This window comes from Malus domestica, chromosome 15 (genome assembly GCF_042453785.1).
Source record: "Malus domestica chromosome 15, GDT2T_hap1".
Lineage (NCBI taxonomy): Eukaryota > Viridiplantae > Streptophyta > Magnoliopsida > Rosales > Rosaceae > Malus > Malus domestica.
The window spans coordinates 42626500-42770678 of NC_091675.1; the positions used below are offsets into that span (position 1 = coordinate 42626500).

Sequence of the window (144179 nt, forward strand, 5' to 3'; positions counted from 1 at the left end):
GATCTCAGAAGGCTTCTTAATAAAGCCAAGGGTCGAGGTTTTCCTGGCATGATTAGAAGTATTGACTGCATGCATTGACAGTGGAAAAAATAGCCCAAGTTCATGGCAAGGAGATTACGGAAATCGAAAAGGTAAAAAGAGTATCATTTTAGAGGCGGTGACATCATTTGATACATGGATTTGGCATGATGACATAAATGTTCTTGGTCATCACTTTTTTTCAACAACGTGTTGAGAGGAAGGTCACCTCAAATCATGTAAGAAATTAATGGTATATTATACTAAGAGGAGTTAGGAAAATTACAAGAAAATTGTGATATTATTCTAAGAAGCATGTAGACAATTAGGCTGTGGCATAGGTTTCTCACTCTCTTTAAGAAGATTCAAGTCCACCGCGGTTTGACAAAACTTGTCACATCCCGGCTCGAGCCCCCATCACATCCTGGGCTCGACTCCACCGTAGCATGATATTGTCCTCTTTAGGCCCTAACCACGCCCTCACAGTTTTGTTTATGGGAACTCACACGAGAACTTCCTAGTAGGTCACCCATCATGGGATTGCTCTCACTCGAACTCACTTAACTTTGGAGTTCCGATGGAATCCGAAGCCAGTGAGCTCCCAAAAGGCCTTATACTAGGTAGAGATGGGAATATACATATAAGGCTTACAGAATCCACTCCCCTGGGCAATGTGGAATGTTACAATCCACCCCTCTTAGGGGCCCGACGTCCTCGTCGACACACTTCCGACCAGGGATTGGCTCTGATACCAAATTGTCACATCACGGCTCGGACCCTCACCACATTTCAGGCTCGACTCCACCGTAATACGATATTATCCGCTTTGGGCCCTAACCACACCCTCACGGTTTTGTTTCTGGGAACTCACACGAGAACTTCCCAATGGGTCACCCATCATGGGATTCTTTTGCGCAAACTCGCTTAACTGTGGAGTTCCGATGGAATCCGAAGCCAGTGAGCTCCCAAAAGGCTTCATGCTAGGTAGAGATGGGAATATATATATAAGGCTTACATGATCCACTCCCCTGGGCAATGTGGGATGTTACAATAGTCCACCAATCAATGTTGCAGCATGTCTCTTGACTTTGTCCCCTCCATAATACAACGGCCCAAATTGTCGTGTGACCAAACTTATCGACACACAAAAGAAGAGTTCAAAGCTCCACAACAAGAACACCCTTCTTTGGCCAATATGTAAAAATGGAAAAGATGGAGGAATAAAGAATAATTGTTGTAGAGAAAATTACTAGTGGGATGATAAATAAAAATAATGATGGAAAAAATCCTACTAATTATAGGTTTATTTCATCCTCAATGAATAGGCTAATAAACCTATACTAAAAAGAAAAGAGTTACATTAGGTGAAAGGTTAAAGACTCCATATTCCACACTAACAAACAAATAATGGCAAACAACTTTTTTTTTAATACATCAATATTTTTACACTAAAGAGATGGGGAGTTTGGCTATGCCACACAGTAAGCAGCCTAATTTGGTATCGAATTCGCCATCCACTAACCACAAATTATGGCAATCATCTTATTTTCCTACTAACAACAAATAATGGCAATTTTAATTAATTTTGTATTAAAATGCACCAAATTCCCCCTCTAATTTCTAATATTAATTGAGGAGAAAAGAAGAAAAATAATAATGGCCATAGACAAATCATTATGCATCATGAAGGTGTGACTCTGCATTGAACCTCAATTAGTGAAACAATTATTCCTACTCCAAAGTTGATAATGGTCTCAAACTTGAACTACAACTTTTTACGGTAAAATGAGAATTAATGCTCACACATAATAATCCAAGTGTTAATTTGAGCTTTGATAGCTAGCACCTTACGACCTTGTGCTAATCTCGATTTTCATGAGTGTAATTGAGAACGAGCCCGATGCTCATAGAAAACGGCCCCACTCACACTCATATAGGTAAAATATGTCAACGATTCTTATATAATTGTAAGATCCCACTTAAAACAAGCTACATATTTTATCAAGAGTTTAAATAAACTCAACCTCCAAAAACAATACATAATAAATGCACTTACACCATAGGGTTGAGTAAAAATAATAGTGCATTACTTACGCCCATCTTATGGTTCATTTTTCCTGTTTAACATAGTTCCTAGGATCTCTATTTATCGGGTTGCGTGTTCGCTTACATGGCTCATGATTTTACGGGCTTTAATCTCATCCCCCTCGATGTAATCCAAAACCTTTTTCTTGTCAAGGCTTTGATTATAGATTTGCAAGATTATCACCAGATTTGATATAATTTACAATAATGGTGCCATTGCTCAAATGAGATTTCATAACACTATGTTTTGTTCTTCTAGGTCTGGATTGACCTTTATAAAAATGGTTTTTCATTCCTTTTCAAAAGCATCATATGATTAATCACATCATTTTCTTTTCCAAGCCAAGCCGAGAGCTCAGTTTCAAGCACCTAAAGGAATACATAAACGTTGCTAGGGCACTTTTCAAGCGTGTGCTCGGATGAGTGCTGACTATATGCCTTGGGAAAATAGAAGCACATAGATGATTGCAAGAAATCCATAAAGCCACATGCGAAGTAGATCCAGTCGTAAGTCTCTATCGAGGGCTACAAAGGAAATGGTATTATTGGCCAAAGATAAAGCATCAAGCCACATACACCCAAGTTGAATGTCCAAGATGCAACAAAGCACTATCCCTAGGAGAAGCATTCACAGTTTCCATCACAGAAGATGGAGATCCTCATACCTCACCTTCTTTATTGACGGAGCCTTGCTAAGCAATGTCCAAGACGCATGCAGACTTAAAGAGATAGCCAAGAGATACTTCGTGGAAGGGCAATACTATACCTCAAAGGATTTAATGAGGAACCATTGAGATACCTAGGGCCATCACAGGCATCACAAGTTATGTAGGAAGTGCACGCTAGAGAGTGTGAAGAACATCAAAAAGAAAAAAGCTACACAAACAATTGCTGAGCTTATGATACTATAGGCCTACCATGAGGGAAAACATGCACAACATGGTCAAGACATGCCATGCATGCCAAGTTCATTGGAACTTAATCCATAAGCCTCTAACATTGCTACAAGACATGCACACTCCATGGGCGTTCCACACTTTGGGCATGACTTGATTGGAACAATTAATTCGGCTTCCAAATGTCACATATGGATCTTGGTAGCCACTTAGTACTTTACGAAATAGGTAGAAACCATCTCACTCTGGAAAGCAACAAGAGCAGTAATGTCCAATTTCATCAGGAAATGCATCATTTGCCAGTTTGGGATACCTTACAAAATTGTAAGTGACAACAGCTCGCCTTTTGTAAACAAGCGAGTGTTACACTCATTGGTTACAAGATCAGGCACCATCACTCCACGTCATACTATCCTCAGGGAAATGGTCAAGTTGAAGCCACAAACAATACATTGCTAAAGATTCTAAGCAAAATGGTGCACAACTATGCTAAGGTTGGAGCACGCATCTCCCAAATGTTTTGTGGGCCTATCGTACATCCCCAAGGAATGCCACATGTTTCTCTCCTTATTCCTTAGTGTATGGATCCGAAGTTATTGCCCATGTGGAAATGATGATGCCCACAACAAGGGTCTCAGCAGTCAACAATGTGGAGTGAGATGCTAGAGCTTGCACAAGTTGAAGGTGGATAAATCTCAAGTTACTAGAGGAAAAAATGATGGAAGCAGCTAGGAAAGCAGTCTTGTATCATCAAAAAGTTACCATAGCCTACAACAGCACAATCAAGCCGCGAAACTTCAAGGAATAAGATCTTGTCCTCAGAACAGTTGAGCACGTAAGAAGGCGAATCTCCGTATTGTTGGACACATGGTTAAGTGTTTGATTCATAATCATCATTCTCCATATTGTTTGACTATCATCCCTTAACAACTATCTTGTTCCAAACAAGACTACAAACATTCAAGAGTTGTTCAAATCTCTCATTTTTTCATACAATAATTTGTTAGTGCAGAATCATGGAACATAAAGTATCCATGCCCTTGTGCTTTCTTCTAAAGTTCCTTATTCATATAACAAAGAAACAAGCACTAGTGTTTGTGTTAACTAAGAGTTGTTCAAAACAACTCTTATTTCTTCATACAACAATTTCTACGTGAAGAATTATGGCACATGAAGTGTCCATATCTTTGTTCTAACTTCTTAAGTTCTTTTGTTCATCTAACAAAGGAATAAGCACATGTTGGTGTGTTATCCTCATTACATTAGACATATCTAACATGTTCTTCCAATAATACATTATCAATAGGAAGATGATGAAGATGTGACTACTTGAGTACATATACAATCCATTCAAGACAATCTATTGGATTGTGGTACCAAGTACGGAAACTAAAGCCTCCGGCTTTTCTTTTTCAAGTTTTGAATAACATTTTGCAAATATATTGGTAAACAAATACATCACGCATATAAATTGATTGATTTTAAGTTATTTGATCTGGGTCTTTAAATCAAATAGCACCACCCACTATTTTGACAAATTCCATATCCCTAAAAGGAATTCGAGAATTTTGAAGAAAACTCTTAGTAGGGTATGGGAAGATCACTATTACCAAACCCACCTCACAATTATATGATGTTGGCTAGCGTAAATAGTAATGAGAAAGTACACTTTCTCATTTACATCTCAATTAAGTACCCATCAACTTTGGCCTCTAGATAATAATGCCTATAATTATATCATGTTGGCATCATTGCACTTAGTTAAGTTATTCCCACCATGTCATTTCGTGTAGGGGTTCAAGCATAGCCTCATAATTATATCATGTTGGCTATACTCGTTGCCTACTTCACTTCATCATGTATGTGTATAGACTCCTCATGAATGCAAAGCATATACTTTGATTTTCCCCATTATAGGTTGAAGATGGTGTATGACTCAAAACAATTGGAGCCTACCATGGTGGAAGTATTAAACTAAACATGTTAAATACCAATATTAAACTAAACATGGTAAATACAAAAAATGTATATGACAATATTTGGGAATTTCTTATATATTCATTAATCTCCAAAGTGGAGTATATATAGGAGTTACAATTGGTATTACATATGTACTTCACCAATGTGGGACAATAAACTTCTATTTACACTTTAACTAATATATAACTTGCAACACTCCCCCTCCAGTTGGTGCAAAGATGTCACGCATGCCCAACTTGTCAAGCGAGTTGGAAAACATACTATTAGACACAGCCTTAGTAAGAGCATCAGCAAGTTGATCTTTAGATCTCACAAACGGAAACATAATAATTCCAGCATCCAATTTTTCCTTAATAAAATGTCAATCAATCTCCACATGTTTTGTTCGATCATGTTGCACTGGATTATGAGCAATCTCAATAGCAGCCTTGTTATCACAATGAAGTTTCATAGCACCTTTGGGTTTAAACCCAAGATCTCTCAACAATTTTTTCAACCACAAGAACTCACATACACCATGAGACATACTACGAAACTCAGCTTCTGCACTTGACCTAGCCACCACTTTTTGTTTCTTGCTTCTCCAAGTAACTAAATTACCACCCACAAACATAAAGTATCCAGATGTAGATCGCCGATCAGTGATAGAACCTGCCCAATCTGCATCTGTATACCCTTCAACATTCAAATGACCATTCTTGGAGAAAACCAGGCCTCTGCCAGGAGCCATCTTCAAGTACCTCAAAATACGGGTTACTGCATCCATATGAGCTTCATTAGGTGGGTGCATAAACTGACTTACCACACTAACTGCATAAGCAATGTCAGGGCGAGTGTGAGACAAATAAATTAATCTCCCCACAAGCCTCTGATACCGTTCCTTATGAGTAGGAACTTGATCTAGAAATAAGCCCAGACGATGATTCTGCTCAATCGGAGTATCAACAAGTTTGCAATCTAACATACCTGTTTCAGCTAACAAATCAAGAACATATTTCTGTTAAGACAAAAAAATACCATGCTTGGATGGTGCAACCTCAATTCCAAGAAAATACTTCAATTCACCCAATTATTTCATCTCAAACTCAGTAGCTAGGTACTTTTGAAGGCGTTGTATCTCCTTCTGATCATCACCAGTCACTATCATGTCATCAGTATAAATAATCAATGCAGTTAGCTTACCATTTTGTCGATTTAGAAACAAAGTATGATCTGAATGACTCTGGATATATCCAAACTTCTTCATTGAACTTGTAAACCTCCCAAACCACGCTCTAGGAGATTGTTTCAAATCATACAAGGCCTTTCATAACCTATATACAACACCTTTTCCAGGAGATGTTCCATTACCAGGTGGGAGATCCATATACACTTCCTCCTTAAGATCACCATGAAGGAAAGCATTCTTAACATCAAACTGCAACAGAGGTCAATTCTGGTTTGCTACTAAGGACAGAAGAACACGCACAATATTAAGTTTAGCAACAGGAGCAAAGGTTTCCTGATAGTCCACCCCCTAGGTTTGAGTAAAACCCTTAGCAACTAATCTGGCTTTATACCGATCAATAGAACCATCTGTTTTGTGCTTAATAGTAAACACCCATCTACATCCAACGGCTTTCTTCCCCGTTTGGTAAAGGAACCAAATCCCAAGTAGAATTCTTTTCCAAAGCCTCCATCTTAACTTTCATGGCATTAACCCACTTAGGGTCAGACAAAACATCTTGCAATTTTGTTGGAATTGATACACTAGATAACTGACATATGTAAGATGCATATGGTTTGGACAAACGATGAGTAAACACATAATTGTTAATAGGATATTTGACTTTAGCATGCATATCAGGCTCATATTGTACTTTACGCTTTCCACGATTAGCTCGTGGAGGCAACTGATAAGTAGAAGAATCGTCAGAATTTACCTCATGTATGCCACCATCTTGTACCAAACTGTTAGAAGAATCATCACTGGATGAACCATCATCAGGCAACTCGTTAGACATATCAACAGCAGGCAACCAATCATCAGAAGGTAATTCGTCAGATATACTAACAGGCAACTTGCTGGGCACATCTGATATGTCGTCAATAGAAATAGTTCCGGGAATAACAGGTGACCGATCACTATCTGTAGCCGACTGATCAGTATCACACAACATAATAGGTTCTGTTCCTAACTTTGCCTGTAACACATCATCCATACCATCTCTTTGAATCTGCACGTCACTCCCCCTCTCCCCCTGAAGTGGAAAGTCGGAAGAGGACTTCACAAAATACGAAACTTCCTCATGGAAGGTGACATCCATGGTAATATAAGTTTTTTGAGTCGGAGGATGATAACACTTATAGCCTTTTTTATTGTTAGCATACCCAATAAAAACACACCGGAGAGCACATGCATCAAGTTTACTCCACTGATGAGAGTAGACATGCACATACGCAATACACTCAAACACTTTTGAAGGAAGATTTGATACAGAAACAAGAGAAACATGTTTTTGTAGCACATCGAACGGTGTCTGAAAAATCAAGAACCCTACTTGGAACACGAGTGATCAAATACACAGCAGCCAAAACAGCATGACCCCACAAATGATTAGGAACACATTTATCCAACATCAAGAAGCGAGCAACCTCCATTATTTGATGATTCTTCCGTTCGAACACACCATTTTGTTAGGGTGTAAACCGAGTAGTCGTCTGGTGAATAATACCATGATCACGAAAAAAACATGCCAAAGTGTGATTCACATATTCTCCTTCATTATCAGACCTAAAGACTTTAACTTTGGTCTGAAATTGAGTAGACACCATTGTACAAAATTCTTGAAGAAGTAACGAAACATCACTATTATTCTTCATCAAGAACACCCAAGTTAATCGAGTACAATCATCAATAAAAGTAACAAACCAACAGAATCTATTAGAAGTAACTTTCGGCGGACCCCACACATCAGAATGTATCAAATCAAATGGCAAAATAGCTTTAGAATCACTTACGGGAAAGGAAGCACGATGACTCTTAGCCATGACACATGTTTCATACTTGAACTCTAAATCACTACAAGTGCGAAACAAAGAAGGAAATATATGTTTCATATAACTGAATGATGGATGTCCCAATCGTCGATGCAACAACCAAATTTGATGTCTGTCATCCACTTTAGCACTTAAAACTTGATGATTATTTGAACCAGAAACAACAGTATCCTCCATAGTCAAGATATACAAACCCTCTATTCTTTTACCAAGACCAATTATCTTATGAGTTTGAATATCTTGAAAATAACAATATAAGGTATCAAGAAGTTTTCCTACCGATAAAAGATTGCACCGATAAAAGATTGCACTTAACATCAGGAACAAGTAAAGCACAGACCAATGATAAAGTTAGAGTCAGAGAGATAGTGCCTTCACCCTTCATAGGGGAATGTACTCCATTTGCACTAGTAATATACGGATCACGAATATAGTCACATAACTCATCAAACACTCTAGGGTCACTAGTCACATGATCAGTGGCCCCAGCATCAATTATCCATTTATTTGTTCCACCAAGATGCATAACAACACTATGATTATATTGAGCCATTGAACAAAATCATGAATAATAAAGGCACAAAAGATACGTAGCGAAATGAAAACAATTTACCAGAACACTGTAGCAGAGACTGTTCACGCACTGTAGTGATCACTGTTTACGGCACTGTAGAGGACCACTGTTCACAAAGCAGACCATTGTTCACGCAATGTACTGTAGCGTGACACTATTCACTTCTTTTTTTTTCACGAAGGAAATCACAAAAAATGTGGGCACAAAAAGCACACAGGTCACCAAGAGCGAACTGCTCTGATACCATATTAAACTAAACATGGTAAATACCAATATTAAACTAAACATGGTAAATACCAAAAATATATATATGACAATATTTGGGAATTTCTTATATATTCATTAATCTCCAAAGTTGAATATATATAGGAGTTACAATTGGTAATACATATGTACTTCACCAATGTGGGACAATAAACTACTATTTACACTTTAACTAATATATAACTCGCAACAGGAAGGGCATGAAAAAGTGTTCAAAGTACTCTCATGCTTGTCAACTTAATAACAGTTTGATTGAGGGTTTAGGTCTCATCACATATAAGCATGCATTTTAATCACATTAAAACAATTTGGTCATATTACAACTATTAGCCCAAGTAATTGATTTTAGTAGTACATGATACTCCGACTATTCATGTAAAATGTTTTTAAAGTAAGAGTATATGGTACTACTAACATAAGCTTTGGATTCATTGATGGACTATATAGTTGCCTTAGGGTCTTACGATGACTATAAACCTTCAATTTGATCCAACACGAGCCTAATGTTGGTTCTCAGTCTAGGGATAGTGATTGATTTTAGTTACAGGTTTAATCATATTCAGGCGTGTTTCCCTATTGGGTGTTGGACCCAACTACTCCAATTTCATGCATATCAAATAAAACATAGGAGGATTACTTCTAAACTAAAGAAGAGGTTATGCTTTTTTACCACATTTGATCAAATCAAATTACAACCAATATATAATCTACACATTCCCATGGTTCAAACAAATTTGAGAGACAACCTATCACATAGCTCAACTTTCGTAGGTTTAGGTTCATAATCACCCTTTCTTAATTAATAAAACACTTTTAACTAATTAAGCTAGAATGCAACAATGTCATTTGGTTGTTGTATCCATATAATTGATTTAAATAAAGCTAAATGAAATGAAAATTCAACTCTCATTTAAAGAGAAAACTATTATGTTCTCATCCTAACTTGGGCCAAAACGCAAAAACCTCAACTTTTGGGCTATAATGCAAAACACAAATTTTTGAGGTCACTTTGTAAAAATACAGAAATCCACTATTTCATATGATTACAACTAGAACCCAAAAATTACAAAAATTACAAAAACTTCATTAAATGAGCAAAACAATTTGTCCTTTAATGATTTTGGGTCTTTACGTAAAAACGTAAACTTTTGGGTCAAAGTGCAAATACCACAAAAGTATCAAAACTTTATGTAATTACATAACAACTCCAAAATTATCCCCACTACAGGGTTGGCTGGTTTTAAGGAGTAAGAGTGGTGTCAAAAACTTTTTGAGTTGATTGAAAAAAGTGATAAGTAAGGTGGTGATTGAATTGTGATGTGAATCATCTCACATCAACTATTACAAACAAATTTTAAATAAAATTCAAAAACCATATTTAAATCAAACACCCAAATCTTTATGTTCTTGTTATGAACATGAAGAACACAGCAAGAACATTGAAGAACATCCATGAAAATCCATAAGAGCTCCATGAACATTTTCCACCCAAAGACACCCCAAAACCTCTCAAACTTAAGGCAAATAACATAATAACATACTAGGGTACTTAGGGATTCCTAATGTCACTTTAGAACTCTTTTAACAAGACAAACATGAACCCCAAAATCCACCCTATGGATTTGACTAAATTTTCCTAAACAAAAAACACCACATTTTAGCTCCAAATTTTATACCTTTGAAGTACCTCTTTACTTAGCAAAGAATATTCACCCATGTGAGGGCCTCCTATCCTTTGTCTCCTTACTCTTTGGCACCATGGATGTGGATGGAAGAACTTTACTTCTTGGCTCCATATATTCTTGGATTTGGATTGGAGGAATGGATTCTCAAAAAGCACCCAAAAATTAAGAGCCTCTAAGTTCCGATACCAAAGATGAGTGAAGGAAGAAGATGAGTGACTAAGGGAGGAAGAGATTGCTAGATAGTCCCTCCCTTAGGGCAAAAGTCCTAGAGAGAAACACAGAGCAAAAGTTCTCTTGTCTTTCCTAAAAGAAAACCTTAATGAGGGATGAAGCTATAAAATTGCTTTTATATTTATAGTCGTTCCAAATGAGTGGCAAAACATTTATTTTTGTTTCTTTTTTTTCCTATTTTTCTGATTTTTTGTTTTTTTTTTTTTTTACACTAAATAAAACGAAAACTTGAAAACCAAATTTGAAATGTTTTACCTTCCCCCAAACTTGAAACTAAAATATAATGGGGAAAAGAACAATTTAACAACCTAACAAAACAAATTAATGAAAACAAAAGTAAGTAAAAGAGAATGTAGAGAAACTTAGCTGGATAGATGCAATCTTAATCTCCATAAGAATAAAACTAGCAAGCTCTCTATCTTCAGATGAAGTTAAAGGCGGCGGATCATTAAAATGGGGGAACACATCAAATTTATTCTTGTTCACGAATTTCTGGTTCCCCCACCCTTCATCTTTGACAGTTGAACTCAATTTTCTTTCATTAGTCAACCGATTGTTGCTAGAAGGCCTTTTGAAAGATTCAATTAGAGGAAGCAATGAATCTTCATAAACAGAATCAATCATGTTACATGTACTAATCTTTTGCATATGTTGACCTGCTCCAAATACTTTAAATTCCGTTGCCTCATCGCCAACATGCATAGTAAAAGTGCATTTCTCAACGTCAATCAATATACATGCAATGGCCAGGAATGGACGACCCAGTATGATTGGAACTTCCATATCTTCCTCCATATCTAAATCAAGAAATCAGCATGGAGGATTAATTTGTCAACTCGTATTAAAACATCTTCAATAATTCATCTCGACTATATGATTGATCGATCTACAAGTTGTAAAGAAACCGATGTTAGTTTTAAATCCCCCAAACCTTTTTTTTTTTTAAATGAAGAAAGGCATTAGATAAATACTTGCACCCAAATCACACAAAGATTTGTCGAAATAATAATTTCCAATAATAGTGAAACTCCATGGATCCTTTAGTTTAGGTAGTAACCTATCAACAAAACCGCACTTACTTCTTCAGTTAATGCAACATTCTCATGTTCCTAAAACTTTCTTTTTTGAGTACAACGATCTTTTAAAAACTTAGTCTAAGATGGAATCTGTCTAATTGCATCAAGTAAAGGAATGTTAATTTCTACCTTCCAAAGAGTTTCAAAAATATCAAGTACATGTTGTTCAATCTCCCTTTTTAGTTGCTTGGTCTTTCGGGCAGGAAATAACTTTTTCAAGAATTTTATTGTCAACTGCTCTCATGATTGAATTGATCCTGGTTCCAAAGAATTATACCACAATTTAACATTAGATTTTAATGAAAACAGAAACAAAATTAACCTGATATGCTCGAGAGTAAAGCCTTAAACGTCTTGCGTTCTTCAAAAATTGAAAACCTCTGTTAAGTAAAGATGAGAATGAAGGAATAATTTGTGAAAATAAGTTCATTTGAGCAACATCTATGCATGCAATTAACAATTAAAGGCGAAATCATGCTTGTATGTACTCAAAAACAAAACTAACCCATGAAATTCAAGGCCTAGTAGTTGTGGTGAACCAAAACTCAACTCAAATCTTAAATAAAAGAGTTGAGAAACTTTTATACCTTTGAAGCACCTCTTTGCTTACCAAAGGATATTCACCCATATGAGGGCCTTCTTTCCTTAGTCTCCTTGTTCCTTGGCTCCATGGATGTGGATGGAGGAACTTTGCTTCTTGGCTTCATGACTTCTTGGATATGGATGTAGGAATGGATTCTCCAAGTTCCCAAGAAAGGGAACCTCTAAGTTTCCACACTAAGGAGAGCATTGAGGAAGAGATAAGTGACTTAGGAAGAGATGGATGCTAGTCCATTCTTTCTAGGGTGGCCGGTCTCCTAAGAGAAGAGAGAGCTATTTGTGTTTTTCTCTTTTCTCTCTAGAAAACCCTTATGAGAGAATGGGTTATAATTTCCTTTCTATAGCCACTTACATTGAGTGGCATAATTGAAATTAAAACCAATTCTCCCTCACACTCTCTATGGCTGGACATGTGGGTTCATTGGCTCTCATGCCCTTTGTGTTTTCAAGTTGTCATACAACTTGAGTTATTGGACTTGACATTCGAAGCTCATTGGGCCTTGAGGCCTAAAACTAACCCGAGGTCTAAAATAAACTTATTCGTTTGATCAATTAACATATTAATTAATCATAACCATAAATAATTAAACCATTTAATTATCCTTACTCATCTCCGTTGTTTCTTCAATCTCTACCTTACACCGTGTACGATCCATTAGGTTCCTTTTAGCAAGGCAGTGGGCGATTAGAACTCTTCAAATCGATTGTGAATTGAAACTTACTTTTTAATTCTCCCTTTAGTGATTATACACCTTTAGGGCTTCCATAAACCATGAGTGATACCTAGCAGTATGTCATGGCTACCCAAGCTAATCAGAAGACGTGGAGAACCTATTCAGCTTGGGATTACAATGCAATACGGTCTTTCTCTAATACAATACTCTTGACCACATTGTTTGATTTGATAGTTTATTTATGTCTACTATCCAATGTGACCAGAGATTCTTAATCATATCACAGAGTATTCTCCCTCAAATGGTTTGAAGGTTGGAGATCCCTTGTTGTGCATTCACTTGCCTCCATGGCTAAGTGGCTTAACCCCAACTACACCATGGACACCCTTTAACGGAGTGACTTTGATATAGTCAAAGATCAAGGACCTAACCATAAGACAACTATGACGCCTCAGGTCAAAAGACTACTTTGCATTATCCCAACCATGAGTTTTTCATGTGACATGAGTATGAGAACTCCTTGTTGATCGCATTTAGTGGACTCATTCTCTATTGAGAACCTACATGCTTGTCTTGGTGTCAGTCACACCAATGACAATCACTCTCTCTAAGAGAAGACATAGCACGTACTGATCTTAACGGACTATCAATGCCCAATTGGTAATCCTATGATCAAGAACGTTTAGGATATGTATACGAAAGAGAATGGTCTCATGAATCTAACTTCTTTAGATCACATTCTCTCAATCACATATTCATTGGACTTATCGTTTAAGCATATAACATTTATATAAGACGGCTTTAAACAATAATTTTTGCCCTTTATATTAAACTAGATTAGTTTAACATGCGAAATGTTCATAAATTATCATCATATGATTGGCTTTAAGGCACATTTCCAACAGAGAATCATCCTCTGCTTTGCCACTAAAATGGGGAACCATGCTAAGTAGCTATGGTGATAATTGCATGTTCCCTTCAACATTAGGTTAGAAGGCAATACAAGATGGAAATTGAATGTTCTTAGACTAAAACTTATCCTGCATCAAAACTCTAGGATGTGCTACTTCTTCGGCCATTATTGGTTTGGACTTAGCTTACTGCCTACACTCTTGTTTCAGGTTGCATAGAGTACACTCAAGCTTGTGGTCAATAGGAAGAATAGCTAGATGGAGTGGAGAGTCTTCCTTGCATGCACTGCAAAACCAACACAACAAGAAAACTTTAGAAAACCAAGCACAAAGATTATGCAATAAGGCAGAAAAACAAATGATAAATAACTAAAACTAATTAAAATAAAATAAGTGATGACTCCTAAACTACAACTAAGACAAAAATATGATGTTAGGAATACAAATTTTAGATATCGAGTAGGGGACAATCCTCGGCACTGGTGCCAAAAACTTGTTATGCAATTAGCAATCTAAATATTAAGCTACTAATTACAGGTTTTAAACTTGCAAGTGCACAAGAATATAGTATAGAAAGCAAGTACGAGATCATTCTCATGAGGATTGATAGGTATCTAGATTATGATTCCTAAGAACATAAATTAATTTATTCACAAGACTAACAAATATGCACAAAAGAGATTTTACAGAATAGATTGAAGATGATTTGAAATTGAAAGTAGAAAAAGAGAAAAATAATTAAAAGTAAATGGATTTGGAATAAGATTTGAAATAATGAGAAGACGGGTTAGGGTTTCAGGGTCCACCACTAATCACTTTCCTAAAGCAATGGGGCGCACAATTGTATAAAACAGAATGAGACGTTATATTTGTCAACTTAAATGTATGGTATCCTAATTTTTTTTTTTTTGTCATTTTCTTAAGATGAAATTAGGGTAGTACTATTCACACACCCCTTTTTACCTCTCACGAACCCTTGTTAATTTTTGTTCATAAATTTTCAATTCATTCGATTCGACGATCGAAAATTGAGATGTGCATGAGTAGTAATAGCCTAAACAAATTGATTTCGGTAAACTCATTTTCTCTCTGCAACTATGTTTAAGTCTGGTCGTTGAATGAATACACTAAAAAGAATCAAGAAGCAGAGATAAACTGAAGTGTGCAGAAAGAGAAAAAAAAAGTGAGCGGAAGTGTATCATGGATGGTTGCAACACCTTCAAAGAAAGTTATGTAGAAAGTGGGCAACGTTGGGCTTCGAAAGAGCATTACACAGAGCCCGGAGGAATGGCAATAGGGTGGCACTAGTACCATCAACAAACTGATAAAGATCATGGCCGACAAGGAACAACTTCATTTGGTAGGTCCAAAGAAGGTAGTTAGACTCCTTGAGTTTGAGAAAGTGGGTAGCGTTGGGTCCGAATGTAGACGAACCAGCAGAGGAGGAGGATCTTCGGAAGCCATGGAGGAAAAGGGAAGGGGAGAAAGACGGCAGAAAATTAAGGTCAGGGTTTTGAGGAATAAGGTGAGCAAGGAATTAGGGTTCAGGAAAGACCTAGATATGAATACCATGTAGAAAGTCTAGAATGAATCAATTGTATATTGATTGACAAGCATGCAAGTACATGATTGGAAACCTAACCCTAGAAGGAAAGAGCATCACGTTCCACATCACCTAATTATGCTGTTTGCATGTTAGACTTGAAAATTCGACACTTGTAAGGAGGTATGTTGAAAGTATGTAATTCATAAATTAACATTAATTGAGCTGATAATGTTGATGGGAAAATGCCATTATATATTTGCTTAGCTGCGGCCCCCAAGTCAGTGGTTATAACTCATTTTTCTGCTAGTGACTCTAAAACTAAAAGCTAAAATTTTCATGCAATATTAATACAAAGGGTTAATCTCTGTTTACTACCCTCAAGTTTTGTGGTTTTCAACATTTAGTACATAAAGTTTTTTTCGTCCCAAAGTCATACCTCAAGTGTTAATTTTAGGACAGTCTCATACATCATTTAGTATGGCTGTTAAATATTCTGTTAACTGATGACTTGGATCCCATATGGACAATGACTGGGCGCCACGTGTCAATAAGAATCGCACGTGGATATTAAAAATAAATAAAATTCAAAATTAAACATTAAAAAATTACAACAAAAAAAAAAGTCTTCTTCCTTAAATCTGATCGGATCATATTTATATATATTTTTACTTCGAATTCACTCGTCTTTTCTTAGTTAGTTCCTTATATTATTGAGCTATTTACTTTGTTTTTGCGTATTATAGGATTTGTCTAGCAAAGAAAATAAAAATAGAACAAGTGAAATTTTAAGTAATAAATTCGTCAAAACTGCCTGTGTAGATCAGCTGACATTGGGAGCAAATTGCGAACAGCTCAGAATGAATTAGAGAATGAGCCTTATATGCTTGGAAAGCTACAGATGTCTATTTTCTAGAACATTTCGCGGATTGTTAATATCATTTTGCTAGAAGAAGTTATGGGCATTTGAGTAAGGGAAGGTCTAGCTGACGACAACTTGCAGATTGGAATTGAAAGCAGACAAAGATGACAAAGAAGAGCATAAAGCATAAAATCATGATGAATAATCATGATGAATGATTAAGGCTGCCCTTTGGTTTTGTCTGAAAGGCAACAAATACAGCAAATCATTGGCAATAGAAGAAAAGTAAAATAAAGAAATAAAAAAGGGGACGGGAGATAGGAGAGAGTCTGTTAGAGGAAGTGGACAGCAGCTGGGAAAGAAGGAAAAATATAAAATGAAAGAGGTAGTGCGGGACTGAGGGCGGACAGAAAGAAAAGAAGAAGAGAGGGCAGTGCATGGACACGATATAAAGGAGCAGCATGGACTGACTGGAGGGGGAGAAAAAAAGCTGCCCTTGGCAGCGTGAGAAAGGTGAGAGAATAGGATAGATGGGAGAGCAGATAGAAGCACAAAAAACTGTGCTGAGAAGAGAGACTGACGGGCGCAGTGAGAAGGAAAAACGGAATTAAGGAAGACAGAGGGCAGAAGCACATAAGCACGGCAGATCTTCTCTTCTTGGTTTTATCTTCTCAAACCCATGTTTTACTTTTGGTTTAATTTAAGAATTATGTGTAACTAAATTTATTTTGGCTAGAGGTTAATTCAAAGCCATGAATATATTTGTAATATGAATTGATTACCTTCAGTTGTGATTTCTGAGTTGTGATTTAATTTGCTTAACTGCTTGATTGATAGCTTATTTTTGTATGTCGATTAAGAATGCATACTTAATTTACATGCATGAATTTGACGCTAGAATATAAGGGAGTTTCACCTAATCGTTATGAACTTATATTCACAAGTAGTGAAGGTTGCTAGTCACAATCATGTTAAGTAAATTCTTGGCATAAGTTTCATGCAAATCATAGTAACGAATGCCTCGTCAATGCTTATAGTTTTCACAAAGTTTAATGATCTTTGATTGTATCTCTATTGTGCTTTTCACGTAGGGGACTTTTGAAGAATGTTTTGAATTGTTGTATGCGTTTTTCCGTCCAATTCAATAACTTAAGGAAAACTTGAAGATTAAAAAAGTGCTGTTCACGGTTAATCTGAAGTATTGAGAGTTACAATTTATTGAAAGAACAACTGAAAATCAATTTAGGTTGCATATGTGTCATGTGTGGAGAAGAACCCTCTAGCTAGTCTGTCACCTATCCTTTCACCTTAATTTCATGCTTTTGTCAATTCTGTAATTTATTTAAGTTTAATTTACTTCTCGTCAAAACCAAACCCCCCCCCCATTATTAAATTATATTATTTAGTTAGTTTTCATTGTTGTTAGTCTTTTAATTCAATTTCCGTCCATTTCAGTTCCTAGTGTCTAATTTGATTGTTTTCATTATTTTGAGTCATTCTAAGTGTGTTTCGAGTTATTAGAGTTTTTAGCCTAGTTTTGTGTCCTTGAGTCTTGTTTAATATTTTTAAATTAATTTAGAATAGATTAGCAATCCCTCCTAATCCCCGGCCTAGAACGATACCCTACTTACATACTTTACTACAATTGATAAAAAGAGGGTTTAATTTGTGTGTCAAGTAATATTTCGCATCAAATTTTGGCGCCGTTGCCGGGGATTAGCAACTTTGCTAATCCCTTTATTTTTGTTTTTGTTTATGTTTATATTGGTGTTTGTGTATTTTACTTTTGATATTTGATTTATTTTTCTTTCTTTGATTTTAGGTACAAATGGAGCAAGACATGGCACTTGCGACCATTCAAGCTCAATTGGCACAGCTCACTGCTCAATTGACTCATAATGCTGAACGGACCACAATGCCAAGTGTCCCTACATTTGATGTGCCCTATGGGCAAGGATATCAAAATCCTCAATTTTCTGCAAATGAAGATGTTTGGGGATATCAAGGCCATAACCAATCAAGGGGCAACATGTTTTTCAACGCTTGCAATTCAGATTGGAGAGGTAATTCAGATTATATGTGGGATGAACCTTAACAATTTCAACAAGGTGGATATTGGCAGCAAGACGAGTTCTATTCAAGACCTATGCAGCCACCACAACATCCCCCACAACAATTCCAATCAAATCAAAGTATGCCCGTGAATTATAATGAAATTCTTGAAGGACTAATTTCTTTGACGCAGGGTTCACAAAAAGAAGAACAATTGCCGCCATCGGAAGAGTTCTATCAGTGGTCATATGAACCGTCACAGCCACCACAACAATCAGCCCAATTCAATTCAGGTACGTCCTTGAATAATGATACACTTAATAAGTTACTCACCTCTTTGAATCAGGGAGTAGAAAATCAAAACCAGGAGATGCAAGACCGAGTCAAAAGAATGGACGAATTGGATATGCAAGTTGGGCAGATTGTGGAATTCATGGCACAGATTCGAGATCAAAGTGAACTTTCCAACTCAAACATTGCAAATTCAAAGGCAGAAAGTGAAATCGATGAAGCCATCACTTTGGAAGGTGACATAAAGGATGAAGCTGTCCCAGAACCATCCAAACACAGCCCAAACATGGATGAATTGCTGCTGCAAGCAGAAGAGGAGGAAGACGACCTGGGCAGTTTAGAAGAATTCTTGTTGCAAGCTCCTCAAATCCATATGTCATCCAACTCAGGTGAGGAAGTTCTAAATTCACTTCATTCTAACATTATTCCACTGAATGTCCTTTGTCCTTGCAGGTTTTTGATTCCAAATATCAAAGAGAGTGAAAAAGACATTGTGGAAGCTCTTCCAAAGGTGCAAAGTGATATCCCAATTCTTGGTGCACCAAAACAAGTTCCTGATGGTATTGAAACGTTCAAAGAACCTTGCACACCAAGAAAAGGGATTCAAGAGAATGAAGTGGTTGAAGCATATCAAGAATACATCCAAGAGTTTGTGCATGAGACAATCAAGCCCAAAGCAGTTGAGTTTGATGACACGGGACAAGCCACAACCATCATAGTAAACCTGGCCCAGTTCAAAGTCCCGGAAATGTTCAAAGATGTGGTGTTTGTCATTGAGTTTGTGTCGGAAAAAGAAAGTAAGCCATCTTCTCCAATTTCAATTTTAATTTATACTAACTTGTTTCTGATTTTGATGATTCAGGCACCCACTCTTGAATTTAAACCATTGCCGAATCATTTCAAGTATCACCTCCCATTAAAAGATAAATTCCATGCTTTGGAGCCGAGTGGAGTTTAAAGGAAAGATTCGTCCGGCTAAAGACGTTAAATCAAGCGCTTCTTGGGAGGCAACCCAAGCATTCAACGAAGGGAGACTTTGGAATCGCTAACCAAATCAGATTTGCATTCTTACACCCTTATCTTTACTGCTTTCATTTTGTTTTGTTCAGTTAGTTGTGTTATTTGGTTGATTTCTGTGAGTCTGTGTTATTTAGTTTAAGTGTAGGGGAAGGTTAAACAAAGTCTTTTTACATTGATTTACATATTTTACATTGATTTAAAAACAAAAACAAAAACAAAACACACCTAAAAAAAAAAAAAAATTAAAAAAAAAACATAAAAGTAAAAATATTTTACAATGATGTGTAAACTAATAGCATTCATTGGTCAGGTGGTGCTTCAGTAGTCGGCGGAGCTTCAGCAGTCGGCGGGGCCACGGAAGGAGGAGGTATCGGAGGTTGATCAGTTGGAGCTTCACTACGCGGTGCCGCCCCAGAAGACGAAGGCAGATGCGGTTGGAACAAACCCACAAACCTCCGGTGATCAAGTAAAATCTGACCATCATTTTCCTGCAGCTGGTCAATTTTCCTCTTCATGTTTGTGGCATAATTGTGTGCAAGCTTGTGCAATTGTTTATTTTCATGCTTGAGTCCTCTAATCTCCTCTTTGAGACTCTGTATTTCAGCCACCAACGATTCAACGTGACGGGTTCGAGCAAATAGGCGTTGGGCCATGTTGGACACAGAACCCGCACACTGCACGCTAAGAGCCAGAGACTCCTTAACCGCCAATTCATCAGACCGTCTAGCGAGCAGTCTGTTATCTCTGGGGGTGACAAGGTTCCGGGCCACCACCGCAGCGGTCATGTCATTTTTCATCACCGAATCCCCCACGGTAAGGGGACCGGTTGGGGATATGAAGGATGGGCGCCATATGTTGTCTGGTGAAGGCGGAGCTGCCTCTTCACCAATGTTCAAGTCAAAACGACGGTCGGAAGGGCCAGACATTTTTCAGAGGTGTTAAAGAAAGAAAAGATCGGACAGATTAAGATTTTGGAAGTGCAAGAAGGGAGTGTTTACAGGAGGGAGCTCAAGTGTGTTGTGGAACAAAATTAACGCCTCTATAAAAAGAAGAAATCAAAAAGGCGCTCCTCAGAAATCGAAGAAGCGTCATCTCGCAAATCGAAGAGTCGGGGCTCCTTTCTCAAAAGCCGGATTCTTTTCTCAAAAGCCGGATTCTTTTCTCAAAAGAGGCGTTTCATTTCTTAAAAGTTGGGCTTACTCAGAAACCACGAGCCGAACCCCGGATTTCAAAAGATCAATTTGTCCAGACGTGTCGTCACTCGTCACATGCAACTGGCAGCTTTGCGGAAATTACGGGCAGCTTTGTCAGAAAGCGCGTAATTTGTACTATTCATCCATCCACCGACTGCCGACAATGAGTGAGGGAATAGTTCCGTTTGTGAAGAAAAGTCCTATAAGTATCTACCTTCGCCTTCCCACAGCAAAGGCACACTCTCTCAACACTTCTTCATCTCCGAGAATGTATTCCCAAAGAAACCTTTCGAGTTACTCTGTATTCCTTATTCCTTGGGGTACCTCTGCAAACAACCCATCCAAAGCAAAAGTATTTCATATCATGAAGGTTGAAAGCAAGAGTATCTCATATCATGCTTTCTCCCTGTCCTTTCTCCAGCCAGCTCTTGCTCTCGAGTACTCATCATCTTATGCTTTCTCTTTGTCTCTCACTTATAAGGGAAGTGAAGATGATACCTCGAAGCATGTGGAGACAACGTGCTGATTCATCCTCAACTAAGGACAAGGAGAAAGAGAGCAAGAGGTGGGCACTTGGAAAGATTGAAGAAAGAAACAGACCAACACCTTTCCCTCGTGCCTGCCCGTCGTGCAGAAGAAACAAGCAGAGAAGAATGCAGCTTGCACAATCATCCCAGCGGAAGGAGTCTGAGATGAAGAACTAGAGAAGCTGCCACATCTGCTTGGAGAACAAATAAGGAACTGCAACATCACCAAAGAGCAAAGCTTCGCCGTACAATATCATCAAATCATCACTTGCAAGTAAAAAGCTAAGTGTCACCCCGTTCAAGAGGAAAGCTGTGGAAAGTCAACAAGCACGACCAATGATCACTTATTAGTTCTATTCATTGTCTTTTATCGTGATTTTCAATTTTTCGTTTGTAATTTTTTTTTTTTTTTTTTACATTTTCTTGCGTTACTTAACTGCATTATTTCTTTTCTTTGCAGGAATTTTTGGTTATTTCCACCCTTGAAGTTGATTGCAGAATTTTAGCTTGGGGGGTCATCGCTTGGTTTTACTGCAAACTAGGGAAGTTTTCAGTCCAATTGCTTTATTTTGTTTCTTATTATTTATTTATTTTATTTTTATTTGCATTATAGTGTTTTCTGACATTGGGGACAATGTCCAGTTTAAGTTTGGGGGTAAAGAGTATAAAAAAATGACCAAATTGAAATTTTTTGTACCTTCGACTACGAACTGGTTTCATTTGTTTCTGTGTTGTTGCTTTTTGTTTTCTTAATGAGTTTTGTTTTCTTTAAAAAAAAAATTAAATTAAAAAAAAATTCGGAAAATTTAAAAATCCAAAAATATTGTCTTGTTTCCCTTATTGTTTTGAATTAGATTTTTGTTAGTTTCCCGACCCAATGATATAATTAGATCAAATTTGAATCATGATTATCAAGAACTTAGTTAACATGTGTTTTGTGAAATTCCTAATTCTCTTGTTAGTTTTGTACATGTTTGACCATCTTTGAAAAACCAAATGCACATAGCCTTGTTAATGTGAAACTAAAGTATGAATTAAAGCTTCATATGTGAATTTAGTGACCATATATATATCCTATGTGAGTTTTTGAGCCTATTGAAAGTGTGTGCATTTTTCATACACTCCTATTCTTTCATGTGTGATGAACTTATGTGAGATACATCTCTAGAACTTGCGTAACGATCTTTCGAAATGTTTGTCATTGATTGCATGAATTTGGAAATGATAGAGGCATTAGGTTTACCACTATGGCCCAAATAACCATGTTTCCCAAAGAAAAATGATATCATTAGATTGCCAATTTGAGCCGTGTATGTTGAGCCTTTTATTTCTTATCACCAGATATGTCTACCCTTATACCTGAAACATTTTTCCTTACCCTTTCCAAGCGAGCAATGCGAGATTGTCTTATGAGAAACGTTTGTGAATTACTTTGAAGGTGTTTGGCAAAAGAATAAGTGTGGGGGTATTTCATGTTTGTATTAAAAAAAAAAAAAAAAAAGAAAAAGAAAGATTGTATACAAATGAAATAAAAAGTTTTTAAAGTTTCAGTTTAAGGGTGGGGTTGGAGATGCTAGAAGAATCGTTGGAAAGATTGAGTTCTTATAAATCTAAAGAAAAGAATTGCTTGCAATGTAGCTTGGAACTTGTGTTTACCTATTCTTTCATTTCAATAACCCTCTCCCTAAACCTCATTACATCTAATAAAAGTCCTCTTGATTTAAGTTTTGCAATTATGATTGTGGAGATGAGATCTTTATGCAAGCTTATGGTAGAAATTTCACATTTGATTCTTTGAGCGAAACACATTAAAACTAAACACATGTGTGATTGAGTGCATATCCCGTGAGAAGGTCGCTAGTTTGCATATGATGATTTTAAAAATAAAAACTTGAAATTACATTAGCATGGCTAGCTCACACACTACACTTCAAGGATGATTTAAAGATTACTGCTAATATTTGAATTAGGAAGATGAACTTGGATTAGCTTGTTTGGTGCCAGCTATGGTTCTTGTTGATTTGTGTTCTCGAATGAAATTCTATGAGAGTCACATAGAGGGAAGCTAATGTTTTTCTTGTTACTTCTTGTTCTTGTTTTCTTTGTTTTGCTCGAGGACTAGCAAAAGTTAAGTGTGGGGGTATTTGATCGGATCATATTTATATATATTTTTACTTCGAATTCACTCGTCTTTTCTTAGTTAGTTCCTTATATTATTGAGCTATTTACTTTGTTTTTGCGTATTATAGGATTTGTCTAGCAAAGAAAATAAAAATAGAACAAGTGAAATTTTAAGTAATAAATTCGTCAAAACTGCCTGTGTAGATCAGCTGACTTTGGGAGCAAATTGCGAACAGCTCAGAATGAATTAGAGAATGAGCCTTATATGCTTGGAAAGCTACAGATGTCTATTTTCTAGAACATTTCGTGGATTGTTAATATCATTTTGCTAGAAGACGTTATGGGCATCTGAGTAAGGGAAGGTCTAGCTGACGACAACTTGCAGATTGGAATTGAAAGCAGACAAAGATGACAAAGAAGAGCATAAAGCATAAAATCATGATGAATAATCATGATGAATGATTAAGGCTGCCCTTTGGTTTTGTCTGAAAGGCAACAAATACAGCAAATCATTGGCAATAGAAGAAAAGTAAAATAAAGAAATAAAAAAGGGGACGGGAGATAGGAGAGAGTCTGTTAGAGGAAGTGGACAGCAGCTGGGAAAGAAGGAAAAATATAAAATGAAAGAGGTAGTGCGGGACTGAGGGCGGACAGAAAGAAAAGAAGAAGAGAGGGCAGTGCATGGACACGATATAAAGGAGCAGCATGGACTGACTGGAGGGGGAGAAAAAAAGCTGCCCTTGGCAGCGTGAGAAAGGTGAGAGAATAGGATAGATGGGAGAGCAGATAGAAGCACAAAAAACTGTGCTGAGAAGAGAGACTGACGGGCGCAGTGAGAAGGAAAAATGGAATTAAGGAAGACAGAGGGCAGAAGCACATAAGCACGGCAGATCTTCTCTTCTTGGTTTTATCTTCTCAAACCCATGTTTTACTTTTGGTTTAATTTAAGAATTATGTGTAACTAAATTTATTTTGGCTAGAGGTTAATTCAAAGCCATGAATATATTTGTAATATGAATTGATTACCTTCAGTTGTGATTTCTGAGTTGTGATTTAATTTGCTTAACTGCTTGATTGATAGCTTATTTTTGTATGTCGATTAAGAATGCATACTTAATTTACATGCATGAATTTGACGCTAGAATATAAGGAAGTTTCACCTAATCGTTATGAACTTATATTCACAAGTAGTGAAGGTTGCTAGTCACAATCACGTTAAGTAAATTCTTGGCATAAGTTTCATGCAAATCATAGTAACGAATGCCTCGTCAATGCTTATAGTTTTCACAAAGTTTAATGATCTTTGATTGTATCTCTATTGTGCTTTTTACGTAGGGGACTTTTGAAGAATGTTTTGAATTGTTGTATGCGTTTTTCCGTCCAATTCAATAACTTAAGGAAAACTTGAAGATTAAAAAAGTGTTGTTCACGGTTAATCTGAAGTATTGAGAGTTACAATTTATTGAAAGAACAACTGAAAATCAATTTAGGTTGCATATGTGTCATGTGTGGAGAAGAACCCTCTAGCTAGTCTGTCACCTATCCTTTCACCTTAATTTCATGCTTTTGTCAATTCTGAAATTTATTTAAGTTTAATTTACTTCTCGTCAAAACCAAACCCCCCCCCCCATTATTAAATTATATTATTTAGTTAGTTTTCATTGTTGTTAGTCTTTTAATTCAATTTCCGTCCATTTCAGTTCCTAGTGTCTAATTTGATTGTTTTCATTATTTTGAGTCATTCTAAGTGTGTTTCGAGTTATTAGAGTTTTTAGCCTAGTTTTGTGTCCTTGAGTCTTGTTTAATATTTTTAAATTAATTTAGAATAGATTAGCAATCCCTCCTAATCCCCGGCCTAGAACGATACCCTACTTACATACTTTACTACAATTGATAAAAAGAGGGTTTAATTTGTGTGTCAAGTAATATTTCGCATCAAAATCCCTGACCCCCCCCTCCCTTCTCTTCTATGCACCTACCCAACCTTTGCACATTCATCCTTCCCCCTCCCTTTTCGACTCCACCCACTCAACCCTCTTCCTCTTCGACGGCCCCGTGAGCTCAAAGGAGTGTGCCCCACCTACTAGATTTGACGACAAATCTTGAGAAATCGACAGCAAATCTGGAGAAAAACCTCCACCTTCCTGCGAACTTTCGTCGAACACACAGCGGCCTTCCACCGCCACATCATATCTCCGCTCTCCGCCACTACAACAATGGCCTCCGTGCTCGATACCGCCACCGAAAAGCTCACCAACCTTGACATCGGAGGTTCCGCGCCCAATCTGCAGAAGAACCTCCACCTTCTGAGCACCAAACAAGTGAGTACGCAATTGTGATTTCTACGAACAATTTGATTGCTTTTTTTTTATGTGGGTTTGATCAAAACACCACTAAGAAAACACAAACCGAAATTCCAATTCCCAATTTTTAAATTTCAATTATAAATTCCTAATTAAGGATACAAATCTTGTTCTTCATCAATGAGAGGTGCATAGAATCCATTCTCTTGAACAACCGGTGTCCTTTCAAAGTCGTCCTCGTCAATCTAAAGTTCTGCAAAAAATAACATATTATTATTTATTACAAATTATTATTTTTAAGGGCGTGTTTAGCTGGCGAGAAAAGTAGTACCGGCAATAGATGAGAGGGAGAGACGATGTTGGACTTGGAGGTGGAAGAGGCGGATTTGGTTGTCCTTGTAGATCTCGGAGTAGTGTCCCAAGAGCTCCTCGAATGAGACGATGTCGAACCACATCATTTCAAGGAGGTTGAGTTGTGGCAACGGAGACGCGGCGATTGAGGGATTGGAGGAAGGTGGACGACGCCGTATCGAGAGGGATGACGCAGCGTTCAACGGAAGTTTTGAAGGCGTCGCAGTTGCTGTGAGGGTGATTGCAGAAGGACGCTACACCCTTGCACAAGCTTCGAATCGATTCCTCCATTTCTCTCTCTATCGCGTTCTGAACTTTTCCATTTGGCTCCTTTCTTTCATTTGGAATTGAATGGGCGGGAATGGGGAGGGAAGTGGTTGCAGGTGATGGGGGTGGGAGGGTGGGCACCGGGGGGGATTTGGGGAAGACGATGTGGGTTTTGCTTTCTTTTTTTTTTAACTTTTCTTTAAAAAAATATTTTGGGTTAAACTCTGTTTACTACCCTCATGTTTCATGATTTTCAACATTTAGTACATCAAGTTTTTTTCATCCCAGAGTCATACCTAAAGTGTTAATTTTGGGACAGTCTCATACATCCGTTAATCAAACTGTTAGTTCTACCGTTAAGTGATGACGTGGTATCCAGGTGGACAATGACCGGGCGCCACGTGTCATTAAAAATATTAAAATAATTAATTAAATAAAAGTTAAAAAAAAAACAAAAACAAAAAAAACCATCCCTCCCCCCAACCCAAAAGAAGAAGAATGAGAAGAAGAAGAAGAAGAAAAAGAGGAAAAAAAAAAGAATCTGCAACCCAGAAAAAGAAGGAGAAGAAGAAGGAAAAAAAAAACTGAATCTGCAACCCAGAAAAAGAAGGAGAAGAAGAAGAAAAGAAAAAAAAAATCGAATCTGCAACCCAGAAGAAGAACCTTCAGGGTACGCGTTCGCGGTCCCGGGGGGGGGGGGAGGGAACGAACTGGGTACGCATTCGTGGGGCAGGAAGGAAGGCAGGTGGGTTGCGGGGGGGGGGGGACGAACTGGGTTTGGGTTGCTGTTTTTTTTTTTTTCCTTCTTCCTTCTCCTTCTTCTTCTTCTTCTTCTTCTTCTTCTTCTTCTTCTTCTTCTTCTTCTTCTGGGTTGCAGATTAGGTTTTTTTTTTTTTTTTTCTTCTTCTTCTTCTTATCCTTCTTCCTCTTCTTCTTCTGGGTTTGCATATTCGTTTTTTTTTTTTCTTCTCCTTCTTCCTTCTTCTTCTGGTTTGCAGATTCGTTTTTAATTTTTTTTCTTCTTCTTCTTCTTCTTCCTCCTTCTTTTTCTTCTTTTTCTGGGTTGTAGATTCGTTTTTTTTTTTTCTTTTCTTCTTCTTCTTCTTCTCTTTCCTTCTTCTTCTAGGTTGCAGATTCGTCTTTTTTTTTTCTTCTTCTTCTGGGTTGGGGGGAGGAGAGATGATTTTTTTTTTTAACTTTTACTTAATTAATTATTTTAATATTTTTTAATGACATGTGACGCCCAGTCATTGTCCACCTGAGCGCCACGTCATTACTTAACGGGAGAACTAATAGTTTGACTAACGGATGTATGAGATTGTCCCAAAATTAACACTTTAAGTATGACTCTGGGATGAAAAAAAACTTGATGTACTAAATGTTGAAAACCATGAAACATAAGGGTAGTAAACAGAGTTTAACCCAAATATTTTTTTTGAATTTTTAATTTCCACTTGGATACCTTAATGACATGTGGCGTCCGGTCATTGTCCATATAGGCGCCATGTCATCAGTTAACGGCAGAGTTAACAGTTTGATTAACGGATGTATGAGACTGTCCCAAAATTAACATTTTAGGTATGACTCTGGGATGAAAAAAACTTCATGTACCAAATGTTGAAAACCACGAAACTTGAGGGTAATAAACTAATATTTACCCTAATATAAAACCCCTTTAATTAAGTAAAAATGAACAAGCTACAGCATCATTAAAAGTATAAGAAAGCTAATTACATAATAAATCCCATTAAATAATTAAGAATGAACAAGCTACAACATCATTAAAAGTAGCAGTATCAGAAAACTAATTAATAATTTGAACAGGAGCAATACATAGGGGACAGTAGGCTTTCCTGGTGGCTAACCATTCATCGATGCATAGCTTGTGAAACGAATGCTTACAATCGTCAAGCAAACGACACTCTTGCCCTTCAGTAAACTCTTCCAAGCAAATTGCACAGTCGTCACTAGTAGCATTAGTACTGGTAGCACTGGTACACATGAAGACAGTTGAGGCCTGCGGCGGCGGTGGCAGCGGTGGGTTCACAGGAAACGGAACAATATTAACCACAATGTAGTCCTGCTGTATACCTCTTTCTCGTTCTTGTTCAAGATAACGCCGGTTTCTTGCTGCAATATCATTATCAATCGCCTGCTGGCGCAGCCTTCTTTTACGTTCCTTGTAGAGGTTGCAGAGTGCCCCGACGCATAGTAATATGAAGGCGGCGATAAAAGGTAGGAATGTTACACCAGTTACAATCCAAGGTTTGGTGGCGTCGAAATCCATGATGTGTCGAGAGAGAGAGAGAGAGGGGGCAAAGGAATAAAGAGCTTAATTGTTTGCTTTGTATATATAAGAAGAGCTTAATTGTTTGCTTTGTATATATAAGAAGGATGAGGAAGGTATCTTTAAATTTGGAGAGGATATAGTAGCACCGGCCAACATATTTATAACAAGTGAACTTCTAATCAAAATTGGCTTCGGATTAGTACTACTACAACCTATTTATAAATACGGTTTCCAAATCCATTCCGCAAGAGGTAAGGGAATTCTCAATTTCCTAAGGGCAACAAATAAAAATTAAAAGAATACGTTTCTTAAGACAAATGTGTTAGCTTCGCTTCCCCTTTATATAACGTCCCACATAAGAACGGATCCCATATTTTGTTTTTAGGACAACTAGTAACTTACATATGACTTGTATGTAGGTTTAAGTTTTGGTCTAGCAAAAACTAAAGAAAAATTTTATGCCGCTGATTCTATAGCCTTTGGCCTTGGGATCGGAGGCAATCTTCTTGGCAACTCTTGTCGGTCTGTTTACTCTCTTAGTTTCCTTTTAATTTTTTTTTTTTTTTTTTTTTTTTGGTGTGAAATCGTCGTAGTGAAACATTGTAGTCGCCTAGATAGTCATCGCCTTTTGGTCCACTCATATAACCAACACAAGGTTATAATTAGATCAAGTTATCACATTGGATATCAAGTTTGAAGCTTGAAGTCATGAAAGATGTCGTGTGTTGAGATCAGGTTTAGCCAATGACACTCTGTGTTTAGCGGGGTACAGCGTTAAGGCTCTCTTTAAGGTAATTGGGAGGATGTAGAGTAATGACCTGATTTAATCCTTTTTTATTTTGATTATTATTTTCAGGAATCGTCTTGGAGTTTAGTTTTGATTTCTCTCTTAAAGAGAGTTTGCTAGTTTGAATACTTCTCTCTATAGGATAGTTACTTAATATTAATTTTTATATCTCTTTGGATCTTTGTATGAAGAGTGGAACTATTTGATTTATTGGATCTACTTCCTTTGGTGTTCGGGAATCGTGGCAATGATTAGGTGATGCAATTAGACCTATGGGTATCATACTCCCTATCCCAATATGATTTGAGAGTTTTTGTTCATAAATGATCTTCGTGTAATACAAGGTTTTATGGTTTTACTCATCTGCATAATCTTATGATTGGTGATGCTTTTTTGTAATATTTTTAAATCTATTTTACAAGGACCTTTTTTATGTCGATTGTTCATGAGATATTTGTAATGCTTTTTTTTTTAATGAATGAAATATCGTATTATTCTTTAAAAAAAAATTGGTAAATTGAGGATGAAATAAAACAATATATATATGGGGTGAACTTTTCGAAACATATCTAAACTACGTATTAGTAAGGCTTAAATGTCAAAATGGTCCCTGTGTTATATCCATATGGCAAATTTAGTCCCCAGTTTTCAATTTGGCTAATTTAGTCCTCATGTTTGCACTATGTTAGTCTAGTGGTATTCCTCTTCACTTGTAAGTGAGAGGTTTTAGGTTCGATTCTCACCAAAGGTGAATTTGAACCACATTATTGCTAGCCCATTGTGAGGCTACACCCCCATTCCTCTAGTGTAGATAATATCGTTTGTTAAAAAAAATTCATATGACAAATAATTACCGTTTCTCTTTACAAAAAAATGCAAATCAATGAGAAATAACACATTTAAGAAATAAAACTTCCAATCTGAAAAAATGAATAAAGTTGTGACATAGAAAAGAGAGGGAGTAATGTTAGGGAGGAGGTCGGAGAGTTGGGAGGTGAATAATTTTTCTTTTAATTTTTCATTTTATTTCATTTTAAATATTTTAAATCAAATAAATTAAATTTTATAAATAAGTTTATCATAATTTATAATTTTTTTTTACAGAAATTAGATGGAAATGTCCTTAATTGGCTAACGAAGGAAAACACAAGGACCAAATTGGCCAAATTGAAACACATGGACTAAATTGACCCAATGACTAAAACACATGGACCATTTTAACATTTAAGCCTATTAATAAAACACTGTTAGTCAGCCAAAACTAATAAAATTACTTCTATACCCTTTTAATACAAAACTGAAAGAAGATATTAGAAAAGAAAGCAATGTGGCCATTAAAGTAATTTTGTACAAACAAGTGATAGGATTTGTACCACCTGCAAAAATAGGGATAAAAACACTTAAAATACTTGCAAGAGAGCAAGGTAATTATAGTATAAACGGCTCAAGCAAGGTCGTTTCCATAGGGATTGAATGAATCATTTGTATTTAAACCAATTCTTAATTAATTACTTGAAACAAAATTTTGGAAAAGGTTGATTTTGTGACTTAAAATATTAAAAACGAATTTAAAATAAAGATAATTAAATAAATCAACTAAAAACAATTTAAAGAAAATCAATTTAAAGAGACACTAGGGTTCTGTTGTCACCTTAACAATCATACATAGTTCTCCCAATCACTTATGAATTACCTATGCGTATCTTGAAGGTTAGGTTTTCCTAATATATATCCTACTTGGAACCTCCAACATAAAACATATATCTAACAAGCAACCCGTCTGAACGTTTTGATCAAATATGAACATGAATGACTAATTAAGTTTTATGAAAACCCTTTGAAAAACCACACAACCCTTAAGAAGTAGTGTTCATCCTAAGTGAAATTAAATTTATTAACCACAAGAAGCCAGCGCCAATTTCAAGGAACCTTTCGACCAAAATTGCATCAAATTACTTTTCTATATATCTCGCGAATCACTAAGACACTTAGATAGTTTAAAACGGTAATTCATAATTCAAAACCTGCATGCATACTATCATATGTAAATTGAAAAGAAACTACATATTCTTGTGAAAGATCATGATCTCGTCCTAGCAAAAGAAACTAGTTACAAACAATCATAAAACAACATATTATTAAGAACATGGTAAGAAAACACCTTGAAAATAAACTTCAATCATCAAAAGCTCTCTAAATTAATGTGTTCCTCCTTCTATGTTTCCCTAATGGCTAAATAGCCTTATTTATACTAATATAAAATAAAATCCTACCTAGAAAAAGGTCTTAGAATAAAATGGATCCAAATCCTCTCCGGATCAAAGGATCTTGAGCCTATGGATCAATTGATCCAGCCCGTTGAAATTTGATCCAACAGACAAACAGGGGATCCCACTAAAAGTTATAATAATTGTAGCCCTTGGATCAAATTTCAACGGGTCAAATCAATTGATCCCTAGGTTCAGGATCCTTAGATCCGGAGAGGATCTGGATCCGAATAAAACTAGGAAACAAAATAAATTAAGATAAACTAGGAAACACTCTCCTAGATTAACAAGGAGAATTTGCCACAAATCTGTCCAGCCACATTTTAGACTAGAACAATCTAAACACATCTCTAGAAGGGGCCGAATCCAAAATATGCCATCTTGGGCTCCAAAATTTGCAATTAAACCAAAACATCACTTTGACAGCACTGCGCTCCTTTATTTCATTGCCATAAATAAATTGTCAGGTAGAAAAATGTGAAACTTTGATATGAACAAACTGAGAGACTCACGAACATCCTTCAATTAGAATCACTTCAAAATTCGTCTGTTTAAGTACTTTTTGCTCAAGAGGAAGTCAAATGTCCTACATTGAAAATATATAACAAAGTATCAAAATTCTACCAAAATAACCAATACATTATAATTAAGAATAGGATAAAATATATAGTAAAACATCGACTCATCAACAAATTTTATTGTTTTTTGTTTCTAAACATATTACTTTACCAATACCCTCTCAACTCATTCTCTCTCTCCTAACTGTCAACCCTTATTTTTTTTGGGGATGTCTGCTAACCTGTTAAAAAAATAACTCCTCTCATTAAAAAATTAAAATACAAATATTTAAAAATATAAAAAATATATTTCTCAACATAAACAGTGTGTGACCTTTGCTTGCAAGCGGAAGGAGCAACTGTTAGAAAAGCTGAAATTTGCGATTCATAAGAACTATAGGAATGGTCCAGTGAAGGCAACTCCAAACCGGCCATTGATATACTTTCACGTCGCTGTATTATTCCGTAACGGCTTTATTTTACAATCACGAACATCAAGCGTCTCTCTGAGGTAGACCGTAGAATACGAGGCGAAACACGAAACTAATATCTAGTGATTTAGGCATGAGAGGGAAATAGAGTTTAATTGGTGGGCTGTATTCTCCAGGTCCTCAAATTTATACATCTACGTTCCCTCAATAGGCATGCAACCTAATTCAATGAGTGATGGCCTTCTGTTATATTGTTCTATATCGTCTCTTTTAAGTCTGTTAATAAAATTGCTTAACTAGAATGTCCTTTTGGCAGGACTTTGTGCGTATCTTGATATAGAGAATGCCATGGATTGTTCACTTGCAGAATCTATAGGCACACCAAAACCCTTCTCTTTTCGCATCCCGATTTGGCTGAGAATATGCTATGTGTTGTTGACACTGACTAAAAGTGGTTATTTGGATGGAATTGTAATTGATAGTGTAAGTAATTGACGCTGAACATGATTGTTGCTTTATGCATTGGAGAGTTTGCTTCTTTTGATGCTACTGTTTGTTCAGATTGGATATTTTGGATGTCTCTTACCAACACGGCTGTCCATCACTTTGCTTCCCATTGTCGGTGAAGAAAAGATAAACGTACCGGTTTCTCAACACTAATCTTTATTTTATTGACCTTTTAACGCCAATCTTTAAGTGGACCAAATATTTACAGACAAACTAACATGTCTATACATGTATGTATTCTATCAAGTGATGCTATCATTTCTGTTTGAAGGAGCCTGTCATTTCAAAGTTATGCTATCAAGTTACATAGGAACCGTGACACTTTCAGATTGTATACTAAATGTTAGAATCTAGAAAGTTTACTTCTTATTTCAAGATAGACCAGGGAACTGCAATGCACTGTGACTAGTAACTAATGATACATATATATATAAAGTGATTTCAGCGTTGAATGGAGCTTAGAGAGTTCATTACTGAACATGTTTTTCCTTTTCTTTAGTTAATGAATTTACGCTGCTGTGTTGTCATAGATGTAGATAATCACTGTTAATCATTTAATTGTCTTTTGAGGGTATAGAAACTATCAATTTAATATCGCTTGGCATGTTTTGTTATTTCAGGTAGCTGCCCTGGTCCCCCAGTGCGAACTTGATACTGAAATTGATAGTGAATACCGAGATGCACAATCAAGAATCACAACCCAAGCATTACGAAAAATACATTCTTATTAACCAGGTTATCATCACCGTACTTAAAACATTTTAACCTACTAGTTATCTGTTAAAAATTCTATCTGCAGAAGGAGAAATAATATTTACTATGTAGCATTTCTTCTGTATCCAGATTAGATCAAGTTCAAAGTCAGGGAAAGAATTTGGACCTATGGGTGAGGTTACTTGTGGTGGAAATGCCTTGAAATTGTATGCAGGCGGTACAGTTGAGACTTAAGAGAATACAGTTGCTTTAGACCGAGGATAAGGTAAATCCTTTATTTGTTTAATAATGACAAGAATGCATGTATGAAGATATGCTTTTTACATGAATAAAATCATTGATGTTTCATGTATGCTTTTTACAAGAATACATGTTGCGGCTGATACTACTTGATGCTTCATGCTGTTGTACTGTTGATCTCTTTCGATGAGCCATATTGTGTTGGGCAATATAGTGGTCATATTTGCTTTTTGTTTTCGTTTATTGTTTTTATCAAAAACGATAGTATGGTCTGCAAAACGACAGTTTCTTTGATGTTCTGAGCAGTGTGAGTACTCAATAAGAGTATCACCTGCTTTTCTTTGGTAATTGAAACAATAACTGGTTGAGTAGCTAGGTAAACTGATAAAAAGGGAGAGGTACTCTAAAAGATAAAGAGCAAAACCAAAGAACAATAATTAGAATAAAATAGAACTGCGAAGAGAAGGCAATGAAATAAAAGGTTGCTCCTGCAGTCTATGTACTTTTCCATGAATCAGTGGCTGCAATCTCTTGTTGTTGCCTGAAAACTGAGTGCCAAGAGAGCGTGGTATCCTCAATAAGTGAATGTGCATTAGGGCCACTAGTAGAGCTTGTCGCTTCACAGTTATAGAACTTTCTGAAACACTATTGTTTATTGTGCGTGTTAGGTTGATTTAGTTAGAATATGGCAGTAATCTTCTTAATCGATTGTGTATTTGTACTTCAAATATCCACATTGCCATAACAGAAAAGGTACCCTGTATGGATGTTCAACTTATTTATATGTGAACTTTATCAAAAACACTGTTCTCACTTTTCTTTTGAGGGTTGTATTCTTTGATCAGAGTATAAAGTCCATATTGTTTTAGGCTACAGGTCTTGGGATTTCTGTGCAAGTTGTGAAAAATAATTTAGCACCTGCAATGAAGAAGCCCAATCTGGGGATACAGTTCGAGAGAGGCTTAGGTTGTGAATCAGAGGTATTGCAGTTGGCTTGTGAACACGGGGTCATTGCCAAAGAAGGAAGCAACTACCACATAGGACAAAAGGTTTTTAGTAATGAACATGCAGCATAACAGGATCTGGCCAAAAATGATGCGCTTTTTTATGAGGTAGTCACAATCTTCAGGAAAATACTGTTTGAAAGATAGAGTTGACTAGACGGCCCTTACTGAATGAGCATCTGTCAAATGTGGAGTGTAAAATGGTGGAGTCATCTGGTCACATCCCGTGTCATGATGCTACCTGAAGGTATGGATGACATTCCGGTTTAGGATGCAGCTAAGTTCTCTAAAAAAATTGACGTAGGCTAAATACAATCCAAACCATAAAAGATGGAAGTTTTTCCGTTATCCTCCACCTTCAGGTTATCATATGTAAAATGGTTGGAATTGTTCCGTTGTTTGTGTAGTAACACAACCACAACACAGTCCACTTTCACTTGTGAGTTATATTTTATTTCTACCACGGCTTATGAGAAGCATGTATTATCATTTTGATATCAAACTTTGCAGGGGACACTGACTTTAAATACAAATCATTAGTTGCTATTCAAGCACACAGAAAACTGAAAGAACAAAAAAAACGAGAACATTTGCTTTGCATATCTGGTGAGCTCAGCCCTAAGAGTATAGGATAATTTACCCTAATTCATTAAACCATGGAGAGGGAAAGGGGGATTCGAACGCAAAACTTAAGGTGCGAAGGTGAATACTTTTAACCAACAAGTTATAAGCCACTTGCCTATAAAGTTGGATTTGTGTCAGTAACCTCAAAATAGGAAATCTGAGTGAGATCAATATGAATCATAACATTCCCAAAGCTAAAAGCTAAAACTTTCATGCAGCATTAAAAGTATGAGAAAACTTGTTAAGATGTAATATTAATTTGAAGAGGAGCAATGTAAAGGGGACGGTAGTTAAGATGTAATATTAATGTGTCAAGTTTACAATTTGTTCTTGCTTGTTGTTTTTTCAGCTAGTTATTTCTAAGCATTTCTTTTGTATTTTCGTTTTTTCTGTTAGGCTTGTATTTAGGTTGTGGACTGTCTTTTGAGCTCTCATCTTGTATTAATTTTTTTATTTAATGAAAGTAACTTAATTTGACCATTAAAAAGAAACTGAATTTTTAATTTGTTGAGAGAGAGAGTGAAAAAGAACTTTAGCAAGAAATCTGCACGCGAACCAAGGTGACGGGCCATTGCCCCCTCCCTCTTCTTCTGTTTTTTTTGGTAGCTTTGTGTTGCCACTGGTTGGTGCAGTTGGGCTTTGGCTCAGCTGGGTTGCCTGGCTGCGCGCAGGTGGGGTGGTGGCTCAGTCCAGGTTTCGGCTTGGAAAGAGAGTGACAACCACAACAACCACAAAGGTTTTTCTCAACAAAACAAGAGAGCAACCACTACTAAAAACAAGAAAAGAAAGAGAAGGAAATTATCAAAAAGGATTGCCACCAACCCAAGGCCAAAGGCTGGGGGTCAGCGTCAACGGCGAGATGTTCTTCTTTTTTTTCTATTTGTGGTAGGTAGGCTTGACAATTCCTGATACGACTAGATAACTCGACACGACACAACACAAAGTTAACAGGTGTTCGGATCAACACGATAACGAATCGGGTAGTTATCAGGTAACCTGATAAGCACCAGTTAGGATAACAGGTTGATTCGAGTATACACATAGGTAACACGATACAAGATAAGCAAAATATTAATTTTATAATTTTATAACCCTAAAAAAATACTATAATAATTATATATATTAATTTAACAATTTTATACCCCTAAAAACTATAATAATTATATATATATATATATTAAATTTAATTTAAAAATTTGATGACCATTGGATCGGCTAAGATTTAATCTCAGTCGTCCATTGTGCATTAGGTTGGAGGCTAATATATTTTTATATGGTATAGTACTATTGTTTTATTTCTTTTCATAATTATTTTGGTAAACTTCTCATAATTTGAATGGTTTTTAATGTTTGATTTTTCTATACTTAGTTTATACGGAAGAGAGTTCTGACGTAGAAAACCTTAATGAAAACATCATCAACATAACTCTTGAAGGCAATAGATCAAGCCAAAGTTCCAATAAAATTTCCTCATGATGATCAATGAAAATTGAGGATTTTGTAAAAGGAATAACATGCAAGCTTTGAGTTCCATTGGCAAGGTTTAAACTTTTGAGAAAGGCTTCACAACCTTGAAAACAAAAACTCTTTCATTTTGCATATCCTTGCACATTTAATATTTTGTAACAGACTAGTAGTGTATGAATATTTTTTTATTATGCTCTTATTTTTTAGTGTAGATATAGTACTTAAACGACAAATGTGTTTTAATGTTTTGAAATGATATTTATGTGACAATATGTGGTATGTGCAAATTTAAGAAAAAAAATATATTTTTCTAAATGGGTCGGGTCACTTTACTTGTTAAGAATCCATTAAGATAATAAGTGTGACACGACACAACTCGTTAAGATAACAGGTGTTACACGAACACGATAGACACGACCCGTTTGCCACGCCTAGTGGTAGGGTTCATGAAATAAGTTTTTAACTAACAAAATGCAAAGTTCAGAGAATTGATTTTTACTGTCTTTCAATTTGAACACTATTTAGATATTGACTAACTACTACAAAGAATCTTATGACCAAATTGGTCGACTATTGGACCGAATTATCAAAAGTTTATCTTAACTCTCGATACTGCTAAAATATCTCTAAAATTTCAAAGAAATTCTGTAAAGACATTAAATTCTTGAATTCAAATAATTAAGAGTGTTTATTCGTAAGCTCGAAATCTTCCGTTCAAGTTTCTCTTCCTCAACATTAATAATTGTATAAAAAAGAAAAATGGAAGATTTCCAAAACTTCAATAACTAAGAAAATGATTATTATTGATAGTGCTTAGAACATAGCTTCATAGGGTTGGCACAATTAACGTGTTGACATTAGTAAATGGACAGCGACGTTAATCCAACCTCCATTCATTGTCAAGTCTGGTTTTCTCACCTACAACAAACACAAATAATAGGCAGGGGATGAAATGAACAAGTTGTTTTAATACGGTAATCCAGCTTAATTATCACAATCTTGAGTCATTTTCTACCCACTTGATCAACCTTCTCCTTATTACATAGGAGACCTGCATTTTGGCCTAAACTCGTATTCCGACTAGTTTATATGAATTTAGAATAAATTATACAATCGTTCATCAATAATGTATTTTTTTCCTTTTTGTCAAGCATAATATGTATTCCAAAGGAGCTTGTGAAAAAGCATGTATCATCGGTTTGGTTTGTTGGCACCTATTACTTTGACATGAAAAAAAAGCCAATTGTGAAAAGAACAAAAGGAAATGGATATAAGAGGTGATGATTTGATACTGTTTTGTTTTTTCTGGAAATTGTTATGGGGTACTCCACAATAAGCTTCTCATTGTGAATGGAAGCCCACCACATGGTACATTCTTCAATTCTTATTTTAAAACTTTTTTATCATGAGTCCTATACTCTAATCCCTAAAGTATAAAGCGGTCTTTTATTTATATTTTAATACGTGAATTGGTTATACTGTGTGACTTATTCAAGTACTAAATATAACTTTTTTATCATTCTTGTTCACGGCTTTATGAATGGAGCATGAAAAACTTATTTTGAAGTTAAATAATGTCTCAAATGGTAATTATACATGGATTCATTATTTAAAATGAGTTGCTTCAAAAGGCAGTAGAAACTACAAATTAGGCTCATGATATGTCTAAAAGTATTTATTTCGTTACTTAAAGAACACTAAAGTGGCCAAGTATTCCCCAAGTTTTTTTCACTTGAAACCCAGCTAGTGTAGAGAATTTTCAGGGCTCAAAGTCAAAGTCCACACTTGGCTGAGTTCCCGTAAACATGCACCATACATAAAGTGAGGCAAATTGGCACATCAATTAACAAGTTACTTTAGCTGCCACCTTCAAGAGGTTGCCATCAAATTCGCAATCTTATGGATGGCATGTAAGCTAAACATGATGTGTTGTTTATTGATTTTTCAAAAAAAGTCGTCATGCATTATTTCTCATAACAATTTTAAAAAAAATTGGTGAGAAATATCTAATGATAAGCGAATATAAATCAAGAACGATCACCGGATACTAGTAATTTTAAGGTGATTGCATCTTTCAAAAGGGTGAGTAGTCAAATTTTTTTTGGTTAAAGGAAAAACTGGCAACACATTTTCTCACTCATTACTTACTTTGGTATGTTTTACTTCCTCTTCGTACTTAAAATCATTTTTACTTATTTTATCCAATGTTTTAAAAGTCATCGGCATTAGACGGTTGGCCACCACCACAATTAATCCTTAAGCGTTTAAAAAATAAGAAAAGAGGCCTAGACTTCCATAGGCGCTCGCCTATGTCGCAACTCTCTCTCGGACATAAAATATAAAATAGATAACTTTTATTTTGTATTTTATTTATTCCAGAAATTGTAAAAGACTTGTTGGATACTGAGATGAACACTCATTGATGCTTGTACCCCATGTTTTTAATATGTTCTAGGACTTTATAATTTATTTGCCGTTCTAGTTTACAATTTATACAATTATGTATTTTTTAAGTACAGTAGACATTTATTTATATATGTTATATAATATATTTAACTAAAACAAAACAAAAAAGCCGCCTAGGCGCTAAGCTTTTACCCACCGTCCGACTAGCACCTAGCGTATTTTAAAACCTTAATTTTGTCACACTTTCTAATTTATTGGCAAGTTTGTAATCGTATCACGTACGTACTAAACCTTTCTAACAAAAGATTATAATTCCCAATAACTACACCTTTCTAACAAAAAGAGTAATTTATTTGCAAGTTTGTAATCGTAATATATTAATTGCGAATACTAGGCGAGACTTGCCATATTATATATTAGATTTATTAATAGGGAATTGTTATTGGCACTCCAAATTTCTCATTTTACACTCCAAACTTTCTGTATATAGAAAGGAAAATACATTTGTAAGGAGTGTAAAATGAGATTTTTAGAGTGCCAATAACACTTCCCTATCAATATTATAGAATGTGTCATAACAATGTGGTTTTCCTTTGAGTAATGATTTATTTATGTGGTTTCGTTTACCATGACTTTATATGATCTGGTTCTTACACGATGATTTTATGTGGCCCTGATAATCAGCGATGACCTATTGTAGTCATCGATACTTATCTGTTGCGTCTATTATTTTGTAACAGATTGGTATGGGTGTCATTTGTATTTTCGTACATGTGGTAGCTATTTAGTGGTTTACTATAGTTGTATGTTTGTGCAAATTCACTCCAAATCACTTTCATACTGAAACAATGTACCTAATTAACACTTTTGTATTTATTTGGATGATCAATAAAATATCAAACTATCGTTTCTTGAAAAAAAAAATAACATGACTCTCTAAATTAAGAAAGCTCAACGTTGACCTTGATTGAGCTAGATTAGTGCGTATATAATCAGACAACATTTGCAATATTTGATAGAATTGCATTGCACCCCTAAGGGATTACATTACAAAACTGTATTATATATGTTTATAAATGTGTGATCCACGTCAAGTGGCGCAAAATTTTGCAAGAAATCTAATCCTTCTTAGACAAGTAAGCTTCTGAAATATCAACTTTATATACTTCATTAATTTCTCAAATATTAACAAGGATCTCACATTTCACTTCTGGTTATGCTTATAATTGTCGTAACAAAACAAAGAAAAAAAATTTAAAAAAAAAGTCACTGGATCTGCATGCAGGAAAAGAAAGGTGGATCTTGTCGTTTAGAAGCCAAAAGAGGTGTCGCTTTTGTCGTTCAGAAGGAATTAGAGAGTGGTAGTAGGTGTAGGTCATACGCAAAAGGGATATCTCTTAAGAACATTATTTTCGTGCTGATTAACATTTGGCTTATTATGTTACTTAGAATATCGTCTAATTATGTTTATCTTCACTTGTATGTAAGCGATTATTATTTTAGAATATTTAGCCAAAAATCAATAAAAACTTCACTAATTAGCCATATATCAATGGGCAATTTTATTTTTGGACATAATTAGTGAAATATTTATAATAATTATGCATAGGTCAATGAAGCATGCCACATAAGTTTAAGTTAGTTATAAAATAACTATTATACCCTTCTCTCTTCACTTTATTCCATTCCTTATCTCTTCCACTCTCTCTTCCTAATTTACTTCATTCTCTCCCAATTTTCACTCTCCCCTTCTTTCTCTTCACTCTCTCATATTTATCTCTCTTATCCCTGCCTCTCTATCTTTCTCTCTCTTCCATCAAACCTGAATAAATAGTTCGATTAATCCCAGTGCTATGAAACTTCCCCAATACCAAACATAATCACAATGGTGAGAGAAAAAAATGGAATTCCAAAAAAAAGTGCAATTATCAGCAGCAAAAACAAAACACAAGCAAAAAAAAAAAAAAGATGTAATAGATATCCAGCAAACCTTCAAAGGCTTTGGACATGGAGATTATCTTAAGGGTAGTGTGTCACAGCCCGTCCCAGAATTACTTAATACCGAGGACGTGAAATTACAGAAACGCCCTTAAACGGGATTAAGGTGCGTAATTTTGACATTTGTTTTACTTTAAGATCCTAAACTAGGGTTAGAATTATATATTTGTATGTGTTAATATTATATGGGTTAAGGTAGGGCCTTATACCCTAAATCCCTCCCCAAAACCCGTTTTGTTGTCTCTCTCTCATCTCCTTAGTCACACTCTCTCTCTTTCTTCATCTCAGAAACACTCTCTCACTCTCTCTCTTACTCTCATTCTCTCTCAAACTCTCGGACAAACACCCAAGACCTTGAAAACTTCACAAGTTAAGGTTGAGGAAGGTAGCATCGTGTTCGTAAGGACCATACGAACACATTGATATTGTTTTCAGGTAAGATTTCCCACGATTCCATGTAGAAAACTTAAGCTCCGAGATTGCTAATGTTCATGAACTTAAATTTGGTTGTGTTTTAGGTTAAACAAATATCACCACGAGTCTTAGGAAGTCCCAAGGAGGCTCGGAGTGCCTCGTTTGAACAAAATGGACGTCGAGATCGTCGGGTTCGAGTTTGGCCGAAATTGAGGAATTTTGGAAGGTATGATCTCGTAGTTTTTAGGCCTTAAAACCCTTCCAAAGTGATAGTACATGTTAAATGCTTCATTTTGGTGTAAAATTCGAAGAAATTGGACGAAAAACGAAGGAGAAAAGTCAATTTGAAATTTTTCCAGAAACCGGCGAACAGTCGCCGGCGACCGGCGACTCGCCGGAGAAGACAGGGAATCTTCCGTCAAGTTTGACGGAATATTCCGACGCCGTTAGTTAACTTTAACGGAAACCGTTAGTTTTTAACGGAATATTCCGGGAATATTCCTAACGCCGTTCACTGTACCGTCAGTGTGCCTGGCACGTGGCTGCGCGTGGGCCGCGCGTAGGTCCGTGCCACGTCAGGCGCGTGGGGGCGCGTGGAGCATCCAAAAATTATTTTAAAAATATGGGGATGATCCTGAGGTTGTGTAGGTCACTGTGGTATATTCATATACCCAATTTGAGCATCGTATGAAGAATTTATTACCTAGTTGGTTTAGGTGCGTTAAATGTGCGTTAAATGATTGTTTTAAGTTATTTCACTTCTAGGTGGAACTTTTAACGAGGACGAGCACATCCAGGGGCGTCAAGGGGGTTACGACCCGGCGACATACCAGTGAGTGGGCATTTGTTTTTATATATACCTATATACTCGATTTCCCCAGAAATCAAATTTAAATGAAAAGTATATTGAAATGAAATGAAATATGATGTGATTGCCATGCATAGAATGTTATGGATATTATGAACTGTCGTATGATGCATATATGTATGATGGTGCTGTGGACGCACAGGTAAGTATTTAATTACTGTTATGTTGAGGATGATGATATATTGAGCTCATATCCTGCACCATGGTTTAGTGCTTATAGTATTCACCGCATCGCACGCTCGCCTTGGATCCAAGTAGATGCTGGTCGTACAGTCCACGCGGAGTGGGTACGACGGGCCAGTCGTAGAGTGTTAGTGAGATTATGACTGGTGGGTGACCTTAGGTTATTGTATACAGATGATTGATGAGAGAAGCACTAGAGCGAATATTACCATGAGTCGTTCAGACTACATTAGGTGGTTCCGACTTATGTGCAGAAGGCCGGACAGGTCACGCGGAGTGACTCCGGCAGAGAGTGAGATTGATAGATGTTGAGCTCTAGGTTCAATCGTTCAGGGCTATTAGAGGGCCTCCGATTGATTATTTCTTTTACCTGATTTATATTATGTCAATGCATTCATACTAAACTGCTGAATTTGGCATGGTACATTCTTTATTGAATCTGTTATAAGATTGTTGATCGAGACAGTTGAGATATATATGCTATATACTATTTTTCTGGGAAAGTATACAGGTTTTCCAAAAAGGGGTTATAAATGTGGATTTATGAAATGTTTTGGAAAAGCTTTATTTTCGCCCACTCACGTTTTCTGTTTTTCGCCCCTCCAGGTTCTAGTTGATAGTTGAGGCGTTGGTGGCCTACGAGGACTGCTTCGGCGTTCTGACAGACTAAATAAATGTAGGATTCACCCGAGGGTGTTGTAAAATAGTTATGGTCCTACTTGACTGCACCTAGACGCTTATGCTCTGTTTATGTGTGTTTAGTACACTCTTATGCACATAGAATGCTAGGTTGTAAATAACTGCAATTAGTGGTTTTCGTTGACTCGTATTTTATTATTAAATCGTTTCCGCTTGCGTTATGGTTACGTCACGCTCACGTGACGGCCAGCATGTCCTAGTCTTCGGGTTAGGGTGTGTCATAGTGTCCATCAAAATCCTCTTGAATTAAGGGTGCGTTTGCAAAGAGTTTTACGGTCTGCAATTTAGAATCAAGAAACGGACACATCGTGTGTTCGAATTTAAATGTAAAAGGTCACACGAAGTGCAAAGCATAGGAGATGGAAAAAATAGAACCAGGAAACAGACATGCAACACAGTGTCTAGATCACAACATAAAAAATAAAAATAATATAAAAAAAAATAATAATAATAAAGGGAACCATGAAACAGACATTGCATTGCAGTGTCTGAATAAAAATGTAAAAAACAGAACCAGAAAATGGACACTACATTGTAGTGTCTGAATCCAAATGTAAAAATAATATAAAAAAACAGAACGGGAAATAGACACTGCATTGCAGTGTCTGAATCCAAATATAAAAACTAGGAGTAGTGTGAGGTGTGAAGAATAAGAGGCGTGTGTCACATCCCGGCCCGGGTCCACCACATCCCGAGCCCGCTCTACCACCGTAGCATGATATTGTCCGTTTTGAGCTTACCATTCCCTCACGGTTTTATTTTTGGGAACTCACGAGCAACTTCCCAGTAGGTCACCCATCCTGGGAGTGCTCTGGCCTCCTTCTCGCTTAACTTCGGAGTTCCTACAGAACCCGAAACCAGTGAGCTCCCAAAAGGCCTCGTGCTAGGTAGAAATAGGAATATACATTTAAGGATCACTCCCCTAGGCGATGTGAGATGTTACAATCCACCCCTCTTAGGGGCCCGACGTCCTCGTCGGCACACTTCCGGCCAGGGATTGGCTCTGATACCAAATTGTCACATCCCAGGCCCGCTCTACCACCGTAGCATGATATTGTCCGTTTTGGGCTTACCATTCCCTCACGGTTTTGTTTTTGGGAACTCACGAGCAACTTCTCAGTAGGTCACCCATCTTGGGAATGCTCTGGCCTCCTTCTCGCTTAACTTCGGAGTTCCTACAAAACCCGAAGCTAGTGAGCTCCTAAAAGGCCTCGTGCTAGGTAGAAATTGGAATATACATTTATGGATCACTCCCCTAGGCGATGTGGGATGTTACACGTGTGAGTGATATAAAAAAAAAAAACAAAACTAGAAAACGAACACTGCAACACATTGCCTGAATCTAATAAAACCAGAATCAGAAAATAGACACTGTGTCAATGTCTAAATCCGTATTGACTTATTCCAAAATATGAAAATATGAGAAAGGGAGTGTCATTTAAAGTGGATGCCAGTTATAATGGCACATTTTGTAATTTTTGTTTTTCTTAAATGCATAAGTATCACAATACATGATTGACTTATTTATAATCAGCATAAATATGATTGATATATTGTTAATATTGTAACTTTTTATTAATTTTGTTACATCCCGGCCTAGGGCGAATCACTTCCCGAGCCCATTCCACCACTGTAGCACGATATTGTCCGCTTTGGGCTTACCATTCCCTCACGATTTTATTTTTTGGGAACTCACGAGCAACTTCCTAGTGGGTCACCCATCCTGGGAGTGCTCTGGCCACCTACTCACTTAACTTCGGAGTTCCGACGGAACCCGAAGCCAGTGAACTCCCAAAAGGCCTCATGCTAGGTAGGGATGGGAATATACATTTAAAGATCACTCCCATGGGCGATGTGGGATGTGTTACAATCCACCCCCCTTAGGGGCCCGACGTCCTCATCGGCACACTTCCGGCCAGGGATTGGCTCTGATACCATTTGTCACATCCCAGGCCAGTTCCACCACCGTAGCATGATATTGTCCGCTTTAGGCTCCGACCACGCCCTCACGGTTTTGTTTTTAGGAACTCACGAGCAACTTCCCAGTGGGTCACCCATACTGGGAGTGCTCTAACCACCTACTCGCTTAACTTCGGAGTTCCGATGAAACCCAAAGCCAGTGAGCTCCCAAAAGGCCTCATGCTAGGTAGGGATGGGAATATAAATTTAAGGATACTCTCCTGGGCGATGTGGGATGTTACAAATTTTATACCAAATCACCCTATTATTTTTATCAAAAATAAATAATTATACATTCAATTCTCATAAATAACAAGTTTAATACTAAATTATATTTGTTGCCCAGTGTCTTACTTAATTATAATCCTCCAACGTTGATATATGATTGTATTAAAAAGGATGGAATCATAAAATAAAGAGAAACTGATTTATGAATATTTACTTCCAAATTGGAAGTCACAACCCCCAAAAATTGAATTCTATACTTTATATATATATTACCAAATTGTTATAAACTTCTTATTTAAGTGTGGTTGTATAAATCTTATATTTGATTTGATTCTAATTATTTTATCCTATTAGGACTTGTATTCCTTAGAGGAGAATGATTTTTTCTCTCTCTTATTTAAGGGTGGGCACTTGGAACCGAAACACGAATCGAATCAAACCGCACCAAACGGTTTGGTTTTGCGGTTTTGAAACGGTTTCAGTTTCAAAACCGAACCGCGGCACACAAAACTGTTTGGTTTTGGTTTTGGATTTTCAAAACCGCACCATATAATAAATAAATGTTATATTTTAAACTTTTAAATTTTTAATTAGTTCAACTAGGTTATAGATTTGGTTTTGCGGTTTTGGGTTTACACTTCTACTCCTGAGTCTGACTGCTTCTGCGCCTTGCATCTCTGCCTCTGCCTTTGCGACCTGGTCACCTGGCTGCTTTTGCTTGCATCTCTGCAATCTGCATCTCTGCGTCTGCCTCTACGAGCGACTGTGACCTCACTGAGTGAGTCACTGCTTGCCTTGCGACCTCACTGAGTCACTAAGTCACTGAGTCACTACTTGCTTTCATCTCTGCCTTGCCTTGCGACCTCACTAAGTCACTGCTTACCAGTTAATATGGTAAGATAATTTCTTAGTTATTTGTTAGTTATTTGTCTCAAAAAGAAGTTTGGGTCTTGAAAGATAATTTCTGAATTTATTGCTTCCATTTTCGAAATAAAATCTTCAATTCAGAGTGATGGTTAGACGTTATAATTTGGATCAGATTTAGGCTTTTTTTTTCTTTGTCGTTCTTTAATACAATGATACCTCGAGTTTTTGTTTCAATTTCCATTAAGGTTATAATGATTTGGTTTGCTGGGGAATGGTAATTCTTTCTTAACTTAAAGAAAATTAATGAGAAACCATGTAGTCCTTTTATTTGGTTTGTCATGGATGTGTTCTTTGTCTTCTGTGAACATCTTATTGTTTCTGGTTATGTTTTTATTTTCTCAAGCTTGCTTGATTTGGCTGCTTATAGAACATCTGAGGGAGCACTTAGGCTTTTATCGAGCAAATGAGTGGTTTTCTTCACAGTCTCATTAACCAGGTTTACCTATGTCGTTGACTCTATGTTTGCTGAATTATAGTTAAATGCGGTGTTTGACTAAGAATGAAAAACAAATTTTGGAATTGAAATTGTGTTGGACCTTTTGCTTGAAGACAGCCTGATGCCTCAGCAGAAGAGTATGGTGTTAATTAAAAGTTTTAAACTTGGATTGAAGTTGGTCAGATTTGATTAATGAAACATGCAGTTCTTTATGCAGTTTGGCTGCATTTTTTTTGCAGTTTTGCCACTGTTTTTTGCTGCATTGTTGTTGCTGTTTTTGGTGAAATTTTGCTGCATATTCATTAATTAATATACAAGGAAAATAAGACCGTCTTATGCATAAATATATGTATATTTTAAATTGTACATTTTTTTCTCAAAAACCAAACCGAAACCGTTTGAAACCGCACCGAACCGAACCAAACAGTTTGGTTTCATTTCAGTTTTGGCTTCAAAACCGCACTGCATGAAGTTTCGATTTCGGTTGCGGTTTCACTCAAAATCGCACCGAACCGCACCGCGCCCACCCCTACTCTTATTACTATAAATAAAGGCACTGCGTAGGGGGAATGTCACATCCTCTACACAACCTACAAACATATCCCTCTCTATATTTTCTCTATGCCGCCGACCCCCTCTCCTTGTCAGTTAAACATAATCCAAGTGGGTTTTCGTTTAGAAGCGTAATAAGAAGAACGAAATTGTGCGTTACAAAGCTCGTCTTGTTGCGCAAGGCTTCTCACAACGTCTCGGGATTGACTATGACGAAACTTATTCACCTATTATGGATGTGATCACTTTTCGCTAACTTATCAGCTTCGTAGTTTCAAAAACCTGAGTATGAAGCTGATGGACGTAGTAACTGCGTATTTCTATGAGGATCTTGATACGGAAATTTATATGAAAATTCCCGAAGGACTTACATTGACTGGATCAAATATTTTCAAACCCCGGAACACGCTCTTAATTTGGCTAAGGCGTTCACTCTAGGGTTTGAAGCAATCCGGAAGAATATGGTATAACCGTCTGAGTGAGTATTTGACTAGTATGGGATATGTGAACAACGAACTATGCCTTTACATGTTCATTAAGAAGTCACATTCCAGTTTTGTGATTGTTGCAATTTATGTCGACGACATAAATCTCATCGGAACTCCTGAAGAGCTCGCTAGAACTGTTGCGCACCTGAAGTCAGAATTTGAGATGAAAGATCTAGGAATGACTCGATACTATCTCGGTGACGAGATAGAGCACTGTTCAGATGGAATCTTAGTACATCAATCGAACTACACCCAGAAGATGTACGCCACTTTAATGAGGATAAAGCGATGCCTTTGAGTACTCATATGGTCGTTCGATCGCTAGATGCAAAACGAGATCCCTTCCGTCCGAAAGATGATGATGAAGAGATTTTGGAGCTTGAAGTTCCTTATCTAAGTGCGATAGGCGCTTTATTGTGCTTAGCTCAATGCATTAGACCTAACATCTCCTTCGCTTTAATCTTTTGGCAAGATACAGTAATGCACCAATACGTAAACACAGAACTGGTGTTAAAGACATTTTCCGTTACCTTAAGGGTACTACGGATTTGGGTTTGTTCTATCCCTACGGATCCTCGAGTGATGCCACACCTCCCGTATCTCGAGTCGATTCTCGTCTTGTTAGTTATGCCGATGCAGGATACTTATCTGATCCACACAAAGCGCATTCTCAAATGGGTTATGTCTTTACCGTTTGAGGCACCATAGTCTCTTGGAGGTCAACTAAACAGACATTAGTTGCCACTTCGTCTAACCATGCTAAAATTCTCGCCCTACACGAAGCAACTCCGGGAATGCTTTTGGCTGAGAGCAGTTATGGGTCATATTTGAAGCTCATGCGATCTTTACCCCGTCATCAACATCCTGACGACGATCTATGAAGACAACGCAGCATACATCGAACAGCTTAAGAAGGGTTACATCAAAGGAGACAACACCAAGCACATTGCGCCAAAGTTCTTCTTCTCACTCTTATTACTATAAATAAAGGCATTGCATAGGGGGAATGACACATCTTCTACACAACCCTACAAACACATCTCTTTCTCTATATTTTCTCTGTGCCGCCTGGCCCCTCTCCTTATTAGTTAAACATAGGCCACAACACAAATGATATTATCTACATTAAATGGGCGAGGAGTAAGCTAAGCCTCACAATAGGTTAACAATAATATGGTTCAAATTTGCATTTGACGATAATTAAACTTAAAGTCTCTCACTTACAAATAAAGAGGAATATCACTACATTATATATTATAATAATAATTGTAAAACTTGAGTGGCTTTTTAGCAAACGAAATGACTTTATTAGTGGTCAAAAAAGCATCATTCATAGCTTTGGACCTTTCCACCGCAATCACTGGCTGCACATTACAAAACCTAAATTAGGGATCAAATTTTTATCATAATCCAAATGCCTAAAATTTGACACCAAATGTTTGGTACCAAACTACAAATAAGATATTATGGTACCATGTTCATTAGTTATTACAAAGTTAAAAGAAAATAAAAGTAGATATATTTTTCTTTTCAGATATTATGTTACCATGTTCATAAGTTGATATAAAAATATAGGAAAAAGTAAGAGTAAATTGTAACAATAATTAGTCAACTTTAATCATATTGGAGTAATGGTCTCTCAACTAAAAATCTATTATCATTGGTCCTTCAACTCATCAAAATGTGTAGCTATGATCATTTTCGTCAACTTCGTAAGAATTTTGTCAAAATGAGTTAGGTTGAAATGACTATTGCTACAATTAGGTTAAAGTTGAGGGACCATTGCTCCACTTGGGTTAACGTTGAGGGATCATTTCTCCAATTGGATTAAAGTTGAGAGATCAATAGTAATGGATTTTTAGTTGAAGGACCATAGCTGCAAGTTTTGATAAGTTAAGCGACCAATGGTAATGGATTTTTAGTTGAAGGACCATTGCTACAATTGGGTTAAAGTTAAGGGATCATAGCTACACGTTTTGATGAGTTGAGGAACCAATGTTGATGGATTTTTAGTTGAAGGATCATTGCTCCAATTTAGTTAAAGTTAAGGGACCAATACTACAATTTACTCCATTTTAAATTATGAGTCCATGTATAATTACCATTTGAGACATTTTTTAACTTCAAAATAACTTCAAAATAAGTTTTTCATGCCCCATTCGTAAAGGCGTGAACAAGAATGATAAAAAGTTATTATTTAGTACCTGAATAAGTCACATAATATAACCAATTCATGTATTAGAATATAAATAAAAGAACGCTTTATACTTTAGGGATTAGAGTATAGGACTCATGATAACAAAGTTTTAAAATAAGAGTTGAAGAAAGTGCCATGTGGTGGACTTCCATTGACAATGAGAAGCTTATTGTGGAGTGCCCCATAACAATTCCCAGAAAAACAAAACAATATCAAATCATCACCTTTTATATCCATTTCCTTTTGTTCTTTTCACAATTGGCATTTTTTCATGTCAAAGGAATAGGTGCCAACAAACCAAACCGATGATATGTAGTTTTGGTAACATGTACATAATTTGATACAAATTCTTTGTGTCAATTATGAACATGGTGTGTGTGTGCGCGTGCGCAAGCAAGTATGATTAGTTGACGTTGTGAATAAATGTAAGCAAATGAATTAAGATGATGATATGTATATCCGTATATAGTTTGATCTATTTAAATGTGACAAATTTAAAAAGAGTACATAGTTTGTTAAGCAAGTGTTCTTACTAAGTTGAGCAACAAAAGATGTGGATAATGTGGCATGTTGTTTTGTTAACATTCAAGGTGTGAAATATAAGATACACATAATAACATGTATAATCTTTTATTCAGATTGACAACATGATAATATAACATCTTAAACGATTTAAACCAAAGAATTCAAGACTTATCCAATTCGAACCCTTATTCAAACTTCGCACTTGATTATGTAAAAATTAGACCAAATTGGTTTAAGTTACACCTTTTAAAATTTTTATGCAACAATATATATACTAAGGGGTAGAAAAGTAAGTTCGTATCTAACTCGTCAACAATGACATTCAAATCTAAAATTTCACACTTACAAATAAACAAAAATAAAGTTAGACCATAATACTAAGTCGCACACTCTTTAATTTGCTAACCATTTTCGAGTTCACCACTTTCGAGCAGTTTTCCGACCAAACTATGGCGATTAAGCGTCAAGAAAGATTACATTCTCTTCGTCTCGTCGAGAAGTATGATTTTCGTTTTTGAATCATTCGATTTCGTTGAGTATTGAAGAAGTTATGAACATTTAAAGTTTACCCAGTTTTCGGCAAGTTTTCCAATTTTCCCGCAGACCAGTCACCTTTCAGGCTATTTTCCGGCCATCTCCGGCAACCATTGGGCTTCCAAATAAGTATAATCCTACTATACACTTTCATATCTTCATTTTGATATATTATGGGTCGAATTTGGTTAAGAAACGATTGCGTTACAAAGCTTTGAAAATTGCCCAAATAGTTTTTAACGGAATGACTAAAATCATGGATGGTAGACAATCTCAGGGACCATTTTTATTGATTTTCAATCTCAGAGACCATTTCTATTGATCATGCAAATCTCAGAGATTATTTTGTATAATAAGCCAATTGTTAATGAAAATACAAAGTAAATTCCGTAAAAGTTTCCTCCTCTCTAAACTTATGTATGGTATCTTTCGCCTTTTGCCTACCGTCTTCTTCGATCCGTCCAGTTTATAAGACAATGTGATGGTCGACGATGGTTTTGCAAACGTAAGTACACACTAATTAATCTTTAATCAAGGACCATGAAGAATAAAACCACTCAGTTATTCATATTTTTTATGATAGTGGAAGAAACTGTGTGTGTCTGTAACCAAATGATGAGAAGTTTCCAACGTCGCAGGGAAGCTACTCTGCACTTGACTAAAGAGCAGCCCCAAATGTTTCAATCAAATCAAACAAGTCCAAGACCTAATAATGAATCAAAAGAGTTGAAAATTCCGGTCATTGCCAAACCCACCCACCCCTAGAACATCTATAGTGGTTTAAGTGAAATGATCCGTTTTAGACACGACAATCACACTGTCACATGCTGTTAGTATTTTAATTGTTATACTATAGTTGAACGACATGTATACTACAATGTCAACAACAACACAAGTGAATTTGGTAATACCCAATAATGATGTAACTATTGCACCGAATAGCTCCTTTAAACGAATGTTGAGAGAATGACTTATACGACATAGGTACACTGCTTGCATGTTGTCATGTGCAAACAAACAATACAAAGATATGTATAAATCCGTTTCTACATGGCATTGTATCATTAACACGAAGTGACACAGTAAACTTATACCTATTCTATGTAAGTTGGAAACATAGACCCTCGTCTGTGGGGCTTGGGCCCCTTCACGCTTCGTCCTATAACAAGAAAATAAAAAAGGCTGCACATCTACTACAATAACATTTCCATGGCGTGAGAGTTATAACGTATTAGGAACTCCAACGTAAAGAAATGGAAACAGAAGGACAAATCACATGGGGTTAAACACAACACACACACAAGGGGGAGAGAGAGAGGGCAGCTTCACCTCAACAATCTCACACCATTTAAGCTCTCATTCCTAATTAGGATTCTTAATCTCTGATCCCCCATCTCTCCATAGCTCCCATAAATCCGTTTTTCCTCCGTTTTTCCTCTGTTTCTACAACAAAACCCATCTGGGTCGGTTTTGTTTCTGGAAATTGTGAGGTGAGTGGGATAGGAGTATTTGCGGGTGCGTTTTGTGATCTGGGTCTGAGATGGAGGAGTCTCGGCTGTGCCAGTGGAGCGTCATTAGATCTCTCCTCGCAATTCTTCAGTGGTGGGGTTTCAATGTCACCGTGATTGTCATGAACAAGTGGATCTTTCAGGTCTCTGCTCTTTTGCCTTTCCATATTTTCTCAACTTCGATTTTTAAACATTTCATTCTTACATTTTGTGAACTAGGGTTGCTTAACTTTGCTTTTTGATTATTGGTACGTGTAGATGTTTAATTCCTCTCCGTTGGTTACCTTAATTTCTTAATTGCTTGCCTAATTAATTGGTGGTTTTGATATAATCTTGCACGTATGAATTGGGTTTTTCGTTTTATGAATTTAGCTGAATTTTTCCGTTTCTCTTTTGATTTTTTCTGCAGTATAATTCTAATTTATTGAGATGGTTAAATTATGGAAATGTGATATCGATTTATTGGAATCTCATGAGTAATATTAGAAGAAATATGAACAGGCGCTCGGATGAATTCCAAACGTTCGGGGATGGGCGAGACATCCATTGAGTGTTTCGTTTGTTTAGTTTTAACTTAATCTGAACAGGATTTAGTTATATTTTTCTTCAACAACTGTGGAACTACCATACTACCATGTGATCTGCCATGTTTGTCTGCCACAAGTAACATAATACTATGAGATTTACCTTTGGTTTGGTTGCAAGTAGGCTTCAGAATGGAAGAATTAGTTGTCGTCGTTTAGGAGAGAGGTATGAGGATGTGTACCCACATCGGTGAAGGGATAAACCTTGCAAGAACTCTCCATATTGCCAATTGGTTTTATGGTGGAATCCAACTTTCTTTCAAGAGGAAGGTTCAATTTACCAGGGTTGAATTCATGGCTTGGTTCTTCCTTCTATTTTTGTGATTCTTCACACTATCTTGTTTCCTAATTTGAATGGCTAAATGATTTGAGTTTGTTACTTAGGAGAAAATTAGATATTTTGTGAATGGAATAACTAGTGACATTCTTCATGATTAGGAAGTTTTGTTTCCGCAAATTGAGGTTTGTTTTTTTCGGGACTTTTGGTAAAGTCGAGGTACTGGTGAATGCTTGCAGTGGGACTTGATTGATAAATAATATAATTGTCCAAAATGAAAAGAAGATCGTCAATGGTGTAACCATACAGTTTGTCTTTCTAAGTTGTTCTATAACATTTGACTGCCGGTTTACCAAACTTTATGCCATAATTTATTTGATTGTTTAGCTTTTGCACTAATCACCCAAATTTTGAACTATTAACGACCTAATTTTTATAAGTTTTTAGAGAAATTATTCAGTGGTCTGGGAGCAAACAACCTTACTGTCACATCAGTTGTGCCCCAATGGCGTGTCTGAGGCAGATTGCTCCTGTAAATTGCATAATTCAACATCAGTCTTATGAGTTTGCATGGTGTCCCTAATTTTCAAGTGTTTTTGTTTATGCAGAAACTGGATTTTAAGTTTCCCCTAACGGTATCATGCATTCATTTCATATGCTCGGCCATTGGAGCATACATCGTAATCAAGGTTTTGAAGCTTAAACCACTAATAACAGTTGACCCTGAAGATCGCTGGAGAAGGATATTTCCCATGTCATTTGTGTTCTGTATTAACATAGTTTTGGGCAATGTGAGCTTACGTTACATTCCAGTTTCTTTTATGCAGACCATAAAGTCATTCACTCCTGCAACCACAGGTGAGCTCCAGAAATTCTAACCATGTATAAAATTGACGTCACCTTCCAAATATGTTATGCTGTGTTGTGGCTTCATCTGACCGCAAGGGTTTCGAACAGTTGTTTTGCAGTGGCTGGTTTGGAGAAAATACTTTGACTGGAGAATTTGGTGTTCTTTGATACCCATTGTTGGAGGAATTCTACTTACTTCAGTTACAGAGCTTAGTTTCAATATGTTTGGATTTTGTGCGGCCTTATTTGGTTGTCTCGCTACTTCCACAAAGACCATCCTTGCAGAATCGCTTTTGCATGGATACAAGTTTGACAGGTAATGTTTTTCTGCCTTTAGATTGTCATCTTTACCTTCTTGAAGTTTTTGTCACTTTTGCTTACTTTGTTTTTGTAGTTTTCATAAGTTATTATATGTGTGATGTCTTGTGCACAAATATGAAATATATTGTTTAAACTTCTTGATTACTGTTATTACACTCTCATCATAAGATGTTCACGAGCCTATAAGTTGAAGATATAAACTTGTTATAGGTTCTATACCAATCCTTTCAATATCAATTATCAGTGGCAGCTCTAATTGATATGATATCTTGTTGACTACTGCATTTTCTCATTTTATTGGACTATTAAGTAATTAAATTTTCAAATGAGAAGAATCTTGGTTGATTTATAAGAATGTATGACACAAAATGCTTCTTTGTAATTTGATGAAAGCAGTTCATATTATATGTGTGATCCGTGTGGTTCTTACAAGGCAATTCAGCGTGATTGAGCATTTAGAAATGTCTTGAGTATAGAAAACCATGTTTATGGTGATGTTCCCTTAGACCATCTCCAACCATTGGGCCTAAATTTTGACCAGATTTAGCCCAAAAGACTGGCTTGGGATAAAAATTTGTCCCACCAGTGCGCGTAGATGTGCCTAGCCTTTCTCCCACTGCAACGCACTAACGCGCCTCACGCTTTGCACTTGGCAAAGCTGCAGTGGGTGGGATCCATCATCCACCATTGACAGCTTTGTCAGCCACCAATTTCGGAGCCCAAACATCCAGTTGGCCATCAACGGCCCACGTGATTGGACCATTGGCTGATCTAGATTCAACCTTTTTTTTTTAATTTTAGTTTTTAAATAGATTAAATCCAATGGCTAAAACAACAACAACAACAACAACAAAGCCTTTTCCCACTAAGTGGGGTCGGCTATATGAATCCTAGAACGCCATTGCGCTCGGTTTTGTGTCATGTCCTCCGTTCGATCCAAGTACTCTAAGTCTTTTCTTAGAGTCTCTTCTAAAGTTTTCCTAGGTCTTCCTCTACCCCTTCGGCCCTGAACCTCTGTCCCGTAGTCACATCTTCGAACCGGAGCGTCAGTCGGCCTTCTTTGCCCATGTCCAAATCAGCGGAACCGATTTTCTCTCATCTTTCCTTCAATTTCGGCTACTCCTACTTTACCTCGGATATCCTCATGCCCAATCTTATCCTTTCTCGTGTGCCCACACATCCCACGAAGCATCCTCATCTCCGCTACACCCATTTTGTGTACGTGTTGATGCTTCACCGTCCAACATTCTGTGCCATACAACATCGTTGGCCTTATTGTCGTCCTATAAAATTTTCCCTTGAGCTTCAGTGGCCTACGACGGTCACATAACACGCCGGATGCACTCTTACACTTCATCCGTCCAGGTCGTATTCTATGGTTGAGATCTCCATCTAATTCTCCGTTCTCTTGCAAGATAGATCCTAGGCAGCAAAAACGGTCGCTTTTTGTGATCTTCGCTAGATTGCTCCGGTCATTAGTGTGGATAAGTATATAAATGAATAGAGATAGGAGAGCAAACACAAAATGTACGTGGTTCACCCAGATTGGCTACGTCCACGGAATAGAAGAGTTCTCATTAATTGTGAAGGGTTTACACAAATACATAGGTTCAAGCTCTCCTTTAGTGAGTACAAGTGAATGATTTAGTACAAATGACATTAGGAAATATTGTGAGAGAATGATCTCGTAATCACGAAACTTCTAAGTATCGGAGTGTGGTATCGTCTTGACTTGCCTTATCTGTCTCATAGGTAGATGTGGCATCTTCTCTGGAAGTACTCTTCCTCCATCCAGGGGTGGTATCTTTAACTGGTGGAGATGCACAAGGTAATGTATCAATTTCACTTGAAGCTTACTTGTAGTTTCAGGCTTGGTCAAGCGCGATACAAACCATGTAGTAAGAGTCTCCCAAGTCGCCGAGCTAGGGGATTTGCTGAAAGAGGTGACAGACAAGGTAAGCAATCAGAGCTCCGGCTGATTGTTCACCTTCTCCCCATCTTGCAGCAGCATGAAGGATAAAGAGAAGAAAGATGAGAAGAGATGATATGGGATACTTTTGCTTTTGAAGAAGTAACTTTCCACAGGCTTATTCTTGAACTGAGCTGGAGGGTTTTCTGGTTTCCTCCAGAGCCGACTGAAGAATTTGAGGGTCAAAACAAGTCCATCAAATCTAGAGTACGTTCGACCCTGCTGATATGGGATACTTTTGCTTTTGACAGAGTAATGGATGTATCGGCACGTGTGCTGTTACGCTTGTCTCCACATGCTTCCTTGTATCCTTCGCACTTGCCCTATCTGTTCCTCAAGCAGATGCGGTATCTTCCCTGGAAACATAAGATGTTGAAGATGAGTACTCGAGAGCAATGCCAGGTAAGTAATCAGGTAAGAGGTTCCAGGCAGTCAGTTCCTGGCTGGAAGCTTGATTCCAAGTGCTGACTGATTGCTCTCTTTCTCCTTGTCTTGCAGGTAACAACAAGGCCAAAGGAAAAGACAGGGAAAAAGCATGATATGGGATACTCTTGCTTTTAACCCTGATGATATGAGATATTCTTGCTCTAGTATAGCTTGTTTGCAAAGGTATTATCGGGGGGAAAGAAAGCTGAATATTTCGAAAGGCTTCGTTGGGAGTGCCCTCTCAAATATGAGGAAGGGTTGAACATTTTTGCAGGTCTGCCTGTCCGTTGGGGATGGAGGTCGACATATATAGGAGTCTCCCTAACAACAAGTAGTAATGCTATTCCTTTACCCTGCTTGGTCATAGCACGGTAGTGGGAGCTGCCAGCTTCACATGTTTTAACTCTGTCAGAGCACTTTGAAAAAGTGGTCTGTGCTCTCGAGAAGTCTTCGACAGAATGCCCATAATTTCCGCAAAGCTGAGTGTGCGTGTGACAGGTGCTGACAAGGCTAGAAAAGTAGGGGCCTCTTCGATTTCTGAGATCGGCCCTCGTGGTCTCTGAGCAGCCCAGCTTTTGAGAAAGCGAGGGTCTCTTCGATTGATTCGGAGAACGATGCATCTTCGATTTTTAAGAAAGCAATTATGATGGGGGTCTGGCTCTCGAGATTCGGAGAGCAGTGTCACTTCAATTTTTGAGAAAGTAATCATGTTGGGAGTCTGGCTCTCGAGATTCGGAGGGCGGTGCCTCTTCGATTTTGGAGCAAGCAATCTTGTTGGGAGTGTTTTCTCGAATGTGAGTAAAGGTTGGGCATGTTTGCTAGTCTACCTTGCCACGAAGCACAGAGGTTGACACACAGGGATTTTCCAATTATCCAGCAATGGTACTGTTCCTTTACCCTCTCTTCGATTTTTGAGAAAGTAGTCATGTTGGGAGTCTGGCTCTCGAGATTCGGAGGACGGTGCCTCTTCGATTTTGGAGCAAGCAATCTTATTGGTAGTGTTTTCTCGAGTGTGAGTAAAGGTTGGGCATGTTTGCTAGTCTACCTTGCCACGAAGCACAGAGGTTGACACACAGGGACTTTCCAATTATCCAGCAGTGGTACTGTTCCTTTACCCTTGTGGGTAATAATATGGTAGCTAGACCTTCAAAATTTATGGGTCTAAACTTTGTTAGTGCTGTTTCTTTGCTATTCTTTTACCTTTCTTGGTCAGAGCGATGTAGTGGGAGCTGCAAGCTTTACGTGCTCAATTTTGGCAGAGAACTTTGGCAAAGTTATCTGTGGTACCCATGAGCTAGTGTTGCGTGTGGGAAGTGGGTGATTGAACAGTAAGATTCATGTGTTTTCTACTTCCTCAGAAGTCTTCGACAGAATGCCCATAATTTCCGCAAAGCTGAGTGTGCGTGTGACAGGTGCTGACAAGGCTGGAAAAGTAGGTGCCTCTTCGATTTCTGAGATCGGCCCTCGTGGTCTCTGAGGAGCCCAGCTTTTGAGAAAGCGAGCGCCTCTTCGATTTCTGAGATCGGCCTTCGTGGTCTTTGAGCAGCCTAACTTTTGAGAAAGCAAACGCCTTTTCGATTTCTGAGATCAACCCTCGTGGTCTCTAAGTAGCCCAGCTTTTGAGAAAGCAAACGCCTCTTCGATTTCTGAGCAGGCGCCTCTTCGATTTCTGAAGATCCGTCGAGTGCAGATTTTTATAGGGGCTGGCATTAAGTTCCAAAGCACACTTGAATCTCCACCAGTAGAAGCTCCATTCTTGCACTTCTAAGATCTTGATTTGTCCAACCTCTTCTCTCTTCAACACCTTTGAAAATGTCTGGCCCCTCCGACCGTCGTTTTGACTTGAACCTTGTTGAAGAGGCAACCCCGCCTTCTCCAGACAACATATGGCGCCCATCCTTCGTCTCCCCTACTGGTCCTCTTACCGTTGGGGATTCCGTGATGAAGAATGATATGACTGCTGCGGTGGTGGCCAGGAACCTTCTCACTCCCAAAGATAACAGACTACTTTCCAAACGGTCTGATGAGTTAGCTGTTAAGGATTCGCTGGCTCTCAGTGTTCAGTGTGCAGGTTCTGTGTCTAATATGGCCCAACGCCTATTTGCTCGAACCCGCCAAGTTGAATCATTGGCGGCTGAGGTGATGAGTCTCAAACAGGAGATTAGAGGGCTCAAGCATGAGAATAAACAGTTGCACCGGCTCGCACATGACTATGCTACAAACATGAAGAGGAAGCTTGACCAGATGAAGGAAACTGATGGTCAGGTTTTACTTGATCATCAGAGATTTGTGGGTTTGTTCCAAAGGCATTTATTGCCTTCGTCTTCTGGGGCTGTACCGCGTAATGAAGCTCCAAATAATCAACCTCTGATGCCTCCTCCTTCTAGGGTTCTGTCCAGTACTGAGGTTCCGAATGATCCCCCTCCGGTGCCTTCTCTTTCTGGGGCTCTACCGACTGCTGAGACTTCTCCTAAGCAACCCTTGTGAAGGCTCCCTCTTGTTTGTTTATTTTTACTCATGTATATGTACACATTTGTAGCTTATCGGGGATATCAATAAATAAGTTTTCCTTCATTTCAACGTATTGTGTTAAATACACCAAAACCTTCTTCGCTAAGTTCTTTGAATTTTCTTTTGTTGAAGCTTGTATGTTGAAGCTTTCTGAGTGGAGCATGTAGGTTGGGGTAGTGTTCCCTTAATTTCCCGAGTGAGGAAAACTTCTCGATTGGAGACTTGGAAAATCCAAGTCACTGAGTGGGATCGGCTATATGAATCTTAGAACGCCATTGTGCTCGGTCCTGTGTCATGTCCTTCGTTAGATCCAAGTACTCTAAGTCTTTTCTTAGAGTCTCTTCCAAAGTTTTCCTAGGTCTTCCTCTACCCCTTCGGCCCTGAACCTCTGTCCCATAGTCGCATCTTCTAATCGGAGCGTCAGTAGGCCTTCGTTGCACATGTCCAAACCACCGTAACCGATTTTCTCTCATCTTGCCTTCAATTTCGGCTACTCCTACTTTACCCCGGATATCCTCATTCTTAATCTTATCCTTTCTCGTGTGCCCACACATCCAACGAAGCATCCTCATCTCCGCTACACCCATTTTGTGTATGTGTTGATGCTTCACTGCCCAACATTCTGTGTCATACAGCATCGCTGGCCTTATTGCCGTCCTATAAAATTTTCCCTTGAGCTTCAGTGGCATACGGCGGTCACACAACACGCCGGATGCACTCTTCCACTTCATCCATCCAGCTTGTATTCTATGGTTGAGATCTCCATCTAATTCTCCGTTCTTTTGCAAGATAGATCCTAGGTAACGAAAACGGTCGCTCTTTGGTATTTCTTGATCTCCGATCCTCACCCCTAACTCGTTTTGGCCTCCATTTGCACTGAACTTGCACTCCATATATTCTGTCTTTGATCGGCTTAGGCGAAGACCTTTAGATTCCAACACTTCTCTCCAAAGGTTAAGCTTTGCATTTACCCCTTCCTGAGTTTCATCTATCAACACTATATCGTCTGCGAAAAGCATACACCAAGGAATATCATCTTGAATATGTCCTGTTAACTCATCCATTACCAACGCAAAAAGGTAAGGACTTAAGGATGAGCCTTGATGTAATCCTACAGTTATGGGAAAGCTTTCGGTTTGTCCTTCATGAGTTCTTACGGCAGTCTTTGCTCCTTCATACATATCCTTTATAGCTTGGATATATGCTACTCGTACTCCTTTCTTCTCTAAAATCCTCCAAAGAATGTCTCTTGGGACCCTATCATACGCTTTTTCCAAATCTATAAAGACCATGTGTAAATCCTTTTACAATTTAAAAAATTTATTTAAATCAAAATTCACCCAAAAACTCTATAAATACCTATATTTGTTCAAACATCCACACAAAATTCACTGCCCTCATACGATTCTTCCCTTTTTTTTGCCTTTATGTCTACTTCCAAAACTATTTATAAAAAAAAATAAACATATTCAATAAGAAAGAGTAACACACAAACACACTTAATTTTATTACAACAAAAAGACCAACCCACTTAGTTTTATTACAAAGAAAGACTTAACACACTAGCACACTTCATTTTAAGTTGCAAGGAAAGACAAATACATTAGCACACTTCATTTTATTAAGGAAAGACCATCATGACCATGCTCCTAGTCGGTGCCATATATGCTCAACCAAATCTGTTTGGAGTGTGTCATGGCCTTCAAGAGCTTGAATCCAATTCAGACGTCTCATGTACTCATTAAGTGTTAGCCTATCCTGTTGGGTCTCATATGTGTTTTCATCTAGATATTCAATGTCTATCACTATTGCTCTCTCAGATATGGGTGGCATCTAGATATTTAATGTCTTTTGATATTGCTGTCGCAGATGTTGGTTGGTCGCCATCCACATCTTCATTAGAATCTTCTTCAATTTCTTTGTACTCAACAATAATATTGTGCAAAATTATGTACGTCGTCATGATTAAATGTAGGTCTTTATGTTCCAAAATCATGCAGACCCTCTAGTAATGGCTGATCAAACTTGTAGGATCCCGAATGCGCTCTCCACATCTTTCCTATACGACTCTTCTTTCTGCTAAAACAATGTCTTCTTTGTACTATTGGATGAGAATAACTTTTCACAAATATAGACGAACTAGGATAAATACCATTAGATAAGTAGTAACCTAGCTCATGTCTATTACTATTTATGTGTTTCATATTGTTTATAAAAGCTTTTCATATGTGTTCCATGACTTTATTGCACGACTCTTGTTTCATGTGTTTTATATGTTTGAAGTGGTTTTCCATGTTGTTCCATGACTATTATGTTTCATGGGGTAGGTTTAGTGATTTTTCACTATTTATTGGAATTTAAATTTCTATAGGTTAAAATTTTCATAAAAATAAATTAGGATAATCTACATAAATTTTATTTTTAAAAAAGGTACCCAAAAAAAAAAAATAGCCACAATTCATTTATCTTGGGCTAAATTTTTAAGCCAAAACCATTGGAGGAGAAAATTTGTTTCTGGATTAGAACCTAAATTTCTGGGCTACAAATTTAGGTTTTAGCCCCAACCATTATAGTTGGCCTTAATGATGTAAAACTGAGAAGTCTTGGAATTTTCTATAGGCTTATAGTCCTGAACTGTTTGGATTGCCTTATCATCCTTGTGAGGAACTGGTGGGATTTTGTTATTTTGTTTGTACCTTGTAAGAATTTAGCGCATTAACATCAGCCATTTCTTTTCCTTCCATATTTTGAAATCCTCAACCTTGGTATCTTTTTTGTTATACTGATCTTCCTGCCATTGACACAGAACCGAGCGCAATGGTATTAACGGTCTTCATTTTAGCTGTGTTTGCTTGTTTTTTCACCCAAGCATGCCTTCTGTTTGAAATAGTTCTACTTTTATGTGTGCTCATTATTTCATAGCTTCATGATTCATACTGATATTTTGTTATTGGCTTTTTTGGGTATACAATATAGCATAAACACGGTGTACTACATGGCACCTTTTGCGACCATGATCTTGGCAGTACCTGCAATGCTACTTGAAGGTAATGGAGTTCTTGAATGGCTTCACACCCATCAGACTCTTGTTCCATCCCTCATCATCATTTTCAGCTCCGGGGTAATGGCATTTTGTCTCAACTTCTCCATTTTTTATGTAATCCATTCTACGACTGCCGTGACATTCAACGTTGCTGGAAACCTCAAGGTAATTATTAAGCGTAATCACTAACCTTGTAGTACTGTTATGCTTTATAAAGAATTAATGATGCATTCCTAAATTATTCGGCACAAGTACTGTTAGGCTTTATCGGTCAATCTAGTCATAACCCTTTTGGGCAAGCAAATATCTTGTCAATGATCACGTTCTGATATTGGATTTTTGTTCAGGTTGCGGTTGCCGTCCTTGTTTCATGGATGATATTCAAAAACCCGATTCCAGCTTTGAATGCTGTTGGTTGTGGAATAACGCTTTTGGGATGTACATTCTACGGGTATGTGAGGCACCTCATCTCCCAACAGCTGCCTGGAACTCCTCGAACACCACGCACTCCACGGGGTCGTATGGAGCTGCTTCCCCTCGTAAATGATAAATTAGATGACAAGGTCTAGTGGTTCAGGCCGCATGAATGAGATTCCCCTCGTAAACTTCATTGCATTAAAAACATACTAGTCACTTCTTTTCTATGTAATTTGACACGAAACTATGATGATCTTGTTTTTAATATATTGTTTTTTTTTTCCCTTGCGTAACTATGATGATCTTGTTCGGGCTCTTGTTGCAATTTGACCTTCATGGCCCAGGTGCTTCTTTCGTTGGTAAATTGGGCCCAGAATGCAATTACTCTGCTAATATCGTTGTTTTTTTTTTTTTTTTTTTTGAGTTGTGGAATAACGCCTTTGGGATGTGGAATAACACCGCTGGCGATCTTCATAAGTGGTTGGATCTAAATGTGTTGTTCAAAATCAGAAGAATTGCCCAGAGAAGAGTGAAAAACGCATTTATGGCCCACCAGTTATGAAGATTAGTACCAGCAAAGAAGCACCTAGTGGAAGCACAGAAGGTCAACCAAACGCACCACAGAAAAAACCACATTGGAACCACTTGTAAGTGCAAGTTCGCCTGTGGTTGCAGTAATATTTTTCCCATGAAGACCTCATTGCCAAGAGTAGGCCAACCACGCGACGTTACTTGTGCTGCCAAACAGCAAGCATGCAGACATGGCATGGTAGCACAAAAGTATTAACAGAAATGCAGAAAAACACAGAAATGCAAAAAAAGCATGTATCGAAGAAGAAAAGAGAGAAGGGAATATGAGAAAGAGAGAAAGTAATTGATTAAATTGATACTAAATTAATCTTTACAACTATGAGAATACAGTTTATATAGCCATCATGACTAGCTTGCAGCCTAAGCTATTTAACAAACTACTTCGATAACAACTCTAACAACCTTTTGGCACGTGGATATTGCCAACATCCCCCCTCAATCTCAACTGGGACTTCCCAGTTTGAGATTGAAGCAGACCAATCAATGGAGCCAAGTAAAAGTAACCCAATTTCCCACGTTTAGGTATGCCAATCTTCCAAAAGCTGAAAGCAGTATTCAAAGTACTTTTGTCAGAGATCAGCAACTTCTTTGCTTCAAATGAGTATCTTCCCTGCTTCAAATGTTATCAACCTTGAATTACTAATCAATATTTCAACAAGAACTGCACTCCGGCAATCACCCTTAATGGAGGTGCACACAATAACAACAAAACAAGACTTTTCAAGAACTTGACTCCGGCTATCGGTCTTTAAGGAGAGTAACACACAATATCTGAGACAGAACTTTTCACTCCGGCTATCAGCCTTGTGGAGGAAACAAACAACTTACACAGAGATAATGGCTTTGGCCTTATATCCCAAATCCAACCACTCAAGCAATCTTCAAAAATTACAACAATTCCAAGAATACACACTACCGGCTATCGGCCTTGTTCGTGTGAAAAACTCAACAAATACTCAAACAAAAAGCAACGGCTATCGGCCTTTATGCTTTGACAGAAATACTTCACCAATCATCCAATCAAGAAACCAACTTTCAGACAGCTTTATACTCCAGCTATCAGCCTTAAGGGAGTACAACATACAATCACAGAGAAATGGCTATTGGTCTAAAAATTTGAGAATATGGCTATCGACCTTGAAAAAGTAAGTACACGGCTATCAGCCTTGATACTTACAAGATGCACAGAAAAATCTTCACTAAGACATTAACACAAACAGTTGATATGCTAAATTGAGGAGTACTCGAAACAGCACCTAATGACTCGAATCTCAATCTCCCAGAAGCCAGAAGCTCATCAATCCACCAGAATTTGAAACATTGCTTGAAAACATACATGGTTTAAAGGCATGCAATTCTGTTCAGATTCCAGTATATGATTTCAAGACTAGCTCCCGCATAGCGCACAGGACGATAGAGATCCCTAGCTCCTGTATCGTGATCATTGAGGGCATATATGCTTTAAGTGAGAAATTGCGACCTTTGCTAGATCTTCGTGTATCTATAACTGGTGGAGATGAAGAAACTCCGATCAAAGCTCCCCAAGAAATCTCCAGTTCTTTTAATCTTCAGCGGAAGAAATGGCACCGAGGAATAAAACCCCCTTTGGCAATCAGCCTTCGCTCTGTTGAAATACCATCATTCGAGCACCAAGAACCTTCACCAAGAACAGAAAATCACCCAAATCGAGCAGAGCAACAACAAATCATGCAGTGGAAGAGCAACAAATCACCATGGACCGACCTCCGGCGATGATACCATATTAACAGAAATGCAGAAAAACACAAAAATGCAGAAAGAGCATGTATCGAAGAAGAAAAGAGAGAAGGGAATAAGAGAAAGAGAGAAAGTAATTGATTACATTGATACTGAATTAATCTTTACAACTATGAGAATACAGTTTATATAGTCATCATGACTAGCTTGCAGCCTAAGCTATTTAACTAACTAATTCGATAACAACTCTAACAACCTTTCGGCATGTGGATATTGCCAACAAAAAGGTGTGTAGGTTCGAGTTTTGCAAATGCACTCGCCCGGTATCACCTGGCGACAATCACAACCGGGTTCGTTTCGCCCTCCGCACGTTCCACTCCAACTGGTTTGTTGTAATGACCTGCATTGGTGGCGATCATCGACGTAAGGCCCGCCATGCTTATTAGCATGCTGATAGCCGTTGTTTTGGTTCCCATTCACCGCCCGGCAGTGTTGGCTTGGCGCGGGCAAGAGAGTCGGCAGGAGAAGCAAATGCAAATTTTCGCGGACATGTTGACACTGTAGTAGTCAATACTCCATGCGAGTCACTATCGGGGACTGTTTCACCGACTTGACGTACGCTCCAAGAAATCCTTCCCGTGCGCATGAAAACGGAGTCCACTAAGTTTCAAACATTGCGAAATGAAGCTTCCTGGGAGTTGAAAGCATCAGTACACAAAAAACTTGCTTTTCACTTGTTTTCTATGCAATGTAATCCTGCTTCAGATTACTTTAAAATTTTAATATATGGTTTTGGACTGCCATTTGCCAAACTATGATTTTGTGGCATTAATTTGTAGCCTTCTACGAGGGTTTTGCAATTTGACCTCATGGCCCAAGCTGATTTTTCCTTGATATATTGGGGGCCCAAATGCAACTATTAAAACTATAGAGAATGAAATGATTTCCGCACTTTTTTTTGTCGCTCTACACTTTTTCTTTTTCTTTTGACCTTTTTGAATAAATTAAAGAAGAATCAAGAGCCACAAATAAATAGTTAAAAAGAAAACAAGAGTGCAAAAATCATTTTCCAGAACCATATGACTTCCAAGTTGTGTTCAACCAACACCAAATCATGCTTTGCCCCCGGAAGTGAAAATCAACACAAGGGCAATAATTAAGCCTTAATAAATCTGTAACAACTTGTTTAGGATTTTAGAAAAATGTTTTCGGTTTCGAAAAGCACTTGAAGTGCTTCTTGTATAAAGCAATTCAAGAGTTTTTCTAAGATTCACTTGCATTTTTGTTAACAATTGTTTTGAAAAATATTTTCACCAAAAATACTTTCAGTCATTTTAAACAGACTTCCAAAAAAGCTCTTAAGTTTATGATGTGACGTTGACTTTTGCAAATGTTGTCAGCTAAACATTTATTTTTGTTACAAAGGGCAGCTGAAGCCCAAGCATAATCGCTTAACAAAAAAAAAGACATCAGTCAAAGGAGCTTACACAAACAGCCCGAGTCCTAAGAGCATTTCGAGGACTTTATCCTCCTTAAGGCTACTATATTTGTAGTTTTAGTTAAAAATTTCATCCCAAATAGGCTAAAAAATGGATCTACATCCATCATATGGCTAGCAACTTCAATCCTTGAGTAGCAAAAAAATAGGTTACATCTAGCCCCCAAAAGTAAGAGGACCAACACCAAATTGAGGGCCCAATCTTGGTGTTCTAACTTTTTTTTTTTTTTTGTAAGTTTAAGAATGGGTGGGCTTCATTTTTAATTCTAAAATATGATTTTTAGAGTTTATTTTCAACAATTTATGATTTTAAGGGTTTATTTTTAAACATTTATGATTTTAAGGGTTTATTTTTTAACATTTATGATTTTAAGAGTTTATTTTTCAATCGTATGTTTAATTAAAAAAACATAAACAAAAACAACTATTTTTTGTGCGTTATTTATTAAGAAAAAAAATGTTTTTTGTGTTTAATTTTCTAAATTGAAAAGTTCATAAAGATATGGATAAAATTTAACATTAATAGTTTAGATACCTAAACTGAAAACATAAACAAACAATGTAACTAAATTGTGATAAAATAATCAAATATAATGATTATTATGAAAAGAAATCTTATCTTGTTTGATTTCGAAAAATGTGTTAATCAGATAAATAAACAAACGGATAAGATGATCTAATCGAACGACTATTATGAAATAAAATCTTATCTTGGCTGATTTCATAGAAACAAACTAACGGATATGATTGAGATAAGAGAATCTATAACAGTGCATAAGTAATGAAATCTTATTGTCAGATTTTAAATTTTTTTAGGTTGAAAAATTTATAAATAAAAATTTGAGATAACACGTTCAAAAATCAACTTAAAAACAGTTCAAACATAAATAAATATATAACCCCACATAGAATCAAAACACTATATAGGCCCTCATTGTGACAAATTCTTGAAAACCCCAAATATTCCTTAGAGTTCAAAATTGGACTATAACTATCACTTTTCTAGTCCCGTAGAGAGCCCCTCATTGGGGATGCTCTAACAACCCCATATCCAAAGAAAAACTCAACCTTGCCAAACTATCAACCACCATGTTCCTTTCTCTTTAAATATGATTTAAAGCACATTGATGAAACCGAGAAATCAAGTGATGACAGCTATATAAAAACTATCAGCCAAACATTAATAGACTTTGGATCAAGTTGAAATCTAAAGTAAAAAGCTTTTAATAGAGATTGAATGCAAATGCACTTGATAAAGTCTCAGTACATCAACTCCTCTTACCCTAACTACACCTACTTAATAGTTAATACAGAAAGAAAGATGATCTAGTTAGTAAATAGTTAGATGGTAAATTACAAAGCTAATCTATAATCTTAATCACTTATTAGACACTAATCCTTAATCCTTTCTCATTAGAGGTGAAGAAGAACACACTTAAGCCAAGAGCCAGAAATCCTTCTGCCATCTGGTGTTGATTAGGTAGCCACTCACACCTTTGCTTTGCTTCCTCACTCCAATTGTCAAACACTCTGCATTGTTTATGCAATGCTCCACAAAATCCTCAGTGGAGCTGGTTCCAAATAAGCTGCATAATTAAATCACAATAAACATCATTTAGCATGCTATATAATTCGGCGATATCAAACAATGGTTTAGTTTGGTACGGTTCGGTTTCACCCACGCCTTTAGTTAAAGCTAGTAAGTGCTTTTGCAAGAAGGGATTAGTGGAATAGGACCCACCAGCTGATGAAGGGAGAGGGCTTCTTCTGACCAAGCACTAGCACTGAAACCTCAAGCTTCTTAACCTGGCTGTTCACTGTTGCCACTCTTGGTCCTTGGATCACAAGAGCTTCCACTTCCACCTGAATATTATTGTTTTCCCAAAAAATAATTAAACAAATAATAATAATTTATACACATGACTAAATAAAGGACAAGGATTGTCTACCCTCCTATTTTCCATGCCCTTCTATGCCCTTCTGTTTGTGTGGTCACAGTTAAGCCACGTCAACATTTTATATTACTATTTATTTTTGTCTTATTATCTTTATAAAAAAAATAATATAAAATGTTAACGTGGCTTATCCGTGACCACACAAAACAGGAGGACATGGAAGGGCATTGAAAATAGGAGGGCAGACAATCTTTGTCCCTAAATAAATGTTAAGTGACAGAACAGAAATTATGTCCCCTCTCTCTTTTTCTGGGAAAAAATAGGCAAAAGCAACTGAAAGGCCAGTCACTCTTCCTTCTCACACTGAAGAGAAAGAGAGTGAATTGGCACTGGTGAAAATTATTACCCTTCTTCCTCTAAAGAAGAGAAAAGACAAAAAGAAACAGTCAAAGATTAAAAAAACAAACAAGCAAAGAAAAGGAGGGAAAAGAATTTAAAGGTCGGGGACCAGAAAATTGGGATCTGTCAAACACAACGAAGACACTCTCAGCCTTTTCTAGTAGGATCTATCAAACAGAGCAAACGATTAAGAAAAGACAGGCCATTTGTCTAAAAGGATCCCCATTTTTGGGTAATTACGAGGACTAGTTGTAGAGTTTAATTCCTGATCTGAACCGTTTATTTTGTAAGTTTCGATTAAAAAATTAGCTGCCCATCTAAACCAGGAGAAGGAAGGAAGAGTGAAATGTACCTCAGGCTTGCAAGCCTTGCATAGGGAGCCAAGGGAGTTGGCAAGGGAAGGGGAGGAGGTATAGGAAGAGTCATGGGAAGAAGGGATGATGTGGAGGAGAGTGAGCAAATCACCCTTGTTGGCAACATGACTGAGGGCCCACATCATGGCATGCTTGGAATGTGATGAGTCATCCACCACCACCATCACTCTCTTCCTCATTCCGAATCCTCCACCACCACCACCACCATTGTTGTTGCCATACATGTTTTGAAGCCCTTCCATTTGCTGAAAGCTTCCTCCTTTCCCCTCAGACAGTCCAACTCCGCCGCTGAAACCACCGCAAGACTTTCTATTTCCAACACCACCCCAACTCATTGATTTTGATTTCCACGCCTCCCTTCCACTCAATTGCCTCAAAAATGCACTTGGTTTTGGCATTTTCTCTCACCCCTTTTGCCTAAATATGCCTAAAACTAAGTAACTGCGTAGAGAGAGTATGTGAGCTTTGTGGGGTTCGGTTGAGGGCTTCTTGGCTATTATAACGAGAAAATAAAGGGTGAGGGAGAGAGTGATGAGGGAGGGGGGAATGGGGTAAAATCTGATGATGCAAAGACATGATTTTTAAGTCTGGGCTATCTCTAACACTCGTTTTTACTTTTTACATGCTTTTTTTATCTTACAATTGTCGAATTAAATGAATTGATTAAAATTAATAGATAAAAATTAATAAGAGTAGTGAACAGTAAAAAAGAATGCGTGAAAAGTAAAAAGAGTATGTGTATCTAAGAACGAATGGAAATAAGGACCAAGATGGTCCCAGTATCGCCTGGGTTTGGAAAATATACTTGTAAACATTTTTGAGAACTCTCCGAATATTTAGTATGAATTTCTTTTGTGTCTACTCTGTTTGATGCAATGCATCTTGGACATATTTTGACATGTTACATTGATAGCAAACGATCAGTTCTATCTATATTATTCATTAAATTGCTTCAGCATACAACAATAAGTGAATAAACTGATTTTTGTTTTATTTTTTCCACACTTTATAATCTATTCTTATCTAAAAAAATTACATTTAACACTAAGGTTCCAAGATTCAAATCTTGAATCCGTCACTAATTATCTATTCCCATTTTTTATCTTGTGCAGGATAAAGTGTCACGAGGAGGACTGGCTGATGGTGACTTGACTCTGCATAGAGATGTAAAACAATCACCAAAGTTTTGTTTTCTTTTTGGTATTTTGATGATGAAAGGCAGGATCTGTTGTACGACCTCTTTAGAGATAAAATAAGAGATGTGATATCCACATATCTTCTTTTATTTTATTTCTCACATATTTTTTTAATTTTTGACTTTCGGATTAAATGAATTGAAAAAAATCAACGAATATAAATTATCAAGAAGTATATGAGAAGTAAAATAAAATGTATGGATAACACATCTCTAAAATAATAATTCAGATTCTCCTCCCTATTTTCTAATTTCTTATCATGATCTGTGTCTATGCTATAGGATGAAAGATACTTATGTCTATATGCCTACAGGCTGTGTCCAATTTGGCTAATTGCATGCATGCAAATGAAGAGAGAAACTTAGTCGAAACATAGAGTATAACATTATAAACAGTAACTGACATAATGAACCGTAACTGTTTTTTGCATCTTCATCCTTGCACTTGAATAGCCCTGGCAATAGATAATTAAATATTTATTAATATTTTTTTTTACAAAATAATACTAAATAATTTTTTTTTGTAATTTCGGATAAGATATTTTAAATCGTTCTCATTGCACTACATGTCATTTACCCAAAACGACTATTATTTGTCATAGATTTCGAGAGATATCCAATTTGTACCCAATGTGATTGAAAGTAGTTGAAAACATATAAAATTGTGGTGTAAGGTAGATGATAACGAGAAGGTATTTATAGAAAAGTAGAAACATTTTTTAAAAAGATTTTCAGATATTTTTTCGGATTTTTTTACAATTTTTTATTCAAATAATTAATCTCTGCCGTTGGATTTAAAAAAAAATGAATTCCAACACTCCAAATTGTGCCACGTGTCACAACAGTAACTTTTCTTAATTTTAAAACTATTTTTTTGTTTTTTAATTTATATTTAAACCATATTAATATCGACCATTGATCTCAGATCGAACCGTTGATATTAAATAAGATTTTTTTATTTTTTTTACCGTTGAGATCGAACGGTCCAAGTTAAATAGCCGTTGAGATCGAACGGACTGTGGGAAGCCACGTGGCTTCCCAATGGTAACATTGAAGTCTGGAAAGGCTTCTGTTTTTTCTAAAAAGTTGTCGGGCGACGCGCCCCCACACTCGAGTGGGGTGCACGCGCCTGACAGAAAAAATTTTTAAAAAGGCCCGGAGCTCGGGCTCTCGGGCTCTCGGGCTGTCAACTCTTCACAAGCCAAGAGCTCGGACCTCCACCTCCGCTCGGACTTCTTCACGCTGGGGCAAATCCACAGGGCCTCGGGCCCTTCTTCTCTCGCATGTCCCCTGAGCAATCCACAAGGGTGGAGTTGCTCTTAAAGATGTGGCAAAAGTGAAACACAATAGGGGCGCTAATTAAGATTTTTTCTCTCGTATTTGAGAGATACTCTATTGCAGCCAATACATAATTCAAGTGATATCCTCCAGTCAATAATTTAACATGTGTTTACAAAAGTTTATCAATCATTAAATAGATATTTGTCATATGGCATCTCTAATTATATGAAAGTACATCTCTCTACTTTAGATGATGAGTAGATTTCGTTTGAAACTATTTTAATATACTAACAGCAGATCCATCCATCATTTTTATAATTTTTATGTCAGTTCATGCTCAAGTTGCTCCAACTTAAAGATAAACTTGTCCAGACCCTTCAATTGTCCTTGCAGCAACATTTATGTGCACCATTTTCTCGTGTTTGCTCTTTGTGTGGTCTTTCGTAGGTCTCGGCCTTCCTGGGTGATGTCTAAACAGTCTTCATATTTGGAATAGGTGGGTGTGATCTCGTAACTATTTTAATAAAAAGCAAGTAAATGTAACGAGTGGTTCGCTGGACATATATAAGTTGTTATAACATTACCAATAAAACGAAAGTGTGTAATGTTAAGGACACAATATCTTTTAAAAATGACTTACATGGAATAGGGTCATAATCACTATGGCAACCCATTCAATAAAACAATATCAATGACATTGTACAACTAGTGGATCGGTATATCACATGACGATGAACCCGCTCAATTGATGTTACTCTCCATTTTGGGTGACTACATTGTACCACAGTAGTTTCTACTTTTATTAGAAAAATGGGATAATATGTGGTCTCCCAAACTATTGTCTCCATCAATTCAACGAAAATACTTGATTTCTCACATTACATACAAGAGTTTTCCTTTTGTCTTTATAAACCTTAATTAACAAAGACTCTTCTTGTATGATTTATATTTTTAATTCATGAAGTAATTTTTCTTCTTTGTTTGGGTATGAAATTCATGAAGTAAATTTGGGTGGTCAAATTGTTGGATAATTTTTTTTTTTAGTATAACGATATATTTTATACTAAGGGGAGGAAGGAGTTTGGCTGAGCCCCACAATAGGTAACTTAATTTGGTATCGAATTCACCATCTACAAGATTTTCACATGAAATCTGTTACTTACCAGTGAAGAGAAATACAACTAGATCATAGTACTGAGTAAGGTTGGATAAATTGATTATTTTAAAAGAAAAACTAATAAAAAAAGGATTGAAAACTTTAAGTTTTAACGAAAATGACAAAATAAAGGGTAAAGTGAATAGTACTATGATTAACTTTTTAATGTAAAAATATGATTTTTCGTTAAAATAAACAGTACCGGGAGTTTTTCGTTAAAGTTCTCTATTTTAAATGGCAATTATGTTTGTGAAGAATTATATGATTTGTCAAAAAAGAGAATTAGACTGCTAAATCCAAAATATTAATATTATTATTTGTGGATTTTTGAACCTCACCCATGTACCAATGTAACAAAATAGCATGACCAATAATCTCTTTAGCCCAATATTCCATTATCCGATGATGTTTATAAATAAGGGAGCCTAAATTTTTATTTTCTTTTGTTCAACGAATTTTCTACATGATATTCATAAAAAAATTATAACAAAGTAAAGATCGAGTGATATTAAATTAAAAAATATAAAAAATTAATTAGCTATTAGATTTTGAATGATAGAAATAAGTGAGAAATTCTCTATTCAACTTTGACTCTCTCATTCAGGTTGTTGTTTTTCTCTCTATTACTTTGAAGGTAGCTGCTTCATTATTTTTCTTCTCAATATTAAAAGAAATTTTGAGGTTCGAACATAAACAAATTAAAAAATTCATGAAAAGGGTAAATTATTCATCCCACAATTGTATAGTCCATATCTACATGTTGATAAAATGAAGAGCGGTGATATCCACACACTCCTCTTAAATTTTAGTCGTCGGATCAAATTAATTGAAAAATATCAAACAATAGAAATTAACAAAGAATATGTAAGAGGTAAAAATAGGTGCACAAATAGCACCACCCTAAAATGAATTGGAAGTGTAATATGCATTTAAGTTCAATTTCTGCCCCCTTCTCACATCTTTCACTTTCTGCTCTGGTTCATTGAAATGGGAGGATTAAATTTATCTAACTCTGTCACATAAGCATCCCATTGAATGTGCTTAGCTGAAAATAAATCTGCCACATTAATTATTTCATAGTGGGGAACACCCTAATTGCCATATATGCAAATTAAGTTATGCATATAGGGAATTGACTTTTCTATCTGTGTTCATGAATCATCATCACCCATTCACCCTAACCTAGCATATGGTGGTAGATCAATTACACTCAATTTAGCAAAACATTTATAACTTAGTTAGTTAAGAATATTTACCTTTGCACGTAAAATTTTAGATTTGGTTCTCTCATTTTACCATCGGTTGTATAACGAAATAGTACAACATAACTTTACACAACTAGGAACTAGTTAGGCCTTAATCTTAATGTTTACTTGGTCATGGACATTGTCACTTGTGACCCACACACTATTAAGGCTGTTAAAAGGGGGTGAAAAAGTAGAGTTAAGAACATTTCTAAAAGAGATGTCAAAAATTTCACACAGACATATAACAATAATAAATAATGTATTATTTACTCTAGCCGAGATGTCAAAATTGACATAAAAAATGGGGCTAAGCTAACATGGACAAGGAGATGTCAAAATTAACGCTGGGTCAAATAAGGTTTTTGATCCAAAAGCATTTCATTTGCCTTACCTTAAATGCTAGCATATTTAAGTATTATTTTATTATTTTTGTTATAAAAAAAACATAAATTAAGCAATAGCCGTATTAATTTCATCCATCTCATAAAGATACAAATATATATGTCACCGGACTTGAAGTACAAGTAAACCAAAGTCCACATGATTTTACAAACTTAGTCCATTAGAATCCTAATTGAATTCTCCTACACTAACACCTACCTAGAGAAATCTTAATTCTAAACCCCCTTGTCATCAACGATCAAATTAGTGATGCGTGCACGTGTGATTTCTGAACGATTTCTGTTTAACAACTAGTTATAGCAACAAACTTTTCCTAAATTATCAAGTACGAAATTTAAACAATCTCATTTATAATAAAAAAAAAAAAATCCGCATAAGCAACCAGTCTTAGCAAATAATAAATTTGTGACTTCACTTGTGACCAAGACATTATTGGGAGTATATGGTAGAAACTAGAGAGTTGCCCGTTGGCTTTATGAAAGACAAGTGAAGAAGTAATGGTTTCTTGTTGTTTGGTTCTGGTTCTGGTTCAGTCGTCACTCGAGTCATCAGAGTTTGGCACATGCATGCACGCCGTGTGACTCGCTTGACATCAGCGTGAGACAGCCTATAATTATTATAATTAAATAATTTAGTTAAAGTGATTTGTTTATTTTTGGGCAGAGTAGTTAAAGTGATTAAATAAGAGATTTAAGGATATGTCAGAATTTGGGACCCTCGTGAATTGGGTTTTTTTGGGGTTCATCGAGTCAGAAGGCTGGTCCCTTTCAAATAATTGCTCCCGGGCAAATCGCTGACCCTTCAATCACCTCCCTTGAAGTTACCATTATAACCTTCACTTCTTCATGGGATTTTTAATACTACTTGGGGGTATCTCATATTACGAATTTTTTAACCGTTAAATCTTAGTAAAGAAAATATAAACACTAAAATTTAACAGTTAAATAACTCTAAGCGCTAAAGAATTTTTAGCTTTAGGAGATATCCAAGATACTTCGATTCTAGCCTTCAAAGAATTGCAACATGTTTTTGTTTTATGTAACAATAAATACTAGTTAGTACGCATGAGCATCCCAATCATGCCATGATCAGAAGAAAAACTAACATATACGCTGAAATGTGTATTTCTTTATTTCTATAATATTCATCGCGTGACGAAATCCAAACTACATGCTTGTGACCAGGATTGGCCCATGCTCAGTGCAGGCAAGGCGACTGTCTGGGGCTCAAAAAAATTGGATGCACCAAAATTATTAGGGTGATATATTTATATATGTTTTTATAATAATATAAATTTATAAAATTTGGTTTAGTGACAAAGAAATTTAACTAGAACTGGTGATTTTGTTGTTTAAAATTAATGAGGAGGTTTTACGTTCAAAACACCATGTATGCTTATTTACATTCCAATTTTTACAAATTTCTTTTTATAACAGTATATATTTATAAAATTTGGCTAAATAATCAAGAAGTTTAATTAGAAGCATTGATTTTTGTTATTTAAAATTAACGAGACGTCCTCATTTCGAAATGCTATGCACATGTTTATTTTTTTCAATTTTTACAAATTTTTGTTTGGTTGTTAATTTATTTACTAGCTAGTAGATATGTGGGTTGATATTTTTAAACATCTGTTCCAATTCAAATTTAATCTTCAACAAATAGTAACGCATAGACTAAATTTTTAGATCAAATTTGCAAATAATATTATGTGTCATCAAAAGGTTTAATTTAATGTTCATTCATTACTTAAAAACTCGAAAACATTATTTTTTTTTTAGTCTTATATTGACGAAGTTAGTAATAAGAAAAAAATATCTCATGATTTATACAAAAACACTTTAAAAGTTTAGATGGAAAACAAAACTCATAATCTATCTACTTGTAAGCTCGAAGTTTTTTTATTTCTTTCTCTCGATACAAAATAAATTAGTTATTTTGTGTTTCTAAATTATTGAGTTTGAAGTGTTTTTCTAAATATAATTTTATCGATGTCTTATATGTGAAAACAAATAATTTTTTTATATGAAATGAAGGCACATTTTTTGACGTCGCTCGAGACTTAAAAAATCTCTAGACCGGCCCTACTTGTAACTGTCAACTAGAGACTATCAAACAATGTCATACAATTTCCAAAAAAAAAAGAAAAACAATGTCATACATATAATTTAACAAAGAGTTTTGTTTACTGTACATGAATGGTCATGAGACTTTGAGGGTAGTCATGAGAAACAAATGGTCAAGAGGGACTCACATGGGAACTTGGGCTTGCATGGTCAAGAAGAAACGTTAACAAGTAAAATTGTAAAAAGAGCCAGAAACACTAAATAATAAAAAAGTAAAGGAAACGGCCAAGTCGTTCGTTCCAGTGTATTGGACGGAGTCTCTCAAAACTTGTAGAATAGAGACGAATTAGCATTCAGCACCGGCCTCCTTGCATCTCGTGAAAAGTCTCTGTAAAATAGTATCACATAACGTAAAATCTAACATTCACGTTTGCTGCAAAAGCATCTCTCTGTACCGTACGTGTTTCTAAACCCTAGCTTGCTGTTGCTGCAGTTCATTTGTTTATGTTGGGTTTCATTTATGTACAATTGTGAATTTGGATTCGAGTTTCCTGGGAACCTCCCAAGCAATACACTATGTTATCCACCCAATAAACAGTAACCGTTTTTTGCATCTTCACCGTTGTACTTCAATAGCCCTGGCAATAGGCAATATAATATTAGCATTTTTTTTATTTATAAAATAATACAAAATAATTTTATTTGTAATTTTAGATAAGATTTTTAATCGTTCTCGTTGCATTACGTATCATAAAATCCGAAAAGACAATTATTGGTGATAGATTTCTAATAAGATTTTTAATTGTTCTCGTTGCGCCACATGTAAATCTGAAAAGTTATAAAATAATACAAAATAATTTTATTTGTAATTTCAGATAAGATTTTTAATCGTTCTCGTTGCATTACGTGTCATAAAATCTAAAAAAACAATTATTGGTGATGGATTTCCGATAAGATTTTTAATCGTACTCGTTGCGCCATGTGTCATTATCTGAAAATACAATTATTGGTGATGGATTTCTGATAAGATTATTAACCAATCACGTCGCGCCACGTGTCACAATCTTTGAGGATAGATTTCCATCATATTTTTAACAAATGACAGCATGTTACGTGGCATTATCTACAACCTAATCCTTTTTTAATCCTCCATATAATCCACCATCCATCCTTACAAATCTCACACCAATTTTCTCAATATCTCTATCATTATTCATAGTTTCTGCTTCCTTCTTCACCAAAATCTCTATCATTATTCATAGTTTTTGCTTCATTTTTACAATGTCTTCTTCTTCAAGGATGATGTGGGATATCGATCAGCAAGAGGAAGAATTGTTTAACCAATCAGAAGGAATGTTCAATCTCCAAGTGGCCTAAAATGAGAGGGAAGAGGATAAAGAGCGTAGAAGGAGAGATGACGAAGCAAGAATGGGCAGAGCCTCACATTCTCATCAAGTCATCCAAGCTATGGGTCATATCTCCAGGCCTAGCCGTTCCAGAAACCTTGATAAAAGCAGGCAACGACTAGGTATGGAACTCTTGGACGATTATTTTGTCCATAATAGTGCATTCCCTGATACGTACTTTAGATGTAGTTTTAGAATGGAACGACATTTGTTCAACAAAATCATGGTTGCTGTTTGCAACCATGATTCTTACTTTATGCAAAAGAATGATGCTTTTGGTGCTATGGGTCTTATTCCTCAGCAAAAAATTAATGCTGTCTTGCGAATGCTTGCATATGGAGCATCTGCAGACCAAGTGGATGAGATAACAAGGATGGGGAAATCAACCATTCTTGAGTCCCTGATGAGGTTTTGCGAAGCAATCGAATCTATCTACGCAGCAGAGTACCTCCGGAAACCTACTGACATGGACTTGCAAAGGCTTCTGAAGAAGGGCAAGATGCAAGGTTTTCCTGGGATGATTGGAAGCATCGATTGTATACACTGAACTTGGAAAAACTGTCCAAGTGCATGGCAAGGCGCTTATGGGGACAGAAAATGAGCAAAAAATATCATTTTAGAGGCGGTGGTATCTTTTGATACATGCATTTGGCACGCATTTTTTGGGGTTCCGAGAGCTCTGACCTCAACGTCCTTGCCCAATCCTCAATGTTCAACGATGTCCTGCAAGGATAGGCACCAAAAGTCACGTACTGCGTCAACGGACGTGAAGGAAATATTTATGAAAACAAGTTCATTTGAGCAACATCTATGCTTGTTATTAACAATTAAAAGGCAGACTCATGCTTGTATTCACTCAAAACCAAAACTTAACCCATGAAATTCAAAGCCTAGTAGTTATGGTGAACCAAGACTAAACTCAAGATTAAAGTAAGTTGAGAAATCTTATACCTTTGTTGATTCCTCTTTGCATAAGCAAAGGCTAATCACCCAAGGAGAGGGCCTTCATTCTTTGCTTCTTAGCTCCATGGATTTCTTAGAGGATGATGGTTGAAAGGATTCTCCAAGTTCCCAAAATAGAGAACCTCTAATTTTTCCACACCAAGGAGAGCATTAATGAGGAGATGAGTGACCTAGAGGAAGGAAGTTTGCTAGCTATGTTCCTCTAGGGTGGCCGGCCTCTTAGAGAGAAAGGGAGAATTTGTGGTCTCTCCAATTTCCTCAAAGAAAAACCTTTTTGATGAAATGGCTATAAAGTTGCCTTTATATGATCTCACAATGGAGTGGCAATCTTGCAATTTAAGGCAAGTTCCCTACCTTTCTCTATATGGCCGGCCTTAAGGGTTCAATGGGCTTTCAAACCCTTTGTGTTTTCAAGTTGGCATACAACTTGAGTTAATGGGCTTGACATTCAAATCCCATTGGGCCTTACGGCCCAAAACTAGCCCGAGGTCTATAACGAATATATTCGTTTGATTAATTAACATATTAATTAATCATAGTCATAAATAATTAAACTATTTAATTATTCTTACTCATCTCCGTTGTCTCTTAAATCTCTACCTTACACGGTGTACGATCTATTAGGTTCATTTTAGCGAGGCAGTGGGCGATTAGAACTCTTCGAATCGATTGTGAATTGAAACATACTTTCAATTCTCCCGTTAGTGTTTATACACGTTTAGGGCTTCCACAAATCATGAGTGACACCTAGCAATATGTCATGGTTACCCAAGCTAATAAGAAGAGGTGGAGAACCTATTCAGTTTAGGATTACAATGCAATACGATCTTTCTCTAATACAATACTGTTGACCACATTGTTTGGTTTGATAGTTTATTCATGTCTACTATCCAATGTGATTCTTTTACTTATATGATTACCTTGAACTTGATTTGGAATGACTTCCTAAATCTCATTCATACTCTAGCCAGAGATTTTTAATCATATCATAGCGTATTCTCCCTCAAATGGTTTAAAGGTTAGAGATCCCTTGTTGCGCATTCACTTGCCTCCATGGTTAAGTGGCTTAACCCCAACCATCTCATGGACACCCTCTGACAGAATGACTTTGACATAGTCAAAGATCAAGGACCTAACCACAAGACAACTATGATGCCTTAGGTCAAATGACTACTTTGCATTATCCCAACCATGAGTTCTCATGTGACATGATTATGAGAACTCCTTGTTGATCGCATTCAGTGGACTCAATCTATATTGAGCACCTACGTACTTGTCTTGGTGTCAGTCACACCAATGACTCAAGACCAGTTACTCTCCCTAATAGAAGACATAGCACGTATTGATCTTAACGGACTGTCAATACCCAATTGGCAATCCTATGATCAGGAACATTTAGGATATATATACGAAAGAGAATGGTCTCATGAATCTAACCTTTTTAGATCACATTCTCCCAATTACATATTCTTTGGACTTATCGTTTAAGCATATAATATTTATATGAGATAGCTTCAAACAATAATCTTTGCCCTTTATATTAAACTAGATTAGTTTAACATGTGAAATGTCCATAAAGTATCATCATATGATTGGTTTTAGGGCACATTTCCAACAGGATGTATGTACGACGGGCCATACTACCTAGCAGACGGCATTTACCCAAGGTGGTTAACATTTGTCAAAACAGTGCCACGTCCGCGAAGTGCAAAGGAAAAACACTTTGCAAGCTATCAAGAGAGGTGCAGGAAGGATGTGAAGCGTTGTTTTGGTATCCTCCAAGCTCGCTGGGCAATCGTCAGGGGTGCTACCAGATTGTTTGATGTAGAATCACTTCGATCCATTATGATGACGTGCATCATTCTTCACAACATAATTGTGGAAGATGAGTACGATTATGATGCCGTTGATGAATATGAGCCAGACACGATGAACAATTCAAGAACACGTATATATTGTGCTCATGATGCCATCGAAGAACCCGTGTAACATGAGCCATTATAAAGAGATGGACGTTACAATGAATTGATCATTCAACGATGTACTGCACTTCAAAGGCCATATATGCACTATGCCAGACAAATTGATTTGATAGAGCAACAACAACAACAACAACAACAACAACAACAAAACCTTTTCCCACTAAGTGGGGTCGGCTATATGAATCCTAGAACGTCATTGCGCTCGGTTATGTGTCATGTCCTCCGTTAGATCCAAGTACTCTAAGTTTTTTCTTAAGGTCTCTTCCAAAGTTTTCCTAGGTCTTCCTCTACCCTTTCGACCCTGAACCTCTGTCCCGTAGTCACATCTTCGAACCGAAACGTCAGTAGGCCTTCTTTGCACATGTCCAAACCACCGTAACCGATTTTCTCTCATATTTCCTTCAATTTCGGCTATTTCTACTTTACCTCGGATATCCTCATTCCTAATCTTATCCTTTCTCGTGTGCCCACACATCCAACGAAGCATCCTCATCTTCGCTACACCCATTTTATGTATGTGTTGATGCTTCACCGCCCAACATTTTGTGCCATATAACATCGCTGGTCTTATTGTGGTCCTATAAAATTTTCCCTTGAGCTTCAATGGCGTACAACGATCACACAACACGCCGGATGCACTCTTCCACTTCATCCATCCAACTTGTATTCTATGGTTTAGGTCTCCATCTAATTTTCCGTTCTTTTGCAAGATAGATCCTAGGTAGCGAAAGCGGTCGCTCTTTGGTATTTCCTGATCTCCGATCCTCACCCTTAACTCATTTTGGCCTCTATTTACACTGAACTTGCACTCCATATATTCTGTCTTTGATCGGCTTAGGCGAAGACCTTTAGATTCCAACACTTCTCTCCAAATGTTAAGCTTCGTATTTACCCCTTCCTAAGTTTCATCTATCAACAGTATATCGTCTGTGAAAAGCATACACCAAGGAATATCATCTTGAATATGTCCTGTTAACTCATCCATTACCAATGCAAAAAGGTAAGAACTTAAGGATGAACTTTGATGTAACCCTACAATTATGGGGAAGCTTTCGGTTTGTCCTTCATGAGTTCTCACAGCAGTCTTTGCTCCATCACACATATCCTTTATATGATGGAGCAAAGACTGTCGTAAGAACTCATGAAGGACAAACCGAAAGCTTTCCCATATATGTAGGGTTACATTAAGGCTCATACTTAAGTCCTTCAAAGGCCATATATGCACAATGCCTGGCAAATTGATTTGATAGAGCATCAGTGAGAATTGAAACAAGCTCAAGATACTTAAGTTCATTTAGTGTGTTTGTTTTTTTTTTTTTTTTTTTTTTTTGTGTTTATTTAATTTTATTTGGTGTGTGTTTTTAGTTCATTTAGTGAGTTTTTTATTATTTGGTATGTTTATGTGATTTTATTTGGTGTGTTTAAATGTCTTTTGAATAAAGATTCTATTAGTATAAATAAGTTACCAAATTAAATAAATATACTCTTAGTTTAAATAAAGTACTAAAATCAATAAATTGGAAAACAATATAAAGTACTCTATTCAATAAATAAGAAATTACAACCCAAAGTGATTGGAAAATTATGGGCTCCGATTACAAAAAATACTCTATTCGTCATCACTTAACCAATTGTGGTGCTAGGATGATCTTCACTTGTCGTGCTAGGACCATCTCCTCTTGCTCTCGCTTCTCTTGCACGCCTCATTCGCACCACTTCCGCTTTCTCTGACTTCCAAAAATATTTAGAATTTGGAGACTTCCCTTCTAAAGGCGTGTTCATAATGTCACGATCTCGTTGAGCCATTCTTTCTTCTCTAACATGTTCCCTTTCTTGCCTAAGTAGCTCTCTTTCTCTCTCATTAGCTTGAAATGCTCTCTCAACAGCTGCACCTTTTGCCTCCTCTCTAGCCTTATCAGCCTCAAATTTCGCCATTTCCCGCGCCAAAGTCAATTCACCTTGGCGAGCAAGTTCTTCCATATACTTTGCATAATCATTCTTGGAAGCACTCCATTTTCTCTTTGAAGCCTTCTTACCTTGATGCCTAATTGGATAACGGGTCGATCCCGACGCTTGTTCAGGGGGGGCGTTTCGGGCACTTCTTCTGCTTCATCTTCATGAACATGCGAGGCATAAACGGGTGTAGAGTGTAGATGGGTGCTGCTCATGAAAACTTATGGACCGACATGCACAACTTTGAATTTAGGACAATCTTTGACAATATTCCAACATTCCCACCGGTTGAATGATTTATTTTTGCTTTGGTTTTGGCACCATACCAAGCTTGTGCTTGAAGTTGCTACACAATGCAGGATAAGAAATAAGGGGTGTGATATCCACACACCCCTTTTTACTTCTCACACACCTTTCTAAGTTTCGGTCGTTGGATCGGATGAATTGAAGGAGATTAAGGAGTAGAAATTAAAAAGGGGTGTGTGGATAGTACACCCCAAGAAATAATTATAATGAAAGTAGGTAACAAATAAATAATAAAAACAAATAATTATAATGAAAGTCGGTAACAAATAAATAATACAAACAAATAATTATAATGAAAGTCGGTAACAAATAAATAATACAAACAAATAATTATAATGTAAATTTGGGTATAGTACAAACAAATAAATAATATATTGTTACCTGATCCGCATAATTTTCTCCACTTCGAAGATTAGCACTAGTTTGTGCCAAGGGGTCTCTCCACGTACTAAACGATTGGCTAAATAATTTCCAACGACTGGACATCGATTCTTTGGTTCTTTTCCCACCCATTTTCTCAAGATAATGGTATGAATAAGACTCCACATTTCACGCAACTGCATCTCATTACCCGTAAGCGAACTATGAGTAACTTCAACCCAGCTAGTACACAACCCAACATCTTTAAGAAGCGTCCAATTTGTACCTGCATCAGTAGTCATTTTGTTGAAAAAAATTAGATTGAAACTTTGAGAGAAAGATAAGAATGTGGTTTAAAGTAGTTGAGAAAATATGAAATTGTGGTGTAAGGTAGATGATAATGAGAAGATATTTATAGAAAAGTAAAAACAAATTTTTTTTCGGATTTTTATTCATTTTTAAAAATTTTTTTATTCAACTAATTAATCTTTGCCGTTGGATTTAAAAAAAAATTGAATTCCAACACTCCATATTGTGCCACGTGGCACAACCGTAACATTTCTGAATTTTAAAACTTTTTTTTTTAATTTATAAAGGAGAATAATATCAATCGTTGATCTCAGATCCAACGGTTGATATTAAATAAGATTTTTTTTTTTTTTTACCGTTGCAAATCTGACAGTCCACATTTTCTTGCCGTTGAGATCCAGCGAACCATGGGAAGCGACGTGGCTTCCCAATTGTAACAATCTGAAACTGCGCCACGGGCCCCATTCACTGAAAACATGTCGGGTGACACGCCCCCACGCACGGGTGCAGTGCACGCGTCTCACGAAATCAAATAAAAAAAGGGGTTGACGCTTGGCTGACGTCAGCCTTGCATCAGATAGCCTTCGGGCTCACAGGCTAGCAATTCGTGACAGGCCTGGTGCTCGAGCCTGCCCTATCCCTCGGGCTCCCACATGCTGTAGTCAATAGGTCGGGCTTTCGGGCCCTATTTGCTGGCCTGTCCCCCGAACTCCAGCCAACGTTGGAAGTGCTCTTAATTCTGTTAGTCTCTCATTTATAGATGAGAGCTTTACTTTGAATTTAGGCTTAGTAAAAAATTCAATTTTGTTGTCATTTAATTCATTACTACGCAAATTGATATAGAAAAGTAATGACGAAGGTGGAAAGAATCACTCATTTAATATGTACCATAACCAAGGTTCTAAAAGACGTTAGACGCTAGTCGGGCGATGGATTGGGGCCTAGCCACCTAGGCAAATTTAAGTTAATTTACTATATATCGTATAAATAAGTGTCTGCTTATATTTAAAAACACATCATTCCATTGGGATAGATCAATTGAAAAATAGAAAGACATAGATTATGAAGTACTAGAATATAACGCAAAATGAAAGTTATTTATTTTTTGTCAAAGTGAGATTCGAGATCTAGGTAGATGCCTAGGTGGGTCTAGACATGCTAGACGGTTCTAGGCGCCATTTCTTAATTTTTAAACGCCTAGAGAATAATCAAAGCGGTGGTCAACTGCCTAGCACCTAGGTGAGGCCTAGGCAGCGCAAGTCGAAGATTTTTAGAACAGTGAACATGACTATTCGTTCAATGACACTTGATTTTTTTTCATGTTCAAAGATGCCCAAATTCGAGTCTTCCTCCCCACTAGTACAAAAACTAAAGTAAAACTAAAATAGACTGATGTCCTTTAGTGAATCATGAAAAGTGAATTAGCTGGATTTACCATGAGAATACATCAATAAATAAGGGTTGAAAGGGGTAGTCACTATGTTTACCTCAATATTCATCCATCATTGTTTGGCCAAATAACTACCTATCCTATTGAATAAAATTGAAAGCGATCCTACGTTGAGTGAGAGTTGCTGGTTTCTCGTTCCCCCATCTTTGAGTGTTTCACCTGCTGTGGTTCATTGAGATTTTTCAACAGAATTAAAGGGAGGATGACACAACTTGGTTTACTATGCATTAATATGCTTATAGTTGAAAAAAAATGCCTTCAATGTCAAGAGTGACGCTTATCAATCGATAGGCCAGACTAACTCCAGAAATCCGCCTTCATGGACATTTACAACATGTTTAACGTCAAACTAACTTGCCTATAAACAAAAAAATGTGAGATTGCAGGTTCAATGCTCCGAGTTAATGAGTCTACTTGACTGTAACCATGAACATGGTGAAATTCCCCATAACCTCTCCAAGCTCGAAAGGGTGGATATCCGTATCTTACCACCAGTTGTCTCTCTTTTTTCTTAAAAGAAAACGTGAAACTAACTTGGTAGCATGACTACACAAATTTTGTTTTAAGTTTTGAGTACTAGAAATAAGATATAAAGTGCTACTGAACCTCTGATAAAAAAAAATCGGGTATTCCTTTAAACATCTTTGCACCAAATGCTACCAAAGTTACAATGCAATCACTAAAATGCTTTACAATGGGTGAACTGAGAAGGAAATCATATTCCAAGGCAAAGGACAATAGTTACCTCTCCTGTGAAGGCAATGCTGGCTGACGTTGAAACAGGCTTAAAATAAATAGCAGTAGTATCTAAAATTTTACTCTAGCGAATGCCAGCCTTATTGAGCTGATGACTCCGTCTTGATTGAAACGGTAACTCACTATGTTAGTTTTACTTAATCTAAAGTTTCTATCTGATTAGCGACATTGCGTCCCAGTCAGTGTGAAGAGGTTTTCCCGTATGAGCCATACTGATCCAGCAACGATATATGTTCAGGAGATAACATCAGTGCACCACTACTTAAGTAGTGCGGAGCAACCCTCCTCCTGCGTTAGAAAGTCATGCGGTTATGTTAAACTCCTGCATGGGAATTGACAATCTTTGTTTTGAAAGGCTGCAACGAAGCCAATTTAACATTGAGAGTACATACCTCCTACTTCTGGTGGTCTTCTCAGCTCCTTCTGATAACCGAGAAGCTTCTGATCTTGAAATGTGGAGCAGAGAAGAAAGATACTCATGGTGTGCACCACCTCTCAAATTTGAGTACGTTCTTGAAGGTACAATTGACTGAATTACATCAAATACACGTGATTGGATTTCACTGCAGTGCAGACACCATGAGTGATTAGATGAGTTAAAAGACAAATATTTGCAATCATTGAAATTAATGCACGCCCGTGTTACAGAAAAAATGGTCAGGAAACGTGAACATAGGTAAATTGAACAAATAAAAAGTTGAACCTATGAATTTAAAATTCATCCAAGAGGTGACAATTACAAGCATTTCAAGACAGCATCATGAATTTAAACAGTTTTCAGACATTTTTCCACAGCAAGGAAGTTGAGCCAAATACCTTGTCGCATTTGGCAGGAACGTCTCTGAATTTCTTTCGGCAGATGAATCCTTACTTGCTCTCATACCCTTCCCAATTAACTTACTGAATGCCATCGTACTGGCTGTGTTAGCCAGCATTTCCCCAGCCAAATCCACCCTCCCTACACTACCTTCTTTTGATCCTACAGAAGAAATGCGTTTTGCATAGAAGCAAAACCCATGCTGTGCAATTGTAGACGCCAACAATAATCGCTCATCACACCAGCTGTATGCATCTGACTCCTCCAAGGGGATCATTGATAGTTCGAAAGAATCCTGCAGAAATTACCAATTGCCATTATGAAATGAATATATAATACAAATAATCATCTAATATCCAACCCAAAAAGTATTGACACTAACATTTGTCAATGATTGGCATTTAGAAAACAACATGTCAGTTTCTGAGATCAAATTGCTCATTCGATCAGCAAGCATGACAATCTGAGAGGCATTGGGTTGTTCGAATGCAATATACTGTCTAAGATCAATGCGGGAGCCACGAAGTTTGTCCCATGAATCTTGTACTAAATCTGTCACCGCTGAGGACTTTTGCCCCTGTATAAACCGCGAGCCCTCATTAAAATCCATGTGGCTACACTCATCCATCAACTGATAAGCCCTTGCAACAGTCTCCGCATGTTCCTTTTGATTCTCAAACTCCTTGTGAGAATACTCTGCAATTGTAGCACAGCCACTTCCCCACTTATCAGAGTTACCTTGTACGAAGGTTAGTTTATTAAGATTGCTGGCTCCACCATGTAATTCATCGTCTAAAGATACTCTTTTAATGGCGTTGGCAAAATGGTCAGAAGACACTGTTTGAGAAGATAATTCTGGCATATTGTCAATTTCAGTTTCAGGAACAAAAGACGATTCCGGGACACATGATATATCAACTGAGTTGCAAGTCTCGCTTATGTGCACCTCGTCTGCAAGTTCTGAACATTCACAAGGTCCATCTATATTAGCCGCTCCAAAAATAAGTAGCTCCTCAGATAATGGGTTAATACCAAGGACTTCATCGTTAGCGTTATCTGTAACTATAGGATATCCATTGGTCATAAACTCATCTTCAGAATCAGACATTACAACAGCTTGCATATTCCGAACATGACGCTGACACGAGGAAAATGGGGTACCTAAATCGTTGGAAAACTCAGAAGCAGTATCAGTTTGAGCTGTATAGTGATAGCAGTCATGAACAGAGCCATTCCTGCTCAGCATTTCTACCTTCTTGGCCTCTAAACTTTCCATTCCATTACAAGGCATGTCCATACTGTATTGCACTTCTATCTCGTGAAGATTTTCTTCAATTACGTCCATTGATCTTGGACTTTCTTCCATCATGTATAATGCCTTTGTTATCTCTTTCTCTACTACATCAGATAACTGAGAAGGTAAATCCCAGGGTAACATATTTGGCAGCATCAGATGGCCAGCCTCAACATCAAATAGCAGGGAACCATACCACTCTCGCATTTTGGTATCTGCAGAGACAAATCCAAGATTATTTTTTTCTCTACGGAATTCTCAAGGCATAAACTTTTATTGACAAAAAAATGAGGGTCGAATTGTGTGTATATGTATACCAATCTGTTGAAAAGGAAACTAGTGTCTAACTTATCATCTAAATAAACATTACTCAAGAAAGAAATTTCTATTGGCTTGAATAAATTATCAAAGCAATTGACAAGAAAAAAAAATGATAAAGGCAACGCACATTCATTGTTACAATTCATCCTCAGGCAACATTGTATACCTTACATATTTTGACATTACAACTAGTTTACTAAACATCTAAATAAATTAGAGGTGGTCAGCCTAAAACCGGTGCATCATAATTTCTCATAAATAATCCTTTTCTCACTCACTGCTTAAAAGAAGATCCAAACTGTGAATAGGCCCACTCCTGTCTCACAGCCCGTCTACCTAGCTAGGGACATCAGTTTCCTATCCTCAACACTAACTCCACCAACACAATTTTAAACAAATCATCTTCAAACCTGACTAGTCCATGGACATCAATAACCTTTTATCAAAATAGAAACACCCACCTCCACAAAAATGAAAAACGACTGTGTCATCCACAAATTATAAATGAGACAGCACTCCCCTTGCCCACTACAAGGCTGTCAACAATGTTGCACTCTCTATCTCTCACTACCAAATCTACTCAAAACATGAAAGGTGGAGAAAAAAATGGGAAAGAAGGTTCCTCGGTCCAAGCCTCTAGTAGTTTGAAATCTCCCACATTACCTCCTATTAATTATTACTGAAAATTTACTTGTCCTTGATCCCCCAATAATGCACCATATTTATCTCCATTGAGAACATGATCAAGGAATCCCCAATCATCATGGTTGTATGATTTTTCAAAGCCAATCAATCACTTCTTTTTTTCCAATAGAAAGCAAATCACGAATTTGTCAATACTTTGAAAAGAGGACACCGATGCTATCAGTAGGACTAGGGGTGAATCCTCTTTTTCCTCCACAAATAATGCTCTTGGTCTAACTCCTCAATTTAGATATCATCTGTAAAATAAACTCGAGTGAAGTACTAAACATGTGAATTCATATGGCCAGACATTGATTGGGATGAAACCTTCCCATTGCAGATTATGTGAAATACCACAGGTATTGTGATTTGGTCAACAAAAGTTGCACAAAACCTTAACAGAATAATGTGGAAAATATAGATCTAACTACAACTAACATGTAAGCCTAACCTTTTCTAAAACTTCCACCCTGACACCAGAACTGAAGATGCATAAAGATCTTCCGAATATCTCCCCGACAACACTCAATAAGTCGCTCAAGAAGCAAAGGTTGTATGTTGGCTCTCTCCGAAGCAGAAACCTGCATATTGACATCAAAATGAGTTTAGAAACATATAGATTTCAAGTGACCCCTAATGGAAATTTGAATCAGAAAATGATGCACTAGAACATCATACCATATATGCAAGAGAATGCAGCTCCTTTTGTGATGGCAACGTGAAACGCACTTGTAATCTATCAAAACTGTCTGGCAGGACAGGATTGTCACCTAGAATTTAACACAATCATTATAAGGTCGTGCACATTTCAAAACACAAAAGTTCAAGAGTGCAACTATTTCAACCAGTAAACCTCTTACTATTGCTGGTCAGTATTATGGGCCCCTTGGCTGTTTTAGCTATCTGCTGAATTGCTGCAATGAAACCACGATCTTCAAGAAAAATGATGTCCACATCGTCAAAAAGTATAAGATGTTTAACTTCGCTATAATCCTCCTTAGAGACGGATTTTACAGAGGTTTCAGTTGCCTCATGAGAATCTTCATCTGATACGGCTATCAATTCAATAACATCATCAGCCATCTCAAGGTCTGTCATACCATTTGCATCGACAAACAGGGATTTCACTATAGACTTGTTCTGTGAACCCTCAGGATTTGCCACTGATCTGAAGGAAATAGTATATTTGATATACAAAGGAAGAAAAAATAAATAAATTTTTATGTTTAAATCAGTCACCAATAATGATAAAGGCCAAAACTCAAGGTGAGTACAAGCAAAAATTGCCAACAGCAGGCAGTCTCTTATTAAAAGAACAGCATTTTGAGTCTCTGACTAAATATATTTAAAATAATTTTACATTCTAGCGAGACATAGAAGTGTCAAAAAGACAATTTAATTTACGAAATATGAAAGGCCCAACCACTGACAAGGCATTGTAAATGCATCAATCCAAATTCATCTGCGTTAAAATCATATCTTATAATATAACTTATGATCCCAAGGTAGTCTTTTTAACTATAAAGGTGATAACAATTCAGTTATCATCATCATCAGCAGCACTTTCTATTTTTTTGTTGATAAGAAACAGACTTTTTCCAGATGAAAGGGAAAGAGTATAATGGTGATATACGTCATCATCACTTCCAGCTGTGAATTTCAAACATCTTAAAATTCCCCTCCAAGTGGAATTGCTATTTCACAAATCAAATTATCATGAAGTGATGCTTTGGTCAATATTCTAAACTCTAAAAATTCAGTTGTGGGGTGAAACTTAGTTAGGAGCGCATATGTAAGAATCTTCAAACAAAACCAAAAAATCCAAGTGAATAAAATGCCTTAGAGATCACTGGTCACCACCAAAGAGAACAAAGAAAGGAATTTGGCCACTCTTATATTACACAGACACAGTAGATAAATATTCATTTCTGGGCATTAGTATCTTTGGAATTGGAATTTGGAAGCTCAACATTTCTATATAAGTCATCAAGGACAACTAGACAAGCATACACTTCTTATATCAATGACATAATATAAGCAGCAACCAAATATTTTATTTCTGGTACCAATTTGACTCAGAATCATTAAAACTTGAGGACAGCCGATGCTTCAGTATAAACTGTTGAGAATATCGAGTTTAAGAATGGGAAAAACAAAATAACCAAGACAAATAACACCGAGAATTAACGTGGTTCGGCTGTATGTACCTACGTCCAGGGGCAGCAACAACAATCTTTCACTATATCAATAATGAGTACAACTAATAATCTTGCCAAGTCTCTAGAATTAAGACTTGACGAAAAAACCTGAAATAACAAGAACAAGAAATACACTCTCTCTTTTCTTTTCTCTCACACACTTTACAATATTCTCTCACTCTAATCCCTTGAGTGGTATACAATTTTTTGTTTTGCTCCCTAAATTCAAAACTAGTACAATAGCCCCTTTATATAGACATAATATGGGTCTTCTTCAATAAGGATTATTAATCCTAATTGGAACCTAGTTATGAAACTTTCTCCAATTGAGAAACTAACTCCAATTGAATAAACAACTCCAATTAGGAAAACAACTCCAATTGGGAAAACCACTAAATCTTCCAAGTCTATAATTCCTAATATACTTAGGACAACTCATCATGGGATGGAAAACCCCAACATAAACTTCCTCGGGCATAAGAGACTTAGAAATCGAGGGAGTACATGCTTCAATTAAATTATCCAGCTTAAGAACATGAAAACAAAAGTAAACTCAAATGTAAAGATAAACAGGCAAACCTTCTAAAATTGCGAGATTTCAAAGCCTCTCCAAACCTCTGTTTTACAAGAGCCCCATTCCGACATTCTGATGCACTGAGCTGGTAAGACAACATATTCGAAAATCAACTCTGATGTCAATACTATTAAAATCCAAAAGGTATAGTGAGAAATTACACAAAACACCAGTTTTAGGTTCTTGGATCAAGTTCCACATAATGATGAGGCTAACTCCATTGTTTGAACAGGAAGCTAAACTTTAACTTCACCATATACTGACCCAACCACAAGCATCTATGTTAAATGTTCCAACAAACAAGCGCAAGCACCTTGATGCATTTCCTAAATTTAGAGATGCTTCGTTTATTATAAGGAAAGAGAAATGAGGTACACGGAAACCATTAAGGACGTCTTCATCTCTAAGTCAAAAATTCTGTCATAAGTTGACTTATCCAGCGATCGAATATTAACAGTTTGATGCGAATCTTACTCTTAATTCTGGATCTCAAGAACCATAATTTAGCATTGCATGGTCCAACATGAAAGTGATATCTAGGAGGAGATAAGAACCAATGAAGGCCTTAAATTTGTAAAAGGTGGTCAGTAGTTAGATGGACAGTGGCAGAATTTGCAATATCTTGTTGTTTTCCTTTTATTAGTACAATGGATATCACACTACAACTATTTTTTATTTTTCTATTTCTCTTTTAAACAGCATGATTATTTTACAAATTAAAACAAAATATTGGTCTAATCAATAGTTAAAAACATGTCATGTTATGAAAATGAATAATAGTTTGTTAATGGAGAACTGCAGTATGTTCAGCACAAGCATATTTTAATCTCCTTACCTCCAAAACCTTAAAACCTTGCTCTTGGGCACAAGCATAAATAGCTGCAGATTTTCCACTCTGCAAGATGAAAAAACTACACTTAGCGCCAAAAATGAACCAAAAGCATCATCATAGAATTTATCTTTTTGTGTACATAATGATTTTTGTGACAGTAGCAAACAGCCTCATGGAAAAAAATTTATTAAATATTGAGGATAGAGATAAACTAGGATCAGAACTAAAGATGCTAGCCCCCAAAACAATAGTACTATAAGGATTGACCAATAAGATGGCATCCTCTTAGTCTTAAACAAGAGTAAAGATAAGGTTAATTAATTTAAGGCCCTGTCATCATTCGATATTCTCTGGCACAAAATTATGAAACAAGAATGAGGTGACAAAATTCAAGGAGATCAACTGGATAAAATAAATTTGTATATACCCCAGTTGGCCCTGTAACTAAGAGAACATTATTCTTCTTCATGCTTGCCTCTTCATCTTCACTTTCTAAATCAGAGCCACTTTGAGAACACCTAGTGAGATCTCTGTTGGCTCGAAAATCTCTTTCATACCATAGACGAAGCCACTCACTCAAAAAATTCACAGATTCATGGTTACCACATACCTGCAGGATTATGCCATCGGAAGATCATAAGTTTAGGAGTGATGAATTAGGAAATTGAAGGGGAAAGGGAATTTTATCTGCACTTAGGAAAAAAGTAGGACACAAGAAACTATAAAACGCACAACTTTGGTATCAATAAGATGTGGATCCCTATCTTACATCAATAGCCTTCATTGGCCGGTACTTATATGTCCATAAGCTATTTGTGGGCTGATTACCACAACTGGAATAGTTTGACATCAACCTGCAAGTAATGAACCAATAGAGTGAACAATATCTCATCATATATTGGTACGTTAGTTTAAACCGAGGGCAACACACAGGTTTGTAATTGATAAGAAACCATTATATAATTGTGTTACAATTTGACTTAAAAATTTGACCACAAAGTTCTTAATTCACCATACAAATTCCCAAACAATGCACGTAAAAAATCTTCAACCTTTCCTCGAGAATTTTCTGCTGCTCAATATCTGACTTCTTTATATAAGTGGTATGCTGAGAAAGCAAATCAACCTTAAGCATCTCATTATCCTGACAAAAGAAAGAGCAAATGGATTTGGAAAAGAGTTTCTTTAAAAATTATTCAGATAAGTGCTGAAATAAAATATGCACCTCTACTTCCTTTGACTGCTGATAGTGCATCAATTGCTCATCGACTAAGAAGCCAGGGACTGTTGGTGATATATCATGAGCGAATTCTTGTTGAATACAATGCTGATCTAAGGATACCACATTCTGAAAAGTCGATAATTTGCAGGGTCGGAAAACAATGGGAAGCTTCTCAAAATTTAAGCACTCTACAGAGCCTTCAAAAATTGATGAGGACGTGCATTCCATGTCTGGACCACTTTTCATAAACGTGTCCTCACAAAATGTCCAGTTTCTCCAATCAAGGAACACAGCATCATCCTGAATAGTAGAATTTAAAATTCATCTTAGGCAAGAAAACTGGCCACAAACATTAAATTTCAAGAACAGCTAATGTGATAGCTACACAATATTGATATACATTCTGCACATTGCTAAACCAAAAGAACCATACCTGAGTCCTTTCAAACACATGAATCGGACCACTAGTGATCTCTTTATCCTTCCTCCCAACGTAGCTCAAATCGCCATCAACTTCAGTTGCCTCTCGCTTTCTTTTTCCAGCTTTACAAATTGAAAAAAATGGATGTATTTGCTTTCCAGAAAACATTCCTGAAAATATCCGTGATGTTTCCTGATCAAGCATAAACAGAAGACGCTTAGAACAACAAACCAAAGACCAAAGCATCCACAAAAATGACGCTAAATAACCCAATTTCCAATCTAATAGTCCAACCAATACAACAACAAAGAAAAAAAATGAAATTAAAGAATAAGTTGGGGTTATATACTGATATGGGTTGAGATGAATTGAGCAGAATGCAATACCAAAGAGCGTTATAGCAGAAACACCGGTACATATAAGGCAACTGGATAAGAAAATAAGACGAAAAACAGAATTATTGACCTCAGCTTTCAATCTAGCCTCTAGCCTCAAATCGGTGACGACTCGAGGCGCATCTTCACTCTCCACTTCAGTTCCATTAATCTTCTTCTTCGGTGTACTATTCGTGGATCGCTTACCGTCCTAAATTCAAAAACAATAACACCAACAATTTAATTCAACAAAAAAACACTAATTTCATATTCAATCAAGCCAATCACAAATGTACACTAAGAATTAGAACAAAGCTCATCAATTACCCAAAAAAATACACAAAATTCACCTTCTTCGGGGCTTTAATGGGAGGCGTCTTCTTTCCCTTTGACTTCCTCTTCGTTTTACTTTGACTCCCACAGAAGTCCTCGTCGTCGCCGTATTCGTCGTCACCAGCATTACCTCTCACGGCCTTCAGATCGCCGTTTACCTCGAGCTGTTGCTGGGGTTTGAGAGGGAACAATGTGGTCTGGACCAGTTTCCGGCGAACGACTTGCCGTTTAGGCGTCGTCGGCGACTCGTTCTGAGCTGAATCGGCCATGGATTGGATTGGGAATTGGGAATTGGGGGATTTGGAATTGGGTGGTGAAGTTGAAATAGGGGGTTTTGTAGGGATTTTAGGGATTTGGGGAGAAAGACTGGTAGAGTTTGAGTGTGCAACGGAAACGTGATCTTACGGAGAAAAAAAAAGGGGTAAAAAAGAGAGGAAAATTATGGGGGGAACGAGGACGTACTTCCCGCCTTTACGGGAGGGAAATTCGTTTTGGCTTTTAAGACAGATGTTCACGTTAATTCAAATTACGCATTAGGATGTTTTGGTACAGATGCCTAGTTTTTTTAATTTTAAGATTAAACATTCATGCTTTTTCGAGTTTTGATTAAACATCTTTCTACAATTTAGGTGCCACATGTATTGGAAGTAGCCTTTTTTTATAATGAAAAATTACCCAACTTGCCATTATATTTACTGTACGTTTTAATTCCTAGATATTATATCAAAACTCTTAAAATCTTGTAGATAATGTAGTATTCAATTTCAATAAAAAGTCTTTCAAATTACCACATGAAACGTGATGTATGCTCTTCTTCTCCTTCCTTACATCAATGCTTTCAAACGAAATTTCTATCGTACCATATTGAAATTTCTACCGTAATTCAATATAATTTTCCTTCTATATTTTGTAATGATTTAGCTTTTTTTCAATGTTTATTTCAGATATGTGCATTTGAATTCAATCATGTTTGTAGAAGACATTGTCCATTTATTTCGTTTGGATGCTTTTCTATTTGTTCTTTGTTTAGTGCTTTTGATTAATCGTATATTTCTTCTTGCTACATATTTGGTACGTTACTTTAATATTGTTTTGATAAATATTTGGTACGTTCGTATTTCTTTTCCATGAAAATCTAAGTTAAGAAGTCTACGTATTGCATTTATTAATGTGGGTACGGCTTGCAAGAGTCCCGTTTGTGATGGACTCATAAACTAGTAAGGGCACTTCCGTCTAAGCAACAACCTAATATCTTCACCATGTTATAATAGTTAATTTGTGAAATCAAAATTACCTAGTTAATAAACTTTGCGTTTGGAACATTATATATATTTTTGGTACGTTTATATTTATTAAAAAAATATAATTGGTACATTACATATATCATCTGGTACGTATTTGGTACATTTATATTTATTTAAAAAAAATATTTATTTGATATATTACATATATCATCTGTTACGTATTTGGTACGTTTATATTTATTTACAAAAAAAAATATCAAAGAACAAACTGAAAGATATCTTAAAGAACAAAATTTTGTATACTTAATGAATAGAGTGAGTAGTGCACGTTAAGAGCAACTCCACCCTTGGAGCCCTTCCCCTGGCAATTCACTATTGAATCCACCATATTGAACAGTAATTGCCTTTAATGAATAGTAACTACCATTAATGAACAGTAATTACCTTTTGCATCTCCACCCTTGGAGCCCTCCCCCTGGCAATATGTAATAAAATATTAGTTTTTTTTGTTTGTTTAAATAATATAAAATAAAATAAAACATTGGAAATGGGGCTGAAGGCCCTCGGGTTGACACAAAAAAAATTAAATAATGCCTGGCCCTCAGGCTGCAGGCTGGTGGATTCCTCACGGGCCTTGTGCTCGGGCTCCCACCCTCACTCGGGCTCTCCATGGCTGGAGCACTGTCCACCGGGCCTCAGGCCCTTTCTTCTCCCCTGTTCCCCGAGCAATCCACATGGGTGGAGTTGCTCTAATGTTTATAGAGACTACAACAATAAGCCTTGTCCTTGTGGGATATGAACTAATTATACGAGACATACACGAATTACAATTCAATGTAAGAGTAGGACTCCTTATCCGTACTAAAAGCAGCATCAGTATCACAAGAAGATTGTACAGCAGCAAGCATAGTTGATTCAAACTTCGTTGGCTTATCACAAACAACAGGGCAAGTTTTTGCTCTCTGACTTCCTCCAATTTTTCTCTTTCCATATTCGTTGCTGCAAAAAAGGACTTGGCAACTTCAGGAGGGATTTTAACGCTATTCCAAATAGAAAGAGTGCCTACAAACCTGAAAACCAAAGGGGTATCATCTTTATTTGCAATTTGGAAAACTAATGAGGTACATATCATTTTTGTCCTTGAATTTCAAACTTCAAAAAGCATATCCCCAGAAATTAAAGAATGAAAAACTCTCTCCACAAATTAAAACGACAAACTATAGCTTAGAAGGCAAAACATCATAGCTTTTCTTTCTAAAGTAATAATTTAGAGCAATTCTATATTCACATAAATTACTAAAAGCCTAAGAAGATAATCAACGTACCAGCCTCTTGATAAACCTAAAGCAGTACAGAATTTTGCTGAAACCTGCTCAACGTACCATTTTCAAACCACCGAAAACCAAGAATGAAGTAGCAGAATAATATCATATATACGTCTAATTATCTCACACGACAAGAAGATAAAATTGTGAAAATAACCACTAATTGAATTGCATAAACCCATTCAAAATTCAAAAATGGGAGATCACAAATTCAAACGTGGTAGAAGAAATCCATGTTCTCAAATTCAACAAATCAGAAATTACTTCCTACAAAAAGGTCACGTACAATTAAATATCAGCTGCCAAGGATATATTTGGAATTCAATAATTAGCATTTTAATTCTAAAAAAAATACAATAATGACATGTATTTAAATAAATATAAAAATAATGAGGTGGCTATTGTTTAAATCTGTAACATCCCACATCGTCTAGGGGAGTGATCCTTAAATGTATATTCTCATCCCTATCTAACACGAAGCCTTTTGGGAGCTTACTGGCTTTGGGTTCCATCGGAACTCCGAAGTTAAACGAGTAGCGCATGAGAGCACTTCTATGATGGGTGACCCACTGGGAAGTTCTCGTGTGAGTTCCCAGAAACAAAACCGTGAGGGCGTGGTCGGGGCCCAAAGCGAACAATATCGTACTACGGTGGTGGAGCGGGCCCGGGATGTGGTGGATCCCGGGAGGGGATGTGACAAAAGCGCCTTAATCAAATTTTATAATAGAACCAATGTTTGATCTAAAAAGTACTAAAAAAATACAAGGGATTCTAATTTTCTCAAAAATGAAATTGCATTATAGCTACATTAAGGTTCGAAAAAGTATTATAATTAATGTACAAATATTTCTTTATGATCTGAGTAGTTGTAACATGTTGGTAGATGCCACTCATGACACACCCCGTCCCGAAGAAAGGCATGCTGGCCGTCACGTGAGAGTGACGTAATCATTTGCACTGTTCGAAAGCTTTAAAGATATAATTACTAAGAGGTAACACCCGAGGGTGAATCCTATTTTTGTGAATTCTGTCAGAACACCATTGGATTCCTCGTGGCCACCAAAGCTCTGCTATCTTGAACCTGGAGGGGCGCAAAACAAAGTTGAGTGGGTCAGTAAAACAAGGTTTTTCGAAAATCATCTCATTATCAAAACGCTAACCCCTCGATGTAAAACCCGTATACTTTCCCAGAAAAATAGTATATATATAACCATATATAACAGTAAATAACCCAAATCACAAGTCTTTAACACTTTTCAAGAAATATGTCATGCTATGCTTCAAAACATGATAAGGATGCATCAATATAACAGGTGAAATAAAGAATCAACCGGAGACCTTGCAGCTGTCATGTACGGTTAATTCTATAGCTCAATATCCAATCCAACTAGAGTCACCACTGTGACCTGTACGGCACTACTCTGCACATAAATCGGAACTACCTGAAGTAGTCTGTACGACAAGAATTGGTGTAAGAATACGCTCTAGTGCTTCTCTCATCAACAGCTGTATAATAATCTAAAGTCACCTACAAGTCGGAACCACCTCTAATGGTCTGTACGACATGTCGGAACCACCTCTCGTGGTCTGTACGACATGCACCTACTTGGATCCAAGGTGAGCGTATGGTGCGGGATGAATAATATAAGCACTAACACCAAGGGTGCAGGTTATGAGCTCTCAACACAATTTATATCATTAATAATTCACATGAACATATAAAACTCACCTGATACTCACTTGTGCATCCACAACACCATTTCATATATATGCATCAAATACTAATTCATATATTATGTATGCATGGCATTTTAAAACATACTTTCATTTAAATTCAATTTATGGGAAAAATCAATAGTATATAGGTATAAACTGAAAATAATTGCCCACTCACCTGGAGTTCGCCCTACAACTCCTTAGCACAACACATCAAGACGTCATGACGATCATCGCCTAGAACAATCATCAAATCAAACCTCAAAAATCATATCGATAGAATATATAACTTATATAAAACACATCACTACGTAGTTCAATCCGGAAGATCTGCAACTTAGATTTCCAATCCATAACTTCCAGAGGTCCACAATATATCTCTAGAACAACATCCTAAAATTTCCTTACCATCCAATGGTTGGATCTCCGTCAATTGTCAAAACCAAGTGACGGTTAACATTCTATTTTATGAACTTACAACTCCAATTCCGGAAGATCCGTAAATCAGATTCCCAATCCATAAGTTTCTATAATCCTCAAATATTACGTATTACAACGTATCAAAATTTGATGACGATCCAACGGTCGGATCGTCAATTCACATTTTCACCTAACCACGAATCGTAAGGAACTTAGGTTCAATTACTCCATATACGTCAATCAATTATCAAAACTGAACCTAGAACATTAAACACATGCTAAGAATGACATTGGCGGGCCACTGGCCACGCGCCGCCGCACAGGCCGCCGTGGGTGGCAGTCGGCCCCCCCGGCTCGCCGGAAAATCCAACTATTTCCAAAAATTACCAAAATGTACAGAAATGAAGATCTCAATGAGTAGAGTAAACTTTATACCTGTGGCCAAGGCCAATTTGGCCTGGAAAGGCTCCAATTCCATCAAACTCGTGAAGAACCCTAGAAATGGGTGAGTTCTAATTCGTTCTCAAATCAACTCCGCCGTCCCAACCAATGCTTGAGCTTTGTTCTAGGCCTCAACAGGATGCTATGGGTGGTAACAATTGGAAGGAATTGCTTCGGGATTGGATGATTCAAAGCCAAAGTCGCCGCACCCCCTTCTTGCGATTTTCTCCATTTTCAAAGCCAAATCTCTCCAATTTTGAGATGGAATGGATAGAGGAAGGCTCCTAGAGTGTTTCCCATGAGGTTTCTTGAAGCAATTCGTCGAAAAAACGGGTGAAAATCATCGAAAATAGGCATGGGTGCCGACCGAGTCAAGAACGGGCCAAGGGGATCTGGCCGATCCCCCGCACTACTCTCTCCCTCTTTTCCTCCTTTCCTTTGTTCCGATTGGCTAGGCTTCTCTCTCTCTTCTCTCCATTCGCCCAGCTCTCTCTCCTTTCTCTCCCGAAGCTCCTGCTCTCTTCATCTGGTTGGGCAGCTGTACCCAATCTCTTCTTCTTTTTTTTCTTCACCAGTCACGCGCGCACACACACACACAAAGCCTTCCTTCATCTTTTTATTTTTATTTTCTTTCCCTTACATCCAAGCCATCCATTTCAGATTTCCTTTAATATGGGCCATCCAAATGGCACACCAAAATTTTTATAATAAAATTCATAAAATGCCCAAACTTTAAACTTTAAAATCTTTTTCGTTATAACTCCAAATCACGAACCGTCTGCGCCCACGCTTCCGTAGCGACGAGTACTACGAGGATATGTCAAGAAAATAAATCTTAATGATTAATCTCGAATAATGTGCGTGCCTCAAAGGGCATTTTTGTAAAATCCTTTATTAAAACTTTAAAAACTCTTAAAATCAGGGACGGGCTGTCACAACTCATGACTTGTGAAATAAATTAATATATTAATTAATTTCAATGCCACCTTTAGTTATAACCTTAGATGTCACATACCTATAATAGTATTTACGACATTACATGAATGATGATAAGATTTAATTAATTGTTAGGGGTGCTTATAAATTCCAATAGGAGCATTTGGCGTCAAAACTCAGAAGGGTGCGGTTAGGGTGCTTATAAATACCTCTTTTTTTTTTCTCATGTTTATATATAAAGCCATGGGCCCAATGAATAGTGTTTTATGGTGTCACAAGCTTCACACAAAAATAATTAGACAAAAATGTCTCTCAAATAAAAAACTTCAAAAGCAATCCAAAATAATACATCAAATGTGACAAGGATATTTTTATCATTTTATTGGTGTTTTTTTAATAATTAATTTTTTTGTACAGTTTATTTTTTATTTTTAAATAATTAGTACTTCACAATAGGTTATCAATAATGTGATTCAATCAGTTGTTCATTAAATATTATTTTCTCTATTTTTAAACACATTCAAAATGACACATCCCGACCGAGATTGAGACATGCTGACCGTCACGTGAGGGTGACGTAGTCATGTGCATAGTGCGGAAGCAATAAGGATAATAAATATACGAATAAATAAAAACGAAAGCTACTAAAGTGCACTAATAAACAAGAAGTGTTAGGAGTGAGTTACAAGAGTAAATACTCATAATCAAAGCATAGAAAATCTAGGTGCAGTCCAGTAGGACAAGTACTCATTATACAGTACCAGAATATGTCCTACAATATTTTATTATGTCAGAATCGCCAAAATCCTTGTACGCCACCAACAGCAAGTCTACCTAAAACTTGGAGGGGCGCAAAACAGAAAATGTGAGTGGGCAAAAACAAATGTTTTTCAAAACCATTTCATCATTAAAATGCTCTAACCCCTCGCCATAAAATTCGATACTATGAGCGCGTAGGCAAAAACCGTTTGTAAAACAAAGTAATACCGAATGAAATAGAAACGAACGAAAGTAGGGAAAATAGTCACTTTGCCATGATTTTGGGAAGGTTCCAAATTTTGTTATGGATGGAAATAGGCTACCGGAAAGAAGGAATAAAATAAAAAATAAAATAAAAAAAAGAGGAAGGGGGATGCCCAATCGGGAAGAGAGAGAGAAGAGAAAGGGACCAATGGAAATGAGAGAAAGGAGGGAAAGGAGAGAAAAAAAGGGAGGGGGAACCGAGTACTAACCAACCTGTGCGACAGTCTTGACCCGAAGCTATATCCGGCGGTTTTCCATTGTTTTTCGGGTGATTTTCATCGATTCACCACCTGGAAATTTTACACTGGCCTTCCCTCTTCAATTTTTACCCATGATTGATGGGTTTTTGGTCCTAATTTCGTGAAGAACCCACAAAGTGGAGTCGAGGGTCTCGTGGTGGCGATCCACCAAACTTGAATAAAACTTTCACCACCACCACCATCAATGGACTCCCCTCAACCTCAGGAAAAAAGCCTAGGCATTGGTTGGGGCGGCGAAGCATCGGAGGTGACGAATCGAAGCCACCCATTTCTAGTGTTTTTGGCAAGTTTGAGTGAAATTGAGGCTTTTCTCGGCTAAATTGGACCTCGACTCAGGTATGAAAAGTATTCCTCTCCTTGATTTGTACATTCCTGCAAAATTTGGTAATTTTTGGAAATAGTTAAATTTTCCGACGAGTCAGGGCAGCCGACTGCCACTTGCGGCGGCGCATGGCTAGTGGGCCGTCGATGCTATTTTACGCTAAATTGATATCTTGATCTCAGATTTTGATGCCCGTCGTATGTGATTTGATTATTGTGAATCTAGTTTTATTAAGATGCATTACTTGATTTTTATTTGACTTGATGATCTGACCGTTGAATCGTCACCAAACTCTAATGCACTATAGAACGTAATATTTGAGGATATTAGGAATTGACGGATTGGGAATCCAATGTATGGATCTTTCCGAATTGAAATTCTAAGTTTGTAAAATAAAATGTTTACCGCCACCTAATCCTAGTAATTGGCGGAGAATCTGACCGTTGGATCGCAAGGAGAATTTAATATGTCATTCTATAAGCATAATGCGGACCTTAGAAAGTTACTGATCCGAAATCCGATGGGCGGATCTTTTGGATCGAATTACGTAGGGTTGTGGACCCTACCTTTGATCGAGAGTTGACTTTTAGTCAACATGGCTCGTAATGTTTTGAAGATTAAATTTAGTACTGCGGGATCTTATGTGAAGTCTTGTGGGCCTATATTGGTTAGAGAGTGACTTGAACTTATGTGATATGGTTTTTATCTTGATTTCTTATATTTATATCTTTTGTGAATATGAAATGGATAAAGAATGAGTGGTGAACTATGAAGAGCTTGATCCCACTCAAGGGTATGTAGGCAGTCTAACAGAGGTTAGATGCAACCCTAAATAATAGAGAATTAATCTTTTGTTAAGAAGTTGTTTTAATAGAAGAAATTTGAGGATTAAATTTATAATTTAATCGTATGTTTTGATAATGAAAATATGGATATAGTTTTGTGAGGAATTAAGGAATTGAAGTGAAGAATCGTGATTAATGGTAGTAAATTAAATAAGAGTTTAAATTTGGCCTATCACAGACATTATATTCCTGAAACAACAGTTTCGGAGTCAAGACGTTACAAATATCTTATGACTATGTTCTTTGGTATTCTTTAATGAAATACTACGAATTTGATAGATAGGTTGACATATTTGACAGTGGCTTAAAACTTGAATAAAAATCACTATCTTTGCGTTTACTTATGACTTGTACTTTTGATTTTCTTTTGCTTAATGGGTTTTCAATAGAAAAAGAAAGGAAACAATCAACATGGAGATTTTGTTTTTGCCTTGCCATCGAAGCAAAGAGTTTCTTGGAGGGGGCTCCAGAATATAATGATTGGAAGTTGCTGTTATAAGGCTTTGTGAGATGTACTTTGGCGTGACAATATTTTTATAGTTGATGCGTTGGTTTTGTTTGGAAATTTGAAAAAACAAGTTTGAGATAGTGTATAACTCTCACTGAATTGCTCTTCTTAGATAATATGCACGAGTTTATTGATGTTACCATTTTTATTGTCAAATGATTATAACATATGCATATATGAGATGAAATTTAATTTATGCATTGGAATGATGAGAAGCATAACTCATGTACAACTGTAAGTTTCATGGGATAATCTTTTAGCGAATCGGAATATGAACACATTAAACAACACTTGAACTAAAATGGTTAAAATCGAAGATCATATATGCTTATACGACAATAATGGAGTAAGGACAAAAGATAAATATTCGGTACATTTCAGGATGGGCTTGGGCCTAGCCTGGCCCCTATGTGGCTCCGCCCTTGCCCAAACCCAATCCACATTTCTTTGTATGGCGCTGAAAAACAAAGTACATTAGTATTTCTAGGTAGTCATTTCTACATTCCTCTATCATGCCTCTTGTAAGCTCACGTGCCGCATTTCTAGTCCGTTCTATCAAAGTTTTTATGATTAATTTCTTCGTCACCATGCCTAAATCTCGTGGACTTCGGAAGTTCTTCACTCAAACATACCCTTGCGGAAATTTAAAATGTGTGTTTATTTCATAGAAGTAAGTTGTATATAATGTATAAGGTATAGTATGCCGACTTGCATGCACTAAATAATTTCACCCCAATCGAGAAAGTGTGTATCTTGTTTCTAAAAGTTCATGATTTGAAGTTTGGATTACGAAATTGAATCAAACAAAAGATGGAATGAAAATAATTTTGTGACCCAGTTACATGTATCTAAGTTATTGAGCAATTACAACTTCATATGATATTTTTAAAATATTTCAATTTCATACATTTAAGAGATCCCTTATTTATCATGTGACACAAATGTGACAGCCAACATAAATGGGGAATCCTTATTTACCACATGATCACTTAACGGTTAACTTAACAAAATTTTTACGGATGTATGAAATTGAAATAAAATGATAAGTAAATGCATGAAATTGAAATATTTTAAAATTTTATAAGAAGTTTCAATCGATCTCGAACCTGATGAGGTAAAATATAATTTTAATAATTCGTGGTTTTGCAGTGCCGCGAGTGCGTGGAATTCACTATTGTAAACGCAAGTCGCAACACGGAGACGGACATCTATCCACTGAAGTGAAAACGTCAGAGACACTCTCCAATGCACGCGTAGGATACACACACAGATATATATATATATATATAGTATTCAAGTTCAACCCCAGCAAGAAAACCAGATATTCTAACCGGCATGTCTGAAAAGCAGAAATCAAAACCCCTACAATACATGACTGTGGGGTACACTTGGATGCCCATAAGTCTCAAAAGCAAACTGTGAAATTACGAAAACACCACAGTCCAAAAACCACGTAAATCTTCAAACCAACTTTACCCCTTAGGAGAAACGACGTCGGATCACCGGGAAACATATGCGAAAAATGGTAGATTTGATGAGGACAAATTAGTCAGAACAGACATCAATCCGTCCCCAAGCTCAACAATCCGACTGGTGTCTGCATACAAAAACAAAAGCAATCTTCTGCTCTCTCTCCCCCTCTCTCTCTCTCCAGCTTTCAAAACTACTTTCCCTTTCTTCCCCCCTCTCTCTCCTTTCTCTCTCTAAAGCTTCACAGGAATCAAACTCCAAAACCCTAAAAGCCAGAAGCCCGAATCCAGAAACCAATCTGAAAATCCTGAAAATATGAGCTCCAAACCCAGCATTTTGCTCTCCTGCTTCCGCCATTGAAAAAACCCATCCTTCTGTTTCTTCTGCTGGGTAGGCATAGAACCAGATGGGTAAGCAGAAAAAGCAAAAAAACCCAGAAAATTCTCCGAATTTCAAACCCAAAAAACCCAGCTTTTTTGCTTCGTTCTTAAACCACAGTTAAACCCTCTTTCTATTTTTGCTCTAATCTGAGAAACAGTTCCCAAAAATGGCGATTCAAAAACCCTTTTCCAAAACCCAAATCTTCCTTTTTCTCATAGTTCTAGTCAATGTGGCTGTTTTCGTCACCTCCAAGTCGACAATCGAGCCCTGCTCGAACGCCGACTTGTGCAACGCCTTGCTCGGGTACACTGTCTACACCGAGCTAAAGGTCTCGGAGGTCGCCTCCCTCTTCCAGATCGACCCAATTGCTCTCCTCACCGCCAATGCCATCGACATTTCGTACCCAGACGTCGAAAACCACATCCTCCCCTCCCAGCTCTTCCTCAAAGTCCCAATCACCTGCTCCTGCGTCGACGGGATTCGAAAATCGGTGTCTACCCACTACAAGACCCGGCCTTCCGACACTCTGGCCTCCATTGCCGATTCGGTGTACTCCGGCTTGGTCTCGGCGGACCAGATTAGGGAGGCCAATTCGATTTCGGACCCTTCGGTGCTCGACGTGGGGCAGACCCTTGTGGTGCCTCTGCCCTGCACTTGCTTCAATGGGACTGATAATCTACTGCCTGCTATCTACTTGTCCTACGTGGTGAGCCCGGAGGACACGCTGGCAGGGATCGCAGCGCGGTACTCGACTACACTGACCGATTTGATGAATGTGAATGCCATGGGGAGTACTGCTATTAAGGCTGCTGATATACTTGCAATCCCGTTGCCAGGTAATCTGTAGTTTTACTTATTTAATCAAGTGTTTCGCAATTGGAAGCTAATTAATTACAATGTACTTCTATGTTGAAATTTGGTATGTTAATAGTTTGTGAGTGATTGTGTTGCTTGCTGGTTTCTAATTGCGCCATTTTGTTTTTGGTTTCAGTTGCTGTACTTGTTATTGTTATAAGATACTTCATCGTAGAGAATCGGAGTTCTTAAAGTTTGTGCATTTTGATGGGTTTTAATTAGTTCAACGTTCGGACTAATGACCATGTCATTTATGTTTGAGATTAGTTTACCGCCATAGCTGTACGGTTTCTGGGAATCCTTGAGGCCTTTATTATGGTTGGCTGTCTCACAGATTTGGATGAAGTTTTCATCTTTAAAATATATCATATACTTTTGTGTAAATAGACTTTTGTAGAATGATTAATAATCAAGACAACCATCTCATAGTTTTTGTGTTTAAAATTTATCAAATGGTTGGTTTGGTTCTCTCGCAAATCCAACTTGAGACAAAAGCCGCTAAAATATATTGGTGCACTAGAAATATACTTCAGTATAATGAACAAGAAATCATTAGGTAATTGTGTAACAATTTCAGTTAAACAATTGACGACAAAGTTCTCAAAAATATTTTACCATATAAATTCCAAGACAGAAAATCTTCAACCTTTCCTTGAGAATACTCTGCTTCTTCATGTATGACTTCTTTATGTAAGTAGTATGCTCAGGAAGCAAACCAACCTTAAACATCACATTATCCTGACAAAAGAAAGAGAAAATGAATTTGGAAAAGAGTTTCTTTATAGATATTGCTTAAAGAAATCGTGAAATATGCACCTCTGCTTCCTTTTGAGTGCTGGTAGTGCATCACATATGGAAATTGTTTTCCGTCTTTGAAATATGTCACATATATTTTACTTATTGGCGAATGGTAACTAATATTTTGTACTTGTTTCCTATATATTTTGTTTATTTCTATTGTATTTTATATCTGAAGTAATGATCTTTATGAGATAGCCTGTTGGTAATGTTTTAATTTTGTTTCTCTTGAGTGCAGCCTGTGCATCAAACTTTCCTAAATATGCTCAAGATTACGGCTTGATGGTGCCCAATGGTAGCTATGCCATTACAGCAAGTCACTGTTTACAATGCAGTTGTGGGCCTGGGAGTCTCAAGTAATTGAGTGTACTTCTATATATATCTACATGTTCTCCAACTTCTTCTGCGGATTGAGTATTAATCACATAATCGTGTTATTTTCTACAGTTTGTACTGCCAGCCTGCTTCATTAGCAGTTTCTTGTTCGAGCATGCAATGTAAGAACAGTAACCTCATAGTCGGGAATGTTACAGTTCAGCAGAGTGGTGGTGGTTGCAATGTCACTTCTTGTAACTATGGTGGTTTTGTGAATGGCAGCATCATCACAACGTATGGTTATCCTTTATGCTTTAACTTTTTCACTCTTATTATAGCTGTTTCAAAATGTAGGAATTCTGCTTTAATGTCAATCTGATTTCATCCTCCTCTGCAGATTGTCTTCATCTCTTCAGCCCCGTTGCCCAGGTAAACGTATAGATGCTATTATGTATTGTGCTGCTTGGCTAATTAAAAGGAACAAAACTATAGAAATTGGTTGCACTTGTAGGTTTCTGGATATCACATAAAATATGAATGTCTATGTGAAATTGGTTGTGTTATTTTCTTAAACTGAAGGAAGTTTTGCCCGTTTTCTTTGTTAAAAATTGGTTCATGTTTTAATACTTTTCTTTATAGTACTGTAAAATTCTAATTTCAAATTATGGAGTCGATTATTATCAAACAGTTACTAGTGTTATAAAGCATATAAGCAGATTGTATATTACTCTCTATTGAAAATAAGATCTTATTGGAAAATAGAAGATCAATCGCTTTTTGCATTGTGATTTCTTAACTGAAAAGAAAAAGACTTCATGGAGCCAGAAACCAGACTCTGATTAATTTGTTACTCAAGAACTGTATTTCAAAACGCGATGCAGGTCCACAGAAATTTCCACCACTTAAAGCCCCGCCTACCTCGGTAATCCATGACACAATGTTTGCACCTGCACCTGCACCTGCACCCCGGTCAGATGGTTCTATTGGAGGGATACCCAAGTCGCCTTCAGTGTACCCCGGAGTGCATCCAGCAGGATTATCCCCTATGGGTGGCCCTGCTGGGAGTGCTTCTGATGCCTGCTCGTTGATCAATCCATTGGCCAATCTCCCAACCGCCGTTCTGCTACTTTTGTATGTCAAGTTGATGATGGTCATCTTATAATGATTTCGGTACCCTGTTCTTCGTTGTTGCTTCTGCATTGGACCAGTCGGATTCTTGTATTTAACCTTCTACGTATTTGTAGTGTTTGAACTGGTTTGGTGGATGTGGAACCGTCATTGGGGTGTTTGAATAATGATGGGTTTTGTTTTTCGTAACTGTCAGATTATGCACTGTGAAGTTGTGGCCGTTGCCATCTCTGTAATCTTTTCTCGTTACCACTTTCTTGAGTCTCAGAGAGTGTGTGGGTAGAGCCTTCCTCGTTAGTTCCTAGCATTTTGTTATCTATATTCTCTAATTCTCTCCCTTACGCACTCAACGCTAAACACATCACTTTGGAAGCATATTATATCTCACCATACATTTAAACAAGAACTAAGCCAACTCAACTGGTTTTTTTTCTCATCAAGTTTTCACTTCTTGACTGCGTACTTAGTATTGGTTTGGTACTGACGTGCTTTTATAAAAAGTGAGTATAAAAAAAAACTAAGCTTAAAAAAGTGTTTGGTAAACACTTAAAAACAGCTTATTTTCATAGTTTTAGGTGAAAAAAAGCTAAAAACGTGAAGTAGTAAAAATGAGCTTATTCTCACAGCACATCAGAAATAGTTTTTTTTTTCTTTTTCAAAGCATATCAATACCAAATCACCCCTTAGGCCATCTCAAATGGAGAGGGCTAAAAGTCCAAAAGTAAAAAAATAACTTGATTTGCTTAAAAACTCATCTCTAACTAATGACTGTGTTATAATTTTATGGAGTTTAGACGAGAAGTTATCGATAATAGCCAAAATTTAACACCTAATTTCATAAATGTCAATTTTTCTAAAATCTTTCAAAAATAACATAAAACCCACTTAAATAGACTTAAATACCCTCAAAATTAAAACCAAATAAAATAAGGATGTAGTTGGTAATGTAATGAAAAAAAATCTGAATTGTGGCCTCTTCTAACTACATAGTTTTTCAATGAGGAAAAATAGTCAATGGCAGACAGATTGGGATATGAGGTTAGCAATCCTTCTTATATACGCATTTGATAAGGAAGATAACTTTTGGCAGCTGTACGGTGTTTTTCTACGTACCCAATGCAGATGATTGCCCTAGTCTGCTTCTAGCTAGTAAGGTAGATTAATTTACAGAACATAAATATTCATTGTTTCAAAACTTTCTCGTAAAAATTTTGGATAATTTATTTATGCTTATCTTTACTTCTGCTCCATATATGTTATAGGTGGAGCTTTCAAAACTGCAGGATCCCAATCTTGCTTTAACTATGAGAGAACAGCAAAATCGAGCCTTAATTTTGGGAAAAAATTGGGTATTAATCAGCCTGTATATCTTGTTATCATTATGCAGAAAAAAATTGATTACCATATGTTTTAACTCATTTGTGCACTGAGTATGGCACAAACAAACTAGAATCGGTGCGCTTGTTCAAGATGCAAATATACTAATGGAGCAAATGGAGAAACAACAATTCATTCCAGGCATTAGGAATGTCAGGAATACACTATGACTGCAATCTTGCATCCCAACTTTCTTGAATTTCTTCTATATATGGATGTGGATTTTGAGGGTATTTAGGTCTATTCACGTGAGTTTTATGTTATATTTGAAAGTTTTTATAAAAATTGACATTTATGAAATTTGGTGTTGAATTTTGGCTATTAATGATAATTACTCAGTTTAGACCATCTCCAAGGGAGATGTCAAATTTTAAACTTAAAATTTAAATTTGACAGCTTATGTGGCAAATTGACATATTTTAATGTTTCTCTCTTCACCAGATATGTCAAATTAAACTATTATTTTATTACATTATTTTTTTTCTTAATTACTGTTTTATATTTTAAATTTTACTTATATAAATGATTCATAATAAAATTCATATTAATTATTAACAAAATACTAATACAAATAATCCAACAAAATACAACCCCTTAATTGAAAATAGAAATAAAAATCCACAACATTTGCAGCAACTGCAGCAAATCCATAAGCAAGCATCCTCATAGCAGCAGTGACCTTTTGTAGAGGTGATAAACCAAGATGACCTGATCGATCCCCTTTTTGAGCAAAGTATGAGTTATTGGCTTCTACCACATTTACAATTGGAAGGAAAAGAGGTTCATGCATCCGAAATCTCTTTCGAAATCGAGTTGGAGAGTACACTAGATGTTCAACAAAATAATCATTATAGTCTTTGGTGGTCATCGAGTCGTCTTCTATTGATATATGCATGACCTTTTTTGGAACCATGATGTTTTCTCATTCCTATTTCCATGTTCTCTTGTTCATTTTGTAGAGCAACCAATTCCAGCCTTTCCAATTCTTCATTGGCCTCAGAATTAACAATACTCCAAAAATGCTACTCCGCTAAATCAAAAGATGAGTCTGAAATTTTTTGAGGCATGTCCACAAAATAACATAGGATGCTTGTTGAAGAAATCATTGTATTTCACAAAAGCAGCAGCGTTGCTTAAATTGAACAAACTTCTTGATTAAAAAAGAAGAAAGAGGTAGTGTTTTAAACGAACTCTACATGTTCAACAATAAAATAATAAAAGATATTTAATAATAAATGATATTAAAATATTAATAAAAGACATTTAATAATTAGTAAAAAAAAATTGAAGCTGCTGTCAAATTTGACAACAAGCCCCCTTATTGCCATTCCACGTCATGCCACACATGATTTGGCATTTCGGTTGGAAACAATTAGTGACTGCCTTTTCTTACTGTTATAGCTAATGTGGACAATTTGACATCTCATTTGGAGATGCTCTTACTAGGCCTTTATTTGGGCAAGGGGGCATCAGGCTGACTAAATGTAGTCCATCTCTTAGCCCTTTTTTTGGGACTCAGCTCCTCAGTTGCAATAATTGATTCAAATTTAACAGTTAGATTTGAAAACATTCAAATGTAGTTTAATTAAATTAACCAATAAATTTAAAGTGTAAACTTAAAGCTAATAAATTATTGAGGGGCTGCTTAGCCCGTTCGGTTGAATATGGTATATGAGTATGGTCTAACACTGTTTATTTAAATTTTTTTTTGTATGACTATAATTCTAGACAAGATTATATTTAGCATTTTCGGTTGGAAATGACCTTGCTTTTTATGTGAAGCTCCCAATGGTTACTCATCGGGTCGGTCGTTTTGGCATGTATACTAATTACACATGTTATTGTCACTTAAGGTCTAGTGATATTCCTCTTCACTTGTAAGTGAGAGGTCTTAAGTTTGAATTTCGTAAATGACGAGTTTGATTCTAATTTATTCCCTCATCCCTTAGCGTACTGTTATATATAAAAAAACCAAAGTTTTATCACTCAAAATCATTTTGACAATATGGCAAATTTGTTCAATTTCTATTCACAATTCCGTCGAATATGAGCACCGGTTCATTTTCTGTCAAGTAAGAGCTCAAGGGCCCTCCGTCGAGGGCATTATCAACTCACAAAGGGGACTCTCAAAAGCTTCGGCGCGAGGTGTTCTGGTGGTGGAAGAATGTTGGCACGTTGCACTAAAGTTGTTGCAGAATCTGGAGAATTTTGTGATCAAATTGAGATGATAAATTGATCAAAAAAGGTCAGAAATGGGATTTACTCTTGATTGCTGGATGAGTTGTTACGAATGGCACTTGATTGTGTGTTTAAATGATACGTGTTAGAATCTTCCTAATGAGCAATCGTTTATTTATTTATGTATCTTGAAATTATATTACGTGTCATTTAGTATTACGGTTTAATTCCTCTTCACTTGTACCTAATAGGTCTTAGGTTCGACTCTCGGCAGTTGAAGTTGAACCACATTATTATGACAAACTCATTATAAGACTTAGCCCACTCCATCACTCCCTTAGGATAAATTTGTTCAATTTTTTTTTTAATATTATGTAAACTGTTGAATAATTGGGTTCTTTTACTTGAATACAAACATTAAAAAAACCCCTAAATCAATAGTTTGATGAGTAGTTTAGTGATGAAAGATGACACTCTACATCACTCTGTAGTGTTGGAATCAAATTCATGACTTCTTCAACCACCGACAAATAGGCAGCCCACCTGTTTGTGACACCACCACATCCCCGTCTCCAGGCTTGAGCTTTGCTCCACTTACTTGTTTTCCAGCCCGTATGGGCTTGGTTCAATCTCGGACTACCAAAATTTCAGCGCCTAATTTTTTAGGCATTATTCATTGGTTTCAAGGTTGCGTTAGTCGAGCGGCGAACTGGGATCTAACGTCTAAGAGGCTAGGCGGGGTCTAGGCAGACATTTAGGAGGATTAGGTTGATTTAAGTAAATTTATTGTATTTCGTGTAAATACATGTCTGCTTGTACTTAAAATATATATAATTTTATTATAAATTGCAAAATAGAGTGACATATATCTTATAAAGTATTAGAACATAATGAAAATATGGGGAACATGCATATAATGTGTGCTCATTTAAGTATGCAACAAGTCTCTTACAATTTATTAAAAAAAAAAAACAAAATGCAAAATAAAAGTTATTTATTTTCTGTCTAAGTGAGTCGCAACTTAGACGCGCGTCTTAGCATGTCGAGGTGCTCTTTCTTAATTTTTAAACGCCTAGGCATTATTCAGAACGGTAGCCAACCGCTTAGCTAGGCCGCTAGACGGGGATTTTTAGAACAATGATTCGCTTATTACCTTTTGCCTGTTCTCCGAGTTGGCCTGAAGATGAAAACCATGGGACTCATATGCACCAAAATGAGACTAGCAAATTTTCAGCTGTTACTATAAATGAGGGTTTAAAATGTTGCAAATTGTCTCAAAAGTTCATTAATCTGATGATTGTGTGGGTCATTTTGCAGGTACGGTTGGTTAGCAAATAAGAAGCTCCGAGCTGGAGTATACAAAGTTAGCAAAAGTTCATACCGAAAGCAGAGTCCGTTCTCCTCTACCCTATGGTCCAAAGTTGCTGGAGTATACACTAGTACAGAAAAGGTCATAAACAACAGTTTTTAACTGTCGTCTGGTATGAAATAAAAAAAATGTCTTATACGTGGGTGCCATCTTATAGCACCGGAGACAGCGTTCTGATCCCAATTACTCAACTTCGATGATAAAATTATAAGTCATATGCACTATGTGACTGAGATTAATTAGCATGAAACCCTAAAATATGTGCTATTAGTGAATGTGAAAGTAGTCTTACTATGTTGTATACTGAGCTTGAGCTGGATCTTCATTGCATGAATCTCATTTAAGCATCTCTTTTCTTTTTATTCATTAGCGTGTCACATGAAAAGTTATGTGATACAACGAAAGTCCTATTTAACATCAATCTCTATATATAAAGCCAACACTAAAGTGAATAGTGTTTTTTGGTGTCACAAGTTTCACAAAAAAAAATTAGACAAAAATGCCCCTCAAACGAAAAACTTCAAAAGAGACCCAAAATAATGCATCAAATGTGGCAGGGGTATTTTCGTCATTTTAACAGTGGTTTTTTAATAATTAAATTTTTTGTACAATTATTTTTTTATTTTTATAATTAGGACCTCACAATAGGCTAGCAATAATATGATTCAATCAATTGTTCATTAAATATTATTTCTCTATTTTTAATCATGTTCAAAACATATTAAAAGGTGTGCAATGCCGGTTATAAAAAAGGTCTTTTGCACACGAATAATAATATGATTAAATTAGTTGTCAAATGATTGTTTTTTTTAAACAAACAATATTATCTACATTATGGGGGATGAGATGGGCTTTGCGAATTGTTTATTAAATATTATTTTCTCTATTCTTAATGTAAATTCAATAGAGACTAATTTTATTATGTGGATTCAGTTGCTTTAATTGGTTTATGAGGGGTTTCTTCTAGCTTGATCTAAGATTATTCATTTACTTCAAATATTTGACTTTCATTTTGTCAATTTACGCATATAAATACATTTAAAACATGTAAGTCGCACATAGCATGCCATGATTCAAAAAATGCCTTCTACACACGCGTGGGGCGCGTGCATGAAGGCTAGTTCTAAATCATTAATTCAACGAAAGTCTTGTTTGGCCTTTTGAGTTTTGTTGGAGCATCACATGAAAAGTTCTTCCCAAAGGCTAGGGCAAATCCATTTTAATTTGGCTTTTTAGCTAAAATAGTATTTGACATTGAGAATTTAAAATCAATATAATTGGTCCCTTAGTTTGTCCACCATCAATTATTTTGGTCATTCGGTGAGCAATCTCCATTATATAGGAATAAAATGATAAAACTACCCTCAATTTTGGTCAAAATCTTTTAGCCCATTGTTTATTAAATTAAGGGTTTTTTTTTTGGTCATTTTGGTCTTTATTTAAAAGAGATTTTTTATGGAAAGATTGATGATGGACAAAAATTTCAAATCTCAGGAACCAAATGGTAGAGTTATATTAATCTCAGGAATCACTTCAATCAATTCCAATGATATTAGAAATCAATTGGAACAAATCTTCTCTCTAGAAATCAATTGAGTGGAACAATACCTGAAAGTATTGGGCAACCGTCTAAGGCTTAGTTTGGTATTGCTGTGCTTTAAAAAAAAGCGGCTGTGAAAAAAAGCGGCTGTGCTGTGAGAAAAAGCGGCTGTGAAATAAAGCAGCAGAGTGTTTGGTAAACTTTTTTGTAAAAGTGCTTTTGAAAAAAAAGCAGTATGATAGTGTTTGGTAAACTTTTATGTAAAACAGCTGTGGCTGTGTGAAATGACCAAAAGGGTATAATACTAGATGTGCTATTAATTTAATTTTCTTAACAAATAAAGATAAATTATTAAATATACTTTATTTTTAAAAGAAAAATATTTATAAACTTTATCTTAAATATTAATTAGTATGACAAACTATTTCAATTGAAATATTTTAGACTGAATAGCTAGAATTCATTAGTACAATATTGTTAATGTACTTGAAAGTAGTCTAATTAGATGCATTCATCAAACTTGCCGCTATTCTATTTCTTAATGCCTCTATCTCATTTGATCCTTCAACTTCATAATTTCGATATTCTTCATCATCATCATCACTACTATCGCTCTCTTCACAATAGTCTCTGGGGTCATCAAAATGACGATCACGTTCAGAATACCTCCGTATGTAGTTATGAAGAGCCATTGTAGCAATGACAATCTTCACTTGCTTATTGAACGGGTAATTAGGCATATCCCTTAAAATTGACCATTTTTTCTTCCATACCCCAAAAGTTCGTTCAATGATGCTCCTAAGAGAAGAATGTGTGTGGTTGAATACCTCTTTATGACCCGTTGGTTCGGCACCCCTACGAAAGTCTGGGAGATGATATCTTTCACCTTTATATGGTCCCAAATAACCTCTCATTTGTGGGTATCCCGCATCTACCAAGTAATATTTTCCTGACAATTGAAAATTTTGTTTTGTATTGTATTAATTATACAAAGCAAGTATGTAAAATGTTATAATATAAGTATGAAGATTACCATTTGGAGGCTTAGGAAAGTTTAAAATTGGATTTCGTAGCACGGATAGAAAAACCCTTGTATCATGTGCAGTGCCTTCCCATCCAGCACAAGCAAATGTGAATTGCATGTCAAAATTACATGCAGCCATAACATTTTGAGTTGGTATTCCTTTCCTACCAATGTATGGAACTTGATCCGGAGGTGGTATTGAAGCCTCAACATGTACTCCATCTATGGCACCAATACAATCCTAAAAATAATAACATTGAAAAAAACCGTCAACCTACACTTATAGTTTGCAAATAAGTTAGAAGACGAGTCAAAATTTACCTTAAAATAAGGCATGTATCTTGTATCTCTCCTTATTTCTTGGGGAATGCCACGAAACTCCGAATCCATCGGTTTGATAATATCTATTGCCATCTTACATACGATATCCAACATAGCACCAAAATATCTACTAATAGTCTCACCAGAATGTTGAAATCTCTCTTGCGCTAATCTATTTTTCACACCATATCCCAACATATGCAAGAACATTGCTAATATTTCAGTAGCACTCATTCTCCGTGAACCTTTCAATCCATAATTAGTTTGCAAGTCATTGGATAATCTATAAAAGACATCTTTGTTCATCCTAAACATTCTATAGCATCGCACATGATTTCCTTGTAGTACTTCCATCAACCACATATTACCTGTTTGGGAAGAATTCATACACGGAGTTTTGTGGATATATTTTGAGTAATATGTTTCGACAGCTGTCGCTATAGTGCATATAATTAGACCATCCTCCAACTCCTCAACATCTTCATCATAAGTGTTCATATTGAATATACACCTGTAACCTAACACATAATTGAACATTCCATACGTCATAATCCAACAATCACTAAGAAGTCATAATCCGACATTCAAGAATAATCCAACGTTTAATAAGAAATCATAATCTAACATTCAACATATAATCCAACATTCAATAAACACAAAATACAAGCAACAAGCAACATTCAACACATAATCCTAATGCAAAGTACAAACCACAAATAGTCATAATTCATAGTTTTAGCTCTCTATTGTTGTTTGTTGAACATATATTTCAACCAAGTCAGCTGCACTTCAGGATCAGTCATAGTGGCAAACACCTCTCGCTTCTCTGCACTACAAAATAAACATGTAGCAAACAACCATAACTCGCTAGGTGGCTCACAACCAGGCAATTGTGCAACAGATGCTATCGCTTCCGCAATACTACAGCCTATATGCGGCGGCCTCATCAATGAGTTTGCAGAACTCATACTTTCATAAACTTCAACAAGACGGTCAATTTGACCAGAAAGTTTTGCAGCACCTCCAATTTTTTTCCCCTTCTTATCAACCTTCTTCTTTTGAAAATCTCCTTGGTTGGTCGCTCTTTTTTTCCCCTTCCTAGTAGCTTGCCTTAGATCCTGCATGGTCTCACTTTCTTCCTCATCATCTAAATCAATTTGCCCTATAGATTCATCTCTTGACTCTGGTGGTAGTACTCCAGATGAAGGTGCCCAAGCATGTTCACCGGTAGCAACTGTGTTCGAGAACATCCTATCTAACTTATCCTCCATCTCAGGACTAATGCCTTTTTTCCGCAATTTTCCATATTCTTTGTTTATCTACAAGTAAACAAAGAATATGGTTAATACATATTCCATGATATCATAATACATATTCAAAGATAAATACACAAACCTGAATTTTATTATTCCACCACTCCTCAGAGGCATCAACGGTGCCCTTGCTCGAATTCCACCCTAGGCCAGTTTCTTTACCAATTAGCTCTTTCCACAACTTCCACTCAATTTTAAGTGCATCCCACTTATTTTTTAGTTGTTTTCTATCATAATCATGCCCTGTCTCTGCCTTGAAGTTAGCTATAATATTTGCATATCCATCTTTGTCAAAGTGAGTGCCCGGACGATGTCCGGCCTCAACCTCCTTGATGCAAACATCACAAAATATAGATATATTGTGGGCATTCCATGTAGCCACAGGATTTGATGAAGATGCCCCCTTCTTTGCCATCGATACCAACTACTGAATTGTATATATACATATATATTTATATATTAAAACAAGAACAAATGAAAAATTTCTGAAAAATATTTCTTGCTTATGGTTTCATACTTATATATAAAAGCCTATGAGAAACATAAACCTCTTTTTATTGTTTTATGCCATATTTCTGTGGGGAAATTGAAAGTAATTAATACATCAGAATAATACATCACAACATATCAGAGATACACACTAACACCAACTAATAAGAAATACACAAAATTGTATTAATTGTCTTGGTGCTATTAGGAATGGAAAGGCGTTTGTACTTTTAACTAACAATTAAAATTGTATCAAATTATTCATATGGTTAGATTTTGTAATGACTTGAAATATGATGCTTTATTAATAATGACTAGGAAAAAAGAAAGTAATATGTTGATCTGCTTCAAAAAATTTACAACAGACAATACAGAAACCCTACCAACCCACCTGACTTTGACACCCCCCACGCCCGGAAGAATGGCAAAGTTCATGCTATTAGTACTCCACTGTTAAACTACAAAACTAGCAACCTAATAAATCAAACGAGCCTTCCAGTCCCGTAGTAATTAATACATCAAAAGATGATGATGCTAGACAGCTACCAACCCAAAAACAAGCAGCATCCTATAATAATCATCAGCCCATAACACCTTAAAAACAAATCCGTAAATCCGTAAATTCGAAGTAAGAAACCAAACAAACAATTAAACAAATAAACCAAGAAGCAAAAGCAAATAAACCACATACAAAAGCATTGATTTCAATTAATACTAGTAATCACAACAAAATCAAAAATTTATTTGCAAGTTTCCAAAATTAACAATCGAAGTATTTTCAATTATTCTTTCTCTTTCCAGGAAACAATTAAATATTAACGAAAACCATAAATACAATACAATAGGAACGAACAATACCTAGAGCAAGACGGAGAAGATGAAACCGTGGCGGTGAAGATTAATAGACGGGAGGAAGCACAGTCTGAAAATGCAACATGAGATGGAGGATTAATAGCAGTGTACTGGCAAGCATCAACAGATAGAGAGGATTAAAAATGGATATGCAAAAATGCAGATCCAACAACAACACACATTTAAGTGAGTAGACAGAGTGGAACTCAAAATTAGTCGCCAGTTCCTTACAAGTAATTTTCAAGCGGAGTGGCTTTACTATGCATACAAGGTTAGAGAATAGAAAACAATGCTAATTTTGTTGATTCTTTAAACATCTAACAATTCTCATGTTATCTAATCACACCACACCACACCACACTGGGGAGTTCAATTCCTTCCAAAGAGAGATTACAAACCAACAAACTGGGAAAATGGAAGAAAACATTGACATAAATGCTTCAATCAAACAGAACCCTGATCATACATAAATATATATTGCTTTGTTTATAAATTTGATGTGTTTTAAGCTCTGCACTTGTATAACCTTTTATGGAAGGCTAAATTGATTTAGTGGATGTGAGAAGTATGTGTGATTAGAGCATTAGTCATTTTAATTACATAGAGTCAGACTTTTGCTTTATTCTAAAATGCATTTTCTAATTGAAAGAAGACTTTTGCTTTATCTAATCCTAACCAACAAACACCAGAACAGACTTTGTAGTTGCTCTGTTCTGTCATTAATCTGTCTAATGTTTTGTCATTAATCTGTCTAATAAACCAAATACCATTTAAATGCAATCACAAAACAGATTTATCAAAAACATGAAAACCGAATTTTGTACCAAGAAAAAAATAATCCACCTGTTCGAGTACAGCCTCAGCGACGTCCTCAAAAACCCACTTCCTTCCAGAGAGATACAATACGAACACTGACAAAGGGATGACAAATCAGAAGCACAGTTCATAGATTAGAACCAGAGCAAAGCTTTATAAAAAACTATCCTTTACCTAAACCCAAATCAGAAGCAAACCTTCTCAATTTTTCTTGTTTCCTCCACAAACCCTAATTTTTCCCCAATTATTTTTTTCCCAATTATTTTTTTTCCACAAACCATATCACCTTCCCCAATTAATTTTTCCCCACCCTCCATCCCCAATTGTTTTTCCCGACACCCAATCATTACTGGCAAGCAACTCGGAAACATTTCAAATCCTTTGCTGTGTCCACAACGAAGAAAGTGTACGCAACATGATCACCCTCCTAGAGGCGTCAAACGCAACAGAAGCAAGCCCGATTTGTGCCTACATTTTCCATGCAGTCGAGCTCCTTCATCCCTGGGCTCTTCCCACCCTTTTTTCCCTCTCCCATCCCCAAAGTTAAAAATCCAAACAAATAAATAAATAAAATTTACAAGAGAAACTTACCAAACGAACCTGGAGAACGAGAGAACAAGGGAGAACGCTGGTTTTGGAACGAGAGAACGAGAGAGATCTGGTTTCTTGGTTCGGGTATGAGAGAGGAGAGTAGACTGAAGGAAAGAAAAGAGGAAAAGAAGGCGAGAAGGAGAGAGAGGCGGAAAGGAGAGACTGTATAAGGAAGGAGGGCAATTTTGGATTATTGAAAAATTCATTAAACCTACACTGTTCACCCGTGTTTTTGGTTTGGGAAGCCGCAGCTGTTTTTGGGAAGCTGCAAATAGCAGCTTCCTGTTTTAGGCTTCTTTTCACCCTCAGCTTTAAAACAAAGCTGCTTTTGAAAAATTTACCAAACGCCTCAAATCCCTCTGGCTTTTTTTCACCCTAGCTTTTTTTTTAAGCACAGCCCTACCAAACTGGGGCTTAGTCATAAGAAATTGTGTGAGATTTGTGAGGAGCTCTCCACAAAGGTTAGAGTATTTCAAGCAAGCCGTGTTTATGGATAAGTTAACATGTAAAGCAAGTGTTTGCTTAGATTGCCCCACAAGATGGAATTCCACATTTCATATGTTGGAAGTAGCCATAAAGTTTAAGAAGGCCTTTGCTAGGATGGGGGAGGAAAGTGATACTCTTTTTAGTGTGTACTTCAAAGAATTTGAAGAAGAAAAGGATGAAGATGGAATAGTTGCTATTAAAGGTCAAAGAAGGGTTGGACCACCAACCGGAGAAGATTGGGAAAAGGCGGAGGTGTTTGTTCGGTTTTTGCGGGTTTTTTATGAGGTGACATTGCGGGTGAGTCATTCTTTGATCCCCACGGCTCATACCGCTCTCCATGATGTTATCAAAATAGAGACGGCTATCAAGAATTTGGTTCCCCCACCCAATGTGCAAACCGGTTCACCAATAGAGGTACTTTTGAAGCAAATGGCAACCGACATGAGAGCAAAGTATGACAAATATTTTGGTTCTTATCTTCAATTGAACAATTTGCTAGTGGTTGCTCTTATTTTAGATCCAAGGTTCAAGTTAAGGCATGTCACTCATCTCCTTAAAAAGCAATTATTAGAAGTTGATGTTCATTTGAAAACTAAGGAGATAAGAGATGTGTTGGATGCTCTTTACAAAGAATATGCCCCAAGGGTTGATGGGGGGAAGCATATGAAGGTCCCCACACCTCCTCGAGAGCCTTCTTCTACTTCACATGTTGTTGAATCCTTTGAAGATGATTGTGTAGATGATTGGATTGATTTTGTAGAAGAGAGTGAGGAGCAAGTGGTGGGAGATGAGGTGGATTCATATTTGTTGGATCCTTTGGAGAAGGTGGACAAAGAAACCAAGGGTGCTTTTAAAATTCTTTCATGGTGGAAGACCAATGGTTGCAAGTATCCTATATTGGCGGCCATTGCAAAAGACATATTTGCTATTCAAGCATCTACCGTGGCTTCAGAGAGTGCTTTTAGTACCGGGGGAAGAGTAATTTCGGATTTTAGGAGTTCTTTAACTCCTAAATCGGTGGAGGCCTTAATTTGCATGCATAATTGGATGAGAGGTGATGGTATTATCACCTTAGAAGATGATGCATAATTGAAAAATAGGCCTTGTTCCTCATAGGCCCAGAACCGAACCGAACCCATACTTATACCGAACCGAACCGAACCTATTAGGTTCGGTACTACATCGGTACAACCAGTCATACCGTACCGAACCGTACCGAAAGTTTGTTATAGGTTCGGTTTCGGTACTACCTCGGTACCGAACCGTACCGAACCGTGCCCAGGCTTAGGGAAAAGGCTTTATTGTTGTTGTTGTTGTGAGTTTTTACTGCCAAAAATATCGTGTTCAAGTTATGTTTATTGTATTCAAGTTATGTTTACTATGTCACATCCCACACACACATACATGGTACATATATCTGTTGAACATCTAAATGCTTTGTGTTCACTGTTATGCTCACTTGACATATTAATAACTTGCGAAGAACTTCAGCCTTCTTGGCTAGGATAGTTTTTTGGAAACTGAAATTGGTGTTTGAATCTTAGATTTATTGACTAACAAATCTATCTTAGTTGACTAGTGGGCTTGACTAGTCAATCCAGCATATTATAATTTTTATATACAAGATATTCCTCCTGGTACCAATTCCACAACTTTCGTTCCCCAACTATTTCTTTTTATGGATATCATATAGTAAAGAGGAATGGGGAGTAACAATTTCATTTCGGGTTGCCTAGGTAAGTTTTACAGACCCGCCATGATTAGCACTTGCCCTCCACCATTGGTCTTAAAGAACATGGCATGTCATTAGGTTCAGAAGCTAGTTGAAAGGAGAAACATGTAAAGCTCATACATATACACAAATAAAGCATTTGTAACCTTAAACTAACCAAAAGAAAGTAACGAAAATATCTTAGCACAGATTTACTCATGTGACAAGAGTATTATGTATCCTTTCCTGACCCAAAGATAGGATCTCCTGCATCTTTACATGCCAGTCTGGTTTTAACGTACCTTCGAGCAAAATCTTCGACCTCCCTGAACAGCAATTACAGAAAATATGTAACAGCAGCAAGAACAAGGTTTGTCTCTCTCAATTGCGTATTTACGTGCAGAACCAAGGTTTTTTCAGAACTACCACAAGCAGCAAGAAAAATGCAAAACATTGTCCCGAAGTTTACTAAAATCTTTCACAGACCAACACTTTTAAGCAACTTTTTTTCTTCTTTTTATCCGAGCGAAAAGTGGATCTAACCTTGGGACAGTTTTAAACGAAAGTGGAGAAATACCACTACACTAACAGCTGTTTGGTTTTTAAGCAAACTCTGCGACATTGAAAAACATATGACAATATGAAATTCTTCCGCAGGTATCGAATGTCAAACTAGAGCTGGGCGTAAATTTGTTGAGTTCATCACTGGGGCAATCAAAGTTAAGATTGCTTGGGAAAATGAAGAAAATTTAGCCACCTAACAACTCAAGCGAAAATATACAAGTTCAAGACCAACTTAGTGCTTCTTCTTTTCGTTCTTGGTAGTTTTAATCCCTTTGGAATCTGTGAAACATAAAGTAAAAATAGACGACTAGGACACTAGACTTCAAATTCCATTTTAAAGTAATCTTAAGTACTCTAAGCATAGTATAATGAGGGAATGCAATCCTGAAAAGATTAGTATAAAGTGTTAAAATTTATATATTATAATATTTAATTCAATGTTTGAATGAAAAGTTCTTAACCGTCTGTATCAAAAGGTGTAAGTTATTCAAATGGTGCCGTCTTTACTTAAGTCATTAATAATTTATTGACAAGTGTATAAATATCTCAGTGTAATCCTCTATTCATTCAATGAAAGATACTTTTCTAATATGGTATCATCATTCTCTGCTTAATCGCCTCTATCTTTCGCTCCTTTCGATCGCTGCGATTTCTGCAAATCTTGCAAATTTATGCAATCTTCTTCGAGTTCATCACCTCTGAATCCATAAATCATTACCCCCAATTCTTCTCCGATGAACCCTAATTTCACGTCGGTGATATCTTCTCCCTCAATTTCTTCAATTACAATCCAAAGTATTAGTTGTATGGTTCCTACGAAGCTATAATTACCTCATTTGGAAGGCGTTGTTTGCTCCGATCTTTCGTCGATATCGATTGACCGAAATTGTTGATGGTAAGAAGTCTGTCCGCCGCCGTTTCTCCTCGATGAATCATGCAAAAGTATTGGAATTCCGAATCCTGCATTCGATATCTTAAGCAATAATATCTCTGATGCAAAGATTTGGAGGAATTTCTACTGCTCACATCCATCAACTGTGTTCTTGACTACATTCTATGCAAAATGGTGATCTTATTATTTCTGAGTATATTCAGCAGATCAAGAATATCTCTTATGCACTCATGGCTACTAGCGCGCCAATTTTTGAATATGACCTAATTGTTGTTACTCTCAATGGTCTTTAATCTTTTATTGATTCGATAATGCTTCGTATATCATCTACTTCACTGGATAAGCTTCATGGATTGTTACTCAACAAAGAAATGTTCATGAATTGCAAGAAGAATGCCACTATTCCTTATGCTTCTGAACCCTTTCAAGCTTTTGCTACTCAATACCAAAGTCCTTAGCCTCCTTTGTTGCCAACCCCATAACTCTATGCAGCACAATCTTCGAACTACAATCCTTCTCCCAAACAGTACAACAATATTGGTAAAGGAAATTATCGTGGAAATAATTACAGAGGCAATTATAATAGTTTTGGAAATTATAGAGGGAATTCTAACAATTATAATCCCAATTATGGGGGCAATAATCGCAACAGCTATAGTGACCGAGTTCCTTGCCAAATTTGTCATTCTCAAGATCATGAAGCAATTGATTGCTTAGAGAGGATGAATCACTCTTTTGCTAACAAAATTCCTCCTGCCAAGCTGCAGCCCATGTGTGCTCATACCAATTCCAAGCCACCCTTTCCTACTTGGATCATGGATTATGGTGCCACATCTCATATTGCTAATGATATATCATTCGCTCAGTATTCTGTGCCTTCTAATGGACATGATAAGGTCTATATTGGTGATGGTCAAGGTATGCATATCCAGCACACTGGTACATCTATTATTCATACACCTACTATGACAACCCGTTCCTACTTTTATGATTTTATTAATTTTAAAAGAGTGATTGGACGAAAATGCCCATGAGGCAAGATTGTTGACCTTTGTTGACCACCAATTTGTGATGCAAACGAGCTATTATTTTACCATATTCTCGAAGTACTCGACGGTATGAATGTATAGCCGTAAGTGGAATCAAATTTGGAGTTACGATGAAGTTTTTACGGAACTACGAAACTTAAGGGTGTTTTATGAAATTTGAATTTTGGGTATTTTTTAAAAAATATTTTAATATTTTATGTTAGGATATTTTAAATATTTTATTATTTATATTTGGTCTATGGGACCCACAAATCCAAAACTCTCCACTCTCTCTTTGCCACGTTTTCTCTCTTCTTCACCATAAACTAGGACTCTCTCTCTCTCCTCTCCATTCCTTCCCTTCTCTCTCTCCAACATTCTCATCTCTCCCAGCTATCTCCCTTTGCAAACTGTGGTACTGACTGACACGCCCTCGCCGCTCTGACGAGCTTCACCACCACCAGTGACCAACACCTTGCCATGCACCTCATTTTTCCTCCTCGTCTCAAACTGGGAACCCATTCTCTCACTCAGTGCTCACTGCACGAAAAATGCTGACGGAGATCTGGTGATCTCTTCACTTCTCGACCTCGGTATGGTTTTGCACTCCTTCATTTTCTCCTAATTTTTGATTTCTAGCTCGATCTTGAGCTTACTCGCAAGTTTTGGGTAGCTTTTACACAGAACTCAACTCGGGAGAAATACTTCACGGTTTTCATACGAAATCCACATGGTTGCAAGCTGTTTTACGGCTAACTTCAGCCACGACTTCGTCTACTATTGGTATATTTCAAACCCTTACATCACGAGCTTCATTTTTTACTTTTATTTCATCACAAATGGTTGAGTTTTGAGCTTGTTTGTAGCTCAGGAATTTGCTGGCCAGTTTTCGGCTACCGGACCCGCTATAGGGACCAGGATGACCCGACCAGAGAAGAAGAAGGAAAAAAAAGGCCTTAGGCCCAAAATCCAGCCCAAAACCATAAGCCCAAGCCTTTGGGCCTTTGTTTCAAGCCAACCCATTTCTGAATTGGGCTAAGAAAATTCTGAGAATATTCTCTGGAATATTCCTTGGGTTGATTTTTTGAAACTTTCTCAGGAACCCTCCTAGGTTAATTTCGACGCCCCGACTTCGTTTTTGACATCCATTGAGTGAAATTCCAAAGTTTTAACGTAGTTGACCACCAGGGTGTCTCGGTTGACTTTTAACGATTGACTGTCAACCTTCTTGTTGACTTCTTACAAAATTTGTCGGGGACTATCCTTAGCGTATTTTGATGCTCTGATTCCAAATTCGCACTCCGTTTTCCCAAATTTAATTGTTTTAGTGGAGTTTTACTAATGGGTCCAAATATTATGCTTAGGTGCGATTATTATCGGTGACTTCGGCTATTCTAGTTCGAACGGGTTCGACTCGACGACGTGATCTGTGAGTAGGTATTTTCTTTATATATATAGTGGTTAGTTTCCATATATACAATTATTAATAAATTCTCTACGTGATTGCCATGATTAAATTAACGTTATAAGAAATGCCTTATTGTTGGGAAATAATGAAATAATCCTACGGGATGCACATGTAAGCTTATTATTAAGGGGATGCTTTAATTATATTTGTGGTCTTGAATAGTATTATATTGACTAGAAGTGTCGAATTGTTGTGGCATGATTATATATAAGTTATTTGATCATAATTGTTGCACTGGTGTTAGTACTCGCCCAAGCCAGGGCCAGTCTTTCACGTGTACATCGCACCATACGCTCACTTTGTATCCATTGTAGGTGCCAGTCCTGTCATACAGGTTGCAATAAGCAACTCCAACTCATATGTGTTGCGCATAGCGTCAGTCTTCACGTGATTGTAGTACTAGAGCATATATCATTATTACACCCAGTTCTGTTCATGTCATAATATCTCTACATGAACTCGTGTGTCAGCATATGTTAATGAGCATTCGATGAGATATGTTTATTTAGGCGAAAATATGTGATTACGGACGTCATGTACTTATTCATGAAAGTTGTGACATAAGGCATCCTTGAAATATTGCTGGTTATGGTAAGCATTTTTATATTATACGTAGAATGTATATTTTGGAAACTATACTTATTTTACAATGAGGGGTTAGAAATTTTTTAGAAGGTTTTTATAAAGCTTTATTTTTAGGCCCACTCACCCTTATTTTTCGCCCCTCTAGTTTTTAGTGGCTGAGCTTTCATATTGACGAGGATTCTTGGCAAATTTTGGTATTGGAGATTACTTCGTTGGTATAATTATCATCCTACCTTACTGTACTTTACTTAAGCTCTGACATCACGTGTGAAATAGGTTCATTCCCGCTCACAAGTGCATTCTTATATTTAGGCACTTTCTTCAAGGGCCTTCGGGGCTTGATCTTGAATTGGTGGAAGTTCTTCAAGGCCTTTGGGGCTTGATCTTGAAGGTGGATGATTGTTGATCCGAGGGCCGTTGGGGCTTGATCTTGGAAGAACGAAGAACGAAGAACGAAGAACGAATAAGGCTTTCTTGATTTTTCGGGATGAACGGATGATGAACGATGAACATTTTTTTCAAGGGCCATCAGGGCTTGATCTTGAATTGGTGGAAGTTCTTCAAGGGCCTTTGGGGCTTGATCTTGAAGGTGGATGATTGTTGATCTGAGGGCCGTCGGGGCTTGATCTTGGAAGAACGATGAACGAAGAACGAAGAAGGCTTTCTTGATTCTTCAGGAACCTGGATGCTTGAGAGCTTCGGTGTTTCAAAGCTTCAGAGCTTCAAGGTGTCATATGAATTTTTTCTAAAATGAATGAAATTGGCTTCTATTTATAGAATTTTCCAAGGCCTAATTTTGAATATAATATTCCAGATGAAATAAGTCGTTTCTGCCAGGTGTTGACACGTGTCTTGCTTGATGACTTTTCCGACTCATTTCAATTTTTCGTCGAGTCATATGCTACGTGTAAAATTTATGTAATACATGAGCATCGAAACTTTAATTTATCGGTCAACATTTATTTACCAAAATTTCGATGTCTACAAATGCCCCCACTTCAAGGCGCGTCATATACATGTGCTTGTCACGTGTAGGAGATGCGTTTTGAAGTCCCTTAATGTAGATGTCGATCCAAGGGCCGTTGGGGCTTGATCTTGAATTGGGCTGGAAATTTCTTCAAGGGCCGTTGAGGCTTGTTCTTGGACTTTGTTTGAAATTTCTTCAAGGAGCTTTCGAGGCTTGATCTTGAAGGTTGAAATTGGACCACAAGGAGTTTCATGTGGTAGATGATCTTTGGCTTTGGTAGTGGATGAATCGGCACGTATTTGTTTTTGCGCTTGTTGACTTTCCACAGCTTTGATCTTGAACTGGGTTGGAGGATTTTCTGGATTCCTCAAATTGTCGATTTTCCACAGCTTATTCTTGAACTGGATTTGATTCAAATATGGTGGACGCTTGATCTTGAATCGGACTTGTGATTTCCTCAAGGGCCGTCGATGCTTGATCTTGAATTTGGCTGGAAGCTTCTTCAAGGGCCGTTAAGGCTTGATTCTTGAAGGTTGACTCGAACACATGGCAAGCAGGCACGAGGTGAAGGTGATGACTTGTTGCTTTGTTCAATCTTTCTAATTCACACTTAAGCAGTTTGGTCAACGGTATGATCTTCAAGATTGATGGGCTCTTCTTCTAGTTGGTGACTTGATCTTTAAGAATTTGATTCAAGGGTGGTGAATCGGCACGTGCAGCCCACAACGCCTAGCGAGTCGACCTAAGAATTTGAGGGTCAAAACGAGTCCTTCACCCAGAGTGATCGCAACCCTGATGATATGAGATACTTTTGATTTGGAAGAAGTAGCGGATGAATCAGCACGTGCTTTGTTGTGCTAGTCTCCACATGCTTCAATGTATCATTTTCCCTTGCCTTATCTGTTCTTCTGGCAGATGTGGTATCTTCTCTGGAAGCATAAGATGCTGAGATAATGGGTACTTTGAGAGCAGTGCTAGGTAAGCAATCAGGGAAGGGTTCCAAGCAGTCGGTTCCAGATCAAAAGATTGATACCAAGTGCTGGTTGATTGCTTTCTTTCTCCTTGTCTCGCAGGTAAGAACAAGGACAAAGAAAATGACAGGGAGAAAGCATGATATGAAATACTCTTGCTTTCGAAGAAGTGGTGGCGATTTGACAGCGTTGCAGAGCGAGGCTTTGCTCTTCGGCGATGATGCCGTTAATATGTTGTTAAAGCTTTTCGAGCTCTTAGATTCAACTCAGACCCCTTCTCGAGCTCTTCGGCGATGGCGAGTTGACTGTGCAGGCTGCATTCTTCTCTGCTTGTTTCTTTTGCACGTTGTTTCCACATGCTGCAAGGTATCATTTTCACTTGCCTTATCTGTTCTCTAGGCAAATGTGGCATCTTCTTTGGAAGTACATCAATAACTAAAGATGAGTACTAGAGAGCAATGCCAGGTAAGCAACCAGGAAAAGGTTCCAGGTAGTCGATTCCTTACCCGAGTTTGAGTGGAGGTTCCGGCATATTGTTTTCTTTATCCTTGTCTTTGTAGGTAAGAACAAGGATAAAGGAAAGGACAGAGAGAAAGCATGATATGAGATACTCTTGCTTTCTACCCTGGTGATATGAGATACTTTTGCTTTGATGTCATTTGCTTGCAGAGGTACCCCAAGGAATAAGGAACATTGAGTGACTCGAGAGGCTTCGGTTGGGAAGGCATTCTCGGAGATGAAGAAATGTTCTGTATATCTGCCTTGCTATGGAGGGTGAAGGTGGACAATTATAGGAAGTTCTTTAATACCTGTAGGGGTACTATTCTTTCACTCTTGTCGGCAACCATTGAGTGATTGATCAGTATGGCTTCACGTGCTTTCTTCTTTATCAGAAATCTTCGACAAATTGTCCGTAATTTCTGCCAAGCTGAGTGTGCATGTGACAGGTGTTGACGAGGCTGAAAAAGACTGGCGCCTCTTCGATATCTGGGATCGGCGCTTCGACAAATTACCCGTGATTTCCGTAAAGCTGAGTTTACGTGTGACGGGTGCTGACGCGTCTGGACAAGCAAGATGCCTTTCTGATTTCTAAGCTTGCCTCTTCGATTTTTGAATTGGCCTCTTCGAATTCTGAGTTCGCCTCTTCGATCTCTGAAATCCCGTCGAGTATTGATTTTTATAGAGGCACGCAGTACGTTCAAAGCACACTTGAATTTCTGCTTGTAGAAACTCCCTTCTTGCATTTCTACGATCTTGACTTGTCCGACCTCTTCTTTCTTTAACATTTCTGAAAATGTTTGGCCCCTCCGACCGTCGTTTTGACTTAAACCTTGGTGACGAGGCAACCATGCCTTCTCCAGACAACATATGGCGTCCATCTTTCATATCCCCTACTGGTCCTCTTACCGTTGGGGATTCGATGATGAAGAATGATATGACCGCTGCGGTGGTGGCCTGGAACCTTGTCACTCATAAAGATAACAGACTACTTTCTAAACGGTCTGATGAGTTGGCTGTTAAGGATTCTCTGGCTCTGAGTGTGCAGTGTACAGGTTCTGTGTCTAATATGGCCCAACGCCTACTTGCTCGAACCCGTCAAGTTGAATCATTGGCGGCTGAAGTGATGAGTCTCAAACAGGAGATTAGAGGGCTCAAGCATGAGAATAAACAGTTGCACATGCTCGCACATAACTATGCTACAAACATGAAGAGGAAGATTGACCAGATGCAGGAATCTGATGGTCAGATTTTACTTGATCATCAGAGGTTTGTGGGTTTGTTCCAACAACATTTGCCTTTGTCTTCTGGGGCTGTACCGTGTAATGAAGCTTCAAATGATCAACCTTCGGTGCCTCATCCTCATAGGGTTCTGCCTAGTACTGAGGCTCTGAATAATCACCCATTGGTGCCTCTCCGATCTGGGGCTCCGCCGAGTACTGAGGCGCCACCTGATTAATGAAGGCTTTTGTTTGTTTGCACATTTTTTTTGGCATGTAAATGTTCCCTCTGTAATTTTCCAGAGAAATCAATGAAATTGACTTTATTTCTCTCAATGCATTTGTTTTTTTTTTTGTTTTCATGTGGTGCAATCCGCACCATCCCACCCATTATTTCTTATATATTATTTATTATTTTTTTTTCTTTTTTCATATGGTGCAATCCGCACCATCCCACCCATTATTTCTTATATATTATTATTATTTTTTTTTTCATATGGTGCAAACCGCACCATCCCATCCATTATTTCTTATATATTATTTTTTTTCATATGGTGCAATCCGCACCATTCCTGAAACCTTTTTTTTTTTTTTTTTTTCATTGGCCAACACCTTCTCTTTCTTTTCTATATATATCCCCATATGGTGCTTTGGCAATGGGCGGAAGATGGAGCAGAGGGAGGATGCAGACGGTTGACATCGTGGTGCAGCAACAACAAGCTTTTGGGTATGTTTTTTAGGCTGAGGACGATTTCAATCTTTTGGACCTCATATATATATATATATATAATCTGTTTAGGATGCCAGAATATATATACATTCCTTCAATCGTCCCATCACCATCACTATTTACGTCTTTTCAAGCCATTATTGTGTACACAAATATAATATATATAGACACACACCCATATACGCACACACATATAATACCATATAATGTGTCTATTTTTATGCACAGTGTGTTTGTGCCCCCACTGATGGATTTCTTTGCTGTGATGCCAGGAATCCTTAATTTTAAGAAGGCAGAGTATGATGCTGGGACCCTGCGGAGTGAGCAGGTTGCCTAGTGCTTGTGCCAGAGACTGTAACGGAGTTTTGCTGTGTAGTGCCTTTTGATCACAGTTTTCCCTCGGTGGTGCACTGCCGTGTGGTGCTGTGCAAGAGAATGCAGCGGGGCTTCGCTGTGTAATGCCTTTTGGTCACAATTTTCTTTTGGCGATGACGTCGTCGTGCGGTGCAGGAAACTATTTGCGTAGTCACTGCGCGGTTGCGTAGTGCGATTGCGTGGCATTTTGGTTTCCTCTGCCACTGTAGCGTGCTTTAAAGGACCGTCTTGTAGCTGTCATCTCTGCCGTGCTGCTCAAGCTTTGTGGCTGACTTTTCCGTTGCAGTCATGGTGTTTCTCAAGTGCTTTAAAAACAACACCATCACCATTCTTGCGAAGGAAGGCGATCTACAAGATAGTGGAACGACATTGAAGCTTTATATGCCACTGACTGGCCCTAAGGTGCTTGTTCTTCCCATAAAAGACAACTCCATGCATATTAAGTCGTGGTCTTCTGAGGTATCTTGGGATGTGGTAGACTCCGTTCGACCAACTACAAAGAAGAAGGTGTGCAAATCGAGGATTCTTATCTTGAACTCTTCGCACCATGATCGTGCCAACCCTTTGGTTAAGTATAAGCTTCTTGGTGATCGTATCTGTAGTGGAGCTATAGCTTGGAATAGCACCCTGTCGACTACTGGAGGAGCCGCATTCGTTGATTTTTATTAGGAATGGCTTGAAGATGTCTTGAGCTGCTCCAAAGATGTACTTACCAATACAGGCCTTTATCATGCTGTATACGCATCTTTGTTCAGTTATGATCGCCATCCTTCCGTCATTCGTGCATTCTTTGAGCATTGGTGTTCAACGACTAACACGTTTCACACGGCTCGAGGGGAGATGTCGATTTCACTTAGGGATCTCCACAAACTAGGGGGTCTGCCTATCCAGGGAAAATTTTATGACGAGGTTGTTCCTAGTGTGGAGGAGTTTTCTTGTTGCAACAGTCGAGGATTGCCTGCGAGTTACCGCTATTTGTTCTGGGCGTACCATAAGCTTTTCCAAGAGACCCCCGGTAAGTCAGGCGTAAAGATTTCTTCGTGGATCCGGTTTTGGTATTGGGATGCCATGAAGTACAAGAGGCCTTTGAAAAAAAATGGTCGTAACAAGATAACCAGGCCTAAGGGAGACTCTGATCCGTCAGGCGTCATTGGTGTAGCTCGGCGCTGTACCCCTAACGAGTTGAGGGCATTTGAGGATCTCAGCGTGGCTTTAGAGCACTTGGAAGAATCTTACTTAGCTACATTCTTAGCTTGTTGGCTTTGTAAGTTTGTCTTCCCTAAAGACGACGTCAACTTGATTCGTCCTGGAGTCTTCAAAGTTGCTATCAAGATGGCTGCAGGCGAATCTTTTAGCCTTGCTATTCCTATCTTAGCCAACATTTACGACGGCTTAAGAGTTGTTTCGGACTTGGTAAGTACTGAAGATCGTGATGCGGTACTTCCTTACCACTACGTGTACGGTTGGTTGGGCGAGTATTTTGGTACTCATTTTTCTTCGTCAACTTTAGACAAGTCTGGGCCCTCCGTAGTCAAGCTGGGACCTTTGATGACGAAGTATTCTGGCATGCTTTCTGCGAAGAGTCTCGACGATCAGCAGGCGCAAACATTATTTAGGAGTTGTGAGGGATTGATGATGGATCGCCTGGCGAGGGTTGGCTCAGTGCGGCGAGACATCATGGATGATTCACATCTCCCATTTTCAGACTTGTCTTACCTTATAAGTCTCCGCTCGGGGTATGTTTCTTTGCGGCAAGAAGACCGATGTATCATTCAGCCGTACAGTCCTCACCGCTTTAGCAGGCAATTTGGTTTTGTCCAAAATATGCCAGGCACGTTGAGGGAGAAAGCTCGATCAGAATCTTTGCAAGCCGTGTATATGCATTGGGAGTCGTGTACCCGTGCATGTACAAACACTTTTATCACCCTGCCGACCAAGGACGAGTTTAAGAGTAATCCAGTAACCCGTGTTTACGTACGTTGGTGGCCAAAGGTATATTATGAGAATTTAGGGACGACAAGTGGTACCAATTCTTCCCATTCACGTCATGATGCGTTAAAAGAGGGTTGTTCTGTGGTTCCTACGCAGTTGGTACTTTTTGATTGTGCGAGTGTCACTCATTTGCAAGATAAACCTATGGTTTTAACCCATCAACACTTGCGTCTGTCCTCTCCCCACCTGGATGCTTCTGAAGAGGTGGGTGACGAAGTTAATTCGCACGGAGATGGACCTATTTTACGGCTACGCCAACAAGTTTAAACAAGCGGTCATTCGAAGTCGCTCAGGTTGACAGCGATGTTAATTTTCGTCATAAGAAGAAAGGAATGTTTAGGCATCCTTAATTCGATGGTCGTGTGTCAGATGTACGTATTTTTTTCTCTTTTTTTATTTTTTTATTTTTTATTATTTTAGCTTTCATTTCTAACATCTTTCTTTGTTTTGTTTAGGTTGGGCCTTCTTGTTCTTTTAATTTGGTGACTGCGGGCGTTTACTCCTGTACATACATGCTACTTGGAGGCAATCTACCTACAGATGGGGAGATTGGGGATCCACCTGGTGCAGAGCTCGTTCAAAATCTGCCCAATTTCCCAAGCTTGCCGTGTGTAGGTGAAGGCATACAAGAGTCCATCATACGTCTAACACCTTTGCCAGCTAGTTTGGGGATCTCTTTGAGAGGGCCGAACCTTAGAGGTACTGAGCAAGTCATCCATCGCATCCGTCTTGGTGCGACAATGGATATCAAGAGCCATATAGAGAAAAGGATATCTAAATGCCCGTTGGAAGACCTTACGTTGCTCAATGAGGACTTGTCGAAGCTTGTTTATGTGATTGACAGCCTTAACGTTGATTCTTCCTCGTTGAAGATCAAGATTCCCAAACTTATGGTTGCCTCGACTGAGTATTCTTCCGTGCATGCTATTTCCTTGGGGAAGTTGAGTCCGGATGTTAGAGCTTATCAGCTAGCAACGATAAACTTGTCACTGGCTCAAGTCCGGTCTTTTCAGCAAGCTGCTTCGGGAGATTATCAATTCGCAAAGACTACTTTAACTTCTGTCCAAGTGCGTCTAGATGCGTTGGTGTGAGAGCTAGAGGAGTTGGCAATCGAAGTATCGCAACTTGAAAGTGTTCTCTCGGAGCAAGGAACTACACTTTCTCAGTACCAGGAGGAGATTTCGTGCCTAGAACGAGAGAAAGGCATGACTATGAAGTTGCCCATCTTGTCTCCCACTGAGGTAGAGACTTTAAAAACTTTGGAAGGCTTGCTTGAAGATCGCCTTCGTAGTTTTAGGGACATAGTTTTCAAGTAGTATCTTCTATTTTTTTTTTCTTGTAATAAGGCTTTGAAGCCGACTTTTTCTTTTAAAGAAATAAAGTATTTACATTTTTGAAGTTTTGATGGTGTGACTGTACTTGAAGTTTTGAAGTTTCAAGTTGCCTACGTACCCTCAGTTGAGGAGGGATTAAGTCATAACGTAGTTCAAATGAGCGATGAATTTAACAATGATTTTGATGATGATTTTGCCGTACACAGTTTATGCTCTTGCGGGCCAAGAGCTTTGGTTCATGCAGTTTAGGCTCGTGCGAACAAAGAGCAGGAGTTTGTGGCCTTTTAGGGGTAGTATCGCTTCAAGAATCTGCCATTGATAGGGCCGATCTTCAAGCCGTCTTCCGCCATGATTAAGGAGGCACCATTGGTGTAGACTTCTTGTATTACGTATGGTCCATCCCACTTTGACGTGAACTTGCTCTTTGTCTTGTGAGTTGTGATGATAGGCCTACGCAATGAAATGACGAGATCTCCCATTTGAAAAGAACGAGGGAGAACTTTCTTGTTGAAGGCCTTGGAGAGTCGTGCTTGATAACACTCCAAATGTTGCTGGGCTTCGAGTCTTTTCTCATCCAGCGCTTCTAGCTCTTGAAGGCGCAACTTTGCATTCTCTTCGTCAGTCAAGCCTTCTTGTATAGCCATTCTTAGCGAGGGGATTTGACTGTCGAGCGGTAGAACAGCTTCTATGCCATATACGAGAGAATAAGGTGTAGCTTGGGTATGCGTTCTATATGTCGTCCTGTATGCTCAAAGTGCTTCGCCTATTATTTCATGCCAGTCTTTCTTTGTTCTGCCAATTACATTCTTCAGGAGGTTGTACAATGTCTTGTTGAATGCTTCTGCGAGACCATTAGCCGGAGCATGATACATAGAGGATTTGTGCTGCTTGAACTTGTATTTCTCGCAGAGCTCATCCACGAGTCGGTTGGAGAACTGTTTTCCGTTGTCAGTGACAATGTAGCGAGGCACACCATATCGGTGGATGATATGTTCCTTGATGAAACAGACGACAGTTTCCTTCTTGACTTCCTTCAGGGGTATGGCTTCAACCCACTTGGAAAAGTAATATGTTGCAGCTAGGATGTAAACTTCTCTTGCAGATGACTTTGGTGCAATTGGTCCTACGACGTCCAATCCCCATGCATCGAATGGCCATGAAGTAGCTGTGGGGTGTAATGATTCAGGTGGTTGATGTATGAAGTTGGCGTGAAATTGGCAGGCTTGGCACATTTTGGCGTGTTCTAGGCAGTCATTTACCATGCTTGGCCAGTAGTAACCCATTCTTTTGAGCTGGAAATGAAGCTTCGGTCCGGACTGATGCGCCCCACATATTCCTGAGTGTGCTTCTTCCATGGCTTGATTGGCTTCTTCCTTGCCTAGGCATCTCAGAAGTACTCATTCAAAAGATCGCCGGTAGAGTGTCCCTTTGTAATAGAGGAAGCGATGTGCTCGTCGACGTACTTCAGAGCAGTGTTTTGGATCATCTGGGAGTATTCCATGCTCCAAGTAGCTGATAAGAGGCTGTTTCCATTCTTCAACATTGACCGGAAGTATTGAAATAACGTTTGTATCGCTTAGTACCATTTCAGTAACAAGCGGGATTACCCATCTTTGGCAGATTGGCACGTTTGCAACTTCGTCTTCTTCTAATGTCTTGCTCGAAGCTAGGTTGGCGAGAGCGTCTGCCATTTGATTCTCTTTTCTTGGCACGTGTTCTAGTGTTACGGCCTCAAACATTTGTAGCAATTGCGTTGCCAGCCGGAAGTATTGGACGAGATCATCTTTCCTCACCTCATATTCAGTCAGGAGTTGATTGATTATGAGCTTGGAGTCGCCATATATCTCAAGGGCTGGGATTTCCATGTTGATTGCCATTTGGAGCCCGATGATCAGTGTTTGGTACTCAGCGACGTTGTTGGAGCATAATTCGCTTAGTTGGAATGAATAAGGTAGTATTTGCCTTTGTGGCGACATGAATACTACTCCTGCCCCCGCTCCGTCTGCTCGTGCAGATCCGTCGAAGAACATCGTCCATGTCGGGAATATGTCGATGTAGAACACCTCCTCGTCAGGCAAGTCGTATGAGATTTTCCAATCGGCTGGGATTGGATGGTCGGCAAGGAAGTCTGCTAGCGCTTGTCCCTTGACGACTTTAGCTGGGACGTAGATGATCTCGTATTGATTGAGAAACAATGCCCATTTAGCTAGTCGCCCTGTCAAAACTGGCTTGGACATGACGTATTTGACCGGGTCAGCTTTAGCAACTAAGTGGATGGTGTAAGCATGCATGTAATGTCTGAGCTTCTGGATGGCAAACATTAAGGCAAGGCACATTTTTTCTATTGGGGAGTAGTTCAACTCAGCGCCGGTGAGCGTTCGACTGAAGTAGTAGAGCGCTCTTTCTTTCTGGGATTCATTTTCCTGTGCCAAGAGTGCTCAAACTGAACTTTCCTAAGCATCAATGTATAATATGAGCGGTTTCCCTGGTACAGGTGCCCACAGGACAGGTGGACTTGATAAATACTTCTTTATGATTTCAAAAGCATTGTTGCATGCGTTGTCCTATACGAACGAAACATCTTTCTTCATGAGTCGACTGAACGGTTGACAACGCCCTGCAAGGTTAGAGATGAAGCATCTGATGAAGGCTAGTCGTCCTTGTAGACTTTTCAACTCGTGCAGGTTTCTTGGCTCGGGCATGCTTTGAATGGCCTTGATCTTTGATTGATCCACTTCAATACCACGATGCTTGACAATGAAGCCGATGAACTTTCCAGATGTGATGCCAAATGCACACTTTAACGGGTTCATCTTAAGGTTGTATTTTCGCAACCTTTTGAACACTACTCGTAAATCCTTCAAGTGATCTGATCTTTTCTTTGTCTTGACCACCACATCGTCTACATAGCATTTTACGTTCTTGTGTAGCATGTTATTGAAGATCTTCTGCATTGCTCGTTGATATGTAGCTCTAGCATTCTTCAGACCAAAGGGCATCACCTTGTAGCAGTAGATACCTTTTGGAGTGCGGAAGGCTATTAGTTCCTCATCTTCAAGAGCCATACGAATTTGATTGTATCTAGAAGAGCCGTCTATGAATGATAGTGCCTTATGGCCAGTGGTCGCGTCCACCATGATTTCAATGATTGGCAAGGGGAAGTCATCCTTTGGGCAAGCATCATTGAGGTCTCGGAAGTCTACGCAAACACGTATTTATCCAGATTTCTTAAGGACTATGACGATGTTGGAGATCCACTTGGGGTATTGCACCTCTCGAATGAAGCCTGCTTCGATCAACTTATCAATCTCGGCCTCGATTTGTGGGATGAGCTCGGATCGATAGCGTCTTTGAGTTTGCTTTATTGGTCCCGTTCCAGGCTTGATTGCAAGATGATGCACAACAATGATAGGGTCGAGGCCGGGCATTTCCTTGTAGGTCCAAGCCAAGACGTCCTTGTACTCTAATAGCAGCTGGTAATACTTCTCTATCTCATCTGCACTTAGTAATGCACTCACGAAGATAGGCTTTGGTTCCTCACTTGTGCCTAAGTTGAGTTCTTTGAGATCGTCAACTGTGGCTTGCCCTTCATCTTCGAGTTGTGACGGTGCTGCAATGACATCTTCCTCGAGGATTTCATCTTCTTCACATTCTTGGATTGTGATGTGGAAGACGTCTTGGGCTTCTTCTTCGGTGTTGACCTCTCGAGCTTGTTGGCATGAAGATTGTCCAGTGTGGATGATGGTGTGTAATTGCGAGCATGAGGAACTAAACCCCTCTTAGTTAGGGGGTGATTCGAAACTATGTTCATGCTTACAATATGATTTGATTACATCCAGTTGTGATTCATAAGTTGTGAATTCAATTTACTTATCCGTTCGTATAAAAACTGATTTGTGTATGTTGGTTGAGAGTGCACGCTTAATTTTCATGCATGAATTTGACGCTAGAATATAAGGGAGTTTCACCTAATCATTATGAACTTATATTCACAAGTAGTGAAGGTTGCTAGTCACAATCACGTTAAGTAAATTCTTGGCATAAGTTTCATGCAAATCATAGTAACGAGTGCCTCGTCAATGCTTATGTTTTTCATAGAACTTAATGATTCTTGCTTGTATCTCTATTATGCAATTCATGTAGGGAACTTGTAGGGAATGTTTTGGGTTGTCGTATGCAATCATCCAACCTAATAACTTGTGGAAAGACTGAGGGTTAATTAGTGCAATTCACGGTTAATTTGGGGCGTTGAGTATTCATTGTTTATCGAAAAGCAACTGGAAATCGTTTTGTATGCAAGTGTGACATGTGTGGAGAAGAACCTCCTAGCTAGCCTTCCATCCATAAGCTTCATTCAAATTCATTTACAATCTGTTTTGTTTTACAAAGTTTGTTTTGTTTTCAAATTCGTCAAGAACCAATCTCCCATTTATTTCAAAGTGTTAGATTAGTTAGTAATCACTTTAGTTTGTGTTTTTAAGTGTCTTGAGTCAAGTCATAACCCAATTTCGTCCAATTTAGTGTTAGGTGTTCAAAACTGCCCAGAAAGTGTTTTTAAGGCAATTTTGAGTGTTTATTTGCTGTTTTGAATCTTTTTGTTTATCTTAGTATTTTAAAGTATAGTTTTGCATTCTTTAAGTCTAGTTTAGTGTTTTAAACTTTGTTTTTACATTTTCAAGTCAGTTTCCAAGTGATTTAGCAATCCCTCATAATCCTTGGCCTAGAACGATCCCTACTTACATACTTTACTACATTTGATAAAAAGAGGGTTTAATTTGTGTGTTAAGTTAATTTTCGCATCACCAAGGAAGCTTTTACCACTAATACCACCCCTATCAAGACCTCGTCCGCACCCGTCAAAATCTCTTTCAATAACAAAGCAAAGGAGATAAAAAGAAGTGAGCCTTCCCACACCCAAGATAGGTACAAAAACACTTTGAGGGAACTGGAGCAGAAGGTATACCCTTTTCCGGACTCCGACATGGACGCAATGCTGGACGACCTGCTGAAGAAGAAGGTGATTGAGTTGCCCGAATGCAAACGCCCTGAAGAGATGAATCGCATCAATGATCCCAAGTACTGCAAGTACCATCGCATCGTGGGTTATCATGTGGGCAAGTGTTTCATCCTAAAAGAACTCATCATGAAGTTGGCACAACAAGGGCGGATTGAGCTTGACTTATAAGACACAGCTGCAACCAGGGAAGAAAATGCCGATAATATCGACGAAATATCGCCGATATTATCGGTTTTTCGGGACGGCGATATTAAAAGTGGTATCCGCAAGCTTTTCGGCCAAATATCGTGATATTATCGATAATATCGATAATATCGTGATATTTGGAAATTATCGGCGAAATATCCATGGACGGTGGAATCGGAATCCGAGGCGACGTCGGAGAAGAACGCCGGAGACGGTGGGGCGATTCCCGGGCCGGTTTCGTCCTAAAAACCTTGCAAAAACACGAATCTTAACATCAATTTCACAAATATACATCAGATTTCACGCATGCATAAACGATTCAAGGCAGGGTGAAGTCGGAGAGATTAGGGTTTAGGGTTTCATGGAATCTCACCTGACGAAGCGGAATACGAACGATCCTTGCTCAGCGGCGCACCTCTGACTTCGCCTGAGCCACGATCAACGGCGATCTGTGTGTGTGTGTGTGTGTTTGGGAGAAGAGAGATCAGAGATCTCTCTTTGTATGTGGGTGTTTGGGAGAAGAGAGATCGGAGAAGGGAGAAGAGAGATCGGAGAATGGAGATGAGAGATCGAGAGATCTCTGTGTGCGTGTGTGTGTTTGGCAGAAGAGAGATCGGAGATCTCTGTGAGTCCGATCTCTGTGTGTGCGTGTGTTGGACTTGGATCCGATGTCAACCTGTGGAGCTCTCTGTGTGAGTGTGTGTGTGGGAGAAGAGAAGGGAGAAGAGAGATCGAGAAGGATGATCGAGAGAGAGAGACTGAGGAGCTCTGTGTGTGTGTGTGTGTTTGGAAGAAGAGAAGGGAGAAGAGAGAACGAGAAGGATCGAGAGAGAGAGAGACTGAGGTGGTCTGCGTGCGTGCGTTGTGTGTGCGTGCGATGTGTCTTTTGACAGTGATGATGTGTGTGGGTTCCTTCTGTCAGGAGGATACAACTCACTCAATATTTTTACAATTATTTGGACAATTTCATGCAGCTTTTACAATTATCAATTGTATTCTTTTCAGACCATGAATGGTGGTCATTTGTGTGTGTGTGTGTGGGTTCCTCCTGTCAGGAGGACACATGACTCACTCCATATTCTCGACAACACGAACAATTATTTGGAAAATTTTATGCAGCTTTTACCATTATCATCAGTAGTCTTTTCAAACCATGGACGGTGGTTTCATTCAAAACCGTGTGCCAATATTGTTTAAAAGGTGGAGTTTCAGAGTTATTGTGTGAACTCGTTCAAAGTTGTCATTGTGAAAAAATTTCAAGAGGTGGAGTATCAGTATCAGAGGAGCCTTTTCGATTATTTTATTTTCCTTACCCCTTTCAAAGTCATTCCAGATCCAGAGCTTAAACACAAAGGGTTCCATATTTAAAGTAAGTTTACAAACTTATATTTATATTCTTATAATTTATACAACAACAAAAAAATTTGTGTGAACTCGTATGTAAATTTTTTAAGTAATTAATACTTGCATGTTAGTTTTTGTAAGTAATTAAGTAATGTTAACAATTGCATGTTAATTTTTTTAAGTAATTAAGTAATGTTAATACTTGCATGTTAGTTTTTGTAAGTAATTAAGTAATGTTAACAATTACATGTTAATTTTTTTTAAGTAATTAATACTTGCATGTTAGTTTTTGTAAGTAATTAAGTAATGTTAATACTTGCATGTTAGTTTTTGTAAGTAATTAAGTAATGTTAACAATTGCATGTTAATTTTTTTTAAGTAATTAATACTTGCATGTTAGTTTTTGTAAGTAATTAAGTATTGTTAACAATTACATGTTAATTTTTTTTAAGTAATTAAGTAATGTTGTATAATTATTCCCTAGGATAATTTTAATATGTTTAATGTTATTTATTATTTTATTTCCCTTACCATTTTCAAAGCCATTCCAGATCCATTCCAAAGCTTGAACACAAAGGGTTCCATATTTAAGGTAAGTTTACAAACTTATATTTATATTATTGTAATTTATACAACAACAAATAAATTTGTGTGGACTCGTATGTTAATTTTTTTAAGTAATTAATACTTGCATGTTAATTTTTGTAAGTAGTTAAGTAATGTTAACAATTACTTGTTAATTTTTTGTAAGTAATTAAGTAATGTTGTATAATTATTCCCTACGATAATTTTAATATGTTTAATGTTAT

At 37.3% G+C, this 144179-nt stretch overlaps 8 protein-coding genes and 2 long non-coding RNA genes across 13 annotated transcripts; 6 read left to right on the forward strand and 4 right to left on the reverse strand.

The window, feature by feature from the left end:
- The first annotated feature begins 33843 nt into the window (after positions 1-33843).
- On the forward strand, positions 33844-35911 carry LOC114821637 (uncharacterized). Its single transcript, XR_003769314.2, has 3 exons — positions 33844-34137; positions 34246-34381; positions 35226-35911. It is a non-coding gene; the product is annotated as an uncharacterized lncRNA (long non-coding RNA).
- A 7121-nt stretch (positions 35912-43032) lies between these two features.
- Positions 43033-44149, forward strand: LOC139192368 (uncharacterized). The gene is made up of 2 exons (XR_011576504.1): positions 43033-43101; positions 43927-44149. It is a non-coding gene; the product is annotated as an uncharacterized lncRNA (long non-coding RNA).
- An 8848-nt stretch (positions 44150-52997) lies between these two features.
- LOC103407833 (UDP-galactose transporter 1) lies at positions 52998-64063 on the forward strand. Its single transcript, XM_029093963.2, has 5 exons — positions 52998-53516; positions 54843-55092; positions 55192-55399; positions 63287-63518; positions 63701-64063. The coding sequence occupies exons 1-5, from the start codon at positions 53406-53408 to the stop codon at positions 63920-63922; spliced, it is 1023 nt and encodes a 340-aa protein (XP_028949796.1). The 5' UTR covers positions 52998-53405; the 3' UTR covers positions 63923-64063.
- Positions 64064-68775: 4712 nt separating this feature from the next.
- LOC103407832 (uncharacterized) lies at positions 68776-70811 on the reverse strand. Its single transcript, XM_008346706.4, has 3 exons — positions 70222-70811; positions 69317-69438; positions 68776-69161 (listed from the first exon to the last, which is right to left on the reverse strand). The coding sequence occupies exons 1-3, from the start codon at positions 70639-70641 to the stop codon at positions 69011-69013; spliced, it is 693 nt and encodes a 230-aa protein (XP_008344928.2). The 5' UTR covers positions 70642-70811; the 3' UTR covers positions 68776-69010.
- Positions 70812-79219: 8408 nt separating this feature from the next.
- Positions 79220-79543, forward strand: LOC139191941 (uncharacterized). Its single transcript, XM_070812977.1, has one exon. It carries the CDS (start codon positions 79220-79222, stop codon positions 79541-79543), a length of 324 nt encoding a protein of 107 aa, XP_070669078.1.
- A 4021-nt stretch (positions 79544-83564) lies between these two features.
- LOC139191942 (uncharacterized) lies at positions 83565-83876 on the reverse strand. The gene has a single exon (XM_070812978.1). The coding sequence runs from the start codon at positions 83874-83876 to the stop codon at positions 83565-83567; it is 312 nt and encodes a 103-aa protein (XP_070669079.1).
- A 3026-nt stretch (positions 83877-86902) lies between these two features.
- On the reverse strand, positions 86903-96618 carry LOC103424490 (uncharacterized). Its single transcript, XM_008362575.4, has 16 exons — positions 96163-96618; positions 95904-96023; positions 95451-95630; positions 95021-95317; positions 94848-94939; positions 94565-94649; positions 94223-94405; positions 93799-93858; positions 92969-93048; positions 91052-91359; positions 90870-90961; positions 90643-90772; positions 88275-89401; positions 87892-88187; positions 87468-87638; positions 86903-87363 (listed from the first exon to the last, which is right to left on the reverse strand). Exons 1-16 carry the CDS (start codon positions 96412-96414, stop codon positions 87255-87257), a joined length of 3582 nt encoding a protein of 1193 aa, XP_008360797.3. The 5' UTR covers positions 96415-96618; the 3' UTR covers positions 86903-87254.
- Positions 96619-106495: 9877 nt separating this feature from the next.
- On the forward strand, positions 106496-110384 carry LOC103418905 (lysM domain-containing GPI-anchored protein 1-like). Its single transcript, XM_008357012.4, has 5 exons — positions 106496-107872; positions 108928-109045; positions 109137-109298; positions 109402-109433; positions 109886-110384. The coding sequence occupies exons 1-5, from the start codon at positions 107203-107205 to the stop codon at positions 110164-110166; spliced, it is 1263 nt and encodes a 420-aa protein (XP_008355234.3). The 5' UTR covers positions 106496-107202; the 3' UTR covers positions 110167-110384.
- A 6594-nt stretch (positions 110385-116978) lies between these two features.
- Positions 116979-122403, reverse strand: LOC103409541 (L10-interacting MYB domain-containing protein-like). 4 transcript variants are annotated; one of them, XM_070813092.1, is made up of 6 exons: positions 122012-122330; positions 121439-121506; positions 120602-120665; positions 117942-118459; positions 117630-117861; positions 116979-117545 (listed from the first exon to the last, which is right to left on the reverse strand). In XM_070813092.1, exons 4-6 carry the CDS (start codon positions 118437-118439, stop codon positions 117094-117096), a joined length of 1182 nt encoding a protein of 393 aa, XP_070669193.1. In that variant the 5' UTR covers positions 118440-118459; positions 120602-120665; positions 121439-121506; positions 122012-122330; the 3' UTR covers positions 116979-117093. The 4 variants fall into 4 exon arrangements, with proteins under 4 accessions (XP_070669193.1, XP_070669192.1, XP_070669195.1 ...); XM_070813091.1 differs by having other exon boundaries at positions 122003-122330; XM_070813094.1 differs by lacking the exons at positions 116979-117545; positions 117630-117861; positions 117942-118459 and adding exons at positions 118570-119260; positions 119337-119678 and having other exon boundaries at positions 122003-122403.
- A 199-nt stretch (positions 122404-122602) lies between these two features.
- On the forward strand, positions 122603-123577 carry LOC139191943 (zinc finger BED domain-containing protein RICESLEEPER 2-like). The gene has a single exon (XM_070812979.1). The coding sequence runs from the start codon at positions 122603-122605 to the stop codon at positions 123575-123577; it is 975 nt and encodes a 324-aa protein (XP_070669080.1).
- The last annotated feature ends 20602 nt before the right edge of the window (positions 123578-144179 follow it).

Bases quoted from the DNA above. Each gene is read 5' to 3' on its own strand.
- LOC103407833 (XM_029093963.2), top strand. From the start codon at position 53,406: ATGGAGGAGTCTCGGCTGTGCCAGTGGAGCGTCATTAGATCTCTCCTC. The intron at 55,093-55,191 runs GTGAGCTCCAGA...GGTTTCGAACAG, and splicing joins ATTCACTCCTGCAACCACAG to TTGTTTTGCAGTGGCTGGTT. The intron at 55,400-63,286 runs GTAATGTTTTTC...TATACAATATAG, and splicing joins CATGGATACAAGTTTGACAG to CATAAACACGGTGTACTACA.
- LOC103407832 (XM_008346706.4), bottom strand. From the start codon at position 70,641: ATGCCAAAACCAAGTGCATTTTTGAGGCAATTGAGTGGAAGGGAGGCG. The intron at 69,439-70,221 runs GTACATTTCACT...AATAATATTCAG, and splicing joins GCAAGGCTTGCAAGCCTGAG to GTGGAAGTGGAAGCTCTTGT. The intron at 69,162-69,316 runs GTGGGTCCTATT...TTAATTATGCAG, and splicing joins CCCTCTCCCTTCATCAGCTG to CTTATTTGGAACCAGCTCCA.
- LOC139191941 (XM_070812977.1), top strand. From the start codon at position 79,220: ATGGTTGCTGTTTGCAACCATGATTCTTACTTTATGCAAAAGAATGAT.
- LOC139191942 (XM_070812978.1), bottom strand. From the start codon at position 83,876: ATGGCGAAATTTGAGGCTGATAAGGCTAGAGAGGAGGCAAAAGGTGCA.
- LOC103424490 (XM_008362575.4), bottom strand. From the start codon at position 96,414: ATGGCCGATTCAGCTCAGAACGAGTCGCCGACGACGCCTAAACGGCAA. The intron at 95,318-95,450 runs GTATGGTTCTTT...TCTACTATTCAG, and splicing joins ATGTGTTTGAAAGGACTCAG to GATGATGCTGTGTTCCTTGA. The intron at 94,406-94,564 runs GTAAGATAGGGA...ATAATCCTGCAG, and splicing joins GGCCAATGAAGGCTATTGAT to GTATGTGGTAACCATGAATC.
- LOC103418905 (XM_008357012.4), top strand. From the start codon at position 107,203: ATGGCGATTCAAAAACCCTTTTCCAAAACCCAAATCTTCCTTTTTCTC. The intron at 107,873-108,927 runs GTAATCTGTAGT...TCTTGAGTGCAG, and splicing joins ACTTGCAATCCCGTTGCCAG to CCTGTGCATCAAACTTTCCT. The intron at 109,434-109,885 runs GTAAACGTATAG...AACGCGATGCAG, and splicing joins TCTTCAGCCCCGTTGCCCAG to GTCCACAGAAATTTCCACCA.
- LOC103409541 (XM_070813092.1), bottom strand. From the start codon at position 118,439: ATGAACACTTATGATGAAGATGTTGAGGAGTTGGAGGATGGTCTAATT. The intron at 117,862-117,941 runs GTAAATTTTGAC...TATTATTTTTAG, and splicing joins GATACATGCCTTATTTTAAG to GATTGTATTGGTGCCATAGA. The intron at 117,546-117,629 runs GTAATCTTCATA...TTCAATTGTCAG, and splicing joins CTTTCCTAAGCCTCCAAATG to GAAAATATTACTTGGTAGAT.
- LOC139191943 (XM_070812979.1), top strand. From the start codon at position 122,603: ATGGGGGAGGAAAGTGATACTCTTTTTAGTGTGTACTTCAAAGAATTT.